General features: G+C 40.0%; 5 protein-coding genes across 6 annotated transcripts; 2 read left to right on the top strand and 3 right to left on the bottom strand.

Moving 5' to 3' along the window:
- Positions 1-10,301: 10,301 nt before the first annotated feature.
- LOC117558939 (piggyBac transposable element-derived protein 2-like) lies at positions 10,302-47,068 on the bottom strand. Its single transcript, XM_034235505.1, has 3 exons — positions 46,921-47,068; positions 45,103-46,721; positions 10,302-10,334 (listed from the first exon to the last, which is right to left on the bottom strand). The coding sequence occupies exons 1-3, from the start codon at positions 47,066-47,068 to the stop codon at positions 10,302-10,304; spliced, it is 1,800 nt and encodes a 599-aa protein (XP_034091396.1).
- Positions 47,069-84,059: 36,991 nt separating this feature from the next.
- Positions 84,060-90,832, bottom strand: ap5s1 (adaptor related protein complex 5 subunit sigma 1). The gene is made up of 3 exons (XM_034235244.1): positions 90,551-90,832; positions 86,843-87,134; positions 84,060-85,853 (listed from the first exon to the last, which is right to left on the bottom strand). Exons 1-3 carry the CDS (start codon positions 90,730-90,732, stop codon positions 85,725-85,727), a joined length of 603 nt encoding a protein of 200 aa, XP_034091135.1. The 5' UTR covers positions 90,733-90,832; the 3' UTR covers positions 84,060-85,724.
- Positions 90,833-96,120: 5,288 nt separating this feature from the next.
- Positions 96,121-105,993, bottom strand: cdc25b (cell division cycle 25B). 2 transcript variants are annotated; one of them, XM_034235466.1, is made up of 15 exons: positions 105,462-105,993; positions 105,228-105,310; positions 104,648-104,690; positions 103,337-103,384; positions 103,183-103,216; positions 102,684-102,821; positions 102,058-102,168; positions 101,855-101,965; positions 101,626-101,709; positions 101,299-101,490; positions 98,539-98,643; positions 98,388-98,450; positions 98,186-98,284; positions 97,512-97,757; positions 96,121-97,105 (listed from the first exon to the last, which is right to left on the bottom strand). In XM_034235466.1, the coding sequence occupies exons 1-15, from the start codon at positions 105,665-105,667 to the stop codon at positions 96,965-96,967; spliced, it is 1,704 nt and encodes a 567-aa protein (XP_034091357.1). In that variant the 5' UTR covers positions 105,668-105,993; the 3' UTR covers positions 96,121-96,964. The 2 variants fall into 2 exon arrangements, with proteins under 2 accessions (XP_034091357.1, XP_034091358.1); XM_034235467.1 differs by having other exon boundaries at positions 101,855-101,962.
- A 20,015-nt stretch (positions 105,994-126,008) lies between these two features.
- Positions 126,009-127,261, top strand: noto (notochord homeobox). Its single transcript, XM_034235455.1, has 3 exons — positions 126,009-126,468; positions 126,568-126,755; positions 126,872-127,261. Exons 1-3 carry the CDS (start codon positions 126,078-126,080, stop codon positions 127,061-127,063), a joined length of 771 nt encoding a protein of 256 aa, XP_034091346.1. The 5' UTR covers positions 126,009-126,077; the 3' UTR covers positions 127,064-127,261.
- Positions 127,262-135,535: 8,274 nt separating this feature from the next.
- On the top strand, positions 135,536-141,667 carry emx1 (empty spiracles homeobox 1). The gene is made up of 3 exons (XM_034235456.1): positions 135,536-136,074; positions 137,957-138,141; positions 140,698-141,667. Exons 1-3 carry the CDS (start codon positions 135,726-135,728, stop codon positions 140,863-140,865), a joined length of 702 nt encoding a protein of 233 aa, XP_034091347.1. The 5' UTR covers positions 135,536-135,725; the 3' UTR covers positions 140,866-141,667.
- Positions 141,668-144,179: the final 2,512 nt, after the last annotated feature.

Here is a 144,179-nt window from a genome sequence, read left to right as displayed (position 1 = left end):
TTTGCCTCATCATAACAACTCACAAACACCAGCAACTGAGCATTGTCAGTGGTGTCAGTGGACTCACCCACAGCTAAGGAAATGCACTGTGCATTTTTTATTCCATCATAAAGCTGATGAATCAAATCACCAGCCAGTATTTCTGTTCTTCTGGTTGCTGTGGAATCTGAGAGGGGGATTTGCTTGATTTGACCTGTTATTTCCTCTTTTTGTTTGCCTTCAACATGGTCTCCATCACTTCAGTCATGCATTCTTTTATACTGCAGTTATTATCCAGTGGAAAGTCCTTACCTACTGGCCTAGTTCAATCAAAGTGGTTACTTTTTTTTGGCTGGGCAGTGTAGTTTTACACACCGTCTTATTTGACTTTCTCAGGACTTAAAACAGTTTTTTGGGGGCAGACCCCCTCAAAGAAAAAAATATATTTACACACGTAAGGTCATCATCTTAATAGTTGTGTATACTCATCCATGAGCAGAGCATCAAGTTGGCATGTCTATTACAGCTGAATGCGGCGATTACCATTTTGTTCAGCAAAACGCCTCACAAACGTATTAAGATCAACAGCTTTAGTGCGTTTTGATTCAATGCTGAGTACAGCCACACTGACAGTCTCTTCTCTGTCATTGTAGACCGCAAATACCTCATTCCTTCAGCGCTTGGGTCCGAATGCTTCTCGTTTTGCGCCGTCCAGTTCAAAATGAAATCGCCGCCAATCGTATGTCCACGCTCGCGCCAGGACCGGGGGAGGGGTTACATGACGTGCATCTTGTGCTGCATTCACTTGCACTCGGACATTAGAGACTTTCTCTCATAAATGTCCGATGAGCCACAACTTTTCTTTCAAAACAAAGCTGCCAACTGGGGTGGCAGCTGGGGTGGCAAGGCCTATTTTTAGGGTGTCAGTTGCCACCCCGGTAGGTGAAACTAGGCTACTAGCTACAGTACAGATGGAACAGCTGTTAACTCTCGCTCTGAATTTTTTTTTTTTAATTCTCGCTCTGACTTAGACAGGTTGAAAGAGACACACACATTTTTCCCACCCGCAGTCCGCGAAGACCCGCCATACTGTGCCTCTGATTCGCAGATTGTTTGGGGGGGAAAAACGCTGACTGGATGCTGAATGTGATTGGACCAAAGCGTTGACACACACAGGTGGAACACAGTGGAACAGTCAGACATGCAGAGCGCTGTTTGCAGTGGACATAGCGGAGAATTTTTGACTCGTTGCGAATGCGTTGTGGCGATGTCTCACATATAATACAGAGAGATAATACATATGAAAAGTATAATTTGCTCAGAGTCCGGAGACAGTGGTGGTTCGGTCCGGATCCGGACCGGAGTCCGTAGTTTGAGGATGCCTGGCCTATATCCTCCTGGGCTAAAGGCAATATCATGCTTTTTGGAGTTTTCATAATGCAACTCCAAGCAAAGATTCTATTGGCTAGTGCTCCAACACATTGTAAGTGATAGGCCAAGGGGCGGGAGCTAACCAATCAGAGCAGACTGGGCTCTGGTTTCAGACAGAGGGTGAAAAGAGGTGCTGCAGCACAGGCAGTATGAGCATATAAAGACCTTTTTGAACATTAAAGCATGGAGACATGTCACAGCAGAGGCACAAAACACAAATCTGAGCCTGAAAATGAGAACAATATGTCTACTTGAAGATCACCAGAACCTGAATCAATAGCTTAACTCTAACTTGACTTTGTTCAATAAAACTGCAGGGATTCTAAAATAGTTTCACACATGTCACAAACCACTTTTTATGTTTCTATTTTACTTCATCAGTACTGAATTGGCAACACTAAATTCAATTCAATTCAATTCAAAACCTTTATTTATCCAGGTAAAATCCCATTGAGATCAATGATCTCTTTTTCAAGGGAGACCTGCAGCAGTAGGTTCCACAAGAAGACATACAAACATAAACAGAACAACAAAAGGACATCATACAGCAAAATGTACAGGGATTACAATTTACATATTTAACCACATGTACAGGTACCAACAGCATCTGATTTTGTAGCATCCAACCGAGCTTTAAAAACATGTAGTGGTACTAGCTTGGTAATTTTCCATTCTTTTTGCAGACTGTTCCATGTTAGTGGAGCTGCACATCTAAAAGCTTTCTTCCCTAAGACAGTCCTAGCACTTGGCACATTTAATAAAACCACAGCATGCGATCTCAGGCAATAAGTACTTTCAATTCGCCGAGAGATCAGGGAGCAGATATAAGATGGTAGTTTATCCAACATGGCTTTGTAAATGAAAAAGTACCAGTGACTGAGCCTCCGTACAGTAAGTGATGGCATAACCGCCTTGGTATACAGGGTACAGTGATGCGTAAGTGCTTTACAATTTGTCAAAAATCTCAGTGCACTGTGATACGCAGCATCTAACTTGCTCAGGTAATTGGCAGGTGCATTCATATATAACAAAACACCATAATCCAGCACAGGTAAAAAGGTCACAGTGACTAGCCTTTTCCTGGCCTCAAGCGAGAAACAGGATTTATTTCTGTAAAAGAAACCTAGCCTAACCCTCAGCTTTTTCAGCAGGTTATTTACATGAAATTTAAAAGTGAGACAATCATCAAGCCAGATACCCAGGTATTTGTAACAGGTAACCACTTCAAGTTGTATTCCTTGCGTAGTTACAATATCCAAAGCAGTCTCTGGTGTATTTTTAGCTTTAGCTTTAGAAAAGAGCATTACCTTGGTTTTATCCACATTTAAAAGAAGCTTAAGCTCAGAGAGCTGAGCCTGTGCAATGTGCTTAGAGTAAGAAAACAAGTAAGTGAAATGTATTTTTGTGTAAGGAAACCATTTAACAGCTTCTCGTGGTGAACTGAAGGATCCCTGTACATCATGGACTCGGTTTGAGAGCCGCAGCGCGCTCCAGAAGTCTTCCTCCCCGCCTGCACTGCCAGTAATTAAACATTTCTGAGCCAGATGGTCATGAATTTTTCACCCTTTCTCCTGGCAAAGATTAGTGTTTGACTTGACTTATCAGCATAGGGAAACACACATTAGGTGTTTATAACAACAAGTAGCCCAAGACTTGGAAATAAAAAAGCTTGTCTTTAAAAAAAAACATTTACATTTCAAATGAAGATATCCTTCATCTAAAACCCTTGTTGGTTACATGCTGAAGTTGTAGCTTTCAACAAAGTATTATCACAACATGGATGTTGTGTCTCGTCAAATCTGTTAGTATTATTTCTCTGTGAGTCTTATATTGTCAAGTCCGTGTCTGCCATTTCCTGTTTTACTTTGTCATTTCCCTTCTCATTTCAGGTAGTTCGATTCCTACCTTGCCTGTTTGTCCACTGACCTGATTACCTGCCCCGCCCTTATTGTTTGCACCTGTGGAGTCCCTTGCTTTTGTATATATTCTGTGTGTTCCCTGTGCCAAGTGCCAGATCGTTTTGAACCTTGTGAATGGATTACCTTGTTTTATCATTACAGTAAAACCTTTTTTTGAATCATCTTTTGTCTAGAGTCGTGCATTTGGGTCCTATCAGTTTTTGTGTGCTCCAGTCGTAACATTACGATCTGGCCAACAAATGGACTCAGCCGACTCTCAAACCCTGAGGGCAGCGCTCTGCTCTCAGGCTCAACGTCTGCGGCAGCAGGAGGAAGAAATGAAGGACATAAACCAGGGAGTAATGACCCTGACTAGCAGCCAGAGTGAGTTTCATGGCGTAGTTACAACGCAAATTAATCACCTGGCTGAACAGCTCCATAATGTACTCACACGGTTGGATAGTGTGCCTGCTGCTCCTTCCAACGTGGCTGCCCCAGCCCCAGAGCCTACAGCTGTTTTTTACATGCCAGCTTCCATGATTCGTCTTGCTCCTCCAGCGAAGTTTTCGGGCGAGTCTGGTAACTGCAGTCCATTCCTAACGCAGTGTGACCTACATTTTACCTGCCAGCCTGCTGCTTTCCCCAGTGATCTAGCCAAGGTGGCGTTCGTTGTGTTCCACCTCACGGGAAGAGCGGAAGCCTGGGCTACGGCAGAGTGGGCACGGGAGTCTCCGGTGTGTAAATCTCTCCAACTATTCACTGAGACTATAAAAAAGATCTTTGACCGAACCACACCGGGGAGAGAAGCTGCCAGAGCCCTGACACAGATCTCCCAGCAGAATCAGAGTGTGTCTGACCACGCCATTGATTTTCGTACTTTGGCCACGGACAGTGGTTGGAAAGAAGACGCACTATACGATATGTTTTTCAGCGGACTCAGTGACTGTGTGCAGGATCTTCTTTATCCTCTTGATCTTCCGCCGGATTTGGACAGTGAGTATGATCGCCTTGGCTATACGCACAGACACTCGGCTGCAAGAGCGACGGAGGGAGAAAGCCAGGAAAGCGCCACCTCCTGCACGATCTCCACTACGACCCGGATTTCGGACCCACAATTCCTCCTCTACCGTGAAACCTGCTTCGGGGAACACAGAAGAGGAACCCATGCAGCTCGGAAGGGCCAGGCTGTCTCCCGAGGAAAAGCAGCGGCGTCTCCGGGAGCGTTTATGTTTCTACTGTGGGAAGCAGGGACATTTCCTGGGAGCCTGCCCGTTAAAAGACGGGGCTTACCAGTAAGACGGAGGGTGCTGGTGAGCCGATTGACAACCGCAGATTTCCCTTCACGATCCATGACCCAGGTTGAGGTTAGTAATAATGAGCACAGCATAGCTTTGAAAGTACTTGTAGATTCAGGGGCTAATCTTATGGACTGGGGGGTTAGCTAAACGTTTGAAAATTGCCTCCGTGCCATTGACTTGAAGCTAGCGCTCTGGACGGTACTCTCATGTGACTCATAGAACCATGCCTCTTAAAATAACTATTGAACATGAACACTCAGAGCATATGACTTTTCATCTGTTTGATTCTGCACAGCATGCAGTAATTCTGGGCTATCCCTGGTTGTGCAAACATAACCCTCACATTGATTGGCGGACTGGTAAGGTTTTGGGGTGGGGAAGCGAATGCTCTCATTCGTGTTTCAGGGGCAAGACTGCTGAAATTGTCAGAGAGCCCATTATAGACAATGACAGGGAACATGAAAATAATCAAGACTCAGACTTTCCTGACCTTTCGAACGTACCCAGCTGCTACCGAGATCTCAAGGAGGTGTTCAATAAAACTAAAGCGACATCCCTTCCTCCTCATCGCACCTATGACTGCGCCATCGATCTCCTGCCTGGGTCCCCCTTGCCCAAGGGAAGACTGTACTCTCTCTCAGCTCCAGAGAGAGAGTCTATGAGGGAGTACATAGACGGCTCTCTCAAAACGGGTCTTATCCGTCCCTCGTCATCTCCCGCCGGAGCTGGTTTTTTCTTCGTTGAGAAGAAAGATGGATCCCTGAGACCTTGCATCGACTACAGCCCCCTAAACAACATAACCATCAAGAACAGGTACCCCCTCCCGCTTATGACCTCAGCGTTTGAACTGTTGAAAGGAGCTAGAGTTTTTTCAAAACTTGACCTGCGTAACGCTTACCACTTTGTGAGGATACGGGAGGGGGACGAGTGGAAGACTGGTTTCAACACTCCAAGTGGACATTATGAGTATCTGGTAAAGCCTTTTGGTCTAACAAATGCACCTGCCGTTTTTCAGGCTCTCATAAATGATGTGTTGAGGGAATTTTTGAATCATTTTGTTTTTGTCTATCTTGATGATATCCTGATTTATTTATTTTTTTTCCCGTGATGAAGGTTCACACGTTTCGCATGTTCGTCAGGTATTAAGAAAGTTGTTGGACAATCAACTTTATGTCAAGGATGAAAAATGTGAGTTCCACGTCAGTTCCACTTCATTTCTGGGTTTCATCCTGGGTCCTACCAGATAATGATGGATCCTGCTAAAGTGAGCGCTGTGGCTGAATGGCCCACACCCTCTTCCAGGAAAAAAGTCCAACAATTCCTTGGATTTGCAAACTTCTACAGAAAATTTGTTAGGAATTTTAGTTCTATTGCCGCTCCTATGCATGTACTCACCTCTCCTTCTGTTCAGTTTGTGTGGACCCCACAGGCAGACCAGGTCTTCCAGAAGTTAAAAAAAGTTTTCACTACAGCTCCAATACTTACCATCCCGGATTCCCAACGTCAGTTCACGGTGGAGGTGGATGCCTCCAACGAGGGCATCGGGGCGGTCCTCTCACAGAGGGCAGAGAAAGACAGTAAGCTCCATCCATGTACCTACCTTTCCCGTAAGTTGACTGCGGCTGAACGGAACTATGATGTAGGCAATAGAGAGTTATTAGCCGTGAAGGTAGCACTGGATGAGTGGAGGCACTGGCTAGAAGGGGCAAAACAGCCATTTATTGTGTGGACAGACCACAACAATTTGGAGTACATACGCAAGGCTAAAAGGTTAAACTCCAGACAGGCACGATGGACCTTATTCTTCAATAGGTTTAACTTCACTCTCTCCTACCGTCCTGGCTCACAGAACGCCAAACCAGACGCGTTATCCAGGCTTTTTGACCCAGAGGCTCTTTCCAAGGAGACCGAGTCCATTTTACCGCCCACTCAGGTGATAGGAGGGGTGACATGGCCAATTGAGGCTAAGGTAAATCAAGCTTTAGAGGGAAAAACCGTACCCAGTGGTGGCCCCCCTAACCGCCTCTTTGTTCCCCCATCTGTCCGCTCTGACGTGATTCACTGGGCTCACACATCTGTATTAACATGTCATCCAGGTATCAGACGAACTATGTACATGATAAAGCAAAGGTTTTGGTGGCCTAAAATGGAGAAGGAGGTTACTGAGTATGTGGCAGCCTGCACTACATGTGCTCGGAATAAGACCTCTACCCAGTCTCCTATGGGTCTACTGCAACCTTTGTCCATTCCAAGCCGCCCATGGTCTGACATCTCGCTGGATTTTGTCACTGGACTGCCGCCCTCTGCAGGTAACACCACCATCTGCACTGTTGTTGACAGATTCACCAAAATGACTCACTTTATCCCCATGCCCAAATCTCCCTCTGCTAAAGAGCAGAAGTGCTCTTGTCTCATGTTTTCAGGCTGCATGGATTTCCTCGAGATGTGGTGTCAGACCGTGGGTCGCAGTTCGTTTCCCAGTTTTGGAAGGAATTCTGCAGCCTGATAGGAGCCACTCCCAGCCTCACATCTGGTTACCACCCACAGGCTAATGGTCAATCAGAGAGGATCAACCAGGAACTGGAGACGTGTTTACGGTGTCTGGTGTCCCAGAATCCCACAACTTGGAGCAAGCAGCTGATATGGGTAGAGTATGCCCACAACACCCAACCTACATCTGCCACGGGTCTCTCCCCTTTTCACTGCGCCTATGGTTACCAACCTCCTCTGTTTCCAGAAGTAGAGAAGGAAGTGACTGTACCGTCAGCACATGCCCTGGTGAGGCGGTGTTGCAGAGTCTGGGCAGGACCTCGCCAGGTTCTCCTGAAGAGTGCTGCTCGCATGAAAAAGACAGCAGATCGACATTGTCGTCCGGCACCTGCCTACAAACCCGGACAGAAGGTTTGGCTATCTACAAGAGATCTGCCCCTGTGTGTGGCCTCCAGGAAGCTGGCTCCGAGGTTTGTGGGTCAGTTTCCCATAATGAAAGTTGTTAACCCGGTTGCTGTTCGCCTGCGCCTGCCCAGGTCCTTGAGAGTCCATCCGACCTTTCATGTTGCCAAAGTCAAACCGGTTCGGGAGAGTCGTTTGGTTCCTCCATCCAAGCCTCCTCCTCCACCCCGGATGTTAGAGGTCGGTCTGATATATGACGTCAAGAAACTGCTAGCAGTCAGGAAGAGAGGACGCGGCCGACAGTTCCTTGTAGACTGGAAAGGATACGGTCCAGAACATCGGTCGTAGGTACCAGCAAGTTTAGTTGTGGATCAGAAACTGATAAAGGACTTTTTCAGACTTAATCCACAGGACTCTGGGCCGTCCGGAGTCGGCCGTAGAGGGGGGGGTACTGTTGTGTCTCGTCAGATCTGTTAGTATTATTTCTCTGTGAGTCTATATTGTCAAGTCCGTGTCTGCCATTTCCTGTTTTACTTTGTCATTTCCCTTCTCATTTCAGGTAGTTCGATTCCTACCTTGCCTGTTTGTCCACTGACCTGATTACCTGCCCCGCCCTTATTGTTTGCACCTGTGGAGTCCCTTGCTTTTGTATATACACTGTGCCAAGTGCCAGATCGTTTTGAACCTTGTGAATGGATTACCTTGTTTTATCATCACAGTAAAACCTTTTTTTGAATCATCTTTTGTCTAGAGTCGTGCATTTGGATCCTATCAGTTTTTGTGTGCTCCAGTCGTAACAATGGAGTTATTAAAATAATTTGCTAGCAACAATATTAGTTTGAGGAGTAATTTGCGTTTGTTCAAAACTGGTTTGATACAGTTACAACTGTGTGCTGAGAGGAGTTAAATTATTTATGAGTAAAGTTTATAGCATTGTCGGACCTATTCATTTCTCGTTCATGCTTATTTTAAAGAAAAAACTGTTAAGGATGTATTGGGGAACTTAATCTGTTCTCGTTGTTAACAGTAACTGCAGGTCTGAAAAGTGAACACGTGAGGAAGTGCATTAAACTGCATTGTTTTAAATAGCCAGCAGGAGACGGTTGCTCTGGTAACATAAACAGTCTGATTGTATAGAAGTCTGAGAAAATGACCCTATGTCTTACTTGATTTATTACATTAATTTACATTTTCCTGACAAAATGCTGGTCTCATTGTATAGTTGGAAGACTTTTTCCAATACAGCATGATGTCCGTATTGTAAATTATGCAAAATGGAAAATAAATTAGTGTGCAAGTGCCTTGTGATTGACAAGTTGCTACCAATGTTTTCTGTTTTTTGTGCTCTGTGTTTACTCTAAAAATGTAATCCTTTCAGTGCGTTTCACTTTGTGAAAGTTAATTAAATGGCGATCTTAGAGTCAGTGGGGGCCCTAGGCAAACATTCACTGGGGGCCCCTCGAACCAGCTTTTTATCACCACGCACAGCCGACGGCACCCTACCCCCCCCCCCCGGAGCGGAGCAGGGCAACAAAACTTAAGATGAGAAGCAGCATTTTACAGAGCGCTATGCATGGGGCCGCCTTGAGGGGGATTCCCATCATGTCGTTGCAGTAAATTAAAGGGTGTTTCATGTTGTCGTTGCTGTGGACCTTCTTAATCTACCTTCTTTGGGGGGCCCCTTCTGGTACGGGGCCCCAAGCTGTTGCATGCCTTGTCTGTTCGCAAGGAGCGCCCCTGTGTACATGGAATATATTGAGTGATCGTTCAAAAGTTTTAAAAGGTGGATGGAAAGCTACACCACAACTCTGAGAGGTGTGCTTTTGATCGACAGGAGCCCATTCATTATTCAAAGTCTGGTTTCTCCTTTAAATTAAACCACATTATATATTATAATTGGAATATGAAAGCGCCCTAGAAATGCATTAATGTAGAAGAACTCAAAGGCAGTGGGAGTGAGCTTTGTCCTATTTTGTACATTAACACATTTATGACACAATGATGAGTGCCTGATCATAATTTTATCAGAAAGAAATAATGAAATGACTCCAGTTGATGTGACATGACTCGACCTCAATTATTCCAAACGTATTTTGCTGTCAACAGTCCAAATATATGGAGTAATGAACTCTCCATGTGAATCATTTGCATGTTCAGATGGCTGTTTGTGGGCAGAGCACCGAGACAAAAGGATAAGTAGCTGCCACATCTTTCTGGGGTGCATCTGTACTAACTGCCTGCATGTATACCCTTTAATACTCAACACTCTCCGTGGGGCCCTTTTTTCGTAAAACAGCCAACCATGGCGCTAACAAGCCTTAAAAAGAACGTTACGAATTATAATTTGAGAACATTATGTGCTAATTTCTCCAGGGGTAATTTTATTATCCAGGCTCTGTGTGAGGCCTTTTTGCATTGCTGCTTCTTCACACACACACACACACACACACACACACACACACACACACACACACACACACACACACACACACACACACACACACACACACACACACACACACACACACACACACACACACACACACACACACACACACACACAGCAGAGTAAAAAGCATAACATTCCTCAATGTGCTGCTGCAGCCTGTATTCACGCTGTGGTGGGTGGGAGCTCAGCGGACTGTTCTGGGCAAGTATGAATCATTCCAGTCGGTTTTAGTATTAAGCATTATTCCAACAAGGAAGACACTCATTACCACAGTCGGGCAGTTTCTTCACAGTCAGATCCCCTGATACCTGCATGGACATTACTCTATGAATGTGGCTTTGAAGCTGCACACAGTCACTTAGACGGAATATCCAAAACCCTGAGAGTCTACAGGACACAGGGGAACACATGTATGCACAAACATACATGAGCACACACCCACACACAAAAAGAGCAACACTTTTACAAATGTACCCCCAGCACAGTTCGCCACGGGAGTGTGATGTATATATTTACCTCCGTAAAGATGGATCGGTCACGGAGAAACACTGCACCAAGCGTAGAGGCAGTAAAGCTAAATTACTTCGAACAGTGCTGCTCTCACACTGCTGACCGCAACTCTAACCACACATATACTCGCTACTTCTTTCCCCCCACAGAGTAGATTTGCAGACCTAGGGCTGCATTCAGCAATATTCCACAACTAGAGTGCAGGAAGTTAGCTAACCCTAAACAACTGAAGTTATTTTCAGTTTTTACAAATTGTCAATGTTTGCACTGCATTGCTACACAAAAGACTATTTTCGCCAGAATCTTTCCCTCATAAAACCTCACAGTTATACACACGCAAACTTCCCACAGCCCAAGTCAATTAAATCAAATATCTGTCAAGTTTGCTTGACCCTCGACTGAGGTCATACCAACAAAACAAAAACAAAATCACAAACGTTGCTATAATGAGTAATACGTGTTGTTTCTCAAAGCACTATCATCATTCGGGTTTCACATTTTTGGGAAGCCATATTTAGAGCCAGAGACATAATAAATAACTCATTATGCACTAACCCTTGGGACAATATAACTTGAACTTATTGTTGAAAGCGGTGATGTGCCCCTTTATAATTACAGGCAGTCAGTTGATTTAGTATTTAAGTCACAATATATGTAGAGCACAGTTCACCACAGCGAGTACTTCTCTATTAAAGTGCCTTAAAGCTAACCAAATAACCGTTTGCCTGTAAAGGTAATGTCTTGGTGGTTCATTGCTGTTTTCATTTAAACTTTGCCTTGAGCTTTACTTCAAGCAATCCCTTCCTTCATGAACCATTTGGATCATGTTTGCCTGCCATGCTGCTTAAACTCCCAGCAGAGAGCTACATGGAAACAGGCAGGGTGGCATCTACAGTCTGCGGCTTGAAGGTCTTCTCGCTCCTGTGTGCAAGCTTTGTTGTAATTTAACAATGTTCGTCAGAAGGCCCATTCCACTCAGCAAGTAACCGTTATGCGTCTGTGAGACATTTATCTCAATGCCTGCACACTCATGTGATCATTACATTACATTGCATTTAGCTGACGCTTTTATCCAAAGCGACTTACAATAAGTGCATTCGACCAGGAAGATACAAACTTGAAGAAAACAGAATCATATAAGTACATCAGGTTTCATAGAGCCAAACCGTTTTAAGTGCTACTCAACTGGCTTTATGATTGGTTAGAAAGATAAAGCTGTATTAGGTTACAGGTGAAAAGTGTCCAAAACTAGACTTCTTTTATCTTGAACTGGTGTTTAGAAGTTACACATTCACTGAATCGATCTAATGAGGAGAATAATATGTTATGTACAGTCAGCCGAAGCCCAGAGGCCTTTTCTTTATTAAATATGATAGATTTAACACAGCATGACCTGAATGTTCAAATGGCACCTATCTCAGTATAGAGTGCCTACAGACTTTAGTATACAGAGGTCAAAGTAGCAATATCTTGGTGAACTGTTGTGTGTAAGATGGAAATGAATTAAACAAATGAAAAAATGACCTCAATAGTTGCACAAGAGTTCTACATTATAAAACAACTGCCCAAAATGTAACTTCTTGTCCATAGGAAAAACAATGAAAGTAAGTATATTTTTCTTCCATTCCAAGTAAGGACATACTTGTACATTTATGGTTCAAGTCATATGGCATTCCTACCTCATGATGCATATGCGTCATGCTGTTGAAGTTGCATTTGAAGGAGGTCACAGAGAGTGGGCCACAAAGCAAGGCACTGTGAAAGATGGAAAGAACAAAGAGTTACTTCTGATTTGATTTTCTTAACAATGTGGTCCACAGTTGAAGCTGCAGCAGTGGTTCATGGAGGAAACTGAGGTACTTGAAAACCATTAGTGGCTGATTGGAGCAATTTACTGCAAAAACCTAACAATCTTTGAGTCATTCGGAACAATGTGAAACACAAGAGTTTAGATTCAGTAGAACTGTGCTGATAACAAATGCATTTAGAATAGACCAAAAAGATGCTCCGTATGAGTCCAGAATGGGCCGGGGTATCGTCAAACCAGGGATTTCGTTGCATTTTCAAGAGTACATTGCATACTAGAACGGCAATTCAACATGCTTTTAATGGTTGCTATTCCCAACATGTTGATTTTTTTCCGAAGGGGTTAGGCGGAGTGTCAGAATTTAAAAACCCCTAGGGCCAAATACATTAAAGGCAATAATATTTGATGATGTGTGTCAATCAGCCTTTATTGGTTCTTCTACCCCCAAACATCAATATATGCAACATTAACTGTGTGAGAAACTGCCCATAACCAGACTTTTATCCTTCTCTGTGGCAAGAGGGTGAAATATAAACAGCTGAGGTGAAAGACTGTGGACAGAAATGAACCATGATACAGGCTGTTAAACAACATTTTCTGTGTACATCTATCGATTCCTCTGGACACATCGTCTGTGATGTTCCCGTCAAAGTATTTTCCAGGACTCTGCTCACCAAACTTCCTTTCTTCAGCTCTTTAAGATAACATTTGCCTATGCTAACCGAAATGTTTGCAATAACAGCTTTCAGTTGCAAAGCAAACTTCAACACCCTGCTGATCCTGCCGAGAGAACTGATTCCAAGGCGACTTATCTGGAAACTCAATGCTAGCTGGAGTGTACAAAAACTATAGAAGTCGTCTTTTTTCCACCAAGAAAAAATGAAACATGAAACATTTTTTCTGTGAATAAAAGGAGCGGCACAGTTTGCAGCGACAGATAATGTAACTAATGCTCCCGGCTTTTGATTGAGGATTGCCAGCCTGTCAGTGGGATATCAGATGGAGTTTCAAACTGAATCCTGTGAGCAGCACAGAGATACGCTGGTTTTGAAACATAGATCCCATGTTAATAGATCAAGTAACGTTTGGTACATCTGGCTTTTGATGTGGAACTGATCGGCCTTTTTTGTCACTAATCACAGCAATCCACTTAAAAAAAAAAAAAAAGCCCAAAAAGTTCCACTGTCGTTCTTTTCTCTTATTTTTGGCTTGGTCAAATCATTTCCATATTATGGTTTTTTTCTAACAATGCCCATGGGCTCCATTAAAACACAGCCACTAAAGTGTGAGTGGAGGATTAGAATATAATCTCCGACTCCTTGCAACTTCTGTGCAGTGCTATCATTTCCAGCCGCACAGGAAAGGGCTTTTTTTTCTGTTGGTGGCGGACCAAATCCATTGTGTTTCCATTTTTCAACCTCTCCTGCTGCCCTTATCCAATTCAGAGCTTATGATTGTAATACTAAAAACAGAGCGAGTTGTCAAACCAGAAACAGCAATGATGAATGCACCGCTGCTCTGCGTGCCTGTTTGTTTTGGGGGAGGGGGGCAGAATTGAATTTTATGCTTAGTTGTTGAGGTGCATTTTCTTGACCGCGGCTGCTCTGCTGTACTCCAGCAGGCAGCATTGATTAAATGGAATAGTTCTGTTATCTGGATAAAAAGGGGAGAAACATGAGGGCGATAGTGGGCAAGGGAAAATAATGAGTTCTTTCATCTTGGCAGTGAGGGCCTCTGCGTCTTGCAGACTTCCCAGGGAGATGTACACAGCTTAAGGAAACATTTAATTAGAAAATGTCAACCTTGTGTCTGAGCGCTATGTGTGCAGAATAATAACATTTATGATGTGAATATGACAGCACATTTCCTTTCAGCCGCTTTCACAATTCAAAGACATGCAATCAAGTGATTCTGAAGAGGGAGAGAAAATAATTAGCCGCCTACGTTACCGCCACCGCTCTGAAGAAGAAGAGGAGGAGGCACATGGCACTGGAATTTTTAAATGCATTGCATATTGTTTCAGACAATATAGTGATATTCCTGCACCAAAATTGTCCACGTCCCAATGTGTGTGGGTGAGACAGGTATGGTGTGAAAGTTGCCAAAAGTAAAGAAAAACAGTTAGAAGCTATTAAGTCACAATGAGTCATGGGGATGATTGTTGAAGAGCTGTGGACTAAAACAGCTTCAGAAAAATGTCTTTACCTGACATTCATCAACTCGCATGTCTTTGAAACAAAAGGATACAGGGGTGATCAAATCTATAAACACAGAGAGACAAGGACTCTTCTTTGAAATGAAAAAACTTGTCAAAGTTGATTTTGTAAAGTTGTGTGAGTCCCTCTGCCCCCAAGCATATGGTGATGCTTGTATACAAGACTCTCCTTTGCATCATATTGCAAAAACAACACGAGATGTAGGACCAAAAATGATCCTACATTTGGTTATTCCAATGTAGCATACTGTAATAAGCAGGCTTTACTATCCATATCCTGCTAATAAAATGTATTGTTCACTGGCTCCTGTAGAGAGAGTTCTAAAATATTGAGGTCAAGTTGCACTACTAAAAAGATTTCAGTAGATGTGAAGTTCACAAGAGTCGTGACATTTGTCTAGTCTTGAGTAAAGTGCGTTATAATCAGGGGTGCACATAACTTTTTTGCCCTGGTTCTCAAAGGAGCACCTGGAGATGTTGCTTGGTGCTCATCCTTAAAATGAAATAAACCGTAACTTTTTAGGGGGTCTTGACTTTATTTGCCAGACACACGGCACTAAACACACATGCAGAGGTGCACACAGAACACACATGCAGAGGTGAACACAAGACAACATTAGCACGACCAGTAATCCTACAAGCTGTCATCACTACCCTCCTGACTGTTCTCCTCACTGTCTTCCTCTCTGTCAGACATGGTAGCTGATGATGTAGGCCTACTACTTCCTCTCTGGTTGAGTCTGCGATTAGCTGCTTGCATCCACAAGTCAACAGCTGGGTTTGGGTCGAAATCAGTGGATGTAATCAAATAAGTATGTGAACATAACCAATAACCTACCATAGCCAATAACAAATGAATGTAATGGGAGGCTGTGGCTTAGTGGGTAGTGTGCTGGACTTCGAATCACAGGGTATCAAGTTCGAGTCCCACTGCGTCAGCATGTCGTTGTGTCCCTGGGCAAGACACTTCACCCCAAATTGCTCCTGTGGGGATTGTCCACAGTACTGAATGTATGTAAGTCGCTTTGGATAAAAGCGTCTAACAAATGACATGTAATGTAACTTATTTTATTTGTGTTGTTCATTCATATCTTATTTTACCTTAACATTTATTTATTTATGCATTTTTTTTTATCTCTCCAGTTTTAAAGGATATTTTTGGTTACTGTCCTATAGTATTCATTGGAATGATTTCAAACCTGTTTATCCCAATAATTATAAAGGAGTGCCTTGGAAATAAGTGTGTTTACATAAATTGTGACCAAACTGTTTGAACTTAGACTAAAGTGAACTATCTAAACACTTACCTCCTTACCTCACTGAGCTGTAGTATCAGCCTCTCAGTCTGACTGGAGAGGACTCTCCCTCCACATTATTGTAGAAACATCTTCTTCTTATATCCGTTAGAGCAGCTAGCACGGCACCAGATTCTAATAACAACAGCGCGTACCGGTGTACCCTCCCTCTCTCCCTCGCATTTTGGCTGTGAGCTGCGGGCGCCAGATAAGCCAACATCCCCCATTTTCATCACTTACAGCGCCCATCGTACAGGGCAAATGAAACGTGTAACCGGTGTGAAAAGGGTGTTACAATTACTTAATTATGAATATTGTTACATCAAGGCCGAAAATTAGGATGAGCCCCAACGGTCAAAAATGTTGTTTTCCCTCCCAGAACTGCCAGCGCAGCACAGATCTGGCACCCTAGGCAAACATCTATAACGCCAGCGCTACGGACCGACCCTGAGTTCATATGCAACTCGCAAATATCTTTCTCTCTCTCTCTCTCTCTCTCTCTCTCTATGACCCGGTGCTCTTTTTTTGGCGGAGGTGTGCATGCGCACCTGTGCACCAGTTATGTGCAGCCCTGGTTATAATATTAGAAAGGCTCGTTTCCCCTCTCCTGGCCTTTCAGTGTGGTAATTGTATTTGCCTTTCAGATCCATTAGGGCTTTAAAATGGCAGCACAGGTAAATGCTGCTTCCTTCATCTGCCTGGTTAATCCTTGCTAAAACAGATCACAATTAATGGGAGTCGCCTCTGATCTCTCCGAATCCCTTTTCATCCACTTAGGAGCCTGTCCCTCTCAGAAACACTCTTTCATTTAGCCAAGCTTAATGTAGTCTCCAAGTGTTAAAGGTCTTCGAGGAACCTTTAGGGGGTTATTATAGGTCTACCTCGAGGGAACTTCAGGTATTCCCTTTACTTAATTCATCAACGTCCTACAACATGTGGGGGGATCAAAATAAACAGAATTAATTTAGCACTTTACCAAGTTTAAAGGCAAGCTAGACAAGAAAGTTCAGGAAAACCTTTAAAAAGGAAAAACAGTGCACAATGTGAACAGGGTAATGATTTTCTCGACCCAAAGCCTTTTATCTACTGGATGGAAGAAATAAAATAAAAAAACCACAATAAGAAGTGACAATTTTACTTTGAAAATAGTTTTATTAAAGGTTAGTTATTTTGAATATCTTGTTATAATACCAAAAAATCCACTGAGATTAAGAATACAAGGATAAATTTAGCTCAAATTAGAGCTGTAACCCCTAGATTCCACCGGGTCCGTCTGCGTCGCGTTACGCCGGCTCGGCGCTGGGCTCCGCTCAAAATAGAATATTTTTCGACGCGACGCGAGGCAGAGGCGCCGGGCAGGAAGTGGACCAGTCAGGGCATCCGGCCCATCCCCAAAATAAACTAATTTTGCAGACCCTATCCCTCCATAGTCTTTCAAGTAGGAGAAATGCCAGCGTTCTCCTCCGGTTTACAGGTACTGTGTAAATTATATATAGAATAATTATGATGATGAATGCATTTTTTTACCACTAAAATACAGCAACACATCTTTGATTCATGTCGTTTATAACTAGGATATTACAATTATTATTAACTGTGTCTGTACAAAGTAGCCTGTCCAGGAAATATGCCCAAATCAACAAAAACTGCGAGCCGGCAGGCAAGACGCTCCACTTCTGAAATGCTTCTGAAATGCGCCCGGTAGGGTATGACGCCGGAGGAGGCCGGACGAAAAACGCGGCGCAGCCGTGACGCGACGCAGACGGACTCGTGGAATCGAGGGGTAAGAAATAGCTCATGCATTTTACTTTAAGTTTACTGAATGAAGTAGGTTTAGTATGTTTGACCTAAATGAAATTAACTAGCGGTCTCAAATGTGAAGATTGGCTTTTTTGTCTAATTTTAACCTGTTAAACCCCAAGGTCCCCGTCGGCGGGGACCCTGGTTTTTTTTTCTCACGACACTGTGTCTCAGGGGATCTTAATATTTAAGAACCTATTAATGTGTTATACCAGATTAACGGAAATGATCTCAGCTAACTGATGATACAAACCATTTTTACCAAAACAAAACACAAGTCTCATAAGAAGCATCTAAATGACCCCTTAGCGAAAAATGCTAACGGACATTGGCACAGAACTCAAGATAAAAGTACCCTTATTACTTATCGTAGCTGCACATACAAGATATCTGATTAAAGCTGAGGTTCCACAGATTATTTAGGTATATAGTATCATCACTGAGTGATGATACTATACTCGCGACAGGGGAAGCAAATACAGACATCACAACACGTACCTTTACGGAGCTTCTAGGGAGATCGTCTCGCCGTAGCTGTCAATCTGATCAAAAGACGTGTTCAATGGCATTAAAACCAGAAAAAACGCGGCTGAATCGGTTAATCCATAGATTTTTAACGTCTATGTATAAAAAAATGATTTAATTTATAATCCATCATTCCATTTTTATGTAAAAATCGGAGAGCAAATGTTAGCTGCTAATGGTAGCCACCAGAGTGGCTGCTGCTTCCGGTATAGGCTATGCGGCACACACATTACCAAATGTGGGAGTTCCCCTCGATTCCATTGGCTCTGACGGTTAGAAAGAGCTGTCACATGTCAAAATCCAGCAAGGGGGGCCAGAGATATGGAAAATCCACCCAAATGGCCCCAGAAGAGGGTTTTCTTTTGCTAAATCTGTCTAAAAAGGTCAAATATCACTTGTTTTGCATCAAACTTGATACAGGGTAAGGCAAGGCAAGGCAAGTTTATTTATATAGCACTTTTCAACACAAGGCAATTCAAAGTGCTTTACAAAAAATGAAAGACATTAAGAAAAAGGCATTTAAAATCAGTCATTAAAAAGAAAAGCTAATAAAATAAACATTAAAAGAAAAAATAGTTCAATTAAACATTAAAAGAAAAAGTACATGGATAAAAGTTACAGTGCAGTCTAAGATATGAATAGTTCAATTAAAAGCAGCGACAAAAAGAAAAGTCTTCAGCCTGGATTTAAAAGTAGTCAGAGTTGCAGCGGACCTGCAGGTTTCTGGGAGTTTGTTCCAGATATTTGGAGCATAATAACTGAACGCTGCTTTACCATGTTTAGTTCTGACTCTGGGGACAGAAAGCTGACCAGTCCCTGAAGACCTGAGAGATCTGGATGGTTCATAATTTAGCAGGAGGTCAGAAATGTATTTTGGGCCTAAACCATTCAGTGCTTTATAAACCAGCAGCAGTATTTTGAAATCTATTCTTTGACACACAGGAAGCCAGTGTAAAGACTTCAGAACAGGAGTGATGTGATCCACTTTCTTAGTGTTAGTGAGGACTCGAGCAGCGGCGTTCTGAATCAGCTGCAGCTTCCTAATAGATTTTTTAGTGAGACCTGTGAAGACACCATTGCAGTAGTCGAGTCTACTGAAGATAAAAGCATGGACAAGTTTTTCCAAATCCTGCTGTGACATTAGTCTTTTAATCCTAGATATATTCTTTAGGTGATAGTAGGCTGATTTAGTAACAGTTTTAATGTGACTGTTGAAACTCAGGTCAGAGTCCATGACTACACCTAGATTTCTGGCTTTATCTGTTGTTTTGAACATTGTAGACTGAAGCTCAGCGCTAACTTTTATATGTTCTGACTTGGCTCCAAAAACCATTACCTCAGTTTTATCTTTGTTTAATTGGAGAAAGTTCTGACACATCCAGTCATTGATTTGTTCAATGCACTTACTTAGTGTTTGAATTGGAGCATAGTCTCCTGGTGAAATTGTTACGTACATTTGTGTGTCATCTGCATAGCTATGGTAACTTATTTAGTTGTTTTTCATTATCTGAGCCAGTGGTAGCATGTAGATGTTAAAGAGAAGAGGCCCCAAGATGGAGCCTTGAGGAACCCCACATGTCATATTTGTCAACTCAGATTTGTATTTACCTATAGAAACAAAGTTGTTTCTGTCCTTTAAGTAGGATTCAAACCAATTTAGAACTGTTTCCGAAAGTCCCACCCAGTTTTCCAGTCGGTCTAGTAATATGCTGTGGTCAACAGTGTCAAACGCAGCACTGAGATCTAATAATACTAACACTGAAGTTCTGCCACTGTCTGTGTTTAAGTGGATGTCATTAAAGACCTTTACAAGAACAGTCTCAGTGCTGTGGTTTGGACGAAAGCCTGACTGGAACACATCGAAACAGTTATTTAAATGCAAGAAATTACTCAACTGTTGAAAAACAACTTTTTCAATGATTTTACCTAGAAATGGGAGGTTTGATATGGGCCTGTAATTGTTCATTACTGAAGCATCTAGATTATTCTTTTTTAAGAGCGGTTTAATGACTGCAGTTTTCAGGGCCTGTGGAAAAATACCTGAGTGAAGAGATTTGTTTACTATATGAAGTAGATCTGAGGCCATGCAAGGCAAAACATCTTAAACAAATCCTGTTGGAATAATATCAAGGCAGCAGGAGGAGGATTTCAGAAGTTGTATAATGTCCTCTAGGTTTTTATCATTAATCTGATGGAATTGTGTCATGATGTCTGAATTGATGTTAAGTGGAGATAGGGACAACACATTTGCTGTTCCTGATGCAGAGGCACTGACTGCTTGTCTGATTTTCTGAATTTTGTCAGTGAAGAAGGAGGCAAAATCATTGCACGCCCTGGTGGATAGAAATTCAGAGGCTACTGACACTGGGGGGTTAGTTAGTCTGTCGACGGTAGCAAACAAGGCACGTGCGTTGTTTTTGTTTTTGGTAATGATGTCAGAGAAGAAAGACTGTCGTGCGTTTTTCAATTCCAAATTATAAAGGCCAAGTCTCTCTTTATAGATTTCAAAGTGAACCTGGAGATTTGTTTTTCGCCACCTGCGTTCAGCTTTTCGACATTCTCTTTTTTCTGTTTTCACGCTCATGGCCTTTCTCCATGGAGATATTTTCTTGCCAGACACTTCCTTTACCTTAGTTGGAGCAATGGCATCTATAACATTTTTAATTTGTGAATTAAAATGATCTACTAGCTCATTTACTGAGATGTTAGCAGGGGCAAGTGTGGAAGAAAAATTCTGAGTTAACATTTCCCTAGTATTTTCAGTTAAGTATCGCTTTGTGGTTACCTCTTTTTGAACATTTTTGTGAACAAAAATAGAGCTCTCAAAGAAAACACAGGAATGGTCAGAGAGTGCAACATCAGTCACCACAACCTTAGAGATATTCAGACCCTTTGAGATAATTAAGTCCAGAGTGTGCCCCTTATTGTGCGTGGGCTCCGTCACATGCCGAGTCAGTCCATAGCTATCAAGAACACAAAACAGTTATTTTGCCCCTCTGTCCTGGGGGTTGTCAACATGGATGTTAAAATCACCAACAATGACTAGACGGTCAAAGTCAATACACACTATAGACAGCAGTTCAGTAAAGTCATCAAAAAAGCTTGCACAGTATTTGGGTGGTCTATAGATATTTAGGAACAGAGCTCGAGAGGAGCATTTTTCAGCTGAAGGGCCACATATTCAAAAGAATCAAAGTTTCCATACGATGTCTTCCTGCATTGAAGGGAATCATTGAACAGAATAGCAACTCCACCCCCTTTCTTATGCATTCTTTCCTGACTCATAAAACTAAAGTTGGGAGGGGTTGATTCGATAAGAACAGCTGCACTGTTATTTTGTTCAATCCAAGTTTCTGTTAAAAACATAAAATCGAGATTGTGCTCAGTGATAAAATCATTGATTAAAAATGTTTGTTTTTTTTACTTATTATATGTTGTACTTTGGATTCCTAAAGCTTTTAGTCTACTAACCCATCATCCAAGGTTAGTTTTCACTATAAGTACAAAATATTTTTTGGACGGACACTATAATTTAGTTTTTTACCATGTTCAATCTGAATTTTCTTTAAAATAAAAAACATCTATATTGAATCTGACTTTTCTACATCCAACTCACAGGTTTATCATTACTTTGAGAAAAAAGATTATTAATTTAACCCTTTTAGAAGGGAAGATATGGTCATTTGTTCTGGGAATGTCATTTTCGAGCCTGAAACCTGAAAAACAGGCTCGGGGTTTAACAGAAATGATGATTTGTTTGTTGGGCACTTTAACAATGAGAGGGTTATTATTTACTTTTTTAACATGTTAAAGAGAAAATAATTTGCCATATAAACTAAATATTCATCAGATTAATTGAAAAATAACTGCTCGTTACAACTTTACTTAAAATGACGTGGGTTGCCAAATCAACAATGTGATGAATTTCAATATTTCAAGCTAAAGGCACGTTAAACAGGTCCTAATTTCTTTTGAATATCTATTTCATATTGCTGTAAGAAAGATGCTTCAAAATGCTAGCCAATTTGATTATCAGACTAAGATTAACAACAACAGGTGCCTTTTTTTTCTATTTGCATCTTTGAAGACCTCCCGATGAACCTCCGTTTTGTAAAGTGTGATGTTGCCAGACACAGCCTGCTCCACCGGCCTCTAAAACCAAGTTAAACACGGAGACAGTGTGAGGTTATTTATTGCCTCCATAAAAGCCGGTGAGTGCGAAGGAGAAGAAGGGTGGAAGATGGAGGACAGGGTGAGCGAGCGAGCAGCTGCAGGCTCGCTCTCTGAGAGGCTGTAGTTTGTTATCGGAAGAGGATCGAGCATCACACAAATCAAAGCAGGAAGCCTCACCAACACGCGGCACAAAACACACAGTCACATGAAAGTGAAGAGTAAAAGGTGGTCGTCTAAAAGGTTTTACTTCCAGATAAGCACGCATAATCACACAGACGTACACCTACAGAGAGCCATGATGCACACTCACATAAAGCATCAGTGTGTGATTTATACTGTACTAACAATTTCTCACTTTCTCATTATGCCTCATCCACGAGCACAGGAATACACAGTCATGTGACGGCACAGGCAAACAAGCCACAAACAGATAACCACAAAACAACACACACTTGTGCATGTACAGTACACAGACAAGCGGCCTCTTTCATACAAACAATTTCCCACTCTGCCTTAGCCAATTTTGCGGGAATAAAAAAAAGTCCCTGTTCAGCGGCTGATAGTGAGTTCATGGTGGCTTCCAACAGCCTGGAGATGAGGAAGTTCAGCTGAAGTTATTGGACTAGTCCCTCTTTTCTTTGTAGTGTTGTTTCCTTAACTTATAGGCCACACTGCTTCATGGATCAGACTCTCTAAAGGGCACGACATGCAGGTTAGTAGACTGTTGTTTCTTCCTGAAAGCTACATTTTCAAATCTGGCATCAGGACAAACCTTAGCATGAGGGGGGTAGCAGGGAACATGACACATGCTAACAAGGGTTACATTTAGAACAGCATTCACACTTTGAAATGAATAAGGAGGCTGTCACTTTTCACAATGACATCACTGTGTTGCACCATACCATAGACCAGGGGTGTCAAACTCAATTTCCTCGTGTGCCACATTAGCATTATGGTTGCACTCAAAGGGCCGGTTGTAACTATATAAATATACATATATAAATACATAATATATATGAAATAATGTGTTATATTATATTATTGCCGCTGCATTGGATTATTATTGGATAGGGTAATAACTTCATAATTAACTACGTCTGAAAGCAGAAGTCTAGGGCAAACAATTGAAAGTCTCTTCAGTGGCATGTCACAACATGAGATGCATTGTGGGACATGTAGTTTATGGGCAACGTGCGTCTGTAAAATAAGATAAGCTAACCTTTATTAATCCCTGTGGGGAAATGCAGGAGTTTAACAGCAACAGGGTGAGATTGAAAAACAGGACAGCACAGATTCACACAGATTAATCAAATTAAGGATAAATCAAAGATTAAAAAAAGATAAATAAATAAAATTAAAATTAAAATGAACATATGTAGATATACTATAAAGTAGTATGTAACCGTATAATAAACGTATCATATTCTTTGCAAGCTCTTGCGGGCCACATAAAATGAAGTCGCAGGCCGGATTTGGCCCCCGGGCCTTGAGTTTGACACCCATGCCATAGACTGTATATATAAAGGTTGGCACATGCAACCCTTGGATGTAATATAAGAAGAGGACTTTGGAATATGTTCATTATTTTCAATTAAAATGGTTCACCCAATGCAAAAGGCTAAACACTTCTCTTGCTTTTGCGTTCTGCTGTTTTTAATGGTTTATGTTAAGAAAATAAATGTATTTGATTATTGTTTACTGGAGATATCTATTACCAGTAGGTGGACTGATTAAAAAGTCTCCTGCCTTGCACAATCTGCACAACACATTTGTATCACATAATGCAGAGAGAGAGCTCCAACAGCCCAAACTAAATAGCGGTTGTCAGGTATGTCCTGTTCAGACAGATCAGATAACGTTGTTTGGTGCAAACCCACGGCGGCTGTCTGACTTTTAACAACTCATAACAGTCTCCATTATGGAGCAACAGTTCAATATCACCCGAGACGAGCTCCAGGAGAAGCAGTATAGTGATCGGTGTGCTAATGATGCGCCTTGTGTTTACCACTGATGATCTCACACCCAAGCATGCACAACAACTTGGTACACACACACACACACACACACACAGAGACGCTTCTGTCAAACATGGTCTCGTTTCATTTTTAATGCACTGAGTCCTAACACTGTGACAGCGCTCATGTCACTGACAGTAATCAGCGCACAACACTCAAACCTTCCATATTTAAAATCAGAACAAATATTTACTGGCCCAAACGTGATTAATCATTCACTATTCCCTATATATTATGCACTCAGTAGTTTACGCAACAGCGAGCAGTCAAGCGAGATCGTGGATAATAATGAATCCTCATTGTTTTGCATCATCACTGACAGGCGTTGGGTCTCATGACTCTGAGTTTTACCATGTACAAAATGTGATGCATTGCAGTGAAGGACTGTTATCATAAACACAATGCAAGTGCACTATATAGGGGAGTCATTTTTAGAAAGCCTATTTTCCAATTATGAAGGGAACTCAAAGTCCTCTTCTTTTTACATTTGTTTATTTTTATACCTGCATGTGCGCTCTTGCTCAGAAAATCCTGCCGCTCTAACGGACAGAAGGTTAACTCATAAATACAGTATACGATATGATGATAATGTAATATTAAGGATTTAAATGACCAACACCCAACATTATAACATGAGTTCCATGTTTTATGTTTACTTGGCGGGAGGACATAACATTTAATTACTTTTTTGTAATTTCAAATTCTGATGAAGATAGTAATATTAACTATCTCAATATAGACAAAGACACCTCCAGCATTCGATTTCATTCAAATTAAAAAATATAAATATTTAACATTTTTGCAACAGATGTGTCAAAGTTGTTTTTATCAATACTACAGTACATACAGTATGTGAACTGTAATCCAGATCATTGAAATAATTTCAAGGTTTTTCTTGTCATGTGGGCATAGCTACGGTGTAGATTGACAATGACAATCCTAGGTCACAGGCTCCTCCAACAGTGCAACACAATAAACAGATACAAATAGAACAAGTAAATAAAATAAAATAGAATATAATAGAAACAGAATATGATAGAAACTGTGCAGAATAGTCTATACAGTAATTAGAATATTGGTATATCATATATGTGAGTTGCAAACAGAAGAATGTTATGTATGTTCTTTCAAAAGTGCAGGTGTTTAACATTCGTATGGCCTGTGGGATGAAACTGGATGAAAATGTCAGTTATTGTAAAAGTTGTGTAATCTAATACATGATTTAGGGATTGAGAGAATAAATACTAAGCAGGCCTTTCATAGGTTTATTTATGCCTTAAAGTGCAATGTCGTTTTACATGAAGAGCAGTTATTAGCTTTTCATTTTTAAAAGGTTTTAAGTGAATCACAGACTCCCAGGCAGCTTCACACTCTGAACATCATCTCACCGCGGGCTGAGCATCATTAGCATGGCAGACGCCTCCTCTAGGATAGAATGAGCGAGCGAGCGAGCGAGCCTAACCCTCCGCACAGAGCAGACCTCTCGCTCTGGTTTCTCCACAGCAGCACGACACCTGCCAAGAACCCTTTCAAGAGGATTTCTGCTGCTCCACTGATGAACAGAAAGGGAACTTCCCCGTGGGCTCGCATGGCCACTCCTCATGGTGGAGGAGGTCTCCGTTTACAGAAAAGCCTTGAAGTAGAAAGTGTCCGTCTTAATAGGAATTGGACGCTTGAAAATGTATAAATCTAAATGTCCCTTTAGAAGAAAAAAAAATAGAGGACTATTTTTCATTTAAAATACCAAAGATAAAACCTTTAATTTGATTGTGTTTTTGGAAGATGTTTTAAAAGGTTTATACAAATCTATTTACTGAAAGAGCTTCCTAATATGAGTGATGTTGCTCTTAATGAACACAACCATCAGAAATAGTTAGAACTGTAAATTGAGAAATGTCTGGTTTAAAAAAGACAAAGATCATTTGGAGAAAAATGACATACTGAGCGGCAATCTGGATTAAAGAAAATCTGAATGAAAATGCATTGTTGCCACTTTCCATTAAATATGATTTAATTACACCGGCTTGGACCAGATGAATCCAATTGGAAGAGTTCTTTAATAAAAAAGGAAAGATAAAAAGATAGATATTCCTTCAAAACGTTTGATGGCTGCATATAAAGATGATGCAATGACATGTAGTGCTTGTTTCACATTTAATGAAAGATTTCTCACCAATTTCTATTTTTGGGGATGATGTTTGAGGTCAGTTAAACCCTTAAAATCCAAAACCCTTGTCACATCAAGTAGAAACAAGGACATTTTTCACAGCACTAGTGTGAAGACTAAATATGTTTACCATTATCAAAGCAAACAGTATCCAATATATTATGATAGACATCAAGAAGACACGATGCCCGAGCCATTTTTTTAAATTTTTAATTTCTATACACTGCCTTGTCTTGTTTATGTTTCTTATGTTGGTGTTATGTATTGTATATTATTATTATTTTCATTTCCAATAGGCATTTAGAAATGTGTCTCGTTGACAGTGTAGCATGTGTGCGGTTTGGGCTGTGATGAGTACCACAGTAGGCTACATGACAGATATGCTTGAGGGATTATATTTTAAATTAAAGTAGACATGTAACAGCAGGAAACATGATATATACATCCCTGGCCACTCGGATTCAGGTGGAAATACACATGTTAGGAGGCAGAGCAATGAAGCGTAAAAGTATTAACACATGACTTTAAGCTTCCTACATGCAGGATCTGTGTGATGTGCATTGGTGCGTGTTTATATCTGACTCACTCCAAAGCCCAACATGATCAAAGCCGGGCCTGACTGAGGCGGACAGACAGTGAGGACACAGTGAGATGGATGCAGGCCAGTCCTCAGATCACACGTCTGCATGACCGGCACACAAACAAGCTGATAAGATACAAACTCCAGCAAGGTCTCGGTACATGTGTACGCAGTGGCATCTTTGGGTTGCACAGAAACACCTGTTCTGCCATATTTGGAAACAGAAGGCCTTGTTTCCCTCCCTCTCACTGATATGAGAGCCACACATCTGGGCATGTTTGCGCCGGCAGGTAGTGTTGTGTCATGAGGCCAGCAGGTTGCAGAGAGGCAGAATAATAACCACAACAAGGTTTTTTGTTCAAAGCGGCAGCAGGTGGCTTTCTCCGAGCTGGTGAGTGTTACATCTCTTCGCAAACAGACATGTTGAACCAGGATCAATATTGGCTCCTACATTGCAATTTCTAGTGACTTTCTTAATGTTTGATTGTGACATAATGCCATTCTTAGATACCAGATAATGTTAATCGACTTTTACCAATAGCCTCTACCTGAGCATATCCAAGCCAGCCAGCAAGTAGCCGTAGCCGATTTCAGCTACCACGTTGTGTGAATACAGAAACAAGCATTCTTGCTAGCAAATTACGAGTTGCATTTACTACATTTGGTTTTCTCAACTTCTACTATCATGTTGTTAAAAGTAGTTATCTCTTCATCTTTTGTATCCTACATTAACGGGTGAAATCTATAGGTTTTGTCTCAAATTTCAAAACAAAGAGCGCCGTTTCCTCTTTCTTTCTTCAAAGCGGCAGCAGGTGGCTTTCTCCGAGCTGGTGAGTGCTACTGTACATCTCTTCGCAAACAGACATGTTGAACCAGGATCAATATTGGCTCCTACATTGTAATTTCTAGTGACTTTCTTAATGTTTGATTGTGACATAATCCCATTTTTAGATGCCAGCTCATGTTAATCGACTTTTACCAATAGCCTCTACCATACCCATCCTCCACCTTAACAAGCTAGCCAGCAAGTAACCTTAGCCGATTTCAGCATTTACTACATTTGGTTTTCTCAAGTTCATTATACTATTATGTTGTTAAAAGCAGTATAAAATTCATCTTTTGTATACTACATTAAGGGGGAAATCTATAGGTTTTGTCTCATTTAAAAACAAAGAGCGCCGTTTCCTCTTTCTTTGTTTATTGTTTTGGCATTATTTTTATTAAACGTCTGTTAATTCTGGCTGTTGTGCTGACCTTATTCCCAAGTGAATGAGGCTTTCCAGTCCCATGTCTTGTTTCACAATATACATATTTTGATACAACATGATATTGTCCTAGATTTTGGATATCTTAAACTTGAGTGGGTTAGGGATAGGGTCTTTTAGTGGTTTCAAAGTCATGACATTTTCTTCATTTACCTGTTCAAGCTGTTCTATTATTTGTCTTTAGCTACCTAGTAATTATATCGACACAACTAATGATTATTTCCCAAAAGTATCATCGTGTAAATATTTTGTGAAAGCATCAACGGTCAAGCCTATTGCCACAATATCGATAGAGGCTATTGGTCAAAATGATGGTGGTACATTCTTCTAATCTCCCAGCCCTTTGTTGAACAAGGAGGACTGTGCAGGGACGCAGCTGGTTTCCACAGAAAAGTATCATAACACACGGGCAACTGAGAGACCTCCTGCTGAGGAACTCCTTGCTAAGCCTAGCTAAGACAGAAACAAAAAGTCTCCAACTGGTCAACGACAGACAATGACAATGACAGAGTCCTCACAGGATCAAAGAAGATGGATTATATATCACAGAACTGATTGGATCACTCCTTCCCACCTACTGTATGAGACTTTAGGACAGGATCCCTCAGATTTCTCCATTCTTGTTTCCCTATACACTCAATGATGCCTTTTACATTCCCCAACACAGATTACTTAACCATGTCTTGCTTTAATAAAAACTTGAATGGTGTCTGAAATCTCAGCCCACCAAGCTCCACTTCTTGGGAATAATCTCCAGCTGCAAATGTTGTTGGAAAGCTGTGTTTTTCTAGGCTAAAAAATACATTTTTCTCTTCACCTCAATCTTTTTTTCTTATTTACAGAGCTGGGAATGCAGATCACTGACTGTTTTATCTCGTTGAAAGGCAACTACCTCGATCCTGTTACGGTCGTACCGTATGATATATTGTTTTTGAAAATTACTAACCACAACCTTTTTTGTCATTCCCTTCAGGAAGTTTGCATCTACTCACGGACAAGAGGCTCGTTCTCACTCATTGAACAGGGCAAGCTTCTTCTTTTTTTATGAAACATTTCCGTTTTTCAAATGCTTAAAACCATGTTCCAATTATGATGCATCAAAGTTAGACATCCAATATATGAACACGACAAAACAATTTAGATTGATAACACTACAGGCAAGATGAAAAATGTGTATTTTTATTTTGGCGTTGAACTGTCCCTATAAAACCCTTGTGATATTTAACTATTGTAACAATTGTGTTTATGGTGGCCTCCTCTTGCATTACTAGATCTGAACATAAAATCCAACCATAAATCCTTAAGTCAAAACTTGAGGGAACTTCCCTTCACTTCCCCCCTTCATACTCACTATAGGAATCAGGTGTGTGTGAGTGTGTGTGAGTGTTAGGTGATGGATGGACTTCAGTAGGGGAGCTCCACAGTCTGCTGACCCTCTGACCTCTTGTTCTTAATCTCTGTTTGCTTCTATGGGGCCTGTCAGTAACACTGAGCCCTGCAGGGGGCGCTGATCTGTGGTGCAGAAATTATTTGTGGGAGGACCATAGAGGGAGGACGCAAGTTTCATCAATTTTCTCTTGTTTCCTGTCCAACTTGTTTGCATTTGATTTGCAAATAATTCCATGTGTCAGTTAATGTGGGCAGTGTGTCTGATTGGTGACTTGTGAATCATAGCTTTAACAGAAGTGCTCCTATATGGTTGTAATAGTATTTTTCTATGTTTTACATTTATGTCAATGTGAATTATTCATGGCGTCTCAGTGATATTCTTTTTGTGTGAATTATGAGGAGATTGATGTGACTGTTCTTCTTTGGCATGCAACGTTTTCCATTTATTTCGGAAGCTTCTGAATGAGGAATGCGTGAGAGAGACAGAAGGAAATTAATTGTTGGCACTGACTGGCATAACATCACGAGTACGTGAAAGGGAGATATGTAAACATAAATATTGAACTACTGCAATTTCTTCATTCTAAATATAGCTGCATATAGTAGCCAGCAGCCATCTTCAGTACAACACTGCCCTAAAAAGCATTATGTCTGAACAAGGATCCCCTTTTAAATACCTCATTTACAAACATTTATTCAAACCAGCACGATATTCCTCCAGGAAAATACAGCTGCTTCAGTGTGGAGATGCGTTTTAGTGAGACTACTTTTAGTTTTATCCTGCCGTTACTTTCTCATGCATCCATACAGCAGAAATGTGCATGACGCAGGTCCAATGAACACTTATTAATTCTAAATTCCCACAAGCATGGAGACTTTTTAAAAGGTTATTTACTACTTTCCAATTGCCAGTGAACAGGAATGCCATTCTGGATAGTTGTTATCATGTTTGACGTCACAAACGTGCAGGAAATGACAGTTAAACATCAGCATGGAGGCCAGATAAAAATGTGTAGGTGGTTACTGGTTGGTGTTAATAACCTATACAGTCTCTCTTTCAAACTGAAGTCCGACTTTGAACGATGTTTGAGTTGTGGCAAAACCACTTATTTTAATTGGCTAATTACAAAATTCCACTAACCATGAAGCACTGTCATTTCATTGACAATATATATAAACAAAACAAAAACTTAGAGTGTGTGAATGGCAGTAAAAGGCATTACTGGGAGCTGTGTCACCACACTCAATATTCAAGAAGCCTTTAATGCACTCGTTTTTGCTGATAAGGTTCATTTATTGTTTATAAAATAGGATTCTGCTCCAGACAAAACTCATCCATGACCTGGATGACTCATCCACATTATGTGCCCTAATCCAGTTTATATGTCGCTGATAAACTACCCCATTAACTCAATTTGTAGCACTTTGCATTGTTTAATTTAAATGTGATTGCGATTATGAACGATGTTGTTTGTCTTGCACGGAGCCCAATTACATATCAGACACTACAGGCCTGAACTCCTAACTCCACCGCAGAGAAAGTCTGGTAATCTGTTTGTTTATCTGCGTCAAAACACGCACTAATCTGCTTAAAAACACCTCGGAGTTGGACTGAGCTGTAAACCTCTGCATTGTGGTCTTTGGGCCGTTTCTGGAAGGTGAGAGCTTTTAAGCAGAGTGAAAACACGGCGAGTGCTCTCATTATCTGCCCTTCACTTCTCTGAAGCACTTTGAGAGAATTTGTATACGTGTTTGTGTGTCTCTTCCTATCTTCCTGTTGTTCGTGTTGGCGCACGCTAATCTGAATGAATAATTAATTCAGCTGTGAACCAGTTAGAAGAGAGGTTTGGTTTTCATTTTTGCTCCACTACAAATGTGCTTTGATGTTTTTCGCACCAAGGCTGACTAAGAGCAGAAGAAATAAAAATAGAAAAGAGATCCGTTACAGCAGGTTCAATGAGGGCTCTCCCTTCAGAGGATTTTAGAGGGGGAGAGGATTTGAAGCTAATCCTACCGACAGAGTACAGTATCAACGAGGGCAACGGAGTGATCCCCGCTGCATCTCCGCAAAGTTGCTCAATGACACCGCTGTCAAAAGCTCTTAACTGATCAAACTGGCAAATTGCTATTTAGGGCTGGCAGTGTTCATAGGAGGCGGAAGACTGATAACGATTGATAGAAACAAGCGGGGATAACAATGGACAGTGATTTTTGCAAATCTCTTACCCAAGTGGCATATTCCCTCTAAATCACAAAAGGAGATATTTCAATACTGCTTTGTCAGCTGGAACCTATATAACTCTATAATTCTGGTTAAATAAAGACTGAAAGTGTCCGAGATATCAAACTGAAAACCAACAATATCAGTGATGTTCTGCCTTTGTGTTACTTTCGATAGCTTGCGTAGATTACTTTAGGTTTAGAGAAAACCTAATGAGCAAAACATTTCAGCTCCAGAACATGTTTAAATGAAACCTCTGCAACATTGACAAAAATGTAAACATCTAATGTTTCACAAAACCTTTGCAAAGACAAGACTGTATTGTAAAAGCTGTTCATTTTTGGCTATTTCTCAAAAATCTTCAGACAAACGACTGTACATGTGGAACCCCTCCCAAATGCAACACAAATGTAATCATTATCGGAGCAGTTGAAAGACAAAGTGAAACAGACTCTGAAGGATAATGAGATTTATGGTTTCTCTCCTACATTCTTTGAACATCTGTATTTCACAAAAGCCCATCTTGGGATTTGATTGCAAATCAAATAAGAGCTGATTAGTTTATTCTCTGGATGTCATAGCATCAGACCACTTGTTGAACTTTCTCTGTTTAGGTATCAGACTACATTCAAATAAACACTGACATTTTTCTATAAACTCATTTCGGAAACAGAACTTAAATATTTAATAGTCAATGATGAATGCTAGGGCAAAGACATGAGGCCAATGAACCAGTATCTGAAACTCAAAAATGGTAAGAAAACACCACATTTGGCTGAAAAAACAACTCAACCACAAGGTAGCTTAAGTTACTCTTCTACACGTTGGAAATGTAAATGACTTCTTTCTTTCGGGATGTTTTATCACTGTTGGCTGTTAAATACATTGACTTGTTGGGGAGATTGGTTTTTCAACAGTTTCCACATTCAAAGATGAATAGAAATATAACTCTAAATATATTCGGGGCTACAATTTGGAAATAAAAACATTGAAAAGTGGTTTATCTGTTTAAAACTAAAAGGATAGTTTTATAATCACTAATCACTTTTCCTGTCAAAGGTTTCCAAAGGTACAAAAACACATAATTAAGTAAAGCTGGAGTTCATGTAAGGCAGTAAGAGTTAAGCAGCCATCTAACAGTTATAACATTCATTATAAGATAAAGTTCCCTCTTTGTATCCTCAGAGTGTTTCCTCGCTGAGCTGATGGAGAAATTGTCATGCAAAAAAGGAATTAAGCGCAAAAAATACCTCTGAAGGTTATTGATTTAAAGCAACTCAGACTTCTGAATTCCTTATATTAGCTTTGATTTAAATTAGAAAAGCATTTTTGCACAGACAGGTCAGTACATGTTCCTCCTTATCACTCACATGAGATTCAGATAAGGGTTGGACTGGAAGATCAATCACAGTTACTAAAAATAGGTTTCAATGTTCATGCATGTGAACTTTACCCTTGAAGGTGGGGTAGGTAATTTTGGAGAAACCAGCTCGAGTGCGCTAGAATTTGAAAATACACAACCGGAAAAAAATCTGGCACTTCCTTACAGAGCCCCTCCTCCAACACACACGAACGCGCACATGACCAATGAGGGCACGAGATCAGTATCTGCACAGATGGAAGGCTGACAGGCAGGTAGGCCATCCAGTTATTTTAGCCGGGCCGGCTAAAATGATTGGTCGTACTTTTTACAGTGCTACGGCTTCCACAGATGACATCTTTGTATGGATTTTTTGTCAAAGCACTTCAGATATTCATTGCTATCGGGATGTTAAGAGCATTCCATGGAATATAACAAAAAGTGTATCTCGTGCCGGTTTCCTAAACTCACCCCACCTTTAATTAAACCACATTTTACCCAAAACAAGCTGATCTTTACATGCATGCGTATTTGGATATTGCCACTCTGTAGCTAATAACCTTTAGCCTAAATGTAGCTAGCACACTAGGCACACTTGTTTTTCTCATTTGGTCTTTGTCTTGGATTCAACAAACAGTAAGAACATTCTAGTTTGATTTGTCACAGAAATGTCAGGTATGCAATTTAATTTACATATCTTCTAAGCATTCTTAAGCTATAACACAAATATTAGTTATAATCGTTTTTGTTTAACAATATGAACACTGGTGCCGAGTGCAAATAAACTACAGTAGATAGCTTGTGTGTTATGACTAAAGTTGGATTGATTTCACATAGATGTACACATTCTAACAAATTATAAAACAGGCATCAAAGCACTCGTAATGCAATAGGCAATATGACAACGTGAATAAGATATGTTTGTTTATAACTCACTAAAAGAGGAGCCGCTAGTGACAAGCTTTGAGCATTTTACAACAATGCTAAGGAAGGAGATCAAATTTGAGTATGCCATACAAATTAAACCGTTTGACATTTTACACATCAGAAAACTATGTAGAATTAAGCATACTGTACCTACATTGAGGGCAGGAAATAAATCTAAGGCCATAGTAAACTGTAGATGTTGTACAATTCTAAAATAGTATAGCAGGTCTGGGATCCATCACATCAGCAGCGATGTGGCCTGTCAGTGTCCTTTGGCGAGACATTAAACTTCCTGCTTGTGGGTCTGTCTAGATGAAAGTGTCAAATGCGTGGTTTAATTTTAGCAGACACAAAGGAGTATTAAAAATGACACATCCTCTTTAACGGTGTATGAGTTCGGCCACAGACAGAGGCCATGATGAGCCACGGGCAGTCATGAGGAGGACGCCATTATTGCTCTGATCCCACACCTCCATTATCCCTTGGCTGCTTTAGCCTTTGACACCCATCACGTTGAGTTGCTATCAAAGTCTGACACTGATGATACGTTCCCTGGGCAGGGGATCCTGGGAATAGACCTTATCCATCATCCTGCGATAAAATACTTTGCCAGAAAACACAACATGGGGCACCAGAGAAAAGAGATTTAACACAGAGTATTCAAGGATAACTAGCTCTCAGTAATCACATATGGAGCTAGCGGCATGCAGAAGTCATTAAAGGTCAAAAATCCCACAAAAATTATCCTCCATGCTCACAGGGAGCAAAGGGGAGAAAGTTAGCAACAGGACATATAATAGGTTTCTGGCAGATTTTTATGAAACATGCAGGCGACTTCATGGCAGACATTTGTAGTATATGCTCACTGAATTGACACTGCACTTTTGCTCTGCTCAATATGTACAAGACAAAAAGTCAGAAAAGGTCCACTACCGGCCTCTGGTGGCAGCAAAGGTACTCCCATCATTGCACCATACAAACGTTCTAAAATAAATTCCATAATTACGAATTTACAGATGATTCTGCTATTAGCACAGCCTCAGCAGTACTGATGCTGGAAATGTTAGGTAAAGAGACTAGGCTAAAGTTCATCCATTACACTCATACATAACAAATAATAAAATAAAAAAATCCAGAAAATCACATTGTCTGATTTTTAAAGAATTTATTTGCAAATTATGGTGCAAAATAAGTATTTGGTCAATAACAAAAGTTCATCTCAATACTTTGTTATATACCCTTTGTTGGCAATGACAGAGGTCAAACTGTAAGTCTTCACAAGGTGTTCACACACTGTTGCTGGTATTTTGGCCCATTCCTCCATGCAGATCTCCTCTAGAGCAGTGATGTTTTGGGGCTGTCGCTGGGCAACACAGACTTTCAACTCCCTCCAAAGATTTTCTATGGGGTTGAGATCTGGAGACTGGCTAGGCCACTCCAGGACCTTGAAATGCTTCTTACGAAGCCACTCCTTCGTTGCCCGGGCGGTGTGTTTGGGATCATTGTCATGCTGAAAGACCCAGCCACGTTTCATCTTCAATGCCCTTGCTGATGGAAGGAGGTTGTCACTCAAAATCTCACGATACATGGCCCCATTCATTCTTTCCTTTACACGGATCAGTCGTCCTGGTCCCTTTGCAGAAAAACAGCCCCAAAGCATGATGTTTCCACCCCCATGTTTCACAGTAGGTGTTCTTTGGATGCGACTCAGCATTCTTTCTCCTCCAAACACGTCTAGTTGAGTTTTTAAAAAAACCAAAAAGTTCTATTTTGGTTTCATCTGACCATATGACATTCTCCCAATCCTCTTCTGGATCATCTAAATGCTCTCTTGCAAACTTCAGACGGGCCTGGACATGTACTGGCTTAAGCAGGGGGACACGTCTGGCACTGCAGGATTTGAGTCCCTGGCGGCGTAGTGTGTTACTGATGGTAGCCTTTATTACTTTGGTCCCAGCTCTCTGCAGGTCATTGACTAGGTCCCCCCGTGTGGTTCTGGGATTTTTGCTCACCGTTCTTGTGATCATTTTGACCCCACGGGGTGAGATCTTGCGTGGAGCCCCAGATCGAGGGAGATTATCAGTGGTCTTGTATGTCTTCCATTTTCTAATAATTGCTCCCACAGTTGATTTCTTCACACCAAGCTGCTTACCTATTGCATATTCAGTCTTCCCAGCCTGGTGCAGGTCTACAATTTTGTTTCTGGTGTCCTTTGACAGCTCTTTGGTCTTGGCCATAGTGGAGTTTGGAGTGTGACTGTTTGAGGTTGTGGACAGGTGTCTTTTATACTGATAACGAGTTCAAACAGGTGCCATTAATACAGTTAACGAGTGGAGGACAGAGGAGGCTCTTAAAGAATAAGTTACAGGTCTGTGAGAGCCAGAAATCTTGTTTGTTTGTAGGTGACCAAATACTTATTTTACCGAGGAATTTACCAATTAATTCATTAATAATCCTACAATGTGATTTCCTGGATTCTTTCCCCCCATTCTGTCTCTCATAGTTGAAGTGTACCAAGGATGAAAATTACAGGCCTCTCTCATCTTTTTAAGTGGGAGAACTTGCACAATTGGTGGCTGACTAAATACTTTTTTGCCCCACTGTATGTGTCCCCGGTGTGTCAGGGAACTCACACAGCATCAGAAAATAAAACCCTCTCTCTTTTCCTCCGTACCAAAATCTCTAAAAACGGGGGTACAACGGAGCTGATCCAGATTTGCTGCCGATATGACGTAATATCGGCGGTGGACCCACAGCACTATCAGAAACGTTGCCATCAGAAAAAATGCCCAACTGTTTTGGACGTTACATGGTCGGTGTTTACATTAGCATCGCTAACACTCAGAGCTAACCTCTACTGGAGAGCCATGTGTGTGAAGAAGCAGGAAATAAAAAGGAACTCACCTTGTGGTATAACCGGCAAGAGAGAAAGCCTTTGAGCTCCATACTGTTTCAGAAATAATCCTTGATATAATAATCCTTGCGTTTCATCACCGCAGCATTTTAGACAGTATCTGCCAGGTCCAGCATGAGCCGGCATAAGCGTCGCCCCCTCTTATTTGAATTGTTTTCAGTTAAAAAACAAAAGCTTTATTATGATTTTTTGTATTTAGCCTTTATTTATAAAAGGTAAAAATCTCATTGAGACACAGGGATATAAGGCATGGTTAGAATGAGTGATCTGTTTGTTTTTTTGACCAAAACACTTCATGACATATTTGTTATGCATGTGGTCCAGACCTATGCTATTGCCTAAAAATAGCATGATAGGTGCATTTTAAGATAGTAGGCAGGTAACTCAGACAGGATTTAACTGAATAAATTCCAACTCATTATTGTATGAAAAGGTTCTTTATTCATTTGAATAATAACTTTTATTGTTTTAATCATTTTAACCTTTAAAGATTTTAAGATGTTAATGCCTGTAGCCTACACCTTGCTGCTGTGACAATAATTTCCCAATTTGGGATCAATAAAGTACTTACCTAGATTTAACAAGTAAATAAAATACAATTTTATATTGGCATTTTTCATTTAAACTTTTATTTCAGTATGCCACTTTCTTTGTAATCATGTTGCTTTTATACCGTATAGGACAAAAATGTAATTTGGGTGTATCAGTGGCTCTCACCAAGGGGGCTGAATCGAAGTTCAGAGATACAGTAGTGTTGGAGAATTGTATTGTTTTTCCAGAGTCTAAACTAATAAATGCCTTATAGGACAGATTTGTTTTTTATGTATTTGTTGTAGTCTGAAGTCAAACTGCAATACAACTCTTTTTTGGCTAAATTGTTGAGTGTCTACGCGGGATTAAATAATGTTATCAAAATCCTATAGGCATCACAGAATTTAGTGGAGCTGAGCAAGTGAACTCAAGGGGGGGTTGGCGCCTTTCTCCAAGCTGCATGAAAGTAATACTTTTCCAAATACAATCAATATTGAAGTCACAGTGAAAACTTGAAATTAGTATTTGTCTTTTCGCATTAAAAGGCCAGCGAGGAGAGAGAAAATGAGATGATTTCCTACCGACTGATTGAGAGATGAGCTACAATGCATTAGAGGTTCTTCCTTCCATTAGAAGACACAAAAGATGTTTGAAAGAATCTTTTAATTATGATAACCATGCATAATTGAGGAGACTGGGAGCTAATGGCTTACACATTTACACAACTACCTGAGCTGCATTTCAATGATGTACATGGAATGAGTATTTGAATCCTCAAAGGCCAAAGCAGTGAACATGCCCGCCATTGAGGGCTGTTAATTCTTTACAGACACATCACAGAGAATGAGCGGTGACATGCTTAGTATGTCTTGCTGTGTGATTACAGAGGAATTACTGAAAGGGAAAACTGGGCACAGACCCAGAGTCCCAAGGCATCACAGAGCCGAGGAACACAATCTCTGTTTGAAGTGACCGTTAGCAGAGCAGAGATACAACCACAGCAAAGACACACAAACAGCCTCAAAGAAAGAAGGAAAAGGGACAGAAAACAGATTAGAACAGAGACACAGACACCTGCAAAGAAACAGAAATACAAAAAAATGAAAGAAAGAAAACAGCAAATATATAAAACAACTTCAAAGATAAGTAACGGAAGTTAAGTGAGCAGATGATGCTGCGATTGCTCTGATAAACACAGCAATATACAGATGTAAGAAAAAACATACCACAATAGTAGTGTCAAAAAGAAGCAACCTTTATTTTTAGGGTCAATTGAACAGTCTGTAATGGCTACCGCAAACAATACCGAGCTAGCTAGCCAACAACAATCCATGTGGATTTTGAGACATCGTTTGAATTCATGGTTGAATTCAAACGATGTGCAAGTTTTGCATGGTAGTGTTGTACCAATGGAAGGGTTTGATTTAAGATGCAGCAGTTAACTAAGAATCCATGTTATGAACATTCAGGTAAATTGAGTATAAATGATATAACCACACCGTTTTTGGTCTTTGGTCTACGAGCTTTAGCACTCCTGAGGACACAGTGAAGGAGAAGACTGGAGAAAGAAAAAGCTGCTTCAAACTGTCTGCTGAACTATACACTATAAATACAGGGTCTTTTTTTCAGGAGGAACAATGTCTTGCTCCTTCATCGGGTGAGTTTTCTTTCAACATCTCAGGCATTCATTCACATCTTCAGATAAAGTAAAAGTTGGGCCTGTGAGCTCAGGTCTGAGCTTTTCTATAACCAATATGAGTAAGAATAAGGCTTCTAATTGTTCTGATTCTTGAAGATAAATACCTGATAGCACATCCATTTAAGCTCATTTACATTTTCACCCACACAGATCAGATCAGCCAGGTTCCTCAAGGTCATTAAAGAGTGGCAATAAACAAACAGACAAACGTTTTTATAATCACATTTTGACCTGAATTTGTTAATTATTTTAGCATATTTTTCTCAGTGTCGTTATTTTGAAAAGACTAAATACTCAGAAAAGTACCAGCAAAAGCAAACATGATGAAACAAAAACAAAAAGATCCCTCTGATAAGTTAGAGCAGTGGTTCTCAAATGGGGGTACGCGGACCCCTAGGGGTACGTTGGAGTACTGCAGGGGGTACGTGAGATTTATGTTATGTTAATGAAAAAAAAATAAAAAATTTAGGAAAAGTAAGGAAGTTTGAGCAGTGTGGGTTTTATATTAACAGAGTTGCACATATTTCAAAACGTGAAGTGTAATAACTGCAGTTTGCCTCCCTGTCAGAATTACAAAGATCCTCAGTGAAGCACAAGGCCATGTTTCACTACATTGTAAGTACAACTTATTAAAAAGATCAGTTCAATGCAACTAATCTCGTCTCAGTGTTATTGCATGATGTTAAAATTGGTTTGCCATGAATTTAGTGATGGATTCTAAACATTTGAAATGTAGCATTTAAGTGTTTCTCAGTTACAAGGTTGTTGTTTTAATAAATCAGACACCGATGGTGCAGCACTGTACTGTACCTCTTTATATAGGCATTTCTTCCCTTGGCTGAATTTTTTTTTCAAAGGGGGTACATTATTGAAAAAAGTTTGAGAATCACTGAGTTAGAGGATATAGCCTCATGTATTTAAAAAGGTATGATGCAGTGAAGATTGAAGTCTTGGGATAGTTGGCTTAAGTAAATGTAGCCATACCACACTGCGAAATACTTTGTGTGGGCAGTAGTACAAATAAAAAGGTACAAATAAGCTTCAAAGTCAACTTCAAATACTAGAGGAAATGCATTGCGACTCATTATGCAGGATAATATATCTATATTTTATCTATAAATTACAGTTAATGGTGCATTACGTGTTCATCATTTTAATGTTACAGCTGGTGGAGCCAATTGTATTCACGTTATTAACTGCTGGGTATCTTAAACGGTAATACTATATCATAATTAGTTGATATATAAGGACTCTGAATATGCGATGTTACTTGTAACTTAAGCTGTCAAATGAATGAAAAATGTAAATATAATATAAAATGGAAAGGCTTAAAGAAAGAAACATTGTGCCAAAAAGTTACTTTAGCTGCTACAGTACTTGAGTAAATGAATGTAATGACTCTCCACCACAGGGATGAAGGCATTGTACAGTTTGTTCTAAAGTCCTATTGGAGTCAAATGGCCTGTAATCAGGATTACAATAAATGCTCTATTGGACCGGGAACAGCGGATGCTTATAAAAAGCCCGGATTTGAGTTCAGTGGAACATTATCAAGAACCTTTTATCTTCAAGAGGAAAAAAAACAACAAGGAAATATGTATTCGCGCTGGGTTTATGAGAGCATTTATCTGTAAACCCTGAGGCTGTAGGAATCTGTTTCAAAGGATTGTACGCTCTCGACTGCTGATGCTCATCGCCAAATTGTTTTGATGCCAGTGGACAGGTGTCTGTCTGATTCCAAGAGAGCTGCAATCTGGAGGCCATCCCAACACTGGATTAATAAGGCTTAATCACAGCATTACTCTGATCTTGTTTCACTTACAGTATGTCCTTCCAGAGGCTCTATACGTCCCTGCAGTGTTCCTTCATAACTGATTCTTTATGTTGGGACATTACTCCATATTTAATAGTAAAAACATGTCAGACAGTTAAGATTAGGAAATGCTGATTTAGGGTACAATAGCAACACTAGCAACTGTAGAAGCAGTATTAACGGTAGCAGTAGTTCTCATACTATAAGTTGTTTAAAGATGATTGGCAGTATGGTGTCAAAAAAAAGTGGTACATTATATTATTGTAATTTTCTGATGTAATGAAAATAAAGAAGTGTACCCTTTTAAAGAGCTATTCATGTTTAATTCTTAAGAATATTCAGACATAATAAATAAAAGAATATGACAAAAACAATTAATGAAAAAAAATACACAAAGAAACATTAACCCAAGAATATGCCCATACTGGAGCTTAGGACAAACATATATAATGTAAAGATTAATGGCATTATTCATATATTGCCTTATAAGTTGAAAACACAATAACTCTGCCAAGTTTAATTAGGATCAGTCTGTACAAATGATCCTTCTATACTAGGAACAAATAACGCAAGATAGGCGTTATTAATCAAAATAAAAGTCATGCAGTGCAAATACAGAGACAAAATGCATATGAATGAGAAAATAGCAGCTCTGGTAATACCTTATTATTTCCACAGGGAGAAAAGTTCCTTTATCAGCAAAACAGCCTGGTTTGTACAACAGAGGGAGCAAAGAACAGCTCACACACAGATCAGAAAACTCCAGAGACACGTACAGTAAATACCAGCCGCTTCCTGGAAGTTACAGGATCAAAAGCCTTCTGCACGAGGACTCAAATGTGCCCATGTTTCATGTTTTCAGACAGGAGGACATTTCATTTCAGACGGATTCACTGTGGTAAGCTGTAGGTAACAGCAAAAGCCTCAGACGTAATGGATTCCTATGTGTAGTACAGTCTGGACATGATTGGATCTGCTGCATTAATCCTTTAACGGCTCTCGTGCAAATAACGGACTATTAATTATCAATAAGTCGCATGACAGAAAACTCATTTATGAATCACTTTAAGAAATGTATCAAGCAGATGTGCCAACATTGGCTGGTTGCAGACTGTCAAACTAAAATGTTTTCTCTTTAACATGTCATTATCATTTAAATAGCTTAGCTACAACATTAAAGTGATAAACACATGAAATCACATATATAAGTATATTCATGTCTCTGTGGATATAGCGCCTTAAAACAAAAAGGAAAATGTGTTCATAGGTTTAGCCGCCTTATGTACATAGCACACAAATTATCCAGGTAGCAGCCATTGATTTAAAAAATGAATAAAAACAGTTTCCCCCACTTTTACACAGAGAAAAGGCAAACTGTCACTTCACAGCTTCCCATGTTCCCAGCACCCATAGGGCGTCACGAAGCTCCTGAAATTAAAAACCAACAACAGGCGAGTGCTGCGAGCCTTCTGAGGAATTGGGCTGAATGGAAGAAAGCAGAAAACCCCTCTAGTTTCGGGTAAATGGCGAAGAGGTTTGTCTCTGTGTGAGAGTTCACTCTGCAAGCCACTTGATTCTGAATCACTGCTGCTACAGTATCTGATTTTAGAGATTCATATTTAAATCTCTTCTGGGCTGCAACCAACATCTGCTAACGTATTAACTGTCAGGGTAGGCAAACAAGCTAAAAACAAACATCTGTTTTTACTTCCTCTACTGCACACCTGTAGGTCTTCCTTGAATCTGACATACTTCAGCTACAGCAGGATGTCGAGTGTTGACTGAACTGAGGCATTTCCCAGGATGCGAGTCGGCGCTTTTACTTTGCTTCCTGTGGTACGCCGTGCTTAAGATGACTCCATCAAGCTGCAGTCAGTGCAACAATGGTGGGAAGGGAGCCAAGTGATTAGCCTCTTGTTGTCAACATGTCATATTCCAATGAATGCTAACATACAAGGAACATGTGGATCATAATGTTTATTCATGTGGTTCAGATCAAAGGTTAAAGGGCCGATCGCTGCATTATGTTAATATAGGTTTTTTGATGGTTGGGTTGTCGAATCCTGGATTTTGCATTCATTCGTCACTTATTTTTCCGTACATTTTTTATTTAATATATGTTTTTATTTAATTGTGACGTCCTGTCTGTATACTTGTGCTTTACAATGTATTGTTTACATCAAGTGCTTGAGGGTGGGATTAATAGAAACATTTTTATTTTGGGGGGTGCTTTTTATTAACAGCCTGGTTGCCAGGATATGCACCCCTTGCTATCTCTGACAATAAACGCATCACATACATGAAACTTGCTCCATTTATTGGTACTAGTCCTACAACTATACCCTCCAAAGTGCTTGAGGGTGGGATTAAGAGAAGCATCTTTTTGTGGGGGGGTGCTTTTTACGGCAGGCCAGGGGGTGCATTTCACGACGGGGGTGCATAATTTGACACAACACCGGCGCTCGCAGTTCACGCGCGTGCTCCACTAGCACCCCCCATCAAGGCTCGCCGGCAGTACACTTTCCGTCACAGGAACACATTTTGCCGGCGGCGAAAATAATCCCACCAGACTGCTTTGCCGCTCCAACAGAGGGATGTCATTGTCCTTTTTCCTTTTCGTCATTTCAAGCTATAAAAACTCTCGATCTTCTCTCGAATTATTGATTTTTTTGGGCGCCCTCGGCTCGAGTTCAGGGCGTTCCGAGCTGAATAAGGGAGTCAAATGACAGCAAGACGCCCCCCTGGCGGAAACACTGCTTAATAGGCTTTTTTTATACACATTAACCTCAACAAGTATTTCATTTTTTCATAATTGGAATATTTTAAAACTTTTCTTGCTTTCTATTAATTTAATGAATGCTCTTTACAAGTCATTACGTTTACCTATTGTATTTCTTATTATTAACAATTGATTGATAATTGGATTTTTTATTGCTTGATTTTATGTGATGTAAGGTATGAAAGACGCAATTTAAATGGTTTGTATTAAAAGATCTTTAACCCTCTATGGCATGACTTTTTATTTTGGGAGGAAAAAAATGTTTCACCATGTATTTTAGGAGCTTAGGGGTCCCTGATATTATATCAATTATAAAATGTGACCCCCCCGAACCCCCCAACCAGGGGTGGGTTTGTTGCCTCAGGGCAACACTGCGCAACAAGGGTATTGAAACACCAAGGATTTCTACAATTCAGAAGAAATAGAAAAAACAACTCTGTATGAATTCATAAGGTTTTATTTGTTTTAAATAACCACAACTGGCTACAACATATAACAGGAACACATTAAAAACATAACAAATAACATTTCATGCATACATTTCATATTAACCAGTGTGTGTGTGTGTGTGTGTGTGTGTGTGTGACAGTATGTGTGTGTGTGTGTTACAGTATGTGTGTGTGTGTGTTACAGTCTGTGTGTGTGTGTGTGTGTGTTACAGTCTGTGTGTGTGTGTGTGTGTGTGTGTGTGTGTGTGTGTGTGTGTGTGTGTTACAGTATGTGTGTGTGTGTGTGTGTGTGTGTGTGTGTGTTACAGTATGTGTGTGCGTGTTACAGTCTGTGTGTGTGTGTTGTTGGAGATTTGGAGGGATGCAGCATGTGGACTAGGGCAGGAGTAAGCCGGCATTACTCCTTAAGCATTACAATATAACTGTAATATATCATGTTGTATTGTAATGATTGTATTGCATTGTCATATTGCCATTAAAGTAGATTATTGTTAACGGTTACTTTGTAGATATGGATTCCTTCCTGTATTATAACCAGCTTCATAGGAACGCGCGGAGATTTGAAAAGCGGATCAGATATCCCTCCAAATCCCCAACAAAGTGTGTTACAGTGTGTGTGTGTGTGTGTGTGTGTGTGTGTGTGTGTGTGTGTGTGTGTGTGTGTGTGTGTGTGTGTGTGTGTGTGTGTGTTACAGTATCTGTGTGTGGCTATTATTCTCACTGTGTGAAACCTCAGGAAGCAGTTGCTTGTGGATGTGAAGCAGAGGTGCACATCACATTTCCGGCACTTGGCTTTGGGTGTGCCTGTGCACCCTGGTACCTTGCATCTCCCCTTCTTTTCATCCATTACCATCCAGTGTGCTGTGGCATCCAGGCGAACAGCAGGGATCGGAATCGGAGTGTCTGGTCCTTTTCTTCTCTTCTCCTCATACTCACCAGCAATTGTGAGACTGGGACGACCTCTCTTGCGTTCCAGACTCTTTCCACTCTTTTGCAGACCTTCAGCAATGTATGATTTGAAGGTATACAGCCTCATTTCTTCCTTCCTGGTCATGCCTGTGCCTTCACAATCTCTTCTGTAGAGCAGCCAGGCCGTCACGATAATCATGTCCATGAAGTGAAACACCAGCCGGTGATACCACTTCTTTGATCTGATTTTGATCCGGTACAGTGCAATCAGTGAGTCAAGCAGATCGACCCCACCCATATTCTTGTTGTATTCCTTTACAACAGCAGGGCGGGGGACATTCATGATGAGCTTTTGCTTGCGATCCCATCTCTCAACTTCATTGACAGGGTACGCTCCAGCGTAATCACTCAGAAGGCTAACTGTACGGTTATCATACCACTTCACAACATGCAATGTGGTTTCTCCAACAATGGCCATCTTCTCTTCAAACGATCCACGTCCTTTTTTCTTTAGCTCAGCATCGCACTTTAAGTTGACGCCGGGTAGTCTGTTGCAACGAACAGTACCAATAGTGTGAATCCCCTGCTGAGCCAGTGTGAGCACAAGGGGGACACTTGTGAACCAGTTGTCGAAGAAGAGTTTGTAGTTCTCTTGCTTGGGTATAGGCTGAGCCAGGCGGAGGACAACATTGCCACTTGCTCCAATATCTGCTAGCTCAGGGGGATGTACCGCTCTCCCTGTGTACATTTCGAAGTTGTGCGGGACACCATCAGAGCCAGCCAAGACGAGTATTTTGTAGCCCCATTTTTTGGGCTTTGATGGCAGGTATTGCTTCAGTCTACTTCTTCCCTTGAATGGGACCATCTGTTCATCAACTGCCAGCTTCTCACGCATTGGGATCGACTTCAGTTTGGAGATTAGGTGAGTGACAAGCGGTCGGATCTTGTGTAATGGATCATTACCTTCCTCCTGCCTGTCTTCATTGTTGCTGAAGTGAAGGTATTTTTTAATGGCCTCCCATCTATTCAGGGTCATGGTGTCAGCTACTTGGGACACTCTGCAGGCTTTGTTCCAAAACATGCGGGTCCTTGGTAAACCAAACAGTGACATGTACACAACAGTTCCCAGGAACTGCTCTAACTCTTTTGTTGTGAGGTTTAGGGGCTTGTTTGGGTTATTTTGCATTGCATATAAATTGGACTGCTGAACAATGCTTTCTAGAATGTCTTCAGAAAAAAACTGCTGGAAATACTGGAGGAGGGAGAGGATTTCATCACTTCTCGATACACCCTGCCATTCTGGGTAAGGATTGCAGGATGGATTGTGGACTGTTTTCCACCGAGGTGGGCCTGGATTAGCAACTTCGGCTACATCTTCATCTTCCTCTTCATTGACAGACTCAGTGTCATTTTCAATAGACATGCCTTCTCCTAATAGTACACAGGAAGCACAAATAGAAACACACATTTGAATTTGTTATTTACCCTTTTTTCATCCAATATGCTTGCCAAATAAACACACACACACACACACACACACACACACACACACACACACACACACACACACAGACACTAGTACTCTGCTGAATGATACAGACTGACACCTAACATAACTATTTTTTCAAACCTGATTCAGGGATCCACTCTTCCTGACTATCTTGACCTTCACTGTCCTCACTCTCACTCCCATCAAGCTCACTGTCCTCACTGTCAGATGGAATAGCCCTAACAGCCTGATCGTTTCCCTTCTTCCCATAAAAGGTTTTGCTGTCCATTTCCTGTAAATATCAGTAGATCAGTAAAGTAAAAACATTGACTAGGTTTATCATTTTACAGCTAAGCACATTTTTACACTTGCATGATATTGCCTGGAAAAAAGTGGTCTTAGTGGCACAGTGTTGCCCTGAGGCAACGAACAAAAAAACATAGTTTTAGCTAATTAATAAATACATAATGAGTCTTTAAACAATCAAATATACTTCTTTACATATTCATGCACATGCATGTATTTTTTATTTTAATTGGTGTACAATTCTAATATGTTAAAAAGTGAAATGTATCTTACCAAGTGGTGGCCCTGAGTCCCCTGCAGCTTTGCTTGCAGAAAGGACTGCTCCGCCCCCAGACAAAATGCCACACCCATATAATTCCCTCATTTTATTGGACACCAGCATGTCAGGTGACATTGTGTATATTCAACAAAAAAAAATATTTAGTGGGCCAGTGTGAGGTCGAAAAAAGTGGTTTGTTGCCTGAGGGCAACAGTATGCCATAGAGGGTACTTTGTAAAAATCTGTGGAATTATCCTTTTAGGCTAAACTAAGCTCGCAACAGCTCACTGTGGTGTTCGTGTTAATGCACAAACACCACAGTGATAACATTCTTCTCATCTCACATATTAAAAAGAACAGTGTCCCTAAATGTCAGGTCAAATCGCTGGTAGGAAAACACCAATTTGTGTCACATGCTTAGGTATTTCCATCTCTCCTTGTTAGATCAACAGGAGCTCAGATACACAGGCGAGAAGAAACCAGCTGGGATATATGAAATCTGCAGTGATCAGCGATATATAATACATAAACATCACGCTCCAAAGATATTCTGCCTCTCTTCTCACTGACGTGGAGGTTAAATATCAGAGAGTTGCATTTCGTTATCGATGTATTGCTCATGGCGGACGACTTTACAGCGCGTGAACTTATACTGAATAGGAATTCATTATAAAGCTCAGTGAGTCAGACTCTTTTGGGATAATGTGACAGTAGTTACTGGGATCTTACCTCATATCATATATCTCATGGGACCAGATATGTGATGTAATACAGAAAGATACCTGGGCAAGAAGATGGAAAAACTATGATAAAAGCTTTGGGTGCTATATTGACTCACTGGGGATTAGAGGAAGGGATTTCTATCATGGCACATATACCTGCGCAAAACATACAAATCTCCCGAGGCATAACTCTCATTGCACATGAAGGCTCTGGGGAACGAGTGGGACCATCTTATCTTCAAAGTCAAAGGCAGGAGGTTCTAGGACACAAATCAGACAGCGTTCAGTGGGAAAAAGTTTTGCTGTGGTTTTCAACATTGAATATTAAATATTCTTCCCGTTTCCCAATTTTACTACAGACTTTGAAATACCTTTGCTTCCGTTTGGTCTGTATACACATACGGTAACAGGAATGCAATCTCAAGCATTCATTGTGAAAACCCAACAGAGCAGTGGCATACAAATAGACACTTTCACTTAAATCCGGTCATTTTTAGATGAGGATACAAGAACTACCCATCGTGTGTAGATCAGTGCACAAATTGGTTGTTTTGGTCCTAGTCATTTATTTTAATGGTCCTTCAGGAAGAAATAATTTTCAAATGTTTGAGCGCATCTGTTAAACACCAGATTTGAAGTGGTACTTCTGCATGAATTTTTAGTAGAAAAACACATTTGTACAGATCTGCCATTTAAATCAACTTATCGATTAGAGAGCATGCAAACACAAACACACGCCTGTGCAATTATTTCTTTGAACTGATGTTGCTCGGTTTGAAAACTAACATATTCCCACACCATTTATTTATTTTCTTTAGGAAAGTAAACTGAATACCTTTTGGGTTTTCGACCATTGGTTACTCAAAAAACGTGTGTATGTGTGTATAGGGACTTGGTCTTTTGAGAATCAAGCAGCAATTTTCTTAAATAACGAAAAGTAGCGAAATGAATCTGAGTTTAGTCTGTAGATTGAGATGAATGTTTACAAAAGACAGTCATTTGACAGTTTGCTTTTGTTTCGTCACCTAAATAAGTTTGGCTAACCTGAACAGTTACTTTTCTGGCCGCTTGCGTTTCATGTCACGTCTTTTACAAAGTCGCTATCAGATAGATATGGTTGTAAAATATAACTCAAGATGTAAGAAAATTGAATTATCCTTTGAACACAGAAACTGAACAGGTGTGACAGAAGTTGTTTGAAAATGTCAACATTTATCTTTTGTCTGTTATTGCACTCGCTAGTATGAATATAAATGCCAAATGCAATCAACACATCTCCTCAACTAACGGAAGTCAGAATTACACATTTCCTATTATGTAGTGTCCTTCATTGTTAAAGTGCCATATGTGTCAGAATTGTATAACTCCCAAACCGTGAAGCTATACTTATATAGAGTGCTGGTTGAAACTAGAAAAGATCCATCAAAGTACATTTATCATTAAACTGCCAGTCGATCACAGAGGGAGACTCTGCATACTGAAATATTTTAAGCATATGTACAGTACAGTTACAGTATACGAGCCCATACAGTAAAGCATTTTCAATCCATACAAATGCTCACTCAGTATAATACTATTCTGCTGTGGTGAAATCTGGCACTTTGGTGCATTAGAATACATTAGGGATAATGAACTCCCGTTTCCCCCCCGCCGAGCAGGGCTGTCCAACGCGTGAGATGGCGGAGTGACAAAGATTGCTGCTCTCTGCATTCATATTTCTCCTTTTCATGTGGGGAGCTACGCTGTCACGCTCGTGCCTCGCTGACAAATGAAAAATCTAAGGTTGATGAATACTTTTTTATTTCTTTCTGAAAACTCATCTCTTTCGACTCCACTTCGAGCGATAGAACTATTAACAAAGCACTTATATACCAATAAAGGACTGGCTTATCTAAAGCCAGTTGAGTAGCACTTGAAATGTTTTTGCTCTATGAAACCTGATGTACTTATATGATTCTGTTTTCCTCAAGTTTGTATCTTGTTGGTCGAACGCACTTATTGTAAGTCGCTTTGGATAAAAGCGTCAGCTAAATGTAATGTAATGTTTCTCTGCGCTTTCTCCGGTGATTTAGAGATGTCTATGTGAGGCCCTGTGTGCAGTACCTGCTCATTATCATAACTTCCCACATTGCTGGAAGATTACAGGTTTCTCATGCAAACAAGACAAAGACACAGTACAGGCAGACATGCTAAAAGGCAGTGTGGAGGTAATGAGTGTCGCTATAATCAAAGAAAACCTTGAATGCTCAGCCACACTGAGGCAGGAACGCAGTGTCATGAACTGAGTTTACCATCTAATTTCTTCCTTTTCTTCCACACACTCTGCTTTATCCCAGCTTCACCTTATGTGTGCTATGGTTTCAATGATATCAGCTTATTTAATAGGCGTTTTAAGTGAGTATTAGCCTTGTACATTTTGGTCAAAAGGGGTCCAAGTATACACAAACTAATAGAATTAGCCTTTTTCTATTTAACGTCAAGCTACTTATTTAATTTTTCATATCATCTGCACTGTCATCCTGTCTAATTGCTCGCTCAATTCCTCACTGTGGGACAAATAAAACATTTCTGATTCAAATTATAACCATAATGGCTATTTTATAGGCTGTTAACTATCAAAAATAGTATCAAATGCTGAATACCATATCATCTGCTCCTCCGTAGCTTTTCCGACTGACAAATACCAACAAAAACAAGATTAGTTCTAGTTGTGAATTCACCAATGAGATTTGTCCATGCACACACACACACTTTGATTTCTGTGTGTGTGCATGCATTTTTTGCATCTAAGACAAGGCTATCTATCTCAGGCAGTATACCATCTGTGAGCAACAGCCTTGTTTACTTATCCCTCGACCAGAGAGCAGCAGTCTGTCCACAGGTATGCAAGAAGCCAGCGTACAGGAGGAGAATAAATCATTCTTCGCATCATTTCCACACCTTTCTCACCTCTGACAACGTCTACTTGTCCATATGTAGTCATTCTTTGTTTGTTTGTCATTGTTACGCTGATGATGTACAGATTTATCAGCCTCTCAATCAAAATGCCAACTCACTACAGCAGTTGAAGGACTGCTTAACAGAGATTAAATCCTGGCTGAGCCAAAACTTCCTCACCCTCAATGAGAGCAAGACCGAGGTCATCTTTTTTGGACCCCAACCAACAGTCTCCCCGGTTGATATTCTGGGCTCCCTCAATAAAAATATCCTCCCCTCTGTTATGAACCTTGGAGTGACCTTCAACAGCGCCTTTAAATTTGATAAGCAGGTTAGCCCTGTAGTCAAGACCTGCTTTTTCAAAATACGATTATTGGCTAAGACCAAGTCGTTTTTATCTTTTAAAGACCTAGAAAGGGTTATTAACGCCTTTGTTACTTCGAGACTGGATTACTGCAAAGCTCTGTATGTGGGTATGGATCAGGCCTCAATTAGACGCCTCCAGCTAGTTCAGAATGCAGCTGCACGTCTTCTTACTGGCCATACAAAGCGTGACGTAATCACCCCAATTCTGGCTTCATTGCACTGGCTTCCAGTTCAGTTCAGAATAGATTTGAAACTCCTTTTATTTGTTTTTAAAGCCCTAAATGGGCTGGCTCCTGCCTATATAGCTGAAGTCCTCCATCGCTACACCCCAGGCAGAGCGTTAAGGTCGGCTGATCAGCTGCTGTTGATCGTGCCTAAGACCAGGCTCAAAACCCGAGGGCATCGCGCTTTTGCAGCGGCTGGCCCTAGGCTCTGGAATACTTTGCCCCTCCATGTGAGGTCGGCCCAGACCCTGGGGGTTTTAAAATCAACACTTAAAACTCACTTTTTCTCTCTGGCTTTTGTTTAATTATTCATCTATTCATTTATTTAGTACTTTATTTATTCATTTAGTTCTTTATTTTAATATTTATAACATAACATAGGATTTCATAAAGTATTTTTAAAATAGTTTATACATTATTCGAATATAGGTATAGTAGATAGGATTACTTAAAATATAGTACCTTATATTTAATCTTTTTTCCCTTTAGACCCTTGCGGTTTATTCTTAAAAACCCTTACCCTTACACACCCCCCATTTTCCCTCTGCTGGTCTATGGCCTTGTAGAGGGTAACGGGGTACAGAGTCGCTTAGATAAGCGGGGGAGTGCATCTGACGAAGAGATAGGTTGTTGTGCTCCCTCTCTCTGTTTCTTATCTATATCTAATAGAACTGCTCGGGTCTTGATAGATTGAGTGGGGAAGTTCATGAGATCTTTCTAGAGGGTTATCAAGAATAACTTTTATCCAATGACCTTTTCCCTCTCTGTCTGTGTCTGTGTATTCTCTTGTTCCGATTAACCCAGCCAAATCTTTTTTCTTGTTTTGTATCTATCTATATCTACGCCGGGATCCGGAGTCGAGGCTGATCCTCTTGCTGTAGTCCTGTGTCCTGGATCCTCTATCCTGAGTTCTGGATTAAGTCGTGGACTTCGGGTCGTGGCTGAACCTGTCTCTGCGGTCCTGCCTTGGGTCTCGTCATGCTGCTTCCCTGATGGCTTCTACAGGATTGTAGCTGACATCCTCGTGGATTCATCTTCTTATTACAGATACATGCATTTCCTAACATTCGGTCTATATCGTGTAAAATGTATTATCTCTTGGATTTACACACGGCATCTATTGCACGTCTATCCGTCCTGGGAGAGGGATCCCTCCTCTGTTGCTCTCCCTGAGGTTTCTCCCATTTTTTCCCCTTAAACTGTAAGTTTTCTTTGGAAGTTTTTCCTTGTACGATGTGAGGGTCTAAGGACAGAGGGTGTCGTTTTTCTCATACTGATATTCTGAACAATCTGTGCTGTTGTATTTGCTGTAAAGTGTCTCTACTGTAGGCTATTTTTATTATATGTACAGCACTTTGGCTCGACCAAAAATCGTTTATAAATGTGCTATATAAATAAAACTTGATTTGATTCTTCTCTCCATTTTCCCGCACACTTCTCCATTTTCTCACTCCGATTTAATTCACTCATCTTTCCAAAGCAATCCCTGTCACCCCCCTTTGCTCCTCCCCTCCTCATTATCTCTCCAATCCCCCACACTTTCACACCATTTGCCATTTTTCTATCTCAAACCTCCTACACTTATTTTCCCTTTTTCTCTGACACTGTCTACTAAAGCAATAATTTCCCCTACTTCAATCTCTCTTTTCCACGCTTTCCTCTTTCTTCCAGTCAAAGTATCTCTCAAAGCCAACTCCTCTTTTTCCCTCAATCTGCTTCACTTCCTAGTCTGCCCTGACTCTCATCATCACATTTTCACAGTCACGTTCTGGCTTCCTGTCCCTATCTGAGGACACAGAACAGCAGGCGTGGAGCTGATGGGGCTAGATAGGGTCCTGTGATGAATATTCATCCGTGTACCACTAGTAGTCGTCCCCGGTCACCGTGTCGCAGAGCCTTCAGCCCACAGATGCCACCGTCTATTCGCCACATGCAAGACCCACAAGACGGTCTTTGTGCCAAGGCTGAGGGAGGGAGTCGGTCCTCGGCTGTTTTCCCTGCTGCCCGTCACAGATATAAATGCAACTCAAGGAGCAGAGGATTGGCAAAACATTAGATAACATTCAACAACTTCATTCCTGAGACTTTAAGCCCGAGAGCAACGGGAAGAAAACAGCCAGTTTACTAGACTATTTCAAAGAGAAAACTTAGAAGTGTATAAACTAATGTACACCTGTAGGAAAGGTGAATTCTAAGGATTTTTCTTTTAATAGGTTAATAATGTCATAGTGCTAACAAAACAAAAGGTCAACATAATTCATGTAGGATTGGACGACATGGCCAAAATCATTCATCCCACTATAGGTCATAGTATAAGTAGTATACGTTTGTATGCTCCTGCGTGAATTAAAACTTTACAATCTATCTAATTTTAAGAACCTGTTTAAAGTAAACATTTAAAAAGAAAATGTATACAAGCCTAGCCTATATCACGATAGAAACAAAGTAAAATAGAAAATATTTCTTTAATAGATTTGAATATGTATATCATCACATTGCCCAGCCCTATAGTAGGTATGAGGTTCTAGTGTGTTCTCATCTTAAAGTATGTTGATTTTGTAAATGCAAGAAACGCCCAGACTACAGACCCACCACATTGGCAAGAATTTTTCAGCTTGAGCTCATTGCACATAATTGACTACCTCATAATGCATGGCATTGAGTATACTACAGTGTGAATGGTTTGCTGGTGAAATCATATTTTATTTAGTACACATTACATATTGATAGAGTTATGGTACGATTTCAAACACAGCCCAAGACGTGATCATGTATAACATTTCTTGCAAACAAATGGAGGTACGGAGCTCAACACTTTAAGAAAACAAAAAACAGTAAAAATATTCCTTTGGCACTGGTGCATATTATAGACACTGACAAGATACTCTACTTCAACACTGCAAATAGTTTTCTCTGAAGGTGCTCAGAACACTGTTGAATAAAAATACTGCTAATGGACAAAAAGAGAGAAGGGTCAGACGGGGGGAAACGTCGACATGATTGAGGTTCCAGCCCAATTAACTGGAGATCACTTAAATGGTCTGCGAGCTGAAGAGGTCATTATGCTGAAGAGCTGTGAAGAATCCCATTAGGGCTTTCCAAAGCCGGACCTATGACTCCTCCACTTTGGTTTTCTGTTTCTCCAATAAAAAAAAGACTCAAGGCTGACTCTGCCGGCCTGTTTAATAAAACACTTCACCTCAGTTGAATTTGAAGATATGTCTGTCTGTCTGTCCATACACACCATCATGCATACCCTCTAAGCTACAGCACACAGAATAATCTATGGAGAAACTTTATCCTACAACTCTGAGCTAAGCCCTGAGAAAAATACAGAAGAACAAATCAATGTTGTCCACAAACTGAGCACTGCTCACAAAACAAATCCAAGAAGAATCGACTTTCACGTTAGCTCTGCAAGAGAGATGGTAAACTAAACAATGTACCAATGTTTCCCTGAACAGCCTGAGAAACATGAATTGCAACATCGATAAACACAGCTGTAGAGGGGCTGGTCTTTAAAGTCTTTAAACGAGATGCGGTGTGTGAGGATCAATCATTCATGTGCAGCGGCTCGACATAATCACGCTTCCCTGACCGTGATCATAGCAGAGATTTCTGTGATAGCCTCGCCGTCCGACCGACATAAAACTCAACCTCCAGTATCAGAGTTCAATCTAATTGTATTTATGTGGGCTTTTAAAAAACAGTGCCAATTAAGAGTTGTACACCAAGGAGAATAAATGTAGAGAAAAAGACATTCAACAATTTAAACATGGCCTGTGTGCAAGTATGTGTGTGTTACATACTATCCACTTTTGCAGAGTGGCAAAATGCACGATTTTCTGAGACAGTGGAGAGGCAGATAGCAGGCTCTAATTTTAAAGTAACCAAAAATACAGTTGCAGCAGTCTCAGAAAATAGAACTATGATTTTCTCTGCAGGGCGCTACATAAAGATAAACATTTAAATTCAGAATTTTTACTTTCACCTACAATTGTTTTGCACGCAAGTCATTCTTTTTAGAGGTCCGTTTGCAATGTGCAAATGTGGAGAAGAAAGGTCTAGAATTACTTAAGGAAATGAGTTAAGCACAATTGCCATGTTATGGAAAGAGTGAATGTACAAAAGACAGTACATAAAGATGTCATTAAATAGTTATAAATAAACAAGAAGCAGCTCTTTGGGGCTGGGCTCTTTTCAAGCCCCCCCCCCCCCCCCCCCCCCATCAGCTTTAGGGGAACCAAAAAGCTTCAGAATTCCCTTACACCTCTCCCAGGTGTGCGACAGGTAGTATTCACTGTTAATATGTAATGGGGGTGCATAATGGGGATGAGCAGCAGGAGTTCATAGTTTGCCCACCTTTTTTATTCCTAACCACATCTCCTGAAGAGCCCTGATAGAGACATTGCCATATGACCTAATTATCTCTCATTAGTGGTCTCAGTAATTACAGGCCCTTTTACAGCTCCATCTCCTCGGTCTCGCATAGGAGGGGATTTCAATTAGGCATGCCTCGCAGCTCTGCCTGCTTCACTTTCACAGCGAAGCCACTGTCACCCGTGTAGCCAAGCATAGCCAAGCAGCAGGCCCTCATGGCAAAGCTCCCACCAAAGGATATGAGTGTTTCTGCGGCTGGGTTTTATTCATTCCATATCATGCGCCCATCAATGCGACATTACAACTAGACAGCTTGAAGAGGTATCTTCTTTCAGAGGAGAGAAAAAGCCTTTTAAGCCATCGTCTGCGCACAGCACATCATGAAAAATACATAAGAAACAAAGTATGTATTGCAGCCATAGATTGCAGTGCATACCTGTCACACACGTAAATAGCATGTGATATGCAAAGTTTCATCTGAGTGACAGAACATTTCTCTATCAAGCTAGAATTGTCAGACACAACTAGGAGAGAAGATAAGAGGATTGAAAGAGCAGCCTTGACATAATTCAGCTAAAAGCACAGATTTATAAGGGGAAGTTACAGAGGCACGGAGAAAGCAACAGAGGAGGCTTGAAATTGTTGAGTAGCTTTGAGGATTTTCTCCACAGTCCCCCGTTGCTTATCATTTATCTCTCACACCAATCCTGGTGCCAAATCAGTCACCCTAATTAACAGGTGAGGAGAAACACCAATCAATACTGCACAGGCATAATTAACCCCTTGTGTTCGCAATCATCGCTACAAAAGGTGAAATTGAAATTGAGATTACGTTTTGTTGGCTAATTGTGGCCCTCACTCGGGTGAAGGAGTGTCGACTAATGACATGTGTGCCGTTATCAGGAATCAGTAGGATGGTAGTTGGATAGGTGTTGTGTTTGATAGGCGTTGCGTTTAGGTGTTGTGACTGCTGAGGAATGTACCAGCTAAATAATGTTATCATTTTGAAGCTGCACTGGAAAATGCTCAACAGTTCTAATTGGAAATGTGGGATATAAAACGTATGAGTTTCATTACTGTTTGCATTGTGCAACATAACATTGCTTAATTCAGCATCAGGCACAAGACTAGACTACAACCCCATTCATCTACCTAACAAAATTCAGCCACAAGGGCTAAAGCCCTTCAAAAAAGAATCTGCTGCTAGAACAAGCTATATAATAACAATACCGGATTTTAAAATGTTGGTTCCATCATGTGTTTAATAGCCTAAAAATGACTTGTTACAAGGTTGTGTTCAAAATTACTTGAATCTTTACGATCCAAGATATATCGTTGTTGACTGATAAAGAAGAAAAAAAAAATTGGAATTTTTTTTTTTTTGTGGGGGGAAAAAGTCAAACTTTTATTTTGAAGGCCCGATTTTCTAACGCTGTGCATGCAGTCGGCGTTGGACTGGAAGCGGGCCCGGCGCCACGAGGGGGCAAAAGGGGGCATTGCTCCCTCAGTTGTATTCTTTGCCCCCTCACTTTGAGCATCATTCATCCATCAAAAAGTACAATAAATGTCACAATTATTAAATAACTTTAAATAATTATTTTCCCCAATACACGTTACTATGTTTAGATCAGATATGTGGGCAGAAAGTCAAGCAACGTGTAAAAAAGCCTCAACCCCAAGTGAGCTTGTAGTCTTAATGTTAGCGTGTGTGCTACTGTAAACACAGTCGGATGGGTGACCAAAACGTCACCGTTTTCCGGGCAGAGTCCCCGTTTTCGGTGGCTGGTAGTGATGGCAGTTTGACACTGAAGCTTCGAACGGAGCTTCAACCCTGGACTTCCTATTCCATAGAAGCAGTGCTTCGAAGCTTGCTTCAAATCACGTGACATATGACGTCCGAAGCAGCAACTGCTTCAAATCCCGTGACATGTGACGTCCGAAGCAGCAACTGCTTAATTTCCTGAATGAATCACTTGACTGGTTCACGGTCCATTCACGCGATTCAATGCACTGCCTCGTCTCGATTCTGACAGGTTGAAACAGTTTCAAACTTGAGTGCTTCAACACTTTATGACCGCTCTAAACAATGCACAATGTGTGGGTTGTTGTCGTAGTTTGCGTTGTTGCTGTTGAGTTGTTGTTGGTATTGCATTTGATATCATTATAGAGCAAGCCAGGAAGAAAGATAGGTCGTTCTGGCTCGGGAAACACTTCGAAATGTGGAGAAGTTGTGAACAAAAAGACAATTATCAGTAATATAAAAACTGTTAAATATTTCAAGCAATAGATAGCCCAGTGGGTACAGCCGGCGGCCCGAATGCGGCGATGTCCTCCGCGCAGCTGGTTCAAATCCCGGAATGGACGTATTTTAATCATTGCTTTTCAACTTTAATAACTGATAAAAGGCCCTCTCCGCCCAAAAACATGTCTAGCACTCTCTAGTCTCTTCTCAATAACCCAATACACACAATTATCAATCTTTAATTGCAAATAGAACATGATATTCAGTCTTAGTGTGTGTGTGTGTGTGCATCGAATATTTTCCAAGGCAAAGATACGTTAAACCCACTGCAGCCTTGCACTTCGCCAGGAGAGGTCGCTGTAACTGAAGCTTCGAGAAATGAACCTATTTCCGACACAATTGTCCAAGTGGTTCGACGCTTCATTGAAAGCTTCATTTTGCCATCACTAGTGGCTGGTACCCGGTTGAAACTCCCGAAAATGTTCCCGTTTTTAAACGTGCGTTAAAAAAAATAGAGCAAGGTGAAATCAAATGTTACATGTCAGTAAAAACAGAGTAACAGTGTTGTGCCTGTTTGTAGCGTTAGCGTATTTCTTCTTCTACTATTTATTCTTCTTCTTCTTTTGTCTTTAATGGTGAATCGCTTCCACTTGGAGCATATATCGCCACCTACTGTTGATTTATCAAATGTTCATATTAAATGCTTGTCCTCAGAGCAGTCTTTTTGAGGAACTTGAAGATCAGCTTGTTTACTTCATTTCTTGATTTACTTATATTGACTTGAAATCCATGTTGTTTGACATCAACAAAAAATAAGACAGACAACTACAGATAGCACCACACATGATGGTTACTTGTTATCATTTAGGACTGCAATGCCTGTATGGATCAAGTTTTTGCCAAAGCGAGCCCTTTTACTAGAATAATAATATGTTATGTATTATATCAACCGTATTGGTACAATGAGCGACATCTAGTGACGGATTGTGGACCATTGATTTGATTTTTCTCATGGCAGTTAGACTCTAGAGACAAACCAGGGGACTTTATTTGTATTTCTAATCTGTGTCTGTCCATTTGGTGTAGTATTTGATCCAATATTACATTTGGTTTATATATTATTCACTTTCTTATGAAATGCCAGGTTTTAGGCCTTGATTTGAACATTCAATCCTGAAAATAAAAAATCAACCAGATTAATGTTTCTTTAATCCTGACTAGAGGTAAGTAAATCTGTATAGGAAGACGAGTTAAGGGATAGAGGAGAAAAGGTTATGGTATAATTACAGAGCCTGTCCATTTATAAATTGAGGAAATCAATGTTAGTCTGTTAACCAAAGTGCAGCCATCTATCTATCAACTACCTACTATCTATTAAAGATCAGAGGAAAATAACAGAATGAGAGGGGTAAATCCAGAATAAGAATAAAGAAGCAAAGAGATTGTAGAGCAGTGAGAAGGAAAAAAGCTTGGTGTGTCAATTCATTACATTGCCAGTGTTTTTCGTTGTCATGAGAAAAAAAATCGCCCCCTGATTTTTTAACGGCCCCCCTCAGTAATTTCATCCACCACTTCAGCCTGACTGGAAGTACCGGAGACCATAAACGGTTTTGAAACGGTTTTTTGTTGCTAAAGTTAACATTCAAGCCATTTAAGAATAAAAATGTTGTGACACTGATGTCACATCGGAACATTAACCCTAAACATTCACAGTAAACCCGGAGTGACATATGCACAATTACAAATATGTTTATGATCTGCTCAGTTAATTTAGCTGATTCAATTATATTCTTTATTATTCAATTCAAAGTATGTTCAAACAAATGTAAACCAAAAAATAATCCTCATTAATGAAGTTATAAATAAGAGTTACTTTACCATTAAAGCCCAATGTGACGCATATGTCACATTTCAGATATTTGACACTAGGGGGGGTTACTTGTCAGAAATGTGTTCTAGGTGGTCTATTTAGTCTAAATGACGTTCCTCTTCATTTCCCCAAAAGTAGAAATGGGTCCGGGTTCTTATGGGTTAAACGTATAGGATTAAAGGCATAATAGAACTACTGTATTATATGCAGGGCTGCACATAACTGGTGCGCAGGACGCAAGGGGTCATCTTCACGAGAGAGAGAGAGAGAGAGAGAGAGAGAGAGAGAGAAGAGAGAAGAGGAGAGAGAGAGAGAGAGGAGAGAGAGAGAGAGAGAGAGAGAGGAGAGAGAGAGAGAGAGAGAGCAGAGAGCGAGAGAGAGAGATTTGCGAGTTGCATATGAATTCAGGGCCGGCCCGTAGCCGCGTTATAGATGTTCGCCTAGGGCGCCAGATCTGGGGAGGCGCTGCGCTGACAGCTCTGGGAGGGAAAAAAACATTTTTGACCGTTGGCGCTCATCCTAATTTTCGGCCTTGATGTAACAACATTCATAATTAAGTAAATGTAACACCCTTTTCATCCCAGTTACACGTTTCATTTGCCCTGTACGTACGATGGGCGCTGTAAGTGATGAAAATGGGGGATGTTGGCTTATCTGGCAACCGCAGCTCACAGCCAAAGTGCGAGTGAGCGTGGGAGCGAGGGAGGGTGCACCGGTTCCGGCGCTGTTGTTATTATAATCTGGTGCTAGCTGCTCTAGGGCCCTGACACACCAAGCAGTCACCAGAGGACTCGCCGACGCCGACGTCGGCTGTTGCGTCGCGGTGTTCTCCTGCGTCTTGGCCATGTGTCGCACGGGAACACACCGCAAAGACTTCAGTGCGTGAGTGGCAATAACTCTCCTTACCAGCAGGCGGCGGTAGTGTGTATTCGTCATTAAAAATAGGCAACAACCGGAAGACAGAGAAGAAGAAGAACAGACTGCGTGATATAAACAACAACAACAAATAGCGTGTGCAAACTGCAGCCTGGTTATGATCCACTGCTGTCTGCCCGTCTTTGGTGCTCCACAACTACCCGAAGGGGCAAGTCTCCTGTACCGGGTGTACTGGGTTCGCAGAGAATCCCACTTCTTCCTCAGCTCTTTCTCTGAAGCACACAAATAAACGATGTAAGCATTGTGGCTAGTTAGCATGTCCAATTCATATCTATATGCAGTGCCAAACTGCACAGCTAGCAACAGCTAGCAACAAGATAACAACAAAACACAAGGTTGAAATAACAAATTAGTTACATTTCACGTTAACGCCACTGTACGCTGGCAAACAATAAAAAGCCAACAATATCTGCTAAAGAGCTCAATTGATGAAAAAGATAATCTTACCCGAGAAACCAAGTTGCGTTTCAATCTCTCGCCAGAGTCCTGTTTTCACTACTCGGTTCGAGTACCTTTTCTCTGTGATGTCGTACAGAGCTGGCCTCTCCTGGATCAATGTGATGAGCAGGTCTTTGTTTGCGTCATTCCAGATCGCCAAGATGAGATGAAAATGAATATCAGTCTGTGTGTGCCTTCTTAAATCGTTTGTTTCCGTCCCTCACTTCCGTTCGCTTCTCATGCACTGATTCGCTAGCTGAACAGCCAATCAGAGTGATTGTTTGGTCCGACGGCCAGACCCGATGCATGGCCGATTCAACCATGCATCGGGACAGGCAGTCCAAATAAGGCGTGTCACGGTCGACGGTGCGGGACACACCAAATTGAGTTTGGGCGACAGGACACGCTTGATTGATTGAATTGATTGAAAAGTTTATTAACAGCTTGTATATTGGGTACAGTACAGTACAGCTCAAAACATACAATTGTTAAGGGATGCAGACCAGAGAAAGACTTTCGTCTTGTTTACATCAGGGTCCCCCATTTCCAATTCATCATATCATTTAAGACATATAAGACATATTGACATACAGATGGCTTATTTACAATTTACATACAGGTGGTTTTTACATACAGATTGCTTATTTACAATTTTCATTTTAGATTTCGTTCTAATACATCCTAACCGGACATTTAAGACATACCAAGTCTACAGATATACAGTTAGTAACAGAGTCTAAAATGCGAGTTTTAAACTCGTTAAAGTTTTTAAAATTCGTCTCCCGACTTACGAAAACAGCCGAAATCGGCCTGGTGTGTCAGGGCCTTAACGGATATAAGAAGAAGATGTTTCTACAATAATGTGGAGGGAGAGTCATCTCCAGTCAGACTGAGTGGCTGATAACTGCAGCTCAGTGAGGTAAAGGACTCTTGAGTGTTTAGATAGTTCACTTTAGTCTAAGTTCAAACGGTTTGGTCACAATTTATGTAAACACATATTTCCAAGGCACTCCTTTATAATTATTGGGATAAACAGGTTTGAAATCATTCCAATGTATACTATAGGACAGTAACCAAAAATATCCTTTAAAACTGGAAAGATAAAAAGAATGCATAAATAAATGTTAAGGTAAAATAAGATATGAATGAACAACAAAAATAAAATAAGTTACATTAATTTGTTATTGGCTATGGTAGGTTATTGGTTATGTTCACATACTTATTTGATTACATCCACTTGTCTAAGATGACAACAGAGACTTTCGACCCAAAACCAGCTGTTGACTTGTGGATGCAAGCAGCTAATCGCAGACTCAACCAGAGAGAAAGTAGTAGGCCTACATCATCAGCTACCATGTCTGACAGAGAGGAAGACAGTGAGGAGAACAGTCAGGAGGAGTGATGACAGCTTGTAGGATTACTGGTCTTGCTAATGTTGTCTTGTGTTCACCTCTGCATGTGTGTTCTGTGTGCACCTCTGCATGTGTGTTCTATGTTCACCTCTGCATGTGTGTTCAGTGCCGTGTGCACATAAAGTCAAGACCCCCTCAAAAGTTACGGTTTATTTCATTTTAAGGATGAGCACCAAGCAACATCTCCAGGTGCTCCTTTGAGAACCAGGGCAAAAAAGTTATGTGCACCCCTGATTATATGTATTCAACGTGTGCCCCGCTGGACTTACTTTTCTGTAGTTTACCGTTACTGTGACATATCAGTAGAGCCACGGAAGATAGTTTGTGTGTTTCATTCCCATGCATCAAGGTTATTTTCATGTATGTAATTGTTTTTTCCTGCACAGTGTAGAGTCTTGTTGTGATGAGAGGGATACAGGTATTTCATTAAAAAAAACGTGCTCCCTGGAGAATAGCTACAGCATTTATATCACAATTTAATCGGAGCTGATCACAACTTGTCATGAGTGATCCAGTCATGTCGATGAGCGTTCGGGCTGTGAATAAACAACTTGTGTTTTACTTTTAGGCTGTCTGAAGGTATGGACAGCTATCAGAGCTACTATAGATCACATTAAGAATGATGTACAAATGAAAGTCGGACACAAATATATAATTTAAATGATTTATTCAAGTTTGCAATATTTTGAACAGGCATCCACACAGTCACCTACTTTGTAATGTTCGATACCTCCCTGTAAGCGTCACGATATCCACCTCTCACCCACAACCTCACATACGAGTACTGAATGTGCATCAAAGTGTTCTTAGGAAGGCAGATATAGCAAAAGATGAACGTAAACGACAAACGAGGCGATCGACATGGTAAGTCAACAATGGGTCCTCAATGTACACGCCCCAGATTCCTATGACGAAAATAATAGAATGTCGCCAGTTGTCATGACTCAAGTTATACTGCAACACCGGAAGTCCCCACGGAGAATAACTTTACGGTAGAACTCTTCTTTATACATCCATGGTTACAACTTCAGATAGAAATGAACACATAATTAAATATGACCCCCGGTCTGATGACTGACAGGTCACAGAACAATGGGAGCTATCTACCCTTACCCACAATTTAAAGTAAGTCACACAGACTCTCTCCTCTTTACTCTTCTCGCAGCAAGATGTCAGAACAAAGTGAAAAACAAACAATGGCATAACATATTATTAATATGTCGGGTAGCTAGTAATAGATTTATGTATGTTCTTCTCAGAGTGTACCAGAATGCATAGTTTATGTTAGTATTTCTAAAAATATCCTGGGGGACAATCCCCCCAGACCCCCCTGCTGGGGTTGGGTTTTCAGCATGCGTGCCTTTTTATATAGTTCAGCTTTGATTCCATCATCTCATTAAACCTTTTTTAAAAGCATACTTTAGTTCTGTGAAGGGATTTAAGGGATATATGCACTGTAGGCTACTTCACTTTTATTACTATTGTATGCTGAAAAGCGTATATATTACAGCACGATTTTTTGTGGAATAGATTTGAGTGCTTCAAAATGTTGGGTCGCGATGTATTGACCAAGTAAAAAGTGGGTCCCGAGGCCTGACCAGTTGAGAACCACTGGTTTAATGTATACATTGAACACAATATTCTTGGTATTTTTACCATTAACTTTGTATTGTTTTGCATTGCTATGTTCTTTTTGTTTTTAATAATTGTTTTTAAAATGCCCACAAACGAATTTACTCCCATCTAAACCGGAAGTAATTCATGCGGAAATATGGCGTCATTACTATCCTAATTATGACATTAGTTAATATACTGAATATGAATATGCATGCGTACAAGTTCTTATAATATTCCGAATAATAAAGTTGCTATATATTAATTTGCATAACAGCCCACAAAGCCCAGGCCTCAGTAGCACAGCATACCTAGCATACCTTGTTAGCATGACTGTATTGAGACAGGTGTAGGAACTTTAGCTTACCTCCTGGTCCCTGAAATGCAGATTTATCCTCCTGGTTTGTGCGGCGACAGCAGTTAAAGTTACATCCACATATATCCTCACAGTCCAGCTTCTCTTCCCCGCTTTAGTGCACAGTGCCCGGTATCAGGAGTCCAATTAATCTGTCTTGTAGCTAATGACGCTAATAAGGCAGGTGCAGTTAACCCACATTTCGTCATTAACAGCTAATTTCCACCTTGCAATGACATCTTTAAATCCAGAATTAGTTCCTGACATCGTGGACTGATACCAAAATACATTTATTCCAACCAGCAGCACCATACATACAATTGAATTCAAATTTCTTACTTTAATCAAAGCCACCGGCCATTCTTTCACACACACATACGGGTTTTGGGCCGAGGGCGACACCGTACTTCCGGTATCAACCATTTCACGCGAGGTGCATACAGAATATCATAGTCGATTGCCTTAATCAATATAATCAACTCTAAAATACCACATATATGCAATGGCATGATAATATTATTGTGACAAGTGGGGTATTCACCTGGTGTTTCCAGAAGATAGACGTAGATGCAGCCAAAATCGACCGAAGGCCACTTTTGAGGGTCGTAATTCCATACATTGTACATCCAACAACCCACACAGCTCTAGTTTACGCTGGTAACGACCTAGAGCACACCCCTCAAGTCCAGAGATGTAATCCGAAGACATGCAGCGATTTCTTCGGTCGTTAATTCAGAAAAAAAACCTAGTGCGCTCTGCCTGGCTACATAAGCTAGCTGTTTATATTAGCATTTCCAAGATTTTTGCACCTCCAGAAAAATGGCGTCTTTATAAAAACGCGTTGCATTGTGGGTAGCTGTGACGTCACTGTGTGTGAAATAATGGAGCAGCTGCCATGGCAACAAAGGAGCTACCGAAAGTTGTTCCGTTTTTTTGTAACAGCATAATGTTGTTTTTTTACCTTATTGACAATTGTTTTTAACAATACGTTCTATAATTACAAAATGTCTTCATGAAATATAGTGTACAATAGACAGAGATTAGAAAAAAAAGAATATTTAGTTTAAATTTATGACAGATAAATAAAAACAACATTAAAAGCATAAAGAAACACATAATAAAATGACATTTAAATACATTTCAAATCAGTCATTACAAATGTAATAAAAACAAGCATTGATTTTTTGATAATCATGCATTTTTGTACGTTTCTTAAATGAAAAACATGTGTGACGTGGGTTGGACAAACACTGTGTGGATTGACTGGACAACACAAGTAGTTTCTTATTTTGGAAACAGTATTCTGGACCACTTGAAAAAGATGAGCAAAAATAGGAAAACATTGTGCAAACCCATAAATAAATGAGTCCTTTATAACAAAAGCAAACATGGATATGAATAATAGCAAGAGGAAAATGTGTTTGTATTTCACTTCCTGCAAGAGGCCCAATGTCAATGTTAAACTTCTGTGGGACTTTTGCTTGTTGGGATTGCTCATAGAAAAATGTTGACACAAATCATCATGACCAAAGTGCACTTAAGTAATGAGGGAGGGATTTTTTTATTGCATTATCACATAGGACCTACCCTTGCGTTGAATCATAGGAATCAACGTTTTTAATATGAGCAAATAGGGCATCTCATTAGGGACGTAGGGAGGAAATGTATTGCTGCAGCCCATGTTGCTGAGTGAAGATGATTAAACGGCTGAGTTTTTAGTGATTTTAAAGGAAAGATTTTAATATGGGGAGTCCCCGTGCAAATCAAACACTAAACCGCCTCCCTTGTTAATGCCCCTCTATACCGATATAGCTATATGAGACCAAATTACAGCTTACCAAAGCAAAAACATGATCAAATCTTATGTCAAGTCCCCGGGCTAGAAACCAAAATTACTAAATATAACAACCAAACATCATACCTTTTTAATTATTGGCCGGTTTGGTTTGAAGCCTTTTCTGTACGTCTCAACTTACATCTCTAAGTTTGACAAAGATAATTAATGCTTTTAACAATACAAGCATTTCTTTTTGAGATAATAAGCAAGACACACCCGGATCGATCTCCTTTTTAATGAAAAGTACTTTGAAATGCAAATGGTTATATGCAATCAGGTTGTAAAATGCATGTAGGCAGACTGAACACAAATATGAAAAAAGAGCAACAACAACAAAAGGAAGAAACTTCAATGAGCATGTAAATTACTAAGTTACTGACTATAATTGGAGATATTAAAAGAAGCCATTGATATAATTGAAAGCACTTGAAACAGAAACTCTTGGGAATTTATATTTAGTGTGTATCACCTGTCTATATTTTCTCTTTGAGAGCCATCAGCAAAGCTCAGTTTTTTTAAAAGACATCAAACTTGGGTACAGCTTTGAAAAAGTGGCTATAATGAGCTGTGACGCTTTTCAAAGCCATGGACAGAAATATTTCTCATTAGGACTGAGAGTAAAGAGCAATGAGCTATCAAATATGTCTGTCTTCAGTAGCCAGGGAAAGGTAATTTGGGGATGATGGATGGCGCCAACATTGTTTGCATGCATTTTAAATCCATCCCCACTGTTAGGGAACAATTGAATGTGAGAGGAAACAATGGCTCACCTGTCCGTCATTTTGATAGTGACTGCATTGAATCCGAAATATCCAAATGTGTGTTACATTTAATTGATTCTATTATACTCAAACAGTTATTTGGTGTATATGGATCTGTTTTAATGCACTGTGATGATTTGTCACCTTCTTCTATAGCATCTTGAGGTTTTGTTGCATTGAAAGTGTAGTACACCAATCAGAATCTTTATTATTATGACAATATTTCTTCGGGATCAAAAAAGACTGGAGCTGATTTTGTGTTGACTAAAACATAGAAGAAGCAGGACTAAAATGTGGACAAATGCTTAGTTTAGATTTGTGAGGTTATTGGCAGGATCAGTTTCCAACATCCTATCAAAGATGTTACCAATGATTCCTAACTAAATAAAATACAGAAATGTTTTCGAGTTTTAAAATGAAGACTTTCTTCTTTGTTGAATATTGATGAGGTAGACATTAAAGGAATAAAGAGGGGTCTCAAGAGTTTCTCCCGGATTGAAATCTTGGGCTCCTATAAACTCCTGCATCCATTCACTTTGTATCTTTAGAATAAGTTGTATTCTTCTGAGAAATAGAAGTTGCATTCTGGCCCGCTCTGAAAAAAGGCATCTGTCAAAAGAGGGATCCATAATGTGTTCACATAAAGTAGCAGTTAATTCTAAATATATTTCATAAGCTTTCTATCTCACAGGTGATACAAAGGCAGTAGAGTAGAAGGGTAGAAAACGTACAAATTGTCTGAAAAAACTTCAAAAATGTTACTTAAGAGCAAGTTTTATCATCAAAATGTACTTAAAGTATCAAAATCAAAGTACTCAAAATGCAGAATATCTTTTTCACAGTGTTATATTATCATAGAACATTATTATTCTGTATTGAGCACTAACACATCCACTCGAGAGCATATTATAATATATTTTGTCAATGTTGAACCAATGTTATACACTTTTGTAGATTAGTACTGCAACATATCATATCAGCATCATGTACTTTATATGAAGACTATTTCCTCTTGAAATGTAATGGAATAGAAGTATACATTTGCATAAACTGAACATACTTCTTACCTCCCACCACTGCACGAATGCAGCAACCCACACACAATGAAGCTGCCATTAAAAATGAAAGGGTCTCTTGCTGTGTTTCCTCAAATAACTAGACATCCATGACTTATAGAATAATACTTTTATAATATTTTGAAACCTCTACACCACGTTTCATAATATTGCAAGTTGCTCTAATGAGAATATTTATCACAATCAAATCTTGGACTGAGCTATAATCAAAGGGTTTATCGCACATGCACATCAGCTACAGCGAAAACCTCAAATCCCAGGGTCCTCCAACAATGCAAAAATAAATAGAATTGTAAATAAAATAATAAACTCCAGATAAAGATAAAATATATAGATAAGCTATTTAAAGTGCACCTATCATGCTATTTTTAGGCAATAGCATAGGTCTCAGATATATAAATATAAAAAAACATGTCTATGAAGTGTTTTGCTCAAAATACCAAACAGATCACCCATTCTAGCCATGCCTCATATCCCTCTATTTCACTTCCTGTTTCAAAAATGCTGATTTGGGGTATAAAGCTTTAAAAAATAATAAAATAAAAAAGGAGGGGGCTGAGCTCATGTGGGACCCGGCAGCTACTGTCTAAACTAAATGCTGCCGTGATGAAACGCCATATCATGGATTATCAAGGATTCTCTCTGAAACAGTTTGGAGCTCAAAGGCTTTCTCTCTTGCCGGTTATACCACAAGGTGAGTTCCTTTTTATTTCCTGCTTCTTCACACACATGCTCTCCAGTACAGGTTAGCTCTGAGTGTTAGCGATGCTAATGTAAACACCGACCATATTACGTCCAAAACAGTCGGGCAATGTTTCTGATAGCAACGTTTCTGATAGGGCCGTGGGTGTAAAGCCAGCCTACATTTCCGATATTACGTCAAATCGGACGCAAATCTGGATCAGCTCCGTTGTAGCCCCGTTTTTAGAGATTTGGGTACGGAGGAAAAGAGAGAGGGTTTTATTTTCTGACGCTGCGTGAGTTCCCTGACACACCGGGGACACATATGTATGGAAGACATCAAAAAGTGCATTTTGCATGATAGGTCCCCTTTAAAATACAATAATGTACAGTAGAAGGAACATCTGCATATAGGGAGATGTACGTTGTATAAACAGATGTGTATATGTATATCTATATAATGTATGAACAGATGGGACATTATGGCATTAACATAAAAAAAGAATATAAATATGTGCATTCATTGTGCGCCATAAGAAATAACAGCTGTCATCCAACATATTGGAGGCTCTCACTGTGAAAGGTAATGGCCAGTAAGGAGAAAAGTGGACAAGTTGCTTTTTAAAATGGATTGAACCTGAAAACAGTGACGGGCTGACACCGGGGATCCTGAGTGACTGCAGCTTAGTGAGAGATGACATGACAAGCGCATAGTGCTTTCTGCTCCACATCCCCGCTGTCAGGAGTGACCCACTTTCTCTACTCTAATTGCAATTCCATCTTTAAAACTGTATTGCTATGCACAAAGGAGGACTCGTTGTGCAAACACAGTCTGCAACACAAGGGGAGTAGGTTTTTAATGTTGAAAGAGTCGGGTGGGTTTATTACGTAAAACACAAACAAATAAGTATTTACAAAGCATTGCTGCACACAACATGTTTGTTCATATGTGTATGTGGCTGTTTGCAAATTCTGGGGCCAGATGCTCTGAATAAAGTGGCCCTCAAGGGGAACCTGAAGGCCACGTGAGACCTGCTCTTTCTCCCTATCTGACTCTAGAGACCAAAACTAATGGTGCATTCAGGCACATCTTGTCAGTTTGTACAGTCAAAATGTCCTAATTATCTCCAGTTAAGTTGCTCCAATACCCAGTGAGGTGTGAAAACGCTCCATTACACCCAAGATAACAGTATGAGTCGTGACATTTAACCAATAGTGTTATAAAGGTGGGGTATGTCATTTATTTCAGAAACACTTTTTGTTATATTTCATGGAATGCTCTTAACATCCCGATAGCAATGAATACATTAAATGCTTTGACAATAAATACATAACAAAATGTCATCTGTGGAAGCCGTGGCGCTGTAAAAAGCACGACCAATCATCTGCCTCGGCCCGGCTAAAGTAACTGGATGGCCTACCTGCCTGTCAGCCTTCCATCTGTGCACAAACTTATCTCGTGCCCTCATTGGTCATGTGCGCGTTCGTGTGTGTTGGAGGAGGGGCTCCGTAAGGAAGTCTGAAGGAAGGGGCAGATTGTTTCCGGTTGTGTACTTTCAAATTCTAGCGCACTTGAGCTGGTTTCTCCAAAATGACATACCTCACCTTTAACTTGACACAGATATTTCAAGCCAAGACTCATGTTGTACCTGTGTCCCTGTAAGACTTGTCTGAACGTTGATGTCATTGTTCCCAAATGTACATCAAATAATTGGTCACACAAAATATATAATGATAATATTCCCGTCATTTTACACGTGTTTGTGATTGTTTGCACTGTGTATGTTACATATACTATATGTCACTACTTGTCGATGTGCAAAATAAGGCATGTTTGTCTATGTGTGTCTGTTCCTCTGACTGCTGCTTGAATCAATAATATGATTTATAAAAACATATACTATTTCAAAAGTGGCACGCATGTAGAAGTAGTTTTACATTCGGTACTTTTATATATTGATGCTATTTTTTTCCTTTCACTGAAGTACACATTTTAATGGAGTACTTTTACTTTCTGTAGTAATAGTGTTCTTGCTTTAGTAAAATATGTGAATACTTCATCCTCCTCTGTTTAAGTGTTGCAAATCACAAAACATTTCAAACCCCTGGTACGATGGGATATTGTGATATAACTCAACAATACAATTTGTACTAGGTTGTGGCTCAGTGGGTAGTGCTGATCTTTGGACCACGGGGGCACTGGTTCGAATCCCGCTGCAGTCAACATTCCGCTGTGTCCTTGGACAAGACACTTCACCCGTCGTCTGTGTTGCTTTTGAATCGGGTGTTATAGTGATTTGTTGCATTGGGCTAAAGCATGTTTTCCATGTCATGCTACTGAAAGTGTGAGTGGACACAGGACATATTTTAATTGAAGTATAAATAGACAGCATCAACTAAAAGAAAAAGGCCTCCTGGTCATCCTGTAATTTATTTACTGCATTTCTGTTCTCCTGGGTCCAAACTGCAGAACCAATTGTTAAGTGTCTGGCTGAGAAAAAAAGAAGCCTCACACACTTCCTGTTTTCCTGCTAGGCCTCACTCACAGGGGATTGTCCACAAATGAATAATATATCTTCTCCACTTAATTTGGAAAGCAGCTGTAATGAGGCTCTTTTGCTCAGTGTTTTCCACTCTGGGCACGTGCCATGAGCGCTGTGTGGTTCAATTCTAACTGTTAATGGGTTGTGGTAAACATGGCGTAAGGGCAAGAACAAATTATTCTTATTTTAAGGGTGTGCAAATTTGTTTACGCAAATTAGCCCAGAGTGGCAGCAGCCTGAATATCAATATTGATCTTGTGACTTAAAGACTGCATGAATTTTAGACATATGTATATGCCTAATACATCAAACATTAAAGTGTTTCTTTAAAGGTCACCTATTATGCTAAATCCACTTTTTCATGTCTTTTATACATGTGTCTCCTCTGTGTAAAGACATTCTGAAAGTGAGATGTTTTGCCCTTCTGCTCCACGGGAGGTTTCTGTCCTCCCTGAGCTCGCCTTAGGACACCTGCGTTACCGTTTGACAGGTGTACCGCCCCAGTCAAACTCCCCACCTGCCACTGTCCCCGGAGCGGGTCATGTTTTGTTTTTGAGACCTATAACAAAGTAATGAAAAACAGTATAATAGGGGACCTTTAAATCCAATAAAGGTAGCATTTTAAGCTCTATTAATCATATTTTAATATTCACGCTGAGGCAAATGACTATGAGAAATATGGAAGGTGTCACTTTTATGACAAACTCAGTAAGATTTTTCAAAAGCTCTGCAGATCTTTGGAGATGTTAGCCTGTTTCAGTGCATATTTACTTTAGGGTTCAGTATCACTGCAAGCGTAAAACAGTCATTTCAACATATATTCAGATTGCCTGTAACCAAACGTCAGAAAAACACATGTAATGAGTAGCTGGGGACATCTTCCAGATCTGTCAGTGATTCGACTCTCAATGATTGGAGTAGATAAATGACAACTAGGTGATTTCATGTTTATCATTCATAGATCGCTAGCTTCCTACATCAATGAAAAAAAGCAAGAGGATAATGGCCATCAATGGGGAAGAACTTGGAAGGGTTCAATATCGAAGACCATGTTGTTTAAAGCTGATATAATGTCCTTAATCAAGGTATTTATTTGACGTATTAAGGCAACTGGTTGGGGGGGGGGGGAGGGGTTGTATATAGAGAACAAATATATCATTTTAAATCTGTGATGTGTGGAGGTGGATCCAACCTTACGAAGTGAAGCTATTTTACAGTTTTTTTTCTTGAGAATTTGTGAATTTAATCTTTATTTCTCCTAAATTACCATTTTACACTCAGACAATATTCAAGTTTTTGTTCGTAAATGTGTATTTTCTCACATAGATTTACCACTTTAGACTCAGAGAATATTGGATTTTGGAATTGGTCTTTCTCGTATCGCAGACTTTAACCTCAGATTTCTGAGCTCTTGACTGAAATATATGGCTTCAAAATCTCAGAGATTACGAGTTATTTTCTCAGAAATGTACTTTAGAGAATGCAAGAATTTTGCCTCGTATCTTTACCACTTGAATCTCTGAGAGTATCTAAATGTAATCCCAAATAATCTGAGTTAATTTCTCGATATATTGTGCATATATTCAGCTCTATAATCAATATTTCTTCCTAAAATAGCCCGTATGTCACCATATTACAAATAGCTTGAACACTGCCTTTAAGCCACCTTCTGTTTAAAACTCCTCTCCTCCTCAAACATTTGTGGAGGATGTTAGGAGGAGCAGGGAGGAGAAATAAAACCCATTAAACTGTGAGAGTAAAATACAGCGACACACAATCTGACTGTAATTTGACCATAAAACAGTCAGCCGTAGTCAGATGTAAATTTATTGAGGAGTCGTAACGTTTTACTGCTGCTACTCCGCACTGGATAGTATCACAGTTTCTCGGAGCTGTTAAGATTATGATCCTGGATGATGAGTTACAACGCAAACAAGCCATAACCTCGGTCCAATTATTTTAATTAATGGTAAAATATTGCAATTAATGACCAATTGCAAGCCATAAAGAAGCAGAGGGTTCCTGCAGGATAATAATGGGAATTGTATTAATGAGCTTGTAGTTAAAAAAGTATTGTCGAGAAAGAATCCATTTATCTTTTTTTGGAAAAACAATGGAAATAACAGAGGAGGAATCTCATTAAATACATTTACTAAAGTGTTTCTTTCTTCTTCTTCGACTCCACTACAATTCATAGCAAAATATTGCACTTTTTACTTGACTTAATTTAGCTATAAGCTTTAGTTACTTTGTCCAAATAAGAAGATGTGTTTTTCTCTGCATCATTTACTGTGTACGCAGTAGATGATGACTTCGAAATATGACTGAGAACTTCTTCAGTGTTTTGTTTTTTTATTTATATTGCATTTATTGCATACTTTTCTACCTTAAATACTAAGCTATACTTCGCTGATTACACTTACCAATGGTGCAATTTTGAAGTATTGACTTCCATTAAAAGCTACGTTATTCTTCTACTCCATTTAAAAGCTAAATATATCAATGTTTACTGCACTACCTTTATTTTACTGCTTTAGTAAAGAGTTTATTTAAAACTGCAATATATTACAAAGTCTTTCAAATCATTATTTTGTCTGTCTACCTCAGTAAAATGCTATTTGACAATCTGATAGTGACATCTATTACATGTCTCACTTGTTAGACGCTTTTATCCAAAGCGACTTACATACTCAATAATGAGGACAATCCCTACAGGAGCAGTTTGGGGTGAAGTGTCTTGCCCAGGGACACAACGACATGCTGACTGCAGTGGGACTCAAACTTGTTACCCCAAGATTCGAAGACCAGCACACTATCCACTGAGCCACAGCCCCCCTGCTCTATAATCATATATTACTCATGGAGGCCATTCTCTCGACATAAGTACTAACACTATACATTTAGCGGATAATACTTCTGAACTTTGATTGAAATTAGATTTTGAATGTAGGACTTTTAGTTGCAGTATTTTAACATAAATGACTCTTTACTGAGTAACATCTTCAATGCAGACCTTTCTCTTGTAACAGAGTTTTCTAAAAGTGTGGTAGCAGTATTTTTCCTAAAGTTAAGGATCTGTCTATTATTTAAATAATGGAGGAAACAATAAGCATCCTCCGGAGCAAAAGCAGATGGCGTCCTGTTTGCTGTTTGATCCCCTCTGAGAGTGTGAGGAGCATGTGGCCTTTATCAGTCTTATTAACAGATCAAATAATCCACATGAGGGGGAAAAACAGAACAACAACAAAATAAAACTGTGGAAAATCGAAGATGTGAAAGTCCTTGTGTTCTGTAAAGTTTGCTGTTTAGTCGACTGTGTCCCCGCACAGTGCGCCGCCGTTTTATTGATAATGAGCAACAAACCTAGAGGACTGCAGAGCAAGCTTAATTAAGAAATAATTGACTTATATTTTTTAATCAAGTGAGTTGTTTGAAGGGTGTGAGGGGTGGTCTCACACAGCAAGCCTTACCAGAAGACAGCAGGCACCAGAGATGGAAAGCAACAAAGTACATTTATTGAAGTACTCTTCAATTTCGAGGTACTTTACTTAAAGGTGGGATAGGTATTTTGGAGAAACCAGCTCGAGTGCGCTAGTACTTGTATACACAACAAATACACAACTGGAAAAAATCTGCCTCTTCCTTACAGAGCCCCTCCTCCAACACACACGAACGCGCACATGACCAATGAGGGCACGAGATAAGTTTGTGCACAGATGGGAGGCTGACAGGCAGGTAGGCCATCCAGTTACTTTATGGATTTTTTGTCAAAGCACTTTGACAAAAATATATAAAGCAGATATTCATTGCTATCGGGATGTTAAGAGCATTCCATGGAATATAACAAAAAGTGTATCTCGAGCCAGTTTCTCAAACTTACCTACCCCACCTTTAAGTATTTCCTTTTACTGCTCCTTTATACTTATGCATATATTGCACTCTGCCTAACTGCACAACACAAATGTGGGAAAATCCTTATTTTTCCCCAAAGGGCTGAGGAAATAACGTAAAATAAAATGGCTTGAAATTGCGAATCTAACACGATTTGAGATGCAAAAAGAGAACGACGTGTGTGTGTGGGTGTGTGGGTGCGTGTGTGTGTGGGGGTGGGTATGTGTGTGTGTGTGTGTGTGTGTGTGTGTGTGTGTGTGTGTGTGTGTGTGTGTGTGTGTGGGGGTGGGTGTGTGTGTGTGTGTGTGTGGGTGCGTGCATGGTATAATTGTGGCAGTAGGCAGAATGATGTCAAAGAACGAACATGATGATCAAAGCCATTATTCAAGTAATTCAAGTTTTGCATGTCAACGCCTACATACTGTGTTTCAAACATAACATCTATTTAATTGATGGTATTTTTCAATAGTGTATGTTTCTTTTAAGGTATTTTGAGCCATTTTTTGTGTCTATTTGATGGTATTTTGGGTCTTTTGGGGTCTGTTAGTGGTCATTTGATGTCTCTTTGTAGGTATTTGGAGCCTTTTTGTATTCTTTTACTGTCTCATTGTAAGTATTTTGTGTCTTCGTGAAGGTTTTTGGAGTCTTTTTGTAGGTATTTTTTGTATTTCTGTAGTTATTTTATGTCAAAGATCCAACACGAGGAAATTATGATCAAAGCCAATCATTTCTGGTTTAGCATGTCAACGCCTACACACTGTGTTTCAAACGTAATATCTCCCTCCTACACAGGCAGGGAGGACATGTATAAAATCTCCTGATCACGTTGATCTGTTTTGACACCTGTTTAGCTGCTATCGCTGATCATTCCTCCTCCTCCACTTCTTCTGAAACTCCACTTAGCTCTCGCCGGTGAGAGGAACATTTGAAATTCTAGCTATGTACGCATGAAAGGAAATAGAATTGATGCCTAATGTATATGAATGGGAGCCGTGGCGTTCAGGTATTTCACGCCGCATGCCCTGACAGTGGCTAAAGTGAATAAGTCGTCAACTCGTATAGAAATTCAAATTGTATCGCTGGCTGGAGCTGAGCCTATTTTCTCCACAGTGCTCTCGCCATGAGCCATACAATAGTCAGGGAGACATCTAATGAGGCAGAAGAAAAAATATTAAGAGGAAAATCTTTAAACTCGAGCAGTTGGCGTATTCAATGGCCAGTCGCTAAATTCAATGAGGAATCTTTTGTTGGAGCTCCAGGCCGAAGAAAAGATGGAGAGAGTGACTGAGACAGGCTCTGACAATGTCAACCAGCACAGAGGATGGAGAATGTAAGGGGGGAGGGGAGTTTGGGGCCCTGAAGGTTGATGTGGAATAAAACCTGTGCTGGACAATGCCTCCACCTTATCTACTATAAGGGTATCAGGTGATGTGGGCTCAGACATGCAAAAGACCCCTCTATCCCTCTTAGGACCAAGACATATACACGTTATATTTTCAGTTGTTTGTCTCATTTTATGTCTCTTTGTAGTTGATTAGTAATCATTTTTGGTTCTTTTGGAGTTCCTTTGTGTGTCTTTGCAGGTATAGTAGTTGTTTTGGGGTAATTTCAGTCTTTTTGTAGCTGTTTTGTGTCTCTTTGTAGGTATGTTGCATCTTAATGTAATAATTGTTTCTCTTTGTGATTGTTTTGTGGTCATTTAGTGTCTATTTCTGGTTGTTTTATGTGTCTTTGTGGACATGGTGTGTGTCTCTGTAGTTATTTTGTGGTTGTTTTTTGTGCCTCATTGTAATTGTTTTGTGTCTAGTAATTTAGATATTTTTGGGAATTGCTTTGTGTCTGTAGGTCTTTGGGGGGCTTTTTATGGGTTATTTTAGTCTTTGTGGTTGTTTTATGTCTTTGTGGTAATTTTGTGTGGTAATTTTGTGATATTTTGTGTCTTTATGTTGTCATTTTCCTTTACTTTGCAGTTGTTTAATGACACGTATTTTGTCCTTTTGTCTCTCTTTGTGGCTGTTCCTTTTCAGTCTTTGAGCATCTGTTTTTATCTCTTCAAAGTCATTTTCCGTCTCTTTTGTTTTAAGTTTCTTTTCTGTAACTCTGCATCTCCTTATGCTCTAAATGTGTCACTACCAGTAACATATTGAAGGTTATTATCTTCAAATTCTTATTCCTTTTTTTCTAAAATGTTGCAACTTTTAAGAAATCCAATTCTTTCCCAGGATAAATGAAATGTTTGATTAATAAATGTGATCTTTTGAATTTAACCACAGTGCTAAATGTGCCCTTTTTTAAGCATCCTTGCATTTTCCATTGAGTTCTTTGAACTATTAAACTGAGATTTATTACATTTATATACATGCCCTTATTGATAATCCTGCCCACAAACCATGCTTGATTATGGATCGACCTCACAACCAAAGGGGATGAAAGCAAAACGTACTCACTCACATCTACAGCAGATAAGCTCCACTTAACATTAACTCGTGCATTTGATCAAACAGCTGTTGGAAGACAAAGATCAACTTCCTGTGCATTGCTAATTATTGTAATGATGAAGACACATGGAAACAATCTCAGCGCCGTCGTCTGATGTCTTGCAGTTTTGTTTGTCTCAAAGAAGCAGCAGAACTCAGGGTGTTGTTGCCTTGTGGATTTTTTGGTGTCACTATTTGTCTTCTATTATTTCCCTGCAGCTGAACACTGCCCCCTAGTGGAGAAGGACAAGTCAAATATAATATTCATTTTAGGTCCCAGTCATGCTTTTCCGGTTATTATTATGTAAACGGTCTGCAGAGTCACAAACCCTCAAAGTACACCCTGTAGCGAGTACAACTCTAACACAGAAAACACCTGTCTATGCTGCCCCAGAACGCCTCGTTGGAGATTTCTCTTTTTCCATTGTTTTCTTCTTGGGTACAGTGACGTAACCATACCCAAATGGACCCATTGCAACAGCGAGCCGCGCAACGTCCCGCCAACATGGCACCCAGACCCCTCGTTTGTCATTACTGGCAATATGATCTAGCTGCGGCCGCGGACAGTCCACGACACTACACGACACGCCCACCTGACACGACACTACGGTGGCTGAGAAAGGTCTAGCTGCGGCCGCGAAAGTTGTACTTCCAAATATGGTCAGAAGAGAGCACGCCCAACACGTGAGACGCTGACAAATATATACTAGGCTTGTTTGAAACAAGCGAGACCTGCGCAGACCTGCACAGTTGCGATCAACGTCTTGCACCTCACAGGTGTGGCATATCAAGATGCTGATTAGACAGCATGATTATTGCACAGGTGTGCCTTAGGCTGGCCACAATAAAAGGCCACTCTGAAACGTGCAGTTTTGCTTTATTGGGGGGGGTCTGGGGGGGGTCCGAAAACAAGTCAGTATCTCGTGTGAGGGGTAGGATTAGGGTTAGGGTTAGGGTAATGTTGTGAATCGAGTGGCCCATGGTGGTGGTGGGGTTATGGTATGGGCAGGCGTATGTTATGGACGACGAACACAGGCCACTCCATTCACAACATTACCCTAACCCTAACCCTAATCCTACCCCTCACACCAGATACTGACTGGTTTTCAGACCCCGCCAGACCCCCCCCAATAAAGCAAAACTGCAAGTTTCAGAGTGGCCTTTTATTGTGGCCAGCCTAAGGTACACCTGTGCAATAATCATGCTGTCTAATCAGCATCTTGATATGCCACACCTGTGAGGTGGGATGGATTATCTCGGCAAAGGAGAAGTGCTCACTATCACAGATTTTTTTCCGATTTGTGAACAATATTTGAGAGAAATGGTTATTTTGAGTATATAGAAAATGTTTTAGATCTTTGAGTTCATCTCATGAAAAATGGGAGCAAAAACAAAAGTGTTGCGTTTATATTTTTGTTCAGTGTATATATATATACATATATATATATATATATATATATATATATATATATATATCTTAGCTCTTAGCTTGACATGCTCGACGTTCAGTTAGCATGTCAAGCTAAGATATATGTATATATCTTAGCTTGACAGATGGAACAATGCATGTACTTTAATTTTTACAATAATCTGATTTTGTGTAAATTTTAAATATTAATTGAAGGTGTCTTTCACATTTGAATGTTTTTTATTTAAAACATGTATTAGCTGCTATACTGTAGACATGTAAATATGTATAATTATTATTCTAAGTGTGGTTTAAAGTTAAATGGTAGTTATTGAATTTGGGTAGAGCCAAGTAACCCAGGTGGATGCAATCAGGTAATTAGGACAGAGCCTCTGTTTTTAGATGGGGTTTGTGGCCATGCTGTATAGGCCTGACATTTAAACTGAAGGGCTTTCTGTTCGAACCAAAGTGAAATCTAGAGGTTGTTTTTTGCATAACATATCAACCAAAGAGTAGAGCTGGCTGAATCAGATGGAGTTACACTTTTTTTTTTTTTTTTTTCAACAAGATATCAAGACACAAAATGTGCTCTACCAAATGGTGGCGCTGGCAGTTAAAGGGTTACCTTCTGAACGTGAGGAAGTATGACCAGCTTTGTCCCATAGAGGCCAGTCCATTGCTGCTTGTTTAAGGAGTTAACTATTTCCAATATTAAAATCACTTAAATTGTATTCTATTTTATTCACATAGACAAACAACACAACACTCCGTGATGGAGCACGCCCAGAGCTCAACAAATTGGACTCTGACACCTTCCAGTGTCCATTTTGTGAAAGGACCGGGTCACACCCAGTCTGATGGCTCATTTGCAGAGCCACCAGAGGTCACTTGTGAAATATGGAGGTAAGTAAATCTATAATTCTATATGATCATTGTATACTTCATCACATTACATGTTACTTGTTAGATGTGTTTAATGCCTCACTCATTACATGTGTTATTTCTGTGCCCCAGGACATCCTTGGTGTAAATTAATTTTGAATTAGAAATTGAACATTAAAAATTAGATTTATATTCAGGTTATGAATTGTTAATAATGCTCGAATAGTATCCTTATTTGGGGTAGGCACAATATGAGCATAATCACACATTCAATCTGCAAAAATTCAGTTTATAGGCAAAAATATTATCGTTGGTGACATGATTATTTATTGCTCTCGCACAAACACCTTGTTTCAAATAGCATATTTACAAGAAATTCATTTTGGTTTGTTTCTAGAATCCTGTAAACCACTTTCTGTCTCTTTTTTAGGTTATAATGTTTATAAATGCCATCTCAAATGTGTGGCCAGCAGCCATTATCACTGTGGCTTTTGCCCAACAATCATTGGGAGAAAGGAGATGTTCTTTAGTCACTTTAAAAACTGCTGCACCGGTTGGCGGTGGCCCCAGCAACCACAACGACTCCTCCAGTGATGGCCCCGACGGCCGCTCCAGTGATAGCTCAGGCGGCCGCTCCAGTGATAGCTCCGGCTGCTGCAGCAACATGGCACAATATTTCCACAGCCCCCAAAATTGATGTCAAAGCGCTAAACCACAACATGTTGTTTTTGTAGCCTACAACTAAAAAGGAAAAACCAACAAATGCACATACAAAGGCACCACTCATCCAAAACATCGGACATCACAGCAAATCGCCACCTAAAATCACAGTGCATAGATAAAAAAAGGGGACTTTTTGCAGTTTCCAGGACCTTTTAAGGGTCCTGTGCCGTGTAGGGCTGAACGATATACCGTGTCATGGCGATAACCGCAATATGCGCATGCGCGATATTCACACCGCAGGGAAGTGCGGTTTTATTCATTTAAAAAAAAAAAATGCTAACGCACTTTAGCACAGAATTCAAAATAAAGATACCCTTATTACTTATCGAAACTGCATATACAATATATCCGATTAAAGCTGAGACTCCACAGATTATTTAAGTATAGTATCTAAGCGATCCGATCTCGCAACAGGGGAAGCAAACACAGACATCACAACACGTAGGCCTACCTTTTACGGAGCTTCTAGAGGAGATCGATCTCACCGTAGCTGTCAATCTGATCAAAAGACGTGTTCAATGGCATTACAACGAGAAAAACGCGGCTGAATCGGTTGATCCATAGGTTGATAATGTATATGTGGCTTTGAAGCAATTGTTTATAATCCATAATTCCATTTTTATGTAAAAAAAAAAGTTAGCTGCTAATGGTAGCCACCAGAGTGTATGCAGCTTCCGGTTTTGGCTACCGTCACTCTCACTCCTTATTTGGTAATGTGTGTGTGTTAGACTCATGGATGTATAATAAGAACATAATGAATAAGAAAATATTATTAATATAATAATAATAATATTATAATAATTTAATAATATTTAGAAATATTAAGATCCCCTGAGACACTGTCGTGAAAAAAAAAGTAAAGTACCCGCCGGGACTTTGGGGCTTAACAGGTTAAAAAAAACACAATATATACCGCAGGGGGGGGGGGGAAATCGCGATGTCAGTTTTTTTCAATATCGTGCAGCCCTAGTGCCGTGTATTCATGTCCAAAATTCTAACTTGGGTATCACCTGTCAGTTGGAAACGTGCAACAGGGCATATGACTATGCACGGAGAAGTGGGCTAGTCGGGTTTGACTGCGTCCATGTCCAGTCCTTGACGTACAGCCCTCTGGCCACCAATTCACCTATTGTTCACGATGAAGGGATTCTCACAGACATGGTAGTGGGTTACTACTCCTAAAACACATACTACATAGAACTTATGGTACATGCAACATTTGTTTTGTGTGGTACTGTGTCATTCTGAATCGAGCCTGGATCATTTTTGGAGGAGTTTATGTCAAAATAATGGTTGACTGTCTACAGATGCCCCTGGACACTGACGAGGACCACTCCTATAACAGGAGGCCTTACAGCTTCCTTCCTAAAGAGTCGGTTAGTGAATGAGTGAATGGACACATTAAAGTGTACAACCCCTGATGCATGTGATTTTATAATATTACATATGACTTCTTCATACCATCTTGTCTTATCAGTGAGATGGAACTTTGTTCTCATGACCTCACCAAGAACATGAGTGAGGAAGCACACCAAAGGCTGAAGGACTTCAGTGAAAGATTCCGAGGAGTTTTTAAATAGGCTTTAAACTCCTGCAGGTCAATATTTTTTTTTAAGTTGACCAGCTCTGATTTTCTAAATGATGTTCTGTTCAATAAATGTTCATTGAGGAAAACGGTATCAGTGTCTTATTTTATATACATCACAGTGAATGCTGAACTTGCCGGACCATATACTGTAGTTGAAAGTACACAATGAAACACTGGCTTGCTTGTATCAAATCAATACAATTCCCACATGCCCTACCCCGGAACCTGCGGTCTTCAGACTCTGGCCCCCCGCATCAACCTGCGATCCTTCGGGGACAGAGCATTCAGTATGGCAGGCAGCCCCCACTCTCTGGAACGCTCTCCTTGCGGAGATCTGCAACATCCCCACGCTTGACGCCTTCAAAAGGGCCCTCAAGTCCCATCTGTCTGCCAAGGCCTTTGGCCCCAAATCTATTTGTTGTTTTGTCTGACTGTCTTTTGTTATGTTTGTTTCTACTCCTGAGAGAGAGCTCCAACAAGCCGTGTAGGACAGAGAGTGAATACACATACTATACAGAGATGCTGTATGAGAAACCAATGTGATTTTGGAAAATTGCAAAAATCTATTCTAGTAGACCCCAACAATGGAAATATGATCAGTAGAAATGGCCATGACATGATACCTTTAAGTGCATTAAAAATAGCAAAATAAGTAAGTAGTTGTTAATAAATGGAACAAAAATAATACTCTCTATATAATGCTCTTGAACCACAAACAGGATATAACCAGAGAAAAAAAGGAAAAAAATAACACCCCAGAATAAAAATGTAATACAAATAAAAGCCCCAAAACCCAATATAAACAACAATTAGACATTTTATTTTTGCAGCATGGTGAATAATAATGCCAGGTTTTAGACTTATTAAAAATAATTATATTAATAATATATTTAATGTATCAAGCACTTCTACAGGTGCTCAAAGACACTTTTTGCTTTACAAAGATTAAAATACATAATACAAATAATTATGATTTTATTTTGTTGTTATTAGATTAGAATAAAGGCCCTTTTATATGTTTTTGTACTTAAAATAAATTAGTTTCCTACAAATGTCCTTCACTGCAGATTAAAACTCGCAGGAACAACAGCGCCCTCTGCTGGTCGTTCAGTGAAACATCGTGTTTATTCAGTCTGCAGGTGTTTTTAATCAGCTGACGTTGAATGTGTTTATTTATATTCCCCATGAGATGCACACAACCTCTAAATCCTCTTGTGTGTGCCATCATCTTTAATGTGCGTTCCCCGGTGCCTCGTTTTTTTGGGAAACGCACCGTGTGTCCTTGATTGCCGAGTACACAACTATCAAAGAATGCGCCTTGGGTAATGCTTAAAATTAGTTTTATTTTTTTATTTGGGGAAAAAAATGAGAAGATCAAAGCAATTGATGCTGGCACCCAGACAGAATCAGGAGGAGGAGGAGGGGGAGGAGGAGAAGGATGTGGAGGAGGAGGAGGAGTAGGGGAGTCTGGCTTCATGATGGGGGGGGGGGGGGATGGGGGGGTAGTCGGAGGTACAACAGATGTTCAGGTACAGGAATACATTTGTAATTGTTGTGTCTGGAAGTTTCCATTTTGTTTTTTATTCCCGTTTTGTTTTTGTCCTATTCTGCATGCTGGCATCTCTGCATATCTTTAATTTAGTTTATTAAAACATTTGATGTTACTTCCTGCCATCATATTGTCCTTAAAATGTCAATAATAATAACTTTTTTTGTTCTAAATGTTATATTTTTTTTTTCTCCATTCCTGCTGTATGTTACTATGAGATGAATAACACCATGAAAGTCACCAAATACCTAGTTTCCTACTATTTTTCAAGAACAATAACGTGCTTATGTCTAAAGAATATTGTCTATTTTTGGGTCAAACGTGTTATACTTTCTCCATTTCTGCTGTTTGTTACTATGCAATGAAGCATTATTTGTAATGCATAAATACTTAAAGGTAGGGTAGGTAAGAATGGAGAAACCAGCTCGAGTGCGCTAGAATTTGAAAGTACGCAGCCGAAATAAATCTGCCCCTTCCTTCAGACTTCCTCACAGAGCCCCTCCTCCAACACACACGTTCGCGCACATGACCAATGAGGGCACGAGATAAGTTTGTGCACAGATGGAAGGCTGACAGGCAGGTAGGCCATCCAGTTACTTTAGCCGGGCCGGCTCAGATGATTGGTCGTGCTTTTTACAGCGCCACGGCTTCCACAGATGACATTTTGTTATGTATTTATTGTCAAAGCATTTAATATATTCATTGCTATCGGGATGTTAAGAGCATTCCATGAGATATAACAAGAAGTGTTTCTGAAGTGAATTACCTACCCCACCTTTAACACATGGGTTTCCTCCTACTTTCCAGGAACAAAAGATGTGTCGATGTCTCAATAATAAGGACGTTTTAAGCTCTAAATTATATTTATTTGCTCCATTTCTGCTGTGTGTTACTATATGAGATTCATCACATTATGTACGGCATACAACCATTTAGAAAAAAGGAGGGGGGGAGGCGGAGGAAAAAGCTTCATCAATCTTGTTGTTTTTTCCATTCCTGCTGTTTGTTGCTATGAAATGAATCGCACTATGCAGTGCATTAAAGCAGGTTGAATGTTTGATCCTGCTTTTTAAAAGGTGCAATAGAAACCACAGTGAAACTCCCAGGATCCTTCAGTCTGCTCCTGAAGGTCACACAGAGTCGCTCGGAGCACGGAGAATCAGATAACAGCTGCTGTGATGTTGACGAGGACGTTTTAACCGGCCTCTTCAGCTGCACTCTTTAATCTGCCACATTTTCCTCTCCACTCTTCAATTTCACAAACAGGATTTGAACTGAAGCCTCCCACACAGTAAACAGTCAACACTCAGCTGCAAGTGGCTGAGGCAGATATTTACCTCGCTGTGAGTTCACCACCAATCAGCTGCCAGCAGTCCGCTCTTCTTCTCCTGCCGCAGAGATGTCTCCAGTGGAGAACAACTGGCAGTAATGAGTTCAAACAGGAAGTCGAACAGCGGGTATTTTTGGGTCACTTTGTCATGTAAGCTGCCACTTCCTTCTCCAGGCTGTGGGCGAAGCGGTGGTTGAGGAAGAGGAGCTGGCCGTGAGGAAGCAGGCGGCTGAGCAGAGCGTCGATGCGGTCGCTCCTCAGAAGGACCTGCAGGGACAGGAGGAGTTTTTAAAGATGGCAGGTAGTTGTAGAAGGAAATAAAACCTGCACGACCGCCACCTTTTCTTCCTTCTTTATTCATATTAGATTGAAGGAATCATACAATGTGGAATGAGTCAATATTTCCCTTCCATTTACCTTTTTCTAAACAAAGAGTGCAGTAGTTCCATCAAAGAAAAATAAGTAGAAGAGAGGGAAGGTCTTATACATTAATTACATTTAGTCTTTGCCATCCTCTGTCTACCTCTAGCTAAAAAAAATGGTGTGTGTTTAATGCATAACTTTTGTATTAACATTCTAAAGAGAATCAATTGATATGAAACATAATAAACATAATGATGGTGATATTATTAAAAGAAAGAAAAATGTATGATGATATAGAATAATAAATAAAGACACCAGCAATATGGATGAAGGAGAAGATTGACAGCAAATATGATGTGCAATGTAAATCAATGGTTTAATGCATAAAACCTTCTATTATATTGATAAGTGCATTTTGCTGCTCTAAGCGTTTTTGCTTCATTACTCTTGCCTGTTTGATAATGTACAACCAAAAGGTGTACAACCAATCCTTCGTGGAAAAACAGTCAAAGTTAAGGAACCTCTGTTCCATTTGCGATAACAGGAAAAAAGCAATTTCACAGCTTTTACTTCATTAAGAGCAATCGGGCAATTCTCCATCAAAAACCAGTGCACTTGAAGATATTTTACATATAGACAGAAAAAGGACAATTTAAATAATTTGTCTCCATCCAGATAATATCAATTCTCTATCAAATCTAATCTGGGTTGATGTGGTCTGAGCGTAGATCGAACTCCGCTTCAAAACATGATTTGTGGTCATTAAAAACTCTGCAGATATTTAACCTTCATGTAAATTGGAGTTGCTGTTTACTTTACTATTACATAATGCTCTTTATCAGTTTGGTGCAGGGTCTCCTGAAGCTCTGGTTGGACATGAGGGCCTGTCTCACCTCGCTGCCGGGCCCCAGCAGGTGCAGGTGCTCCAGGCAGTGTCGGGTCAGGGTCCGCAGCGTCCCCTCGGCCAGCAGGAGGTTCTCGTGGGGCTCGCAGACCAGCGTGAAGCCCAGGCTCTGGACCCCCAGCCACAGAGCGCTCATCTCCTCGGGGAAGGGGTCTCCGGCCCTGAGCCGCAGCACCCCGCTGTCGGCCTCCTGCAGCGCCAGCGCCTCCTCCCCGGGGAGCGCCTCCATCAGCAGGCGGCCCGCGGCCCCCCGGGAGAGAGAGGCCGCGCTGTGCACCTGCCTGACACACAGAGCAGGAACACACTGGTTACCTCACACACACTAAGTATTGTGCCTGAAAGTCAGCTGAACGCATCCTTTTGAATCTTTGTTTTTGCTTCTCTTAAAACTGTCTTCATTCTGTTTTTATCTTTAGAAACAATTTATACCATGTTTGAATTTAGATTTCCTGACATTTGTACTCTATTGTGTGTTGGTTTTGTTCAGAGATTGAGGCAGGGCTGGCAGGAGCCCTTTTCTGCTCATTTTTAGGTTCATACTTCATTATTCATTATTATATTTATGTAGTGTCTCTACTGTGACATGTCTCCAAGCTTTAATGTTCAAAAAGCTCTTCTCTTCTCATACTGCCTGTGCTGCAGCACCTCTGTTCACCCTCTGTCTGAAACCAGAGCCCAGTCTACTCTGATTGCTGGCCGGCTCTGTTGATATTGGTCAACCGCTTTTACTTGTACCGTCCACTAGACTCCGAGTTACGTCGCGAGCTTCGTTCGGCAGCCAATTACCGCAAAAATAATCTGTGATGCGTTTGTGTGTATTGTGTTTGTTTCCCGGGGAAACCCTCACAAGAAACACCGGCTGTTGTTATGCCTGCTGTGACGTTAAGTTGCCTCTTGTAATTATGCCTTTACAAGCTTAAAAGTTGTTTTTATCATCTGAATTTGGCGAAACAAGTTTAATATTCTAAAAACCAAGACTTTGTTTATTTGAAATCAGATGAAAACAAACTGTCACGGACCCTGCCGTGTTATCTATGATTAATACGCTTTTCATTCATAATGTCAGCGGGAGGGAGGGGGAGTGGTGCTGAGGAACAGCAGAGTGTGGGCTGACAGGTGTCTGTGTTGACCCTTATTGTGGAATAAGGGGAATGCAGAGACTGGCTACAAGTGTTTTAGGTTCAAGTTAGACAACTAATGTCTGGGTAGTGTTCATGACTTCATGTGTATGTCATCTAATGGTTCATCTCAATGCACACACATTTTCCGTGCTTTCCAATAGTTTAAAATAGTTTTATTCCACTGTTAAATAACCTGTTCAATACAAACATGCCACTCGTAAAAATTAAATAACATTTCTGTGAACTGATATGTGTTTAGCGAGCTTATTAGAGGATGCTCCCTGAAAGATTGAAAAATGTCAATGAAGATGTCAGACTGAGAGTATATTTGTTAATAATTACATTGTGTGTGTGTGTGTGTGTGTGTGTGTGTGTGTGTTGTGTGTGTGTGTGTGTGGTGTGTGTGTGTGTGTGTGTGTGTGTGTGTGTGTGTGTGTGTGTGTGTGTGTGTGTGTGTGTGTGTGTGTGTGTGTGTGTGTGTGTGTGTGTGTGCGTGTGTGTTCCAAGTGAATCTGAGGCCCCCTGGTGGCCAGTACATAAATGATGTGGCCCCCACCACCATCCAAGTTGCCCATCCCTGGCTTAGAGATATCTCGCCCCTTAGCCTCACTTACAATGTGATTGAGTGCAAATACAAGCCGGATGTTACATAGTGATGTCACTACGTTGTAGAAGTTAACAAAGGATTCCAATCGAGGTGCATAAAAGCATATAAGGGCCGCTTTTAGAAAAAGAAAAGAAAGGGAGGATTGTTGGACTGTTTATAATGTATAGAGAGAGGAAGAGAATTATAGGAACAGATAACAAGACATTACCTCAACATTAAAGTCTATTTTATGAATCATTATGTTTATCTTAACCTAAATATGTAACTAACTAATGTTCATCATCATAATGTGTTGATCAATGACACCACATGAGTTAATATTCATATCTTAACTGAGGCCTTTCACAGAAGGTCTATTGTTCCTCCATGCTAGGAATGAATATTGTTAAATGGCATTGTTGTCATAGCTTGACATGCAGTAGTTGAACAGGATTGTCATTTGCGTCCGTTTTATTCTGACAGGAATAATCACAGGTTGTCATGTAGGAGAAGAGAAAACTAAGTGCTCAGTGAAATAAATCCGTATTTACTGAAAACAAAATGAGACGAATGACAGCCTCCAGCGGCCTCTGTGATGTGACATGTGAAACCCAGATTTGACACAAAAAAGGGGGAATACACGTTTCACAATTATGCCACATCAAGGTGGAACGCTCTTCCCACAACTGTAAAGGAAAGTAAAACTATACTTACCTTCAAAACCTCTCTTAAAGAGCACCTTCGGGGGAGAGCATTGCAAAACTGGCCCCGGTAATGGTACAAATCTCAACCTGTCGTTCAATGGACAGCTTCCCCCCCCCCCCCATCTATGTATATACTCGCATTTTAGACTCTGTTACTAACTGTATATCTGTAGACTTGGTATGTCTTAAATGTCCGGTTAGGATGTATTAGAACGAAATCTAAAATGAAAATTGTAAATAAGCAATCTGTATGTAAAAAAACCACCTGTATGTAAATTGTAAATAAGCCATCTGTATGTCAAATATGTCTTATATGTCTTAAATGACATGATGAATTGGAAATGGGGGACCCTGATGTAAACAAGACGAAAGTCTTTCTCTGGTCAGCATCCCCTTAACAATTGTATGTTTTGAGCTGTACTGTACTGTACCCAATATACAAGCTGTTAATAAACTTTTCAATCAATCAATCAATCAGGAAATCAGCAGGAAGCAGAAAGAGGAGCGGATGCAATGAAGTAAAAGACAGGAAGAGGGTGCTGTTGCTCTTGGATAAACTAAGTCTAAATGTCTAGAAATGAGAGTGAGTGAAAGCGTTAGTATTATAAACACAGGTAGAAAGTGTGGAAAGGGTATCCTCTTATGAGGTTCACAGGAATTTCATTATTTTAGAGAATGAAGACAATCATCAAGTTCAAAATGCTGAACCAAATAACAACACTTAGTACCCATTTAAATCGATAAGTCACATGGGATGGAAGCTATTGGAAATGTGGGGGCCGTTTCAATAAAAACTAAGTTCAAGACAATATTCATAAAACATGTAAAAACACTAAAAAAGCAATAAAAGGAGTTTTGTCCTATACTTGTACACCGATAGATTGATTAAGATTCGTAAAATCACATGATGTTGAAGCTATTAAAACAAATACAAAAGTTTGAAAGGATAAAACTGCTGATTTTTATTTAAAATATTCATATAAAGTAAACAAACCAATTAAAATCCATTAAAGTAAAGAAGTCCAGTGTAGTTATATCATGCTGCATTGATTTGTTGTCACTGGGTCACATCACATGACATGGAAAATATTGAACAATTGTATTAATATTCATTTAAAATTAAAAAGGCACTAAGGTTTGCCCTACTCGTCCAGTGTAGTAACAAACTGTTCATCCAGAGGAATTTCAATAACAAAAGTCTGGTAATGCTGCTAAATCGTCCTCACAGATGTATTTTCTTTTCACAGATTTCATTTTAAACTGGATGTGTTTGCAGCTCGGCTCACCGTGCCACCACCGCGGTCTGCTCCCTCTGCAGAACCCGCCTCTCCTCCGGGCTGAACTCCCGCTCCTGGTCGGTGAAGAGGCTCTCATCTGGACCGAAGACCCGGCAGTAAAGCACCCGACTCTCCCCGGCCCCGAGAGCATTGACCGGGCACACTGTGTGGATCAGGAAGCAGCGAACCATGCTGCAGAAAAACCAACTAAAATATACTTATGTTTCAAAGCAGTGTTTACTGTGCACGGGTCATGTTGTTGTTGCTGCTGATAGAGCACTTCCGCGTTAGTCAGGTGACCACTCTCAGCTGCCGTTGTTATGTGATGTTTAAACCACAAGATGGCGCTCAAAGTACGTCATATTACATCATGTCATATCACATTATCTAATATGTAACATTATGTCAGGGGTGTCCAAACTACAGCCCGGGGGTCAAATGCGGATTGCCATTGTTAATCGGCCCTCAGCAAAATCCAAAAGTATAATGAAATATGGCCCACAAATGAAACGTGTGCTTGTCTTGTATTGTACTTCTCAAATATATATGTAAACATATATTACACAGTAGTATTCATGTATTAATAAGCCCAATGTTTCAAATAAATTCAGTCAATTAAAGTTGAAAAGAAGTTGATAAGTTGATAAGAAAAAAGCCCAATAACTTATTTGCATAACAATCTTGAAATATACACTTCCTATGTCCTCTTATAAGCAATCTGAGGCTTCTGTTTTAAGGAATGAGCTGCTAACAAAAAGAATGAAACCCTCTGGAGAGCTGTGATGTAGGCTGTTTGTTTTCTCAAAGCATATTCAAGTATCAAGCATCATTGACCTACATTTGATTGATTTTGCTAACTTATAAGACAATATACCTTTAGTGAGTGGACCAGCCCTTCGTATATTTGACTGTATGTGGCCCTCGGTGAAAAAAGTTTGGACACCCCTGCATTATGTCTTATTATATCATATCATATTATATTATATCATATTATATTGTATTATATTCAAATAGCATATTCTATATTACACCCAGAAACATAAAGATGTATTATAAATGTATAAAAATGTATAAAAAAATGTATAAAATGTATTATTATAGTGGAATACCACAATATGCATTTGCATCAGAAACAGAGTCCGAATACGTTATTCCCAGGGGAAAGGGGGCTCCATTTTAGAATAAATAAATACAATAAAGAATTAAACAAATAAAATAAAACACCAATATTTATTGAAACAGGAGGAAATTAATGTTAAAAAATGTGCACATTGTACAATAATATATAACAACAATAAATATGTACCCTACAATATTAGTGAAACAATATATTTATGATATTAATTCTGAGATGGCTTGCTGAAAAACATATTAAAACCATTACTTTATCAGATCAGATCACCCTCAACTGGATAAGAAAGGACCAAACTGAAAACATGGCTGAGAGGCAGCTGCAGGGATGTTTGATCACAAAGTGTTTCAGCGTCTCAGCACACAAACAGAGACAGCTGTTAATCCAGCAGCTGCTGCTGGTCATGCTTCTTTACCCTGCTGAGGCCCTGCTCAGAGTGTGTGTTTGAGTGTTTGAGTGTTTGTTTGTTTGAGTGTGTGTGTGTGTGTGTGTGTGTGTGTGTGTGTGTGTGTGTGTGTGTGTGTGTGTGTGTGTGTGTGTGTGTGTGTGTGTGTGTGTGTGTGTGTGTGTGTGTGACAGAGGGAAGAGAAAGAAAGAAAACCTTCACTCAGCTTCGTTAACATGGTCTCCGCCCTGTTAACCTCCTCGCCATCGCACAGACTCTGACACGCTGAAACAAGTCCTCCAGGTGGTGGAGCGAGTTGTGTGAAAGTTTTACTCTTTTTAGGTTCAATAAAACCTGGCATTCTGCTCTGCTGCTGTCATTTGTTTTTATCAACGACAGCAGCAACACTTGATCATTAGGTTTAATGGTTCAGGGCCTTAATATCACCAGATTAAAATACCTCAGCAACTACCAGATTGTTATCTATTAAATCTTGTCAAAACCCCATGATGTTAAATCTGAACCACTTTGTTGAGCCTTTGTCTTTTTGTCTAGAGCCACCAGCAGGTCTAATTTGTATTAAAGCAGGGAAATGATATCTACTACGGTCAAATGTCACTAAGTGCAAGTACTGTAAATACATTTCTTATTTAAAATAAAACACATATCCAACTTCTCGTGTGTTTAAAGCGTGTGTTTGTAATACAATGTGTAAAACGTGTAAATAATACACAATATAATACAAAATAGTCATAAGCAATGCTTATAATGGGCTCTACAGCACAATCCTGCGTTTACACCACATTCCTATTTACTAAGCAAACACTTCATGTTTAGTGTAGTTGTGTGAAGGCTCCCTGTGTGCAGCAGAATCTCTCTGCAGCACACACGCTGTGAGTAATAATTAACACAGCTGTCACTCCTATAATAAAGAAGTGAATGAACGGGACCACTGCAGTAATGATTAGCCAAAATAAGAGTAAAGATTCAAAGTGAAAGCAAAGCTAGATTCCAGCATCAGTGTGAAACTCAGATTTGTATTAAGCAGAAGTAGAGGATAAGACTTGTGAGCATGCAGGATGTGCAGCGAGTGGTGTCATGAAAACCACAAGTAAAGCTGGCTTCACTGTTTTTTTAATCTCTGAGTCATATTTTCCTCTAATGAAACAAACCAGCTGAATAAAACAAACAACAGGAAGTAGGGCAGCGCTCTCAGGACCAATCGAATCGAGGCCCGCGAGTTTGAAACAAAGGAAGCTAACAACGACAACCTGAGGCTAACATCACTTCTGGACTTGTCTGTATTCTCTGCAGGGGGAAGTGAAAACATCCTGAACATATGGGGAAATAATCTCAGCCTGCAGAGGGTGTGCAGACATATAGCACAAGTTTCTAATGCTTAACATGAAAAAAAAAAACATTCCTTAGAAACCACAGTGTTAATGCTCCATGTTTCACCACCTTCAAAGGCTGTTAGGGCCTTGTTTTACAGGCCGGGTTGTCAGTTTACTGTCAATTTCAACAACTAAAGACCTCTGATTCACCTCTGCAGCTGCTTAGAGGACCCGGGGGTTAAGAGGTGGATCCCCAGAGAAGAGATGTTGATAGGAAGGGTGGGGTCGTTTTATAGACACTGTTGCAGTATGAGAAGTCGTTTAAGTTTTGATGAACAGATTTGTTTCCAACCTGACAGGGAGACACCTTTTAAAAACATTTGTCCCCACTGCTACCCAACACACCAGTGACAGCAACTTTATTTTGCTAAAAGCCCCCCATACCAGATTTAAAAAATGCTTTGGAAGTCATGATACTGAAGTAGGGGTCAGGAATGGTTCAATATGCTTATATTTCCATAAAAAGCTAAATAAAATGTTCTAATCTGTAAGTTAAATGTAAAAGAGTTGGTACTGGAAACAGACACTAAAGCATGTCACAATATTGCTTAACTTTTTAACACATTACACAATGTAATGATTGATCTCATGAAGAACTAACAAAGTATATAAAACAAAACAAGCACACATTATGAATCTTCTTGGGTGGGCGGTGGTGGCGAAATCGATAGGGACTTGGCTTGGCAACTGGAAGGTTACCAGTTCAAGTCCCGGCAAGACCAAGTGCTACCGAGGTGTCCCTGAGCAAGGCACCGTTCCCCACACTGCTCCCCGGGTGCCGTTCATGGCAGCACACTGCTCCTAACACAGGATGGGTCAAATGCAGAGAAACAATTTCCACACGAGGGATTAATAAAAGCCCATTTTATCTTATCTTAAAAACAAAGGTCCTGGTCGAACAAAAGGTAAAGGTCCCCTTTTAATTTGTTTAACCTCCGGCTCATTGACAGATCCACTTGTAAAATCTGGGTTTGCATTTGTGGGACGAGCCAAGTCCTCATCTACATTTTGAAACCCACTGTGGAGTGGTGTGAAGGCGTGAGGCTCAGCAACTGGCCCTTTAATTGTCTTACTCAGAGAAATGTGGCTGCCTAACACGAATGAAAAAGCCCCTCTGACAAATACTGTACATGTAAAAATCACCAGAACAGACATAGTTTCCTCTTCCTTTTCACCCCCCTAGTTTCTATCCTATTTCCAGAGTTAAAGCATCTTCCGTTGAAGACGAACAACGGTCACTTGTGTCAGCTGGAAACTGTTGGCTGTAAATGGGTCTTTAGATCCCAGGAATGCAAACAAAGACTCCCCGTCTTAACCAACATGGCCGCTGGGAAACTGCCTGATTTCAAACGTTGGTAAAGTGCCAGAAGCGAGGGAGTTTCTTTACGACCACTTCACTAACCACCACGTGTTTACAGCACGAGGTGGCTGATTTCAATCCTCCTGTCAGGACACGGCTGTCGGCCAGGCGCTTTGACACAGACTCTCCCTCTGCATACAGGAATGTGTGTGTGTGCGCGCGCGCGCAGCAGAGAGGCCACTCCCAAGGTCGGCTAGAGAGGGAAGATTTGAAAAACAAGAACCACTGGAAACATGTGCTGCAGAGAAGCCCAAACAAAAAGGCGGAAGTGCTTTTGTTTAGACTTAAGAAGTGGACATTCTAGTTTGACTTTAACGAACCCTGCACACCCAAGGCTTTACAACTTTACTTTAAAATAAGGTCTTAAATAAGGAACATGGACTGATATGTAAAGTCGGGCTGAAACTAACACGTTTTTTTATTTCTAATTGTTATATACTCAGGTCCAATGAAAGAGTAAAATATGTCCTCACAATAACGATTCTTTAAGCTCCGATTGCTTGGCTTTTCTGCTTAGTAAACAAAGATACCAACACTTTTGGCCATATACTTTCTAGGACAATGTCAGCTCCTCTCCTCTATCCCTTGCATATGAAACACAATAGTTTGTTTAAGTGAGCCTGTTATGCTCTCTCTTTCCTGTAGTGTGTCATGTAAGTTTGTGTGCATGTAAAGGGTCTGCAGAGGCTAAAATCTCAAAGTTCCTCTCCCACACACTCCCCCCCCTGTCTCCGTTGGATACATTTGTTTACCTCCCATAACACATGCTCCAACACATTTTTCGTGATTGGTTAAGGGGTTGGACATCTCTAAGCGGTTGACCAGTCACAACAGAGCCGGCCAGCTAACCAATCAGAGCAGACTAGGCTCTGGTTTCAGACAGAGGGTGAAAAGAGGTGCTGAAGCATTAAAGCATGTCACAGTAGAGGTACAACCCTATATATATATATATATATATATATATATATATATATATATATATATATATATATATATATACGCACACACAGTCTATGGGTACAACATTAATATTAACCTAAAATGTAGCATAATCCATTCAGGTCCTTTTCAAAAATAGTTAAACTAAATTAGTAGACCAAGTTAAGAATTGCATTATGGTATTTTAGCAAAAAGCCAGCAGGCTAAAGCCATCGTTTCATAGTGGCAAGTGTTCATCCATGAAAACATATTCCTCATTGTAACATTAGGAAGTTAAAATAGTTGTTAGTCAATATTGTGTGTCGGCTCCACGAGTATATTCACAGCACAAGAGGGAAGCTCCATTAGAAAAATAAACTTGACGTCACGTTTGAACACACATTGGCTTTTATTTCAGCAGCTCCCCCACAAGCCTGTACCAAAATCTTCAAGCCAGTTCATTATAAACCATCATTAACTCTGCAGAGTGGAAGACATTTTAATCTCTGGAAATGTAAAAGAATCAAAGCAAAACAAAGGATCTTAGATCAAGAACTCCTATCACTTGCTGGCCTGCAGCATCAGGTGAATCTCACTGCGAAGTTAACAGGTAGTGGGTTTGCTTTGGTATCTTCTGACAGAGAACAAATGATCCGAAAAGGAAAAACTCTGCATTCAATCTGTACAAGTTGTTGTAAAAATATCAAATTTGCATTTTAGGATGCCTAGAGAAAGGCATTTTTTAAACAAATCAATATAAATGGGGTAGACACAATTTAGCAAACATTTTTATATCAAAAAGGAGTATAAAAAAGCACCACACCATTTCAAGTTATTTAATTTAAGTGCTACGATAAAGTGGGACATGACGAAAAAAAAAATCCAGTGAGGAGCCTGGAGAACTTTAGCCTATGCAGTGTGGGTTGTGATATTGCAAGTTGTGCCGCAAAAGGCAGCAAAATAATAAAAACCTTTTAAAAACAGGCAGTAGGTCCGAGTGGTTATTAAAAACGATCACATTGCTTCTCAGTGAAATCTGTGCACTGCCCCTCAGCGCCAGCTTTAGGTCACGTCTTTCCCCTCTTAACATTTGAATAAATAACTAACTTTGCTTGAGTTACAGGGAAAATGTTGAGACCTTTCTGTTGGCACAGTCCCTAAAAAAGATATTTCCTGGTTGGGGGGGGGGGGCATTGTATATTGATGGGGGGGCAGTGTGTTTCTTAGGAGGCGCTCACAGCTTCTTCAGGCGGCTGTACATGTCTCTCTTGCTGCGCTCCCCGGCCCAGGTGCGGCTCTTCAGGCGAAACTTCCTCAGGTCCTCCTTGAAGTCCACGTGGTGCATCGGCCTGTAGGCCTGAGGTTCACATTGTGCCTGCAGAGGAAGAGGAGGACCGGTTACATTCAGCCGTCACTGTGCGGGAGAAGTGCTCACTAAATGCTCAACAGTGACAGTTGAGATCTGACTTCACAACAAAAATCACAATTCAAGGAACTACTGTTTAAACTGGGATTTGAGTTTTAGCACTTCTGGTTCCATTAGGCCAAGTTTTTTTTATGGGTTTTTGTGAGAGCCTAACATTAGGTCTCTGCTTAACAAAAGGCGCAAGAGATTTAAACGTTTTATGACAAGTTCTATGACTAAAATGCGTCAGTAAATAACCCAAAAGTGATAATAACCCCCCCCCCCCGCAAAATAATTTAAAATCTCTTGAAAAGCTACTGGCTGGACCCTGTGGTGAGATGGATTTATCATCAAGCAACGTAGAGCAGGAACTGACCTGGTAATGAGGGAAGAAGTCTTTGTATCCGCCCTTCAGGATGTAGAGCTCGGGGTAGTGGAGGTTTGGATACTCGTTGGCGGCGCGGTCTCGCTCCCTGACGAAGCGACACATTCGAGGGCCACGCTCCGACGAGAACTCGCAGTGGAAGATGACGACGACGCGTTTGTCCGGGCAGGACGGGACGATAGGCGTTTTCAGGAGGTAATCCTCCACCTGAATCTCCTGGTGGAGGTTCAGAGCTTCCTGGATGAGAAGAGACAAAACCAACCGTTCAATTAATAGAGCACAGGAAGCGACAGAGAGGCACGAAGACTCTGAAATACAGTGTCAGACAAAGAGAGTCAAAACAGATATTCTTACATGTAATTAACACAGTGAGCTATATATGTAATTTAAATGTGTGTGGTGAGGAAATGCGACACTGAATACATTTAGATTTTTTGTTGGGTCATTACAGTAGCAGCATAACCTAAAATGTGCAGGCCAATTTTTTCAGTTATCTATTTGGAAGGAGTGAGTCTTAGAAAACAAATCAGAAGTGCGCCTCAGAAACTCCAATTTATAAAAAAAACTCATGAAACTAAAGCATTTCCAAGTCAAGCTGGTTGTTTAAAAAAAAAGCATAGAGTTTTCTATGCTTTGAAAACACATGTTTTGAGATCGTCGCTCACCTTTATGTGTCCCCCCTCAAACTCGTAGGGGTAGCGGCAGTCCATGACGATGACGCGCTCCACTAGATGATTAAACTGACCGGAGAGAGCCGACACCATCTGAAGGAAACGGAGAACACAAGTTAATATTTGAAAGTGTTGACACGTGGCAATAACTTTAACTAGATAGGGAAAACTATCATAGTGTTTTCTGAGTGCTCACCGTGTCTGGGGTGATGTACTTGAGGTCTTGATGTTTGCCTTCCACTGTGGGAAGCACAAAAGGCTGAAAGACAAAATAAGAAATTGGATCAGACGAGTGATTTCACACCAGTAAGTTATCAGTGTAAGGAACACAGCGGTAACTTCATTACCTTGGTGAAATCTCCTATTAGATCATTAGAGGTGTCGTCGCCGTCCAGCAGCTTCTCGATATTCGTCTGGCAGCAAGACTTGGATCTCTGGAGCAGAGAGCAGCCCTGAAGAAGAGGAGGAAACATTTAGGGGGGCAGCCATGGAGAAGACTAGCCAATTAAAGATTGTCTGTAAAGATGGAAACAAAAACCAGTCGGCCTCAGCAAGTGTTTCTCCACTGAGGAGGCGGAGGGTGAGGCGAAAGAGAGTTTACTACAGAGCAGGCGGGCCTAGGGATGCATATCGTTGACTTTTTTATGATACCACTGAACGATACCGATACATATCGTGATACTTTGAAAATGTATCATCCAACAATTACTCCCATGAAGCGCTTTACGATATAGTTGACATGTCAAATGAATATTAAATTCAATTGTGGGACTTCTTGGACCTTTTTAGTACTGAACAAACAATGAAACATACATAAAAAATATGAAGAAAACCGATTATGGAATATCTTTTATAACACCCGCCATCAGGTGTGCCGCGTGAATAGCACATCTTGTCAATGCAAACAGACCGTTATAGCACCGTTATAATTAATGTTAAACCTGAGATTCGACTAGAGAACAAATAAATAATAGAATAAAGGTCATGAGATCTCGGCATTGCACAAACAAACAAATCTCATCTTTAAAATCAACATTGGCCTTCACTGGTGAGAGAAAACAAATCCCATCACAGTTCATTTGTGGGACTTTTACCTTTCTAGAACAAACAATGAAAAATACATAAAATATATATTTTTTTAAGTATCGAAACCGGATCTGATTTCGGTACGGTATACCGTAGCCACCAGTAACCGGTATTTCGGTAATACCGGTATTACCGAAATACCGGTTACTGGTGCATCCCTAGGCGGGCCTACTTATTCCTGTTGTAGCATCACCAATACTTATTTAAAATGCATGCTCAAAAATAAAGTCTACAGCATCCTGTTGCATTTTCCAGTAAACTACCAACTACTGACCCACAATCTGCACAAGATGGCGTGTGCCCATTTTAGTTTAGTTTATTTATTTATAATGTCGTGGACAGTCCCCATCGATGAACAGAAATGATGCAGCTTTAGCCGACATGGCTAATTTCCAGCTGTTGTCCCCGGCCAGATGGTAATAATATATCAACAGCATTAGTTATAAGAAAATATATAAAATAAAATAAAAAGGAGGAAAGACAAGTAGATACAGGTGTGAGGATACAAGAGAACTATAAACACACGTTACTACATACAGTACATGTCACATATAGCACATCACAATCACAATCACATAACAGAAACGAGGGGCAACATCCAGGATCACAACATGTAACACTCACGCCATACTCAACACAGACTAGTGTGTGCAGGTGTAGTTCTCAGTGAACCATGTTTTTAAGTGAGCTGTGAAGGTGGGATGTGTGTGTATGTCTTTGATTTGAGTGGGTAGAGAATTCCAGTTTTGTATCGCTGTGACCGAGAATGATGACTGACCAAAAGTACTCTTCCTGAATGGGACTGATAGGTACTGATGATGCACGAAGGGTTTGGGGGGCCTCGTGCAGGTCTTAGATGCTGTCTGGTGCATTCTCTAGACTGAATTATAAGATGAACCACCACAATATTATATTGTTCAATTTTATTCTTCATTTCACTTGTTTGTTTGTTCTCGTTTGTGTTTGCTCGCCCTGCATAGCTATAAGAAACACTTAAGTTGTTTCCATCTGATGAAGGCAAATGCCTTCCCAGATGTAAAAAAGTAGAAACCATTACATTCAGTTATTAATGCCAAAACAAACATTATTTACACTAGTATGGCCCCTGTTAAAAATGTTTGTAATGTTATCTACTGTAAGTTGGTCGAACGAATGCGTCCTCATCCGGAAGCTGACCGAGCAGACCCGAGCAGCAGTCGAGAGGAGCCGAGCGCATCCGCGAAGCACACAAAATGGCGACGTCAGAGTTCCCGTTAGCCGGCAAATCGAAATCTCTTCGGTCAAAATAATTTCCCCTTAGCGCAATACCGCTTCAGTTGCGCCACTTATGTGACAGACAACAGGAGTATGTGACAGACATGAATAGTCAATTCTGATGTCCAACACTTAATGTGGAGAAATAGATGTCCTGTGTGGGTTGATCTGTTGGTAATGCCTCGGGGTTCCGGTGGACATGTAAACAAATGCATAATGCTGCGCTATACTTTGCGGCCTCACCCGGTTGCATAGCGACGCTTATTGTTTAGGTGTCTTTTAATAAGCAGGTAGTCATATCATTAGCTAGAACTAGCTGGATCTGATCGATATGGACATAAACGCGAGTGAAGTCTAATCTGACGGGAGAGAGAGATCAGCTGCTGCTGACGAGTCGACACGCAGCTCTGCATGATCACCTGCAGCGGTGAGCGGACAAAACACACACTTCAGGTTAGAATATCACACGTAGCGATTTTAATTACCTCTCAAACTACCGTAACTAGTTATAGATATGTTTAGTTTTACTGTCGATCCGCGAGCTGCATGATACTGGCCTAATAGATTGCCCGATCGGGCAACCAGCAGGTGAGGCTTCATTGCCCGAGCTAAATACTAGATGGCCCCGGCCCTGGCTTTTGTTTTTTTAAGATTGGTGCTACTTCCTCCATGTTGTCAACATTATGACCCTGGTTCATAATGTTGACGTAATCTCAACACTGGGCTAATTCAAACTAATTTGAGTTAATGATGATGCTCTCTCTCACCGTTCTGGGTGATTCTGCGTTTTGTTCCAGGGGGGTGACCTGAGTTCCTGCCACGCTGCGGCGCCTCTTCACCCGGACCGGAGTGTTGTCATCTGCAGGACAGTCTGGGCGCTTCGCAGACGGGCGTGAGGGGAGGGGGTTCGGCATGGAGGGGGAGCGGAACAGGCTGCGGGGCCGGCAGAGGATCAAAGGCTGGAGGAAAGAAAAAATGTTAACTTAAGAATCAGACCTCAAGGGTTTTTTGTGACAACAGCTAGTCTATATCCAAGGCTCCTCCAACAAATCTGACATACAGTAAACTAACAAGCACATGGCAGACAAACTTACAGAGTCTTCTCCTGAACCGTCGGTCACCAGCGGGGCCATGAGCAGTAAGGCCATTCCCATCGGCATCGGCATCGTGGACTCATCCTGTAGGTGACAAATAGTTAGTATTTTGGGAGTTTGATGAAGATAAAACTGAGAAATAAAAGGGTGATGTTATGAAACATTCCAAGAAAACAACAATGGTTTAGTAGATTTCTTAAGTAGCAGAAACTCTGTGCAAGTGCCTCACCTCCATGTTATCCATTCCTTCCAGGAAGCCGCCGTCGTCCTCGTCGTCATTGAGAGGCGAGTCGGTGGAGGTACGTCTCAGGAACATGGGGCTGGACTCAAAGTCAAGCTGCTGGATCGGAGGAGGGGAGAACATGAGTGTTAGCATCTTAGAACTCCTGGTATGTGCACTAGATGTGGACAGCGGTTTTTTCAGTCACGCACCATGAGAGCCGGAGCGGAGCTGGGGCGGTGGGCGAACGCCTGGCCGCTGTTCAAGGAGCGCACACGACACCGAGACACCGGCTTGGTGGGTTTCTTAAATTCAAAGCACTCCTGCAAAAAAATATATTATTTAGTAAAATCCAAGCGTAACACTTTTTAAGAAGCCTTTTGACAGCACCTTATTTTTGAGCAAACCCTTTCCAACACTACTAACCCAATGGCGACTAATGATTTTGTTGGTGAACGGCACACCATTTCTTTGCATGCAATTATTGTCTGTACAAACTATAAACTTAAAATGTTAATTGCACAATAACAAAAAAAAGGATAACAAATGATATACGAAGTAATATAGAAAGAGGCAGAATAAACCAATGCCCATCTGAAGCCTTATCTTATAAAAGTAATAAGTTCACTGACTTACGGGAGGGAAAAAAAATTCCAGTGCTCAGGTAAATATCCCTTTAAAAACACCTGATATTAATCAAATAAAGTATTTTGAGCGTCATAATGAAATGCTAGTAATGGTCAAGCTTTTAAGACAAATGATGCAATGCTTTCGCCATGGCAACAAATCAGCTGATGTGTGTTGTCAGTGAAGACTGACAGTAAACAGCATCACTGACCTCCGGCATGTTCTCCTTGTTGTCACGTTGAGAGGAGGAGGAGGCGGTCATTTGGGAGGGTTGTTGTCCGAATATTCCATAGCGGTGGGAATCTGTTTCCTGTCTCTTCATTGGTGGACTGCAAAGCTGGAGCTGGAGCTGATTTGGGGAGGGGGAGAGGGAGCCAAGTTAGAGAAGGGCTCAGCAAACGTAGACAAGCCTTACTGTAGTAGATGTTCACTTGAGGATATGAAATATGAAAAACTGCCCTCCAGATAGTCATGTCACTCAAACCCAGCTGCAAAATGAAAGTGAGGCTAAAAGGCCCGTGTGTGTGTGTGTAATTTTCCTACTCTAAATTCCTCGGAGACCTATTTTATGATGGGAATATTATGGCTAAATAAATGCCCAACAGCCAAATTAAGACAAAACAGGAGGATACATTTGTACAGCAATGAACACAAGTCATTGAAATAAGTCATGCAGGGCTTTAAGCAAAAATAATATTAAATCTACTCACCGGCAAAGAGTTGATTCTTCTAATTGGCATCCTGCTGTTATTGGAAAAAGGTAGATGAAGGAATTTCAGTCAATACAAATCTAAAACAGACAGAGGCTGTTTTACTTTGAGGATTATAAAGTTCAAATAGGTTCAATACTAGAAAGCCACTTACTTATTGATGACTCTGCTCGCCTGTTGAATGGTCTTCTCAAATTCAAATCTGTGACAGAAAATATAACAGACAATTCAGAATTAGTTGAAAATATATTTGAATAAAACAAATATTGTACAAGAGAGAATAGGAGAGCTGCAATTACCATCAATATTATTAACTATCATTTGACAATTATCAATAATGTAAAATGAAATGATAGAAAATAGTTTTATAATCCTGACATTTGAATGTTGATCAACTAATCAATTAACAAGTAAGTTCTAACCTAGGGAAAAGTAACATGTCTTTGAAACCAAACCTGCCGGGGAAAGGGGCAGAAAGGCCTTCATTGGCAGTTAGAAAAACACCTTGTGCTCATAAACTACAAAGACAAAGAAGCTGGAGGTCTATTGAGAAAGAGAGGAACGGTTGGACAAGAGGAAGTTGGGTGAATGCGTCGAGGAGAGAGGTGGTCTTTGCAATGGAATAATGCCCACCTGTATGCTAAATGAGTGAAGAGCTCAGAGTGAGGGGGGGGAGGGAGAGCAGGAGACGTGGTGCAGAGATCTTCTAATCTACCATATGCCTGATGGAGCCTACGCCACGACCTCTTATTTGCAAGAGCCCTTTGTTTGTCGAGGAGAGAGCGTGTCCCATTCAATGCAGACCTAGCGGAGGGGGGGGCAGTTGTTCTCTAGGGTGCCCTCATTTCAATGGCCCTGATGCAGAAAAAGCTCTAGCCCCCCTATTCCTATTGAAATAACAGTGCATAGGGAGAGTGTGCCAAAACCCAGAGGGGGTGCTATCATTAAACCCAAGCGCAGGGCATGTCCTCCCCCAACCTGGAATATGCCTAGCAACTGAGCAGCTGTTAAGGGGGTGAATGAGGTCTTGAGGACCAAATGCTGCTGTAAAGGAAGTTGCACATCAGACAGTGGCAGATGTCTGCAGGGTCTCACCCAACTCAGAATTAAGATAAAGGGCCACCCAAGATAAGCAAACTGAAAGTATGCTGACAAACTGGTCAAGATAACCAGGCAAATATAAAGCTTCTATGTTTTTTCTCTTAATAACTTGAAGAAAGTTAAGCTCACTTGTCGTTATCTGCTAATCTTCTTAGTAAAAAAAACAAATGAAGCTGCCATCTTTAAGCCAACGGTAGAAACAATAATCCTACAGATGAGAAATGGTGCCTGGCTCAGCTGAGACCAAGCGCAGGGCGGAGGGAGGAAGTGAGGTGGGGGGGGGGGGGTTGGTTATGGGGTAGGCAGAGGGGCACGACTGAGGCTGATTGATGCGAGCAGACATGACAAGGAGAGGGCAACTTACGAGTCGTTCAATCCCTGAGCATCCATGGGATCCATGCCGAGGCCTGAAGGAAGAGATTTATATAAAATCAATATAAACATCAGGTTGTAACTGGCACCAATAACCAGTGGAATACCTTTAGATGAAGAACTGTGGCTGGGGAATTTTGCGTATCCAGCCAGGTCAACAGCAAATATGAATTTTATTTTCCAATGTAAAGCAGTTACATTTGTAGAATGTAGTGAATTTGTGCAACAGAACAAAGAATATTTTTTTTACAAGTGATTAATCTATCACAATCTGAATTACCTGAAGTTAATAATAACTAAATAACTCAAATCAATTGTTTTGTCCGAATAACATCCCAAAATGTGAAGATAGTGTGAACTATCACATAAGACAGAGAAAACCCACACATCTTCAAAACTAAGAATTGGGGAAACATGGTAATGTTTGGCCTTTTTCTTTACTAATAATCCACCTTTTAGTAATAATCCCATGGCAACATCTTAAGGACATAACCATTAAGTGGAGCAACTGGCTCAGGCATCCATTCTAACAGCATCAATTAACACAGACAATAGGTTTTTATGGGACTCACCAGCATCAGATGAGACGTCAGAGGCAAAGGAGGGAATCTTTTCAAGGTTTGCATTCTTTCTCCTTTTCGGGGTATCACATAAACTGCAAATGGGAAAAGATGAGAATTACAAATAATAATGTAAACAGTAAACCAGACAATGCATGCTAGGAAGGTTTTGTCAATGGCTTTCTAAAACACAGAAGCCGAACACAGTGTACGAAATAACACCTAATGCTCTAATAATAATAATACCTTCCAAGTCCAGCCCAATTGTTCATGTCCAGAGCCAAATTGGTAACAGGCGACAGCACAGCAGCGGGTCCAGGGGAGAACAGGTCCCTGCAGTGCGCGTTCTTTGTGCTCATCTCGGGCGAGGAAAGCCCGGGGATCGTGTCGGGCCTTCTTTTCAAAACAGTTTTAACAGGACTGGTGCAGCCAAATAGATCTACAGACTCCATCTTTAGCTGTCCAATGTGTAATAATCCTGCAGACGGTATTGCTTTGTGGTAGATTACGTTTGAATTTCGAGTCGAAAAGTGACGAATTAGCAAGACGGTCCAAACTTCAAGCTAACCTGGAAGCTAACAAGTTAGGTAGCAATAATAATTTAGGAAAACATTTTTTCGAAATATACGATCCGATGGTTCTGATTGAAGTGAAGCGTTGATTTGGTATTGCTAAAGTACTACAGCCGCATAGTTGTTGTTGTTTGCGTCAGAGAGGTGCATCACGGCGTACTCCCTCTCTGACTGACAGCCCCTGGTTTGTGAGAAAAAAAGTCTGAAGCTGCTCGTATTTATGTTCAAAATAGAAGCTCAGGAGCGGCAATCTCTCAGCCAATCAGCGTTGTTGTTACATCCAGCTGACCAATCAGTACACAGAACGGGTCTCCGCTGTTGTCCTCCCACTGATGGGGACGAAGAAGGAGGATGTGACACAATCGCAATGGTTTTACATTTGTCTTCTTTTTTCTCAGATATCTTTTGTTCTCGCGTTGCTGACTGTGGTTTCTAATTAACTGCTTTCAAAAAGGTATATTTTTAAATATAAATATACCTGCTTTTAGTTTTTTTATTTGAAATTGTTAGAGTAGGATTGAATGGGATGCTGATAGAATTATTATTTTTTAAAGAGGAAAAACAAAATATGAATTACAAAATGGCTGCCTTGCATATCTGTATGTCCACAAACTAAAACATAATGTAAATATATTTTTGTTTCTGTTTAAAAACTGAAGAAGGTTTAAAGAATCTCCTCTTTAAAGATTTCACCAAATAAAACACAATAAATTAACTTACTAATCACCCATAATAATAATAATAATAATAATAATTCATTACATTTATAAGAGCGCTTATAAATGTGCTCAAAGCGCTTTACATTACATATTATTACACATATTGGACATGTAACAGTGAATACTGTGGACAATACCCACAGGAGCAAATTGGGGTGAATTGTCTTGCCCACAACGGCCTGACCCATGCAAGTCAAATCAAATATTTTTCCATAAAAGATTAAATAGCAGCTGGATTTAGATATCAGACTATAGATATATTTGAATACATACTTTTATCTTTACAACACTAAGGTACAGGACATTGTGATTTGTGTGTTCACATACCGGTAATAGCAGCGGAGCCCATACACCTCCCACAGAAAGTGACTCAGACAGATCACCAACATAGGCTACTTCCTTTTTGCCCCACCAGCACACACATTATTCTCCTTTCTAAAATCATGTAGAAAGGAGAAATGTGTGTTTGCTGGTGGGGTTACATTGTTAGATTGGTGAAATACCAACTTGGCTGACTTTATGATGACTTTTATGAAGCTGTGAGAAACAGTATGGGCATACAGTAAGGAGAAGCTGCATCAATCTCTATTTGTTGTGTTTAATCAAAGAAGCAAATACCCCACATAGCTTCTTCTAGTATTTTTCAATCTTTAGCATGTGGCTATGATTTTATGAAAAAGGAATCTTGTGAATTTGACGGGTTTCAAATCATTTATATTCTCTGTAATTGTGTAACAGATAATATATAAGTTATTCAATGTTTCTGAGGCCCTTCTTGTCGCCACACAGACACGAATGTTTGCTGGATAAGGCCCTCATGTCATGCTGTGTGGCTTTTCAGGACTCCATTTTGAAAGCTTTCCTGAAACAAGGGACCAAATGTGTAATGACTGTAAAGTCAAACATACACACACCTGTGATAACTTGTTCAACCAGACTGCTGAGGCAATCCAACAAACAAAACCGGACAGATGTAACCAGTAAAGGATCTCATTCTGCCTCAGGTTTATGTGATGTTTGTGTTTGTGGTTCTTCAGCTTTTCTCTCTCTCAGTTTCATTTGGCTCAAATTCCCCCACCACAAGTCCAGGTTTCTCATAGCCCTGGTTGTATTTGCAATGCTGAATGTGCAGTTATGTGCCATTTCAAATCTGATACCTTATCAGGTATGGCAGCACACAACAACATTGCTTTAGTATTCCAACGAGAAGCTCTTTCTGTATCATTTTAGCTAACCTGGTGTAAGCAGGGGGGAGTGCTGACCTCTGGCCCATGGAAGAACCACTGTTCACTGGAATGGTCTTTGTTGGGATAAAGTATCTGTGAGATTTGCATCACGGATGTAAATTAAATTGAATGAACTTCCCTGCAGAGGTAAGAGCTGAGGCCTGTGACTCCAGGCTCCCCACCCTACATCTGAAAAGAAGAGACAAGCGGGGGGAGCGAGACAGTTACTCTGAATAAAACCTCCACTACCCTCCCGACACCTTCTGTTCCCACCAAACCTGCACCGACTCCCCACCGCCAACAATTTCCTCTTCACACAAGCTCTCACCAACAGACACACATAACAAGTCAAATCTGTTGATGTAGCAAATCTATCAGTGCTTCCATAAAATACAAAACAAGTACGCAACAATATTTACTTTGGATTTCTCCTTCATGCATTTACAAAATGACCTTACTCCAGATCATATAACTCTTAATTCCCTCTCTTATTATTGTGCTTCCTGAATTGCTTGCTTTCTCTATCAATAAGTGTGCTGACTCATTATTTTATTACTTATGAAGACATTCTGGGCACAGAACATAGTTCACAGCAGACCGGAAAAGGTTAGTACATTGTTCTATAACTATTTTCATAATCAAATGATGATTTCCTTAATTTTTCAAGCAGAAACAGTTAAACTAGTTTACTATTCTCTGATTCCAGCCTCTGAAATTAGAGGATGATCTGCTCTTTCTAGTCATATATCATTTTAAGCTAAATCCTTTTGAGTATTATCTGACTAAAATATACTTTTGAAGATGTTAGGTTTGGCTTTGTAAAGTTTAGGCAATCAGAATAACTTATAAACAAGAATCTAACATCTGCCAACAACATATGATCATATATTTATACTATAGACATCAATATTTCATTTTTTAAATATCAAAGTTTGTTAATAGCAGAATTGAGATATAACTTCCTTTCTTCAAAATGAAGGAGTTTTACTAACCAGCCCAAAACACCTGCACACACGTCACTTTTGTAAATGCTGCTTTAAAAGTGCTTCATGAATTTAGTAGTGTATTATTACTGAACCCATTTGTATCGGTATTTATCTCACAGTGTGACTCAGTGAAACATACAGTGTGTGTCTATCTTCAGGCAGGTAGTCATGTTGGATTGTGGTAACCTGTAATTGGGAACTCAAAATGCATTCTACCTCACCGACAGCCTCGAAACAGCCTGAGCTCTACTTACAGCAGTGAGAAAAGGGTGTTGCTAGAAGGAAGGTAGGGCTTTACACCCACACACATACAAACACAAATTGCGGTCTTAAAACTGCATTTGATCAACTTGTTTTGCCAGACAACACAGCACAATTGACAGAAAACAGTATCAGGTTTAAAACCACCAGACTCAGGGACAGTTTCATTCCACAGGCCATAAGACTGTTAAACACCTGAACTAAGAACATCCATAACGTTCACCTGGTTGCAACTTACAAATTATGTATCACTTGTACATAGACTCTTATGGCACTACTTATATTCTATTTTATTGTATTTACTTGCACTATTTTATCTGTTATATTGTGTTGCACTGTTGGAGGAGCCTGTGACCTAAGATTTTCATGTAGCTACACTGTAGTACGAATGACAATTAAAGCCTTGAATCTTGAAAACCCTCAAAAAAGAAGTTCAGGGTCCTGATGGGAGAACCGTCAAAAGCAGTTGAGTTGACACTTACTGGAGCGTTTGTATTTCTCTTATCTGGAAATGTTGCAGCAGCAGCATTAACATTGACACTATTTCAAACAGACCATTAACACAGACTCATCAGACTGATGAGATCTACTGATGACATCACACTCGAGCTCATTATCATCGCAGAAAGCTTGCGAGAAAAATGCCTCAAAACTTAATTCAACAGAAGTGATCATATGTTTCTCTCACAGCTATTTATGATCTGTTCTTCTGACAAAAGAGCATCTTCCTATAGTAACACCCATGTGAGCTCTGTTTTACACTAAATAAAAGCACAGACAAACCTCTCACTCAACGGCCAAAGTGTGGCCCATAACAGTGGCATTAGTTTAAGCCCGCTGACCCTTGTGAGTAAAGTACCATTCTATAAAGCACCTTTCAACCCAGATTAAAACCAGCCCTAATATTAAAACAAATAATATAATAACAAATTAAAGTCAATACTAAGAAGTGTCAAGATATAGTTACAGTACATGTGGTGGTAGTATATACCTGTCTTATTATTCTATTTAAGCTTCTTTACTCTTGGCTTTTTTGTGACTGTTTGAAAGGTATTTTCCATTAGATTCTATTATGTATTTATTTTTAACTCTGTTATGTTTTTTTTCATATATACATTTGAATTGACTTGTAATGTGCCATACAAACAAACGTGCATAGCCTTCACTTTTTCAGTTTGAACTACCAGATCACAAAGGTTGTTGTTAACTGTCTTGATTTCACTTAAAGAAAAAAAATGTTTGTTTTGCATTCCTGTATGTGGACACATTTTGAAAATTAGATATATAACATGTTAACTGTTCAAACTTTGAGGTATTAGTAGGTATTTCATGTCTGTTTTTGTCTGTTGTCCCTGTGGTTTAGGTATTATTTGCCTGCTGGCTGTAGCTTCACTTTAATTAAGAGAGTAGTATATTCTAATCCAACCTTTAAGGATAATATCTACTACCAAACAATTCCTCTAATTACAATTCTTAAAAAAATACCTACAAATACAGTCCCAGTGATTTCCTTGCTTTATCACAGGATTTACTGGTTTCCCACCGGCAGACTTCTCTGATTAGAGGTTTCCAAGATAAGCACGTGTAAACTGAGGCTTTGCAGTTGTGTTGCCAAAAAATAAGGGGGGGACCAATGCAAAGTTTACATGTAGCATAGTTTCTTTGATTGGGAATCTGACTTTCTTCTGTGTGTGTGTAAATTAAGAATTAGAGTGATATACAAAATATTTTTTTATTGGATTGGTATAGTGAGGATTATTATGGATTGACAGGAAATACATTGCTATAGCTGTTGTGCAAATGACAAACCTTTAAATCTTGAAATTAGATCTAAATTCGAGACGATGACGATGTATGATCATTTTCTCTGCTGCAATGAGGCTACATCAATCTGTCACTACACATAATTCTCTTCCTGTACACCGCCACACTCACTTAACTAGCGTTGGAAAGTAACTCAAGTACAATTGTAAAGTACAGTACTTAAGTATTTCCATTTAATGCTACTTTATACGTCTTCTACTCCACTACAATTTGCAATCAAATATTCAAATGTCTATGTCTTTCTGCATCATGAGCACTTTTGGTTTTGGTACTTGAAGTATATCTTGATACTAATACTTTATTACTTTTACTAAACTAAAAAAAGAATACAGGACTTTTACTTGTAACGGAGTGTTTCTTCACTTTGGTATTACTTATTAAACTTAAGCTAAAGACCTGAGCACTTCTCCCACCTCCCTACAGATGATAGTGTGTGGTGTGTTTGCATGGAGACGGTCAGTCATCCACCACCTCCCTGGTGCTCAGCCCTACCATTGTTCCCTCTCATTGTCCCCACTGGTGTCAATGCAGACTCTCTCCTGGTTGAGGTCAGCACCGACCACCCCCTCGTCACCTCCAGGCTCAGGTCGGGGAAGAAGGAGCTAACATCTGCCCGTAGAGGAGGCCCGCAGCCGACAGATGGACGGCAGCGCAGGGGGAGCAGGCCCCAGCCTCTGGCCAGGAATTCTGGAGGGAAAGGCAGACAAAAGATGAGGAGGGGACGAAGACGGGAGGCTGTGTGTGGGGGTCAAAGAGAGGAAAGAGGAGGAGGAGGTTTATTGAGTGCAGTGACACATCCTGACATGGCTTTTAAGTTGATTTTCATAAGATATGGTGATGATCTAGATCAAGGGTGTCCAAACTTTTTTCACCGAGGGCCACATACAGAAAAATGTAAGAAGGGCTGGGCCACTCAGTAGAGGTTTATTGTCTCATAGGTTATAAGTTAGCAAAATCAATCAAATGTAGGTCGATGATGCTTGTTACTTGAAGATGCTTTAAGAAACACAACAGCCTATCACAGCTCTCCAGAGGGTTTACTTTATTTGTTAGCAGCTCATTCCTTAAAAGAAAAAGCCTCAGATTGCTTTTAATTAGGGGAAATATGAAGGGTATATTTCACGCTTGTCACGAAATAAAATGCAACTTTAATGGACTGAATTTATTTAAAAAGTGGGCTTATTAAAACCTGAATACTGTGTAATATATGTTTACATATTTAAGAAGTACAAGACAAGCACAAGTTACATTTGTCGGCCATATTTGATTATACATTCAGAATTAGCTGAGGGCCGATTCAAAATGGCTCGCGGGCCGCATTTGGCCCCCGTGCCGTAGTTTGGACACCCCTGATCTAGAGGCATATCAAACTACAACAGCTGGGTTTCTATGACCCCAAGTATCAAAAACAGTCAAGAACCAAAAGTCTTCTCTCTTTTTGTTACATCTGAACATATCTGAATAAATAATAAAATATTAAGAGAAATTCCCATTTAGATGCATGCTTTTTGAAAAATGTGGCTTCTTTTATCAAATGAAACACTTCTAAAAAAACATTCATTCATATCTGTCAAGTCTAATATAAATCCATAATAAAAGGTTGCAGTCTTAAATACAATTGTCCAAATAATACCTTCACAGAAAAATGTAGCTAATCAATTTATGCATGAGTAATAATTGTCTAATTGACGAAAAGACAATACAATAAAATACATGAATAAATGAATTTAACATAGCTCCAATAGCAGACCACTCACAGGGGCCATTAATCTGAATTTGTGTGCATATGTTTACTCCACTTGCATGTACATTATCCTGATTATACTAACATACTGTTTGATGCAGTAATTGTACGGTATAGTATTGGCACTATTACAAATATATCTCTTTTGGGTCAATTATGTAATATTTAGACTTCAGTGTAGCAGCCAAGAAGTTTAGCCTTACTTAGACAAATCATTTTAAAATCAGTGCATACAAATACACTTCATTAATTGTCCTGTATGGTTTTAGTTAGCACCCAGTAAAGTTATCTGCAGCTTTTTCACATTTTTGTCTGAGGATAATTATAATTGTGCAACATGACATCCCCTGTTTTAAATCGAACACGGTACAATGGTCTTGCAGGACGACCCCCAAACCCCCCACCCAATGAATGCAGATTTTAAGCTCTGCAAACAACTCCATGGTTGTTTCATCTCTCTTCAGATGTACATGTGTAGGGGGATCTCCGCCCAGCTCGCTCTGCCTCAAATTAACAAATGTGAGACAGGGGCTGGTGAATTTCTGTTGAGCGGCCCGTTAAGTGTCTGTCTGTTGATTCCTGCTGCAGCGAACTGAAAAACACTCACAGGCTCAGTGGGAGAATTTGTGTGTGAATACTCGGCAGTTTAGAGCCTTTAATTAGCTGATGTTAATCTATGCAGGCTGTGAGGGTCGGGGGCTGCAGCTCTGAGGGGCGATGCAACTTTACACAAGATCTCATTCAACAGACAGATACCCAGTTTTAGGATTTAAACCAAAATTGTCTTGAATTAACCGATACATAACATACAACTTTTGCTTTGTTGAGTTTTAGTATTTCTCTTTTGAAATAAAACAAAAATACATAAAAATAATAGAACAACTTCCCAGTAACACTTTATTTTAACACCCCTATATAATCTTGCATTTATAAGCAGCACACAAACACTTTTTAACACGTTATAATTGAATTAAAAGTGAAAAGGAGGACATTTTAAGTGTTAATGTATTTAATGCATTTGTCAATGATTATAAACGTTCTATAATATAAATTATTTATATTTGAACCACACTTTAACAAAGCTTCTTTTAATTTAATGATACATGAGCAAGTGTGTTATAAGGTTATGAGAGACAGGTTTTAAAATGGATCTGTGTTTCATTGTACGTTGTATTTGTAAATCAGATCTAAACTAATCTAGTATCTACTTGCATATGTTGTGTAATTTTCACAAGTGGTGATTTTGACAGTTTTCGACTGGTTTTGAGGGTTATTGAGGATGCAGAGTCAATTCCTGACATTTGCAGGATCAAAAATGCCAGTTTTAAACAGAAAATGCCAATATTTGAACTCTATGGGCTGATCTTGATAACTTTTTGGTCGATTTGGAAGATTTAGGGGCTCTGGATCATATGGATTCGACAGATTGCCTATTTATTTGAAAGATAATTGTCCAAAGTAGAGATGCACATTTTCATGGTTCAATGGTTGCAACACAACTCATGGTAGTCAAAATCAGCCCAACAAGAGTAAGAAAATTGCCACTTTCTGGTTAAAACTGCCTTTTCTGATCCTGAAAATGTCAGAAATGGATTCAGCATCCTCAATAACGCCCAAAACCACTCCAAAATGTTCAAAATCGGCCCGGCCATTTTCTAACTATAGGGTATAATGCCATTCGTTTTAATGAACACAACTTAAGCCAATTGTGCAAATTACACAAAATATGCAAGTTAGCACCGGCAGTTTCTATGTGCTGGGGACCCATACGATACATTCCTAACATAAAACTTGTGTACCCAACTTTTCAGGGTTCACTATGCTGGCATCTAGACTATAGTGTAATATTGAAGCGGTCTTAAGGCGACATTTTTAGTATAGTATAAATATATTACGGTTTGATAAATCCTTGAGACATGACTTCACTTACTTTAAAGTACAAAAAACATCCTGGTGAAACTGTTAGTTGGTAAAAAAGTGACAAAGAGATTAACTTTACTTGAATTGATCAAAATCAAGCAGTGGGAAAATGCCAGTTAGATAACTCTCAAGTTTCAATTGAAACCAAATTCAGAAGTCATTTAAACAATAAAGCTAATTTGATAAACTGACCTTAAGTAGTTTCCTCTCTATTATACCTGCTTGCTTTTCTTATGTTAATGATCTCTGTGTCTGATAGAAAGGAGTTTTATGTGCAGAAGTGAGACTTGCCCTTTGTTTGACTGCTAATAAGAGTGACGGGCACGCGTGTGTGGCGCGTGGTGTGCGTGTGTGTGTGTGTGTGTGTGTGTGTGTGTGTGTGTGTGTGTGTGTGTGTGTGTGTGTGTGTGTGTGTGTGTGTGTGTGTGTGTGTGTGCGTGTGCGTGTGTATATGTCTGTGTGTTACATACATTCTGAATATTTCATGGAGAGCAGTTGGCAGCAGTTGGTCCATCTGTCGGAGGCTGTGCCGGGGCCTCATTTCAGAAAAGGATCAGACAGAGAGTTATTAATCATGCATGAGGTCAGGGATTAAAAGTTAATAAGTGCAACAAGTATCAAAGGTAACGGTATTAAATGCTCATAAACTCAACAATTAGCAGCCTGTGAATCTTATGTCCCAACTGACTGATTCTTTATGGATAATTGGGTGGGATGTGGTTCTTCCCTGCAGGGGTCAGACATCCTTCAGAGGACATACTTTACATATAATATGTTAAAGAGCCCCAGCGGAAAATGAAAGGTCAGAGAAGAACATTTCCTCTGGGCATTAAGACGACACTCCTTTACTGAGTTGGTTGCCGTTCAGATATGACCTCATCAATATAATTCACATACACCCATGTCATGAAATAATGCACCAACTCATTGTCTTTAGGCATCTTTAGATTAAACGTTCTAAAAGTCCTCAAACATGCAAAATATGTGTTGTTATTCTCATGTTTGTCTCTATAAAAATGGAAACTCTTTTAACGTATGCTGCCTTTAAACATAAAATGTTTCTGTTCTTCAACATGATCTGGTAAACCTTAACCCATAACATATTTTGGCTATCTATTTATTTATTTCAAACATCTACATTGACTTTGTTATTGAAACTGCTTTTTATTTTCATTTTGTAATGTAACACTAAATCAGCAGCTGGAATGAATACCCTTCATGATGATCATTATCTACAGCATGGTGCCACCTGTTGGTTATTTGAGGGACTGCAGGTATGGCTCAATTAAAAAATGGGACTACAACAAACTCTGGACTACAACAATGGTGGTTAACTCTGCCACCTGTGCACCATCCAGAGGATTCTTGAGGAAGTACGCAGTTATTCAGTAAAGATTGTGTGTATGAAAATAGCAAGAAGCTCATTAGTGCAAACAAGTAATACATATTAAATGTATTAATATAATATAGTAAAAAATGAAATAAAAAGAGTATGCCTCCATACGTTTAAAAAATGATGTTATTATTTATTTGAAGCAAGTTGACAAATAATGATTTATTATGCAATGATTTAAAGTGTTAAGCATGTAAGTGTGCAAAACTAGAAACATCCATCCATCCATCTTCTCCCGCTTATCCGTGGTCGGGTCGCGGGGGTAGCAGTTCCAGCAGAGAGCCCGAAACTTTCTTTTCCCTGGCGACATCAACCAGCTCTGACTGGGGGATCCCAAGGCGCTCCCAGGCCAGCGAAGAGATATAATCCCTCCACCTGGTCCTAGGTCTACCCCTTGGTCTCTTCCCAGCTGGACGTGCCTGGAACACCTCCCTAGGGAGGCGCCCAGGTGGCATCCTTAACCACCTCAACTGGCTCCTTTCGACGCGAAGGAGGAGCGGCTCAACTCCGAGTCTCTCCCGGATGACTGAACTTCTCACCTCATCCCTAAGGGAGACACCAGCCACCCTGCGGAGAAAACCCATCTCGGCCGCTTGTATCCGCGATCTCGTTCTTTCGGTCATGAAAAACTAATCTAGAAACAGACAACTAGAAACAATAAATATAATATTATGCAGCCTTGGTTTGGCAACAGCTGTGTTGTTTTGTATAATGTCCACATGGAGGCCGTGTTGGTGCTGCTCTGGGAAATGACACGGATTGAGGGGGTATTGAAATGTGTTTGCATAAACAACATAATTAGTCCAAATAAACATGGTAAGATTAAGTGAATTCGACCAATACAAGAATGGCAAGAAGACTGACATATTAAACTGTGAAATAATGATAGTCGAGCAAACAAAACTATAGGCTTGCCAGCACAGGAAAATAACTTAATTAGTGGGCAATTACTATTCATTTTGTGTTTCATTTATTGTTAATTATTAAAACATTTACTAAATATTTGAGCATCTTTGGATGAAGACATAACTAAATTAACTGTTGCCTGTTTAGACTTTTCCTCACTCTGCTTTATTCTCTCACGCCCACCAGATGTCACCACAGATGTGCTGTGTACCTGTCAGCCTGTGTGTGTGTGTGTGTGTGTGTGTGTGTGTGTGTGTGTGTGTGTGTGTGTGTGTGTGTGTGTGTGTGTGTGTGTGTGTGTGTGTGTGTGCGTGCGTGCGTGTGTGTGCGTGTGTGTGTGTGGTCTTGTTTGAAGTGTTCAGTGAGCTCTTGTAAAAACACTAAATTAGCCACAATGACCTTCACTCGTTGCACAAGTGAAAGGACAGGGAAGTGAGGTGTAATGTGCCTTTAGGTGGGCTGTCATCATTGAGTCCATCACGGCCCACACTGAGCATATCTTTCTTTGTTTGGTGTTTCTCTATGGAGACGCTGCTTTGATCCACTGTTCAGCTCAAAGTTACATGGACACACACAATGGACTACAACCTGAGGTGTGACAACTGTAAACCTACATCAATACAGAGAGGAGGGAACGCTGACACACAGGCCTCTATCTCTGCAGTCTATGCAAAGAACGCTCACATTTAAAGAAAAGTCGCACAAATGTAATCTAAATGGAAAACCATTAAAGAACACCTTACAGCAGTGGTTCTCAAACTTTTTCTGTCAGGCCCCCCCTTTGGAGAAAAAAAAAAGTCGGGCCCCCCCACAACACAAATAGTCAGGCTCAGTGGCGGCGCCAGAGATTTATTTTGGGGGTACTGTGGGGTAGCTTGACGTTTCATAGAGGGTGCTCAAACATTTAGGGTTTCCCATTAATGTACCGGGCGCTACAGTAGAATGTTCTACTGCAACACTCCCCACACGCATATACACAATGTACCCGCGACTGTTACAATGAAGGCTCGATAATCAGCTCACAGCATATAGATGTAAGCAGGGGTAAAGTGCTATTTTTATAGGTGGTGTGTGGACCTCACATAGGAGGGTCTGGGGGCAAGCTCCCCCGGGAAGATTTATTTTTAAATATTGAAGTTAAAAGCATCAATCTGGTGCACTTTGAGAGCAAAATGAAAAGATCTATGGATACATCTCTCAACACAGAACTGTAAACAGATTTACTATTTCTTTATGGATATTTTACAAATCACTCCCCTTTTAAACTTTATACATTTTTTAATGTCATATAGTATTTCATACCTGTTTTTAATTTATTTATATTAATGGTGACCAAAACGTTTGAGACCCACTGAGATAACACTGAGAGAGTCCTTTAGCTCACTGAGTCTCTCAGTCTGACAGGAGAGGACTCTCCTCCACTTTGTTGTTGAAAAAACTCCTTATATCCGTTAGCGTAGCTCACTAGCACCAGAAGCTAACATCAACGATCTCCGGTACCGGTGCGCTCTCTCTCTCTCTCTCTCTCGCTCGCGCACACACACAAAATGGCTCGTTCCACACACACACAGAGCCGAGCTTTAATGAAACACAGACACCCAGACGTAATAGTACTGTACTGTATCATATTATTTTCGAATCAATAATTTTTCAAAATATGATTTATTTATTTATTTTTAACTTTTTTTTTTTTTTTAAATAACCATTTTTCTCCTGGTCTCTCGCGCCCCCCCTGTCATGCCTCTGCGCCCCCCTGGGGGGGCGCGCCCCCCACTTTGAGAACCACTGCCTTACAGGTTCAATCCAAAAGCAAAAGAGATTCACTTTTTTTGACTGAACACTAAATCAAATGTTCTATTAAACCACATCAATGAGCCACTTAGTTGCACATGTTTCTTCATTATATGAACAAACTCATTTTTGACTTTGAATCCCACATTCACTTTACTGCTGCCCCCAGACCTCCCTCAAGCACCATTCATTTGCCGGTGAAAATGGTCCCCAAGAAATGCACAATTACAGTACAGAGAGAAATGCATAATTACAGTACCCCATTCTTAAAGGTCATTATTCATGTTATATATTTTAAATTCACTTTAGTAGGAATTAATGGGCTCAGGGCTGAGAGACACAGAAATAGCATTTTTTGACAAAAATAAAGAAAATATAGATCCCCTGTCTTTTTTGTTGTGTAATTTATATGTTTTGCTAACTCTTTGTACCTTTGAATGGCACTTGTATAATCTTATATACCAAGCATAGTGCAGACTGGGTTAGTCTTATTCCTACACTGAGGTTATATGTCACAACAAATCCACACAGCTGAGACCTCAGACACTTTCTAGGATCATGTTCCAACAAGAAAAACGTCTTCCATTGTCAATTCCAAGAGACCAGAACAAAGCTTTTACCTGATACACCTATCAGGATATGAATTACTGACCAGTGCATGAAGTTAACTGAAGGCAACCTTTTAGAAGAAGAAAATCCACCACAAAATGACAATTTGTATTGAACTACTTACCCCATGTGACATTTGCTTCTTAAACGTCTTTTTTGAATTCAAAGTGCCACAGGGTTGCGAGTTCAGACAAGCCTTAACCCATAAAAACTGAAACGTGATGTTATGTAGGTTTGAGAAAGTGAAAGTGTTAAACATGTGCTAACACAGGTCTCTGCATTTACTCAAAACGAATACGTTGTAAACTAACTGCGTAAATGAGACAGCTACTAACAGGATGTATCTGGTAGTTAATTGATTAATTTGTGTTTGTTGAGGTTTAAGGTTATATTTTCCATTTTAAAAAGTCAGTATAGATTCTCAAATAAGATTTGCTGCTCTCACTTGTCTTTGGTTTCAGACTGTTGGTCAGACAACTAAATAATTGAAGATGTGTAATTTGGAATTGAAGAAACTGTGATGATAAATAGACCAAAGGATTTATAGATGATTCCAGAGTTAACACTAACAGCCCGACAGCAATGAATACAAGTCATCAAAAATAAACTAGGTTCTCCGTTCCTGATTAAACATCCATTAAAGCCGCATTATGGAGCCGGCTGAGGCTGAGGAGTCATGTTGAATATGCAGGTTTGTCATCATTTTCCTATAAAAGGCCTGAGGGGGTGAGTGTGGGGGGTCGAGGAAGTGTGGCAGTAATATAAGCAAGCAGAGAATGTGAAGAGAGGAAATGGCTGTCCTGATCCTCACAGCCCGGAGCAGCAGAGCAGCGCGCTCTCTTTCAATGCAGAGTCCTGCTAGCAGCGCTTTATGGAGGCCGGACACCCACAGGAAGGGTAAACAGAGGTCAAGTGTTAAAGTCCAACCCGCCAATTCTCACCTCCATTAAAGAGGGCCGAGGGGGGGGGGTCTCCACAGAGCCCTCAAAGCACCTGGGAAGGGGCCCCTCTAAAACACTGCAGGGATTGGTTTCATGAAGGAGCTTTACAAATCAGCAAACATGTGAAATGTCTACAGGACATTTACATTTTATGCATTTATCAAGAAACCAACGGCAGTCTTTAGTTTTGACAGAGAGCACATTTCAGTAAACATGTTGGATGCACAAACTTAAGAATGAAACAATTGATAGTCTTCTAAAAATGTTAACCTAAACAAATAAATAAAATGTTTATTAGAAAATGTAAAGAAAACTTCAATAACTTGGAGGAACTGGGATCGGTGAACATTGAATTAGATACAAATGTATGGACTTCAAGGTTTACATGTTATAAAAAAATGTACTCACTGGCTTTCTTTCTAAAACTATTGAATCCACTATTTTTATATAGCAGCCCACCTGTCGTGTTTGCATCTCTCCTCCTGTGCACCTTGCATTGTAAAAGTGTAACGTGCTTTCAGTCCCGTTTGTTTGCATGATAAAGGAACAACTGTGAGCATTTTAATAGAACTTAGAGGAAGGGAATAGCAGCAACTTTTGGACACTATCTCTTTGCTTGGCGAAGGATTTAAACTGTTCCTGATAGTCTGATAAAGTATGTTAGCTGTGTGCAGATGCTTCTCACTGTTACTACTCTCAGCCACATAAATATAGATTGATGTTCAACCTTTGGAATCTTAACTTCCTAGTATTTACTAAATCATCTGAGAGAGCAAAGTAAAAGTTTGACATAAGTGCATTATCTATACAGGCATGTGATCACATCTATGAGTCTATGCCATGTCAGCTCTGTGAGGATGAACTTGGCGCGGCTGTTTGAGCTAAATGCTAACGTGCGGATGTTCAGCTTGGATCATTTCTATTTACAAAGTCAGAGTTTAGCGTGTAAGCCTTTAAGGAATAAATCACCCTCAAAATAATGATTTGTATTTCAATTTCTCATCCTGTGTTGGCTGCACTTGCATTTAGGCTAAAACCTTGTTTATTGCACTTTGGACGTGTCCGGACGCGTTGACGACTGAGCCAACTTTAGAGTATGTTTTCAGTATAAAGAGTGGAGCAGTGCGCATACTGGATTAGTGACCATTGGGTTATACTGCTGGAGCTGTGTGAGAGTTTGTAAACAGATGTTTTGTTGTTATTAATGCAACCATTATTTACTTCAATTCTTCAAGACTGTTTCGTCTCTTAATGGGCATGGTGCTGAAGCATCATAACAAAATGACACATTAACAAAAAAATATCTATTTCAGTTCATTTTTACTTCAAAAACTCTGCCCAGTGGTGTAGTGCCTGCATGGAGTGTCAGACAGATCCAATACACACATCCTCCATTCCCAGGATAGGACCATGCTCTCAGTAAACAGATACCGTTCAGCGAGAAAGTTAATCCCTCATTAAGTTGGTAATGACATGGACGGTCATTTCTCTCAATGGATGTCTTAAATGGCCACTATTAGCCCGTAGGAGAGCAGCTCGTACAGTAGCAGTTCACAGTGCTGGTGTCAATGCTAATGCTAATGCTAATGGTCAGCAGGAGAACCAAGCTGCAGGGAATGGAGGTCCTCCCTTCTTTCTGCCACACGTGTAAATGAAAAACACACCCAATCTGCATAGTGACACTGCAAGCAGAGGCAGCATTAATGCAGGAATTAGTCAGTTCATTTCACATTTTAAGCATTTAGCTGATGGCGTTAATGTAATGACTGATAATGAGATGTACGAATTCTTGGTGTTAATAAAGTTGGAATTCTTACTTTGTAGTTTGAGTTTCAAATATAGACTTGACTGCCTTGCATAGTTAAACATTCCTAGGTGTTTGCTTGGTACCTTATAGAAGAATGTAGATTAAGGATTTAAGGCTCTATTATTCAAATATTTAGTTAAACATCATTAAACATAAGCATTGTAAGATCAATCCACAAGTGAATGTTTAAAGTTGGTCTTTCGTGTCCCATTGGTGTACAACGGCTAGCCAGACAGAAGGATGAAAGTTGAGAAATCAATTTGTTAAATGAACCTTGAAAAATATTATATTTCTAAATTGAAAAACGGTAATCACTTTTTCTTAATGTAAGGTTGTTAGAATGCCTTTTCTCTTTGGTCACAGTATTCACCTTCAGTTCTCAGCAAGTTGTCTGTAGCAAAACACGAGTTAAGCTGAATTAAGTGGGAGACTTATCTAAAGAAATAGATGATGTGTGTTTTCAGATTCAGAGCAGGTGTTTTGGTTGTAACTTCACCTCAAACCCTGCTCCTCTTGCTGAGTCAGGATGTGTATTAGAGCCAGACGGAGCGTACCTGGCCTTTTACTGCACTCCCATTCATAGTCAAGGTGAGGGCCAGGCCCAGCAGGCCCCAGTAATGAGCCCTCAGCCGGGCAGCAAGGTGCCAGAGGCAGGCGGCCCTGGATCTGCCTGTGAATGGCTTCATAAAGTCATTAGCAATGGATGTGCGTGGACAGGAAAGGCCCACAGTGGCTGTTAAATGTGTCGGGCAGGTGAGAAAACGATCCCCTTTCACCTCAATAATAATAATGATGACAGTGTTTCTCCATGCTTTTGTTTCATTCAATCATGTGTGAACTGAGTTGGAAGGTGAGACCGAACCGAGCAGCAGTTTCTCCTCTGACACGCATTTCTGTCAGATCCCTCTAATCTGTCACATTTCATATATTAATCATTTTAAGCATCCATTGTTTGGGGGCTCATCATCATGACTTTGATCTTTGAATCTCACAATAAGTCGCTCACATAGCTTTGCACTAGATAAGAGCAGAAGGTTAAACATCATTCTTTGCATATGCAAAAAGATTTAAGATAAGATTCAACTTGTCATTAAGTAGTACAGGTACTATGTAACGAAACGGTTTCTCTGCATTTGACCCATCCTAGTGTTAGGAGCAGTGTGCTGCCATTATGTACGGCGCCCGGGGATCGTGTAGGGAATGGTGCCTTGCTCAGGGACACCTCGGTAGCACTTGGTCTTTCCGGGACTTGAACTGGTGACCTTCCAGTTGCCAAGGCAAGTCCCTATGGACTTCGCCACCACCGCCCAAGACGCAACCAAAACATTTATATTTCTTGCGAATTTTTCGCCATAGACAACGTCAACCAACTTAAATAGTCATATATGTGATGTCATTTATACTCCACGGCATTTGACAGGGAAATGTTGCTTTACATTAAGAGACAGATGTAGTCTCTTGTTAAAATAAAAATAAAATGTTAAGCTTAATTGTTGTCTCTTAAAAGTCATCTTTCAGCACGTATGAGAGTTGTGTTTTATTGTGAGCAACAGTACATCTCTCATAGCACTAGAGGTGCTGCATAATGCAAATTTTAATAACTAAGACAAGCTAAACGTATATTCATTTATACTGGATATTACCGTATTCAAGTGTCTGTTACCAACAGTCAACCATCTAATATATCTTTAAACAAATAATATGTTATAATAGTTTGAAAGGTGAGAATTGGAAAATGGAAATAGTTGCGTGTAAAATATTTAATTTCATCAGTCATCCACCATTTCCAAAAGAAAAAAACAAATCCTTAAAAGTGAAGGAAGAAATGAGCATCCAGTTGGCATTGTGCCACCAGCAGCAGATACTGAAGGAAAGAGCGCTGATGAGGAGTTTCAAGCTTTTGCTGAGAGCCTCATTTGTGAAGGATGGCCCATCGAGCTATTAGAGAGCAGCTCTTCAGCTTCTTTCTCCTCTCAGGCCATGACTATGAAAAGAGGATTCTCTGGGACAAAGGTCCGTGTATTCCTTGTCTGGCTCCAATACACAAGAGGACATGTATCCTTCACTACATCACTACAGGACAGAGGTTCAATGCTGATGTCGGAGGGATGTGTGGAGACAGAATATTGAAGGGGCAACTGGCTGCAAATGGACATTCGTTTTCCCTCTTGATGTAGCAGTTACAGCAACTAATGATGTTTTCATTAACATTGACTTATTGATTCAATGAAATATCCAGAAAACAGTGAGAAATGTCCATCATAGGTTCCCAAGAACAAGGTGATACCTTCAAATGTCTTGGTTTATTTTTCCAACTGAAGACTAAGAGATATTCAGTAGACTGAGGCTCCCGTAAAAAAATAACTTTTCCCAAACGTGAATCATCTGGTTTTTTTTGCCTTTTTACTGGAATATGAAACGAATTATCAAATAGTTTAAATGTATTTATTATTTTTGGTTTACAATATATAATTGACTAATATTTTCACTCTGCAACAGGTTTCCAGAACTATTGTATCTGACATATTCAATCTGAAAAGCTTTATTCTTTTTAAATGAAAGGTAATTTCCACTTGTTCTGATTATTTTTTATCTCATTTAAAATGTCTCTATAGATTCAACCTTTGTTTCCCTTTTTAAATAAGCTTGGAAAAACATCTGAAATCGTTTAATGCCAATTTAAGCTTTTATGTTGAATAAAGATTTTAAACCAATTTTAAATGAAGTGATTTGTCAGGAGGATTTCTGCAGTCGGTCATTGGGGTGGGTGGTCCGCGCGCAGAGGCATCTGAAGAAGCCCCCTTATTGTTCAGGCCAGGTCGAGAAAGTCTGTGTTTGCTCTCTTCATTAGACATTCTAGTGTCAGTGAAACAGAATAAATAGAAGGCTGCGAGGTCAAAGGGAAGCAGCGGCTCGTCTCGGTGTTTAAATGTGTTTTAACAGTTACTTAAGGCTGCGGAGAAACTCTCTGCCACCTTCAAATGATGGAAATGAGCCGGGAAAGTTTGCAGAGCTGGCAATAATCCAAGTTGAAAGAGAGGAAGCCTTTGTGCTAAGGCAGTGTAAGAAAGCAAATCACTCGCTTCAAAGGAACCGCTTTATCTTCAAGCCTTTAATGAGAAACCGATAAAACAAAGCACTTTGTGGATATTATTTCCGGGCCGAAATATATTTCAGAATGAAGGCATCTTTTTACAACTTGACTTTCTTTAATCCATAAAATAATTTGTGGTTAAACGAAATAAATTAAAAACCACCCTGCTTCGATTTAAGGATTTAAACCATTGTGGATTGTTTTAGGATTCAACAGAAGCCTTTCCAAGTCTGACATTAAAAGGATGGGATGGATCAACCTGTGGATTAACGCAGTGTCTGAGATTAGCAGAGTGCAGTTCTGTAAACCCAGCAGCACTCTGTCTCCACACCCGACCTGCCGAATCTGACGCCTCAATTACGCAAAGGCACTTTTCCAATTTTAGGAGCGACACCACTGCTGTTAAAAAGCACACTCTGGAAATAGCGCGCATTCATTTTATACAGGAAAAAGATCATGGACTGTTTACATACAGGAGTGATTCTTGATTTGCAGCTACTTGTGATAAACGCAAATTAAAGCATTGAATATTCCTAATTTAGAGGGTTGGGAAAAAGTGTGGAAGATTAAAAACATGTAACAGTAGATTCTCTGTAATTTAGTTAAACCTCCAATTGTAAATCGACTTGTTACGCTGCTTAAAGCATCTGTCGGCCAGCCGGGACTTAAAAGGCTTCAAATAAGATGATTTGGTAACATCAAGGCTTTCCCAGCGGTAATGATTACATTTGGATTTAAGATCCATGCAAGAATTTGTAGCCCAGTAAATCTCCCTGCCCCCAGCACTCTTCAAAAGCCTCGTCATTCAAAGGGTTAGGATGTTTGACAATCCCAGCTTGTACTACTCCACCAATTAATTGGATACGTTGTCGGGATGTTCGTTTCTCTCATCTGCTACTTAGAAAGACAAAGGACCGATGGGGGGCTGTTGACACCTCTGCGTCCGGCCCGAGTATAAAAGAGGGGTCTGCGGGGAGAAGCAGCATTCACTCTCCTGCTGCACTCGGAGCAACATCACCTACTACCAAGACCTTCGATATTGTTCTACTTTTTCTTAACATCTGACAGAATGCAGGTGCCGAACAGACCAATGGGAGCTTATGGATACCCTATGCGTAATTACGCATCAGCGTCGCTGTACCCGCAGTACCAGGGGAGCCAGTGCACATCGATAACGAAGCCTCAGAGTGGGAAATCGTTCACTATTGATGCTTTGCTCGCCAAGCCGGAGGAAAGCAAAAACTGCAGGGCCAGCCCCACTCAGTGCGGAGAGAAATATCACCCAGCAGCCCCAGCTCTGCCCTTTAATGGACACGTAGGCTTACAGATGGCAGCAGCACCTTACGCTTACTCTCCCAACATGTTGCACTCTGCGCTCCACTCACAGCCTGGATATTCAGTGTACTGCTACCCGCCTTTCACCTACCAGTCATCGTGTCGGGGAGCATTTTACGCACAAGGTAAACACGAGCGTTGCATTTATTACTGAGCATAATGGTTACTTACTTTAACTATTGCAATGGGGCAGTGTGATTAAACGTGTCGTGTCTTATTTTCAGCCTCTATGTCCAAAGTGAATGCAGGGCTTCACTTGTTCAAAACCAAAGGTGGGAAGTCTAAGCGCATGCGCACCAGCTTCACCAGCGAGCAGCTCTCCCGGCTGGAGAAGGAGTTTGCCCGGCAGCAGTACATGGTCGGATCCGAGAGATTCCTCCTGGCTTCGGCTCTACAGCTCACAGAAGCTCAGGTGAGAAATAAAGACTTGCAAATCAGAATGTATGCATTTAAAATATAGCGTCAAACTTATATATTTTTAAATGTGTCAGGCAATATTTCTAACATGGATGCTATTCCTGTCTCCAGGTCAAAGTGTGGTTCCAGAACAGACGCATCAAGTGGCGCAAACAGAGTCTGGAGCAGCAGCAGGCCAAGCTAGGCCAAGCTGGGCCTGGCAGCTCCGCCAAAAGCCCCGGATCTCAGGGCCACGGAGATGATGAGGATGAGGAGTTCTCCGACCTGGACGTGGTGTCTGATGACTCCACTGACCACTGCTGACCGAACAACACTGGACTTAATGAGGCTAAGACTTTTGTACATACTGCTGAGAAAGGAGGAATGTGTCTCCAAATATGAATATTTATTAGATGTATAGTTATATATTTAATTGTCTTGCTCTTTGATTAGTTCACTTGAAATGTTTTTTTACATTTGAATGACATTTTTCAGAAATATATTTTATGACATCAATTGCAACCTTGTCCTGTTCATTCCTTCTTATTGAGCCATGTGTTTGAGACATTTCCAGAAGTTGAATTGGACTTAAAAAATAAATTAAAAAAACCTAAATCCTTATTGTATTTGCAAATGTAACACAGTTGAACTGATACATCTGAGATCTACCAAAATTAGAAGAGTGTATGTCTCATAAGAGATTTGAAATGATCCCTGCTCTTTCAGTCGGCCGGGCACTGTCTTCCATTAAGATGTTACACACTTTTATCAACATCTGATCACGTTTTGGATTGTTTTATGCTACAGTCAGCTAATTCTAATTTTGAGGGTAAAAACATTTACAAAACCAGATGAGTTTTCCAAATGTTCACTTTGATGTTGTCTCATTTAGTCTAAATACACCAATGTAGTGCATTTCATGTTTAAGGGAAATACTGAACAAAGCTTTTCAATGGGTTTGAAATAAAAACAGGTCTTTTTGGTTGAATGAACAGATAAAGAGGAAACCCCCAAGGTAGTCTTCCTGCAAACAAATATTTAAAAAAATGTTGCTTTATCAGATGCTTAGCTAATTATGAAATTCAAAACCCATACGTGTACATTTTTAGGTAGCGCTTGGGTACAAGACAGAGCTGCTTTGCGATAAAATAGATAGACTATTTCCAGCTTTTGGGTTTTTTTGCCAAAGAAAATACTTCTAAGCAGTTCTCTTCATAATGAAGCTTCTGTACACAGACCTTCCTCAGAGACACACTTAAATACCCACCTGCCCCAATCAGGTCATGCTCTTCTGATATCACTCCTTGAAATAATATTGAATATTGAATCCTCCATTTGCCTCAAATCACAACATGAAATCATTTACAGAACAGCCTAATAAGCAAACGTTTTTACAAAATAGTGCCTTAGACCTTTCATCTCATTTATACTTTTGTGTTCCCTACCAAAAGAGCACCAACATTTCAACTTCAATAGGAGAAATGTTTTATTAGGGGCCATTTTGCGAGGGTTTTTTAATCTGCACATTAGTATCATAAACTGATTTAATTCAGGAGAGAAAACCTGTCCCCTATAAAACCACCCCCATGCCCTTTGACCTCTCCTTATTGCTCCTCTCATCTCACTCTGCGCCCGGTGGAAAGATGACGGAGACATGGCGAGGCATTTCCTCCTTGGTTTGATCAAAGTTCAAATGTGGGGATGGACTCAGGTTCCCCTCTGCTTTAAGCTAAGCAAATAAATAACCAGCTCTGGGATTAGTTGTGGATATGTGTAACCCGGGGTGGTAGGGTCAGTCTGTCTCGGGCAGGAGAGAGCTGCGCCTCACTGTCTAATCTGTTTAAACGGTCACTACGGCTGTTCTCACACACATGCCCCCCCCCCGGGCAGGTGTCCTGTCTCTGCTCTATAGAAACTCCACGTCTTGGCTTCCAGGTGGAAAGGGAGTCCTGCTGTGTGCTGAAGCCTGCCTGGCAGACATGAAGGATGAAACACGAGAGAGGACAGCGTGCAGAAAGGATTGGGATGCAGCAAACGAGTCCATCAGAGCAGCTAATTGGGGAGGTGAAGCTGAAAGACCTGTCCTGTGGATAACTCCAGCAAATTAAACAAAGACATCCAACTGGGAACACATACTGGTTTCCAACACTTTTAATCCCTAAATTGTGTTAATACTTATATTACAGGCTGCTATTTGACTTACTGGTAATACACTGTTCCTCAGAAGTAGAAAGTAATCAAGTAGTAGTAGTTTTGTTTTAATGTCTAATCTCTTATGGCTTTCAGTTTGGACAAGAAGATGAAGCAACCTGTAGTTTCTGCAGCCATTGCTCATAAACTTTGATTTTTTTATACTCGACTAATAAACAGTTTCAAATGTTTGAGATCTGACCAAGAGTGAATTTTGTTTTTCTAATTCTGATGTTAGTCCAAATTCTGCAGGAAAAAAGTCACAATACTGAGAAAAATGTACTGTTTAACCTTTGGTCCGGTGTCAAAAGTAATTTCACATGTGGCCCTTATCCTAATGTAGAAATGGTTTTGTACATGTTGACCTTTATTTGGCCTGTTTTGAATATGTAAATGCTTCAAAGACACATGCCGCAGAGGTGCTGTGAGAGCTCAGGTAACAGTATCAAAGAGAGAAGTTTAATAAACCCCCCCCGCCTCTCCTGGTGTTTCTGCTTGCTGTGATTAGAGCAGAATTTGTGTAAAAACCCCAGAGAGCCGTTTCTGATGTGATCAGCCGGGAATCAGAGCTCCCCCTCCCCTCCGCTCTCCACAGCCCAACGTAATCCCATTGAGGGGAAGAAAGAAGCAGTCAGAGGCCTGGGAAAACCTGGAGAGTCCTGGGGAGGGGGGGGGGGGGAGCGGGGGTCACCGGGGCTCATCGTCCCAATTAGCACAAGGCACCTTAACGGCTGGAAACATGCCGCACTGCCTGGGCTTCTTAAGACTCACTGCCGGCTCTGAAGCTCCTTGTGAAAAGAAACTGGTCACATCTTCATTTACCTCCTGACTTGTTGCTCTTATTCCCTTTGCAACTGTTTGTCTAACTGACAATAACATCAGGTTTATCCACACTGCATTTTCAGAACATATTGTCTCTTTATAGGCTGCACTCTATCTTATAGAGCTGAAACAATTAGTTAAGGGGATGAAATGTAATCTGCAACATTGTTGAGGTTTTTCGTTTAAAAGGAGTTTTTCTGTTCATGGTGAGTCTGGGTGGATCTCCTTAAATAATAATATTAAAAGTATGGTGTACTCTATAAGATAACTTCTGGTTATTCAATTTGAACATATATATCTTTATAAAGTAAATATTTAATAACAAGTTAGATATATGTCTGTTGGTAAGCAAAAAAAGCTACTTCGAATCACCTTAGGCAGGCTCTGGGACATTACAGTGACTAGTGGATTTAGAGTAAAAACTATAATAAATATTATAATCTGAAACTCACCAGCGCTTGATGTGAAGTCATATACCTCCTGTTCAGTGTAAATGCAAAACAAGCAAAAGATAGCAACGATGAACAGCCACAATAGTGATATTAAGCAATTCATTGATCAAACATGTTGCAGGCTGTAACAACAGTAACATGAAATGGATGTATTGTAATGTAATGCTTATTGTCAATATTGATTAATTGTTAAATATGTTTACATATTTTTAAATGAATGTGTTTGTCCAAACAACATGATCAGTTTACTGCAGTGTGTGACAAAGGAACGCTACAAATACTCATATTTTAAAAGCTGAAACAAGGGATTTCCTTTGCATTTTTCCACTTTTTGATACTATTGAAGTGTAAGGTGTTATCTCTTTGTTATCACTCCAATGTATTGAACCCATCAAGCACATAATGCACATTAAATGATAAGTCAAAATGGAGTCTTTATCCTCACCCTGTTTCTCTATATCTTTAAACACCTAAAACATTTCTCCTCCCTGAATTCAAACACCCTTGGTCTCATGACTCAGCTCGGATGTAAGGTGTGAAAGTTCTCATGGAGAGCAATAACCCTGCAGCTCCAATAGCAGAGTGCACTTCATTTGAATTAGGGTAGGCGATTGTAAAAAAAAAAAACTCCTTTGCATTGTATTTGCAAAGGCGAGGGCCCTTCTACTCCATCTAATAGTCATTAGCTTTCATTACAAACGTTTGAAGTAGAGGCTGCCCTTTGTCTCGCGCTGAAAGGTCCGCATTTGAGGCGCACAATGACTTCTGGGCAGCTCCTCATCCTCCCGATGTGTGGAGGACCGACTGCTTTCTCTCAGGAAATAGCCGTTCCTGTCCGCGTTCAGCGACAGAGAACACCGTGAAGACCAGTCAAAGAGCAACATTGAAAATAGGAATCTGGATTCAGCTGGATTTAAAATAATGCGTAATGTATCCAACGTGTGCCTTTTACGCACAAAATACCCCATGAAAAAAATGCGGGAAAACGGTTGGATCATATCTCCAATATGCAAGCAGGCTTACATTGTGTTAATACACATCAGAAAATACCATCATACATGTTATCAGTGATTTTATTTCTTTATAAATCGCTACAAAAGAACTGCCGTAAAGCACATTGTATCCGATAAAGCTTCGCCAAAATGTTCGTATTACAATAGGTGTATTTTATTCTGCTTTAGTGGAGTTAAAATGTACATTTCACACTTTATGCACTTGATGATATTCACGCCATGGTTATAAAATGGTTAAAAATCTACTTTAAGATATGAAACACATTGATTAAGCGAATTAAAAAGCGAGAAATGCCTTTTCTCGATATGAACACGTTGTTCTCCAGGCCGGTTGAAGGTGTAATGTTTGTCTATGCTGAGCAGCAGAGCAGCCCGGTACAGGTGGCTAAACGACCGCACTTCTCGTGCAGGTGGCACAAACGCAGTGACGTGCTACTTTTCCCATCTCGTTATAACGGGGTGAAATGTTCCAAGTATTTAAGTGGAGCAGATTAGCTGAACACACAACGCTAATGCGAAACAAAATGGCCAATTAGTTTATTAATGAACGCAGGAGGTGAGAGGGGAAACCTCGGCTGGTCTCTGACGCTTCAATCTGCATCCTCAAAATCACCAGGAAGAGGAACAGAGAATCATTTGTATCTACGAGCCAAATGGTTTTTAAATGATGATTCATGTCTTGAGGATACATGTCTAAAGTTGATCACATATATACCTTGTAAAAAGTTGCCACCACAGTAAAGGAGGGGAATTAATGTGGAGAATTGTTGAATACATTTTGAGATTAAAACACTTAAAATTAGTTTGGATTATTTCGTGTATTAAGCCCCCCCTTTACTTTGTAGAATATATTTATTTTTTCTGAAAAGCTTAAATTCTGTCTCTGTTCTGAAGTATTTAACATTGACATCTAAAGTGCCCCATGTTGAGTTCATGGGTTCTGTATACTTGTAAGACTTACTAAGACTGAGAACGTTTTAACCTCCAAGGTTTGTACTTATGTCAAATCAGGTTAATACTGCTCATGTTCAACTGAAACAACCGGGATTGGTAACTAAATAGAAACCCGTTTAGGTCAAAGGCTCCAGTCGACCATTGAAGGAAATCTTTAATTTAAAAACCTGCTCTGACTCCTTTCCACCACTGGATGGCAGCATTGCTCTAAAAACAACAACACCGTGAATCAGGAGACTGAGCTCCTCTGGAGGTATTATGTATACATGATGATAGAGCAAAATATACATTTGTTTCTACAAAAAGTGTATTTTAATGTACGTTATCAAATTCCTTGCTACAGGCCTTTGTAATTGGAAAAGAGGTTAAACATTTTGCATGTTCACGTTGGTCCTTTGGTAAGTTTTCTTTACCATAATACATTTTAAACTTATTTTAATATGATTTTGGTAATACATATTTAAAACTGTCATAAAGTTAAGTATATGGGCCAAACTCAATCATACTATAATTATACCATTTATTCATTTATTAAGGCAAGTGTCTGCAAAAGTCACATTTTCTCAACCCTTTTTCCTTTGTAGGCCACTAGAGGGCAGCACTAGTATGAAATCGAGCCATCTGCCTTCTCTTCGTATTTGTCCCTCTTTTACCATGACCCCCCCATAAAAAATACATTCTGGATATTAGAGAACATTAACAAGTAGAATATCTTGAGCAGTGATATTTTGTTCATGTGCAAAATGTTTGGACAATGTTATAATTTAATTTTTATATTTATAAGAGCAGACTTTAAAGATTTACGCAAGACACTTTTTGCAATAACTGTTTGGTCTGTTGAGTTTAGATCAAAGTCATTTGTAACCCTTTATAATTCTTGAAATGGTCTTTACGCTATTGTAGTATTGTGATTATACTGGTGAAATAAATAGAAATAATACAGTTAATTACATTTGAATAATTTACAACTACATAATTTGGTATTTTTAATACAAATGGAATAGTTTTAAATTACAGTCATGATGTTTCCAGAATGATGTCCTTTATTTGCTAATATTTTCAGTCAGATATTTAATATAAAGGTTGTGAAGTTACATATTGTTTCTCGTTCTTTATGTATTAACAAGTTGTGGCGTTTAAATGTGTCTCTGTATTTCATCCCCAGATAATACACGTTTATAGGAAACCATGGAAAAGCTAGTGTGTTTAACACTTGATAAATAGTTAATTAAAATGCTTAGAAATATTTCACAAATACTGGAACTATGTTGAACTGGTGCACATACAAAAAAGTGTGACCTGCTTTTTATGATCTTTTATATTCTATATTTTATATTATTTATTGGCCAATGTGTAACATGCTGTAATCCGTAAATGAATAAATAATCTGAAGACATTATGTCATCGAGTTTGATACAAAAGATATTCTCGCGTAATTGTCGCACGCGCAGTTAAATATCTCAGAGATATTAAACTAGAGGAATGTCACTATAGCCTATAAAGGTATTTCCACTGCACTGCTCACTTTCCTCTCTTTGCTCAGACTCTCCTCCGGAGCCGGGGGGGGGGGGGGGGGGAATAAACAGTAGGTACGGAACAAAGGTAGACTGCTCTGCTTTGTTTTTGTTAATGCAGAGCGACTTGGACATCTATTAACCAGCAGCGATCAGGGTCAGTGCGTAAAGGCGCGCAGGGTTTCATCATTAAACCCAACCGGCCCTTTCAGCCCGTGAGTTCCTGCTGCTGCAGTTCAAATATAACATTGTGCAATACATGTGACCTTTATATTTATCCTGTAACCTTACACCAAAACATAATACTTTTAAACGGAACATGTAATGAGTATATTTGTATCCTGAAGCAAAATAACTCCACAGAACAACATGAAACTGGTATGGCATTCATTTAAATTCGGTGATCATAATCAACATACGCTTTTTAATATGATTTAAATGGGAAGTTAAATACAACTGGCTCTTCTGAGTCATGCAAGTATAAGGAAATACATTTCTAATAAAACTGTATGAAAGAGTTCAGGCCTCACCCAGTAAATACATAAAGATGTTAACATGTAACACACACAAAATTCACTGGTGGATAAAATGTTTTTGCTTTTTGGAGACCGAGTCACCTGCTGCCGTCTTTAGGAGCCTTTAGCTCTAAAAGCCCAATCAACAACTTGTTTTACCTCATAATTTCCATCGGTAATGATTTTCTAATGCAACCTCCAAGCAAACGAGTGTATTAGGAGGATAATTATTAACTTGGTTAGTGCACCATGAAGCGGAGCGTGAGAGGGAGAACTAAGGAAGCCGGTGAGCTGCAAACACAATTACAGGCTCTGCTTGTTCTCACAGAGGACACACTGGGTGCTTTTTGGTGTTAGTCTCTCTGAACAGTGGAGAACATGTTTAGGTTAAAACCCCAAAACATCTAGAAACTATTTTCGTGTTATTTAATTATCTCAATATCTTGTTATTGTTCGTTTTTTAAATAACATGAAATAACATTATTTGAACAATAAGGTATTCTAATCTAATGCGTCATGTAAACACATTTACCCACGTAGAACCACAATATCATAAATAATGTATCAATTCATTAAATAAATAATATTAAAGAAAAACATTTTTTTCACAGTGCACGTTTATTTCAACATAATTTCCACAAGAAAAAAACAATTAGAAATTAAGAATGAAAAATGCCAATATAGGCAGTAAATTGTGCTTGTTGCTGGGACTTTGCATACTGTAGGCCTATTGATGCTGGACGGACACAATGATAATTCAGTGTGCACGTTACCCTGAATGTAAATCCAATTCAATGGAGAATATGAGTTAAATATCTTTGACTTCAGTATCACGATGTTTCAGAACACTATTAATAGAAATTGCATGTGTGACCTTTACAGCTTGTGTTTTAAAGACTATTTCAGACAGCTAAAGGTCCAGCACAGATTAAATATGATAATGTTATAACTGCTATACATTATTAAAACTATACTCTCTTTCCTGCATATCGAATTACAGATGAAGTTTAATTTCCTTGACGCTAAAGATATCACTAGAGAATTCCTGGATGATTGAACCTGCACCGACTCGGTTGGAAACGTCTCCACCCTCCACTGTTTCCCTGAAGAAAAGCGACATATTACGCCCAATAGGACCCACAATGAGCCCTTAATTGGGGCGCGCATGTTTTCTCAGCGTGTCTCTGTAACTAAGCGGCGGGGTCCTGTCTGATCCATAGAGCAGGTACTTGAGGAGAGCAGAAGTATTGGCAGGTGCTCTGGTCCAATCAGATGCCTCCCTGTGCAGCGTCAAGACACATTGAAGGTTGCAGGCGCGTTACTTGGCGCACTGAAACAATCAGAGCGCGCAGACTTCTTGGATCAGGGCAATTTGCAGCAGCAGCACTGTTGAGTTTTGCAGCAGCATCTCCACTGCACGAGCTTAAAAACACTCTTTGGTCATGGTGCATCTTTGAGACTTATTTTCCAGCAAGAGGAAGCACACTTCATATTTTCTTCTTGGTTCCTATTTCTACAAGAAGAAGATGTTTTCGACTGCAGGAAAGCGCTGCTTCACGATAGAGTCTCTGGTCGCTAAAGAGAATCCTCTGATGTCCGAGGAGCCCATCCGCCCCACGGCTTTAAGTTACTCCAACCCGACGACAGATGCCTTAATGAACAGTTACCAGCATCCAGCGGGCCGGACCCTTTACCAGAGCCCTGAGCTGGTGTTCCCGGACACGGTGAACCACCCCTCCCTCACCGTGGCCCCTCACCAGCTGGGAGGCTCGCACCACCTGCAGCATCCGCACTTCTTCGGCTCGCAACACCGAGACCCGCTCAACTTCTACCCCTGGGTGCTACGAAACAGGTTTTTCGGACACAGATTTCAAGGTGAGTGAAGTGGGGATTATGCAAATTACACAATATTGTATTCAACCAAAACATTATACAAGCTTTTTCCATGGGTGCAATTATTTAGGCATGAATTATCATCCTAAAAAAATAATATTTTGTGCAAAAAAATTCGGATTTCTGTGTGTGCATACCCGTGTGAATAACAAATTAAACCTATTTCAGGTTATACATCGCTTTAATCTTTTATTTTTCTTGGATGTACACTGTTGTCAACATTGAACATATCTTAGTTGGGCGATAACTTGCCGGCACATATAGCCATAACCCGAACAAGGCCACGGCGCTCGCAGCAGGCTGCCCTCATGTTTCCACTCTCAGTCGCCCTGCAGCTATACTCTCAGGAAGCCATAGCCAGGAGAAGATAAGCTCTGATCTAGATTTGTTTTTCCATACAAGAAAATCTAGCCCGAGGTTAGGCTCATTTCATTCAAACACAACAGCACGGCTGACAAAAATGATAAAAATCGAAGAGAGTAATTTAAATATAATGGGAATAGAAAGGGAAAAAACTGTACAGGTTTAACAGCAAATGATTTGAACACAGCCTGCAGTGATTAACTTAACCTCAGATCAACAAACCCAACAAAATTAATTAACCCTGTAATATAGGACTTTTTTTTTTTGCACTTTTTATTGCATTCAAAAAGTTCTGGGGAGAAAATGTATTTTATAATAGAAAGAACGATGCAAAGCATTACAATTAACATGATTTATTAAGGACATTCATTTAATTGAATGTATGCTCATTTGTTAATATCCCATAATTAACTTGAATTAGGGCTATTAGGATACAATATAAAAAAACATATTATATAATAAATACAAACGACTTCAAAAATCAAAGTGTTTGACAACAATAAACATCTCATTTTAGAATATTTTCGATTTCGGTTACAACTTCCTGACTCAATATTAGGAAGTGTAAAACGGGGAAAGCTAAATGGGCTACAGATCAATTAACCACAATTCTCTGTCAAAATAATCACACCAAGTGATCAAACGCCTTATTTCGTTTGCTGTCAGGAAATGTAATTCAATCAGAAGAATACAATTGTATACCCGATATTATTATTATTACATTACAATTCGTTGTATAGGCCATGCATCTAATGATTAATTTATCTTTTGAAAGCCATACGGCGTCCTATATGTTTGATTATATTTTATTAAACTCTTTTGAATGTGTTTAAAAATTAATTGGTCAACATTAAGCACGGTTTTAGTCTCATAATGTTCTTCCTTTATCAGGTTTGTTCAGCATTATGAGAGCCTATTTGAAAATGTTCTCCGTCCGTCTCCATATGAATTGTTATACCTTAAATGTGCGTTAAATTACACACTTAAAATGAATGATTTTCCAATAGGTCTAATATATAAAATGAAAGCAATAAAAAGACAACTTTACATGGAAGCAAATTGGTCTCTTTCTAAAAACAGCTGGTCATTTACCAAAAATGAATTTGACATAAAACTGTTTCCAATAGGCCATCATTTATAGCAACACATATTTAATTTCCTTGTAATTATGCTAATTGTCAGTAATTATCTATTTGTATTATGATTTATAATGTATATTATTACAATCAGGTAAAAAAAACAAATTAATAATTATATCGAAATCTTTATATATTCAAGGTTTTTGCTGAACACAATTGCTTTAACATAATGACAGCATCATTTGGTCCCACTTTGCAGTAGAATAGACCCATTAACACACTGTTCACAGTTTTCTATTAATACCGTTTTCAACACACGCACAGCCTACCTACCTGCCCAGATACAATTAGGTGTAATGATAATAAAGTTACCTTACTGACCGACTGACGGCCCGTGTTGTTCTCTTCCTCGCCGGTGTCAGGTAACGATGTGTCCCAGGACAGCATGCTCCTCCACGGTCCTTTCGCCAGGAAACCCAAGCGCATCCGGACCGCCTTCTCCCCGTCCCAGCTCCTCCGCCTGGAGAGAGCCTTCGAGAAGAACCACTACGTCGTCGGAGCCGAGAGGAAGCAGCTCGCTAACAACTTGAATCTATCTGAAACACAGGTGAGCTAATGCTAAGCTAACATTTACAGCTGTATGGAACGCTGTTGAGCGAGCCAGAGCCCTAATGCTAAGCTAACACTAACAGCTGTATGAAACACAGGTGTGCTAATGCGAACACTATGCGAATAAGTGGATTTTGCCTTTAAGTATGGATTGTTCAAGGAAACACGGCTAACTGTCACTTTCTAATTGTTAACAAACATTAGTTGCCCACCTTAAAGCACTAAAGTAGGTCAATCTTTATCATTTCTAATTCATTTCACGTTAGTTTACCGAAAGCAGTCATTTCCATGGCAACGTATTCTCGTTCTCGTACAATATCGCGATATTTTAACGACAACATCATAACTACAACTACAATACTACATAAAACTACAATAAAATGAATACATTAATAATATTTCTTAAACAGTTATATATTTCAATATATAGGGGGGTTGTGTCACCGTTTATTTCAGATATATTTAGCTTAGGATACATCTTTGTCCATGAAGGCTTTTATGTGGCAAAATATCAGGGAAGTAATGTTAAAGGCTCTGGAACACTCTGCCCCTCCATGTGAGGTCGGCTCAGACCCTAGGTTTTTTTTTTTAAATCAACACTAAAGACTCACTTCTTCTCCCTGGCCTTCTAGTCAGAGCGGAGCACGACTCATGACATTTCCCTGTGTTTGATTTTTATATTTGCTGTTGTAAGTTATTGTCTTCTGTTTGCGATTACATTACATTACATATTACTTGTTAGACGCTTTTATCCAAAGCGACTTACATACTCAATACTGTGGGCAATCCCCACAGGAGCAATTTGGGGTGAAGAGTCTTGCCCAGGGACACAACGACATGCTGACTGCAGTGGGGTTTGAACCTGGGCTCTAATAAAGTAATATGTTTTTTATTTGCATGTACAGAACTTTGGCTCGACCAACATTTAAAAAAAAAAGTGCTATATAACTAAAACCTGATTTGATTTGAGTAAACCATTTATTTCTAGTGTGAAATTATCTTTCATTTGCTATAGCTGTATTGTAAACTTAAAAAAAAATACATAAAACAGTGCAACTCAATTTAAATAATACCCTTCTTAGAGCATGAGACAAAGAGTCTCTTAAAAGGTGTTTAATTAATGTGTGCTATAGAAATAAGGTGTGTAAATATTATTGATGGTTAAGTTTAATGAGTCCACGATGTCTGGATGTCAATTAGGCCTAATAGACAATATAACCAGAGGTTTCCTGAGTCAGCTTTGTGGATAAATGCCGCTTGCAGGATTTGTGTCAGTAAATAAGAGGCTGCAATTAAGCACATATTGCATTATGCTAATTACAAAGAGATTGAACTGAATATGAATTGACCTACTTTAAGTGTTTTGATCTGCTGTTACTTTAGATTAAGCACTCAAGGACACCAGTAGAAACATGTGGACTATTGGTGGGATTATATTGAATTAGCATTATTATAAATCAGAAGAATAACTAATGGGTGTTAAAATTAAAAAAGCAGCCAAAATACTGTTACAGCTTTTCTGTGGCACAACGTCTTCTGCACTGCCTCCACTTAAAACAAATAAACAAAGATATTCACACACAGCTCTAGGAAAGAAGACATCAGTGTTTCAGAACTAGAGTTAGCCCGAAGCTTGTAAGAGTCAAGCGGTAATAGAGAAGGAAGCGTTTGTGTTGCTATTTAAAAAATGCATCCTGGCTTCGTCTATGTTACACCGCGCTCATTTTCTAAGGTCATACCAGCAACTCTAGTCAGTCAGAAATATATGTTGTCCGTTGACCTTTCATACACTAATGCCATGCTTAGTTATGAACGCAAAGAGAAGAGGTTGTTTTGCAAAAAGTGATGCTGGAGTTGGCAAAATCCAAAAGTGTTAATTATTGGAGATTCATTTAAATGGAGAAAAACATTTTTGTGATTAGTCGTGGTTTTACTTATTTGAGTTTTAATGTTTAGATTCAGTGGTTTGAAGTAATTAAATGTTGGAAGGAAAATTAAACCATAGACATTTTAACAGTTAGAAAATCACAGGTTGAACTGGAAATATTACCCAATTCAAAAATTAGTTGATTGATAAAAGATTAATATTTTTAAAGCAAAAATGCCAAACCTTTTCAGGTTGAAGCCTCAAACACAACTATTTGCAGCGTTTTCTCTGTTTCACAACATTGTCAATTGTTTGTAATTGGTATTTCGACAGTTTGCCTCAAGGGAATTCAAGACATCCCCATGTACTTATTCAACTTATTTTTGCTCTGAAAAACAGGGCTATGGGAATGAATGTGTGTTATGGCTGTCAACAGACACTGTCATCTTTTTAATCCGTCAACAAAATGAAAAAATATTTTGGACCTGGTATTGTCCAATCTTCTGACTCGGTTCTGGAAATATATGCAAAACTGTATATTCATAAAACAAGGATTATTTGCATGTTTAAACATAAATGGCCATGGTGTAATCTATTAGATATTCATTGACCCTTTTCACCTATGGGTGCCACCTCTTTAAAAAAAAGTGCATCGTGATTATTGACACTGTTTGTTTTTGTGCACAGGTGAAGGTGTGGTTCCAGAACAGGCGGACTAAGTACAAGCGACAGAAGCTGGAGGAGGAGGGCCCGGACAGCCAGCAGAAGAAGAAGGGGAACCACCACATCAACAGATGGCGCATGGCCACCAAGCAGCCAGGCTCCGAGGACATAGACGTGATCTCGGAGGACTAAAACCTCCCACAATGCTGCCCTAAAAACCAGAGGACCAACACTATTTATTATGTAATATTATTAAGTATAACTAGAGACATTAGAAAAAGGACTAAATCACCGCACATCTCTTCATCGTGGTGACACTGGAGAAAAACATCTTATTTAATGACTTCCATTCTGAATGTCTCTGAATGAGGATAATAATCTTTGGTGAGACGACCAAAGATGAAGAGAACAACATCTATCATAGTCTGTTTTTTTAAATATTGTACATAGTCCACGTATAAAGGTTGTTTTTTGAAAGAGGCTATTTGTTTCATTAAAGCTGTTTCTACCACCTGCTTAGGTCATTAACACCTCATTGCTCCCCCCATTAAATCGGCCACCTGTGTACCGACTTAATTTAAAATTCTCCTCTACGACAGGAAATGTTTTAATCCACCAAGTCAGCCGGAAAACAGGCTCTCCAGAAGAGCAAAATACTCAAGGAAGATCCCAATTTGCAGCGTGATTTTATTGTCACTGCTGGGACCCGTTCCTGCGCTCCGCTCTGCTTCATAATGAACATTTCTGCACAAAAAAGGCTATTGACGACCAGCTGTGCGTGACTTTGGGACAGACAAGAAGCTGCACAGACCTTGGAAGTTAGGAGCGAGTTGTGCCACACGTTAAAAAGGATTTTCACAGCTTTGTGCGTCTTCTGCCATGCCACATTTGTCATTTGTGGTGTGATGGATGACTTCATTAAAGTGTAGTACAGAACATACTTTTCAAGCAGCACATGTGAGTACAAAAAAAGAAGTTTTAGAAATAAAGCTATTCTCATGAGACATGTAATGTTTTTGTGTAATTCAGCTCTTGCTTTTTACATAGTGTCAAACAGCCTGAAGAAGACAGCATTGTTAATTTTTTCTCCAACAACATTTCAGCTGCAGATTTCACCCATTAGTTCCTCTGCGGATGAAGGTGAAGCTGAAGGTGCAAATCAGTGTGAAACATGCTGCTGCAGCGTTTGATTGGAACAAAAACCCTGCAGACACTCGGGCTACTATATGGCACATGAAGTTGTGATCAGTGAAATTCAACAAGGGTTGTCCCTGTTCAGGTTGTTTAATGCATTAAACTAGAGCTAAAGGGTACTCGTACAACCAAACAAAAAATAAAAGGTCTTACTTAAATGCACAAAATGGCTTCTATTGCTGTTACTGCAGCTTTTGCAGTGTTGCCCTTGCACAGTTTGGCAATCATAGGATGGAGGGGAACGTGAGCTCAGTGTGTTGCTCTGTTAAGATGCAGATGCTAAAGAGGTTTTTACTGCGAGCAAAATAATCAGCCAAAGGCTCCTCTCCAAAACAAATGGACACACAAGTTAAAAGCGGTAAAAACACAGAGTCATGCTAAAAATCATTAGGGTGTGTTTCTCCAATGATGTTAGTATGTGTTTCTCCAATGATGTTAGTATGTGTTTCTCCAATGATGTTAGTATGTGTTTCTCCAATGATGTTAGTATGCCGCTAACATTTTCTACTGCATTCAAACTCAAAATCAAGTCAAAGCTCCAAAGTAATATCACCAAAATATACTTTTAGTACCAAAAGTAAAAAAACTCATTATGCAGAATGGCCCATTTCACTACCGTATTGTCTTTCTGTATAACAATCAGTGATACATGGATGTGTTTATCACTGTAATATTGCAGCTTGTTAAGGTGGGGCTAGCTATAATGTTTTCATATATTGCTGGGTAGCTTATAACCTATTCTAATACACCATGATTTACAGTATTAGTTTATTTATATGTTATATTAATGATTAATCTGCAACATAGTTAAAGCAGTCAAAAATGTGTAGCAAGCAGAGTAAAAAGTACAAAATCATGCATTCAAAATGTATTGGAGTAGAACAAAAAGTATGATTAAATTGACATTTTAAAGTAAAGTATAAGAACTTCAAGTTATACTCATGGTACTTGAGTAAATGTACTTGCTGTTGCATTCCACCAACAGGACACCGGTTCTATGTTGGGGCTCATTGATGGAGACCGAGGTGTCAGAAAGGTGCAGGACAGTTGCACAGGTGTCAGGTGTGTTACCGGTATTTCCTCTGAATTCCAGCAGAAGGGGGGGACACAGAAAAAGATCCCATCCACAGGGTGCAGCCTCTGGAAAAAGAAAGAAAGAGGGAAAGTAGTTACTATTGTGCGGCGGCTCTTTCACCAAACAGCCTCAGTAATCACCTGTCAAAAGAAACGGAAGGAATCTCCTCCTAATGACCCAGAGGCTTCAGAGATGAGCCCTAAAGTCTGACCCTGATGTCTTGTTTTGAAAGCTAAGAAACACAGAGAGAGGGAGAGAGAGAGTAAAGAGGAAGGGGGAGGCAGGGGAGGTAAACTGCAGTAGTCTTGCAAACATCTGCAGTTGCAAGAGGGGCCTTGTTTTGAGTTCCCAGGGTATCCTATACTCACTGCAGCTGCAAATACACATAAGTTCATAAACACCAACAGAGGTGGATTTTAAGCAGGACAGTTACTTAAACTCTGAAAGCACTATAACATACTATGGCTTGGCAATAAGTCAATATCAAATTAATATCGTCATATGATGTCTTTCCCTGGTTTTAAAGGCTTTACAGTGAAGTGATGTCATTTTCAAATTCCCCATACTGTTCGCTTTTTCCCACTTAGACATTATATTCACATTACTGAAGATTACTTATCAAAGAATTCATTGTGAAAGCACACACTAGTCAACCGTTCATTGTTGTCGCAGTATCAACATTGTGATATTTGATCATAAATATTGTGATATTTGATGATCTCCATATCGGCCAGCTCCTAATAGTGGAGCAGGAGGTGTGTTCGAGGCCAATCAGGTCTCCGTTAGGTAAAAGGTCAGCACGATTACCGAGAGCCGCACCTCTCATTCGCCTGTTAGGAAAACAATTAGGGCGGAAAATCACGCCTGTCTCCCTAAACGCTGCGTCTCCTGTCGCCTGAGTCAGCAGAGAAGGAGAGAGCAGAGAAAAACAAAGAGCTTCTCCAGAGAGATGCAGGGGGGGGGGAGGGGGTGCATCAGACTGCTGCTGTCCCGAAAGACAAGCACTGGGTTGATTATTACTGTCTGATTACCGGGTTTCTGCACAGGATTAAAAAAAGCCTTATTTTCTATGAGCAACAAATGACACATCTTTAATTGTTGGTTTTAAATTGCATGCAGCTTAGTCACCGTTTGATATTGCATCAATAAATGTATTTCTGCTTATATTATCTAATTTGACATTACAATAAGGAAGGTTGCAATTAAACTAAGCGTGCTAAAGATCAAATACAATTGG

Source organism: Gymnodraco acuticeps, unplaced genomic scaffold (assembly GCF_902827175.1).
Source record: "Gymnodraco acuticeps unplaced genomic scaffold, fGymAcu1.1, whole genome shotgun sequence".
Lineage (NCBI taxonomy): Eukaryota > Metazoa > Chordata > Actinopteri > Perciformes > Bathydraconidae > Gymnodraco > Gymnodraco acuticeps.
This window is presented reverse-complemented; position numbering and strand designations above follow the sequence as displayed.

Excerpts from the sequence above, each read along its gene's own strand:
- LOC117558939 (XM_034235505.1), bottom strand. The coding sequence starts at position 47,068 with ATGGACAGCAAAACCTTTTATGGGAAGAAGGGAAACGATCAGGCTGTT. Across the intron at positions 46,722-46,920 it reads AGAGTGGATCCCTGAATCAG|GAGAAGGCATGTCTATTGAA; the intron begins GTTTGAAAAAAT and ends GTGTACTATTAG. Across the intron at positions 10,335-45,102 it reads GCTTCCTGAGGTTTCACACA|ACTCTCAGGGTTTTGGATAT; the intron begins GTGAGAATAATA and ends TGTGTCCTGTAG.
- ap5s1 (XM_034235244.1), bottom strand. The coding sequence starts at position 90,732 with ATGGTTCGCTGCTTCCTGATCCACACAGTGTGCCCGGTCAATGCTCTC. Across the intron at positions 87,135-90,550 it reads CAGACCGCGGTGGTGGCACG|GCAGGTGCACAGCGCGGCCT; the intron begins GTGAGCCGAGCT and ends TCTGTGTGTCAG. Across the intron at positions 85,854-86,842 it reads TGCTGGGGCCCGGCAGCGAG|GTCCTTCTGAGGAGCGACCG; the intron begins GTGAGACAGGCC and ends CTGTCCCTGCAG.
- cdc25b (XM_034235466.1), bottom strand. The coding sequence starts at position 105,667 with ATGGAGTCTGTAGATCTATTTGGCTGCACCAGTCCTGTTAAAACTGTT. Across the intron at positions 102,822-103,182 it reads GAAGAATCAACTCTTTGCCG|CTCCAGCTCCAGCTTTGCAG; the intron begins GTGAGTAGATTT and ends TCCCCAAATCAG. Across the intron at positions 98,285-98,387 it reads AGTACATCACCCCAGACACG|ATGGTGTCGGCTCTCTCCGG; the intron begins GTGAGCACTCAG and ends CGTTTCCTTCAG.
- noto (XM_034235455.1), top strand. The coding sequence starts at position 126,078 with ATGCAGGTGCCGAACAGACCAATGGGAGCTTATGGATACCCTATGCGT. Across the intron at positions 126,469-126,567 it reads GGGAGCATTTTACGCACAAG|CCTCTATGTCCAAAGTGAAT; the intron begins GTAAACACGAGC and ends TCTTATTTTCAG. Across the intron at positions 126,756-126,871 it reads TACAGCTCACAGAAGCTCAG|GTCAAAGTGTGGTTCCAGAA; the intron begins GTGAGAAATAAA and ends TCCTGTCTCCAG.
- emx1 (XM_034235456.1), top strand. The coding sequence starts at position 135,726 with ATGTTTTCGACTGCAGGAAAGCGCTGCTTCACGATAGAGTCTCTGGTC. Across the intron at positions 136,075-137,956 it reads TTTCGGACACAGATTTCAAG|GTAACGATGTGTCCCAGGAC; the intron begins GTGAGTGAAGTG and ends CGCCGGTGTCAG. Across the intron at positions 138,142-140,697 it reads TGAATCTATCTGAAACACAG|GTGAAGGTGTGGTTCCAGAA; the intron begins GTGAGCTAATGC and ends TTTTGTGCACAG.